At 45.0% G+C, this 144,179-nt stretch overlaps 1 protein-coding gene across 1 annotated transcript; it reads left to right on the forward strand.

The window, feature by feature from the left end:
- The first annotated feature begins 8,801 nt into the window (after positions 1–8,801).
- On the forward strand, positions 8,802–78,573 carry ofcc1 (orofacial cleft 1 candidate 1). The gene is made up of 21 exons (XM_076161062.1): positions 8,802–8,819; positions 12,978–13,048; positions 13,460–13,635; positions 16,819–16,923; positions 17,559–17,642; positions 19,760–19,987; positions 20,192–20,390; positions 23,165–23,291; positions 27,585–27,824; positions 30,594–30,742; positions 30,959–31,073; positions 32,076–32,412; positions 38,610–38,701; positions 40,546–40,691; positions 50,497–50,748; positions 52,454–52,706; positions 53,040–53,203; positions 57,532–57,691; positions 73,038–73,223; positions 78,074–78,209; positions 78,500–78,573. The coding sequence occupies exons 1-21, from the start codon at positions 8,802–8,804 to the stop codon at positions 78,571–78,573; spliced, it is 3,312 nt and encodes a 1,103-aa protein (XP_076017177.1).
- Positions 78,574–144,179: the final 65,606 nt, after the last annotated feature.

The raw sequence follows: 144,179 nt of genomic DNA on the forward strand, positions 1-144,179 counted from the left end.
CAGACTCTGTGACACTGATTTTTAATTCTGTTGGGATGTTCTGTCTTAATTACTGTGTGAGACCAACAATGTTCGAATTACTTTGACCCATCGGTTTTTATACCTTAATTCAAGATTGTTTGGCAGGCCTCTGAAATCCTTCGTTGCGTTTTAGATGAGTCTGTGTTTTTGTGTTTATTCCAATTGTTCCTTTATGCATTTGTCAGCTAATATTACCAGAGGGCACGTTGTTTCAACTTCATTCCAAGTACACTCACTCGCTAGCTAGATTGACAAATGTATAATTCCTGTTCCAATACCCATAATCCGTAGAAAACATCCGTTCATTAGTCCGCCTCAGTGGTTCACTTGTTTGATGTTCATCTCAGTGTTCACACCTGTTGAAACATATGGAATGGAAGAAAAAGTGCACCAAGCAAGGTATTTATCCAACTGCACTGAAAGTTTAGCTCAGGATTCGAAGGCCTCAGGGTCTAACGCCGTGCTCTGTTCAGGTAATAGGGTGGTATTGTCAATGGTGTGTTTAATTATAGGGTGATTCCCTATTTATGGTATATGCTGCTTTAATATGGCGTACTGATAGGTGTGTCATCCATTGCTGTACAATGTGGCCTTTTGCCAGCTGCTAATAACTGTTTATTCTAAAGTTTTGTTGTTCATGTGCATGTTTGCCAAAACAGTAACTGGTCCGTTTTTAAAAATTAAAAAAGCATAATGTAATAGTGCAGTAACGCTCTGAGCAGCTAACTAGCCTCTTTACCAATTTCAGCTTGTTTGAACCAATTGGGAAATGCTGAAAACCTTGATTGGTTGATGACAGTAAATGACTGCAAAATCAGCAACGTCTAAGTGCTCTAAAGTTGCTGAACAATAATCATCTGTTCACAGCTCAAAGGAAAAGGGAAGATGGACGCTAATATGACAAGAGAACCAGTAGGTTTGTTTCTCTGTATTTACTTCCAAATGCTGCTGTCACTGATCTGATTAACGAAACCACTGCCGCTATCTGCCTTTGTCACACAAACAATTTTCTAATGTCATTATGTCATCTCTAGGGAATTCAAACTGTTAAGTAATTAGGGGCGCCTATAATCGCCCCCCTTTTCAGCAAATTACAGACCAGAAACATAGAGTTTATTGTCAAGTCAAAGTAGATGACTGAAACAGAGCTTCAAGCTGATTCAATCTGTTGGCTTATGAACATGCCAAAAATAATGACTTCTTCAGTAAATGTGTTCCCTGATAGCAGATATAGAGGAAAGGCATTTGTTGAATAGAACCTTTTCTGGAGAATGCCTTCCATTGACACTTTAAACCAGTTTAAGCAAAGTCTACTTGTAAGATGGGATTCAGAAAAATACATTCTTGTGCACAATGCATATGGCATGCTTGATTAAATCCTCTCTCTTAGTGTCTCATACTGTTTCATATCATGTTCTGTGCCTACAGATCCTTTGAGCCACTGACACACCACCACTGATCTTTGGGTTCTTGAAAGAGATCACAGGACCATCACAGTGCAATGACATCACCAAATCTCAGAATGAATGACAAAGAAAGAAAGAGAGAAACTGTATTTATAGTACAAAGTTTCATTCAAGCAATTGTCTGATTTCCTCAAGCGTTTTTGTACGGAAGTCGCAGTTAGTGTCATCAAAGGAGCAGATTCTCTGCCTGTCACAAGGCGCATAATAAATCCTTTTCAGTCGACTGAATTGCATGCGAGATGCCCCATGTTGGTCAGTAAGCTGTTTCTAAAATGCTCCCCCCCTCGGTCCCAATTTCTCTGAGATGAAGCCCTAATTATGACCCAAGGCCCACTTTTAATCATTAGTTGCATTGCCATTCAAACAATCATTCTACTCCTCTGAACAATATTTGCCCAGCAATCCTGGACTGATGCAATAGTTAACTGCCTTATAGACACAGTCTGTTTGATGCAAAGCCAATTGATTTGTTAATTTCTGAAATGATGGAAAGCCTGGGAGAAGTACCTTTCTCTAACTTTTCCTGTATATATTAGTAATGCTGTATGATAATGGAGGAAGCTCACCGAGTTTATCCGAAGCAAAGTTGAGTCTTTGCTTGAGCCGGACTCTTTTCACATGTCATGCTCGCCCCCACTCTGTCTCTGCTCAGACTGTGGTCAGAGAGAAAGCATTGCAAAAAAAAGTTGAAATTGAGAACTTAAAAAAGTCAAAGTGTAACTAAATGTTATCATAACTCCTGTTGGGAAACCCGAATCCAGAAAAATCAATGCTGGGCAAGTACAGTAGAAGAACTTGCCTTCTGACAGAAGTAAGGCTCTTTTTCAGCATGTTTGCATAAAGAAGAGCACATACGAGTTGCTTATCATGGAAACATTTTCAACAAAACCCAGTATGTGGGTAGGAAGCTCAGTGGTGTTGAGAAGTCATGAGGATTTGTGTGAAACTGGCTACTCCTGCAACTTCAGCAGTTTGTCGACAATGTATATAATTGTTTCTAAATGTTCTGAGACGTTGCTGTCTTATGCTCAGTGCGCAACTTTACTGTCATAGTCTTTTGTTCTGGGATAAATGCTTAAAAAATGCAATCTCTTCACCCCCTTTTTAAAAACAATGAGCGCCCATAATGAGATTGAGTTCAAAGTGATTGACTTGCAAAACTGACCCGAGAAGTGTTTCACCTCTGGTATTGAAACGGATCAGCGCTGCCCTTTGGAGACTGAACTTTGAAATTAAACTCACATTGTCTACTCTGAGACACGAGCTGTGGGATTTTCAGGCCCTGGCTGGAGAAAGAGGTTTCTGGTGCTGCAGCGCTACATTTGTGTTTGAGTAATCTACATGTGAATAATAGAGTAGCCTTCAAGGTTTATGTATTTTCCCTTCACGGGCGGTGTTATTAATAGCCTCATCCTTCTTGCAGACTTAAATACAGGGAGAAATATTTTGACATGTTCATAGCAGAAGGAGGTAGGTCTGGGCTAAATAAACATTTGTTTTAATCAATCACTTAATTGTGAATTAAGAGTAGTTTCAAAGCCTACTTGCTTTTTATTTTTGCTCTGACATCACCTTCAGTGAAGCAGCCTGCTCTGGCCCCTGTGTGTCACATCTGTGTCTATTTAGGGAAAAAGGCTTTACAGAGATAAATTAGTTTTGAGCAATGAAGGATGAATCTCTTGTGCCTGTTTTGACCTTGTGAGTAAACTACAAAAAGTAGAGCAATCGATCGCTACTCTCTGAAGATACTGCAATATTGTATTTCGGAATGAACGGGGGAGAAAAGGAGAAAAAAAAAAAGAAAAGTCAAGCCAGATGAACAGCTGTATTGAGATAAACCGTCACCCCATATGCTGAGGGAAAACAATCTCTGTGCACATTATGGAGACTGAAGATGAAAAAAATACACTTAATCAACTAACATTGATATTACTTCTGGCAATTAGGAACATGCTGGTAATGATATGAGTTTTCAGCTGTAAATAATTATGCTGCCTGCGGGCCATACTTTAATTTCTCGGCTGTATCTATAAACAATAATCAAACCAACAGCAGCAGGCTAAAAGTTGGAGATTTGCTGTTTGCGGAGCAGCGGTTAAGGAGCGGCTTATTGGAGCCCTGTGGTAATGCCAGCAGTCAGGGTCACCTTCAGGTGCTCCCTCGTCTGTGCAGCAGCACTCTAATGCACAGCTCTATTGATCACACTGCATCTGTCAACAAACACACACTGCAGTTACACACATAGATATGACCTCGTATCTAAAAGGATGCATACGCAGACACAGGGTTACACGCATAGTACACACTGAATAGGGCTCTTGCACATTCCAGTACAAGCGTGCATAGTTACACACATCAATGCACAGACACCCACAAAGGCATAAAGACGCATACACACAAATTAGAACACTGAAACACCACATGTGTATGACGCCACAGATGACCTCTCCTTCACACTGGCAAAGATTGGACATAGATTATAGATTGGATTTATTGCTGGGCTGTTGCGTTGGTTTGTGCTCGTGTTCCTATTAAACTGGTAACTCGGTGTAGTTTTACCCACATTGAGAGGAAAACAACTTAAGAGTGAGACACGACAGGTAACTTTTCTTGCTGTCAAACAGGAAGCGGCAGCCTGCTGATGTGGAAGGACTAAGATGAAGAGCATAATTAAGGAAACATATGAAAGCTGGCACTGGGCCTGAGATTAATTAGGTGTGTGTCAATACCCTCATCAATATCCGATTAACTAATGACACATGGCCCAATGAGAGCTATTGATCTGCTCCAAGTCTGCTGTGTTAATAGGTTGAAGCCAACATTCAATAGGAAAGCTGACAGAAAACTGAGAGGAGAGTTTGCTGGAGCGCAGGACCTGAAAAATCCCACAAAGTCAGAGACGTCCTCAGTGGTGAGTAGTCAAATCATATATGTGTAATTCAGTCTCGTGTGATTCCAGTGATTACCATGACCGCAACAGAACTTATTCCGCTTTAGTGGAATTCCCATGCTTTAGCGATAATTAAAAATGACCCCAAAGGATCTCACTCCCCAAATAGGAAAAAAAAAAAGGACTCAATCTAGATTAATGGCGGTGGAATCGCCAACATCATAAGTTAGCCTCTTTATGATAATGATTGTAATGATAATAATGAACACTTGGATGAAGGATGAACAATCCCCTGTCCTGCAGTTGAATCCCTACACAGGTTAATTAGGTAAGATAACATCATTAGCCACTCTCATGCTTGCACGGAGAATTAATTGGATAAGATGAAGATTTAGGACTATATTTAATCGAATAAACGATCAATGACAGCTAAGCCCAGGAATGTGAGGTCCAAATCGGTGGACATCTTATTGAGATCCCATCCAACCAGGTTAATGAGCAAAACGGAACAACATTGCAAAGATCCTCTGTGCATGCACGATATCGGTACATTCATGATACATCACCATGCTTTGTTAATCTCTGATCATGAGGATTGTATGTAAACCAACACCCAGTGTGCTGATTTAACATCAACAATCCAAAAGTTTAGATAAAACAAAACATTGAGCCTGTATTTGCAAAACAAATGAGGGTTATTCATTGCTACTACATATGAAAAATCTCTCTTCCACATTTGAAAAGGCCACCAGTGGCCTGATGGCTTTGCAGTCATAAATAAACCAGTGCGACTGTTTGTTCTAGAGGAAACATTAGCTATAATCCATGATCTGTTCTAAGGGGGGCATCAGCTTAATATGCCTTATGCCAAACGTGTGCGGGCCAATCCGCCGGGTGTTCTCTACCTATTCTTCACGGCAGCTGGAAAGCTCGCTGGTTGTCTTTGGCTGAGGAATTTGTTTGTGTGAAGTCCCTGTAAATAATGCATGGGCCGGACTTTTGTGTGAATTGTCATACACTACATAATGGATGTTTACAAAGCAACATGAGTGTTATACCTTGGGTCTGGGGGACTTCATTAGTGTAATTGTCACTGAAAGGTGGTGAAGCCGCCTGCTCTGCCTGTAATATCTCACTCTGTTGAAACAATAAGTGAACATGTCTTTGAGGGAGCGGCGTGCCACACTCCACATTAATAATGAAACATCATTTAAAACACAAACAGCGATGCCATCTGGTAGATGGGACTGTCACACAGTAGAAACTTTATCTTGGCACATCTCAACGGTTGCAGTTGGTGATGGCATGTGGTAGACTGTCAGATATTTGTACTTCTCCTAAATGTGAAATTGAATAACACTGAGTTCCTCATTTTATTATTCATCTGCTATTTTTCTGTGACTTATTTTCCTTTTCTAACTTCCATCAAGAAGATGGTCCCATTAAAAACGTCTCGGGAGAAGCCTGACATGGAAATGATGCATTTTCAGATGGATCTAGTTTGTAAACTGTATAATTCACTACAGACTTTCTCTTTTCAGAGTGAACATGAGGAGGTCACCTGATACTGTGTGTGCACGTGGATGCATGTGTGTCACTGAGTCGTCCCCCTGGCAACTGCGGTGTGGCCCGACCATGAAGAGAGTGAATATGGGACCTCATACCTCATAAGGTAACAAACCTCCTCATTCTACATAGTGATAATAACAATGTATGTATCTGATTCCTTATATAATGTGCTAGTTTGTTGCAATTGAGGTTGTTATAATTCAGCAGGCTCGTGTGCAGCAGTGAGGCCTTACCTCCTTAAAGTTAACCCTAGCAAAAGCTGTTACATTCAATTACAAAAATTTCCATAAATAAAACAGAACAGTGTTGCATGAATCTGAAATATCCTTCTGCGAGTGCACTTTACACTTACCAGTGCAAAAAATACGAAAAGAGCAAATGTGCATGCAAAACCTCTCCATTGCCTCTCAAAGAATAAGGAGCCTGGCCCTTTCTGACCCTTTTGTCAGCTGCGTGAATTCTGTGTCTTGAGGGAGACTGGCTGTTGTCAAACAAAAAGAAAAGACCTCTGTCCACCAGCAAATAAAACAGTCTTTGGAGCGCGGTGCTCCGTCCCTCGGTGACTATTAAATTACAGCCCTTATCCCAGTTTGTGGAGCTAAAACAAATGTCAAGAGAAGATTTCAGGTCGCACTATGCCATAGAAACACAGACCCCAGTGTCATTCTGGATTAAGGGTTGATTGAGCTTAGCCGACTAGTTGACAGAGGAGATGGTCATTCTCAGGGCATGTGTGGGAAATATGGAGAAAAGTCTTGCGTGTCAGATATCGTATTGTGTCATTCTATTGGAGCAACACACACATTTTGGTAACTGTAATGGTAACTGGTGTAATTATTAAGCAATTTCAGAAATATAGCAGGTCAGTTATTTTGTTCATATATCTGCATGAATACTTTATCATTAATTGATACACATAATGCAGAACATGGATAACATGGATTCTGGAAGTGTGACAGAGGGTCAACAGGCCATTGATTCAAGGGTGTATGTTTCTGTAATTTTACCCTTATTTTGATAGTCATTTCGTGAGGAATGTTGTTGAACATTGTGTGAATTCTAAATCTTAGGCAAGCAAATTAACATTCATAATATGTTACCAGCTGAGGCCTGGTGCAGCTGACCAATCAGAGCAGGCCTGAAGAGTGTGTAAAAACCCAGTGAACAAAACAGTGTATTTTCACTCAGTGTGCACAGCAGTGATAATGCAATGATAAGAACATGTCGATAAATCTGCTTTAAAGGAGGTATTAGCATTACCATGAACTATTTTGTATAGACAGATGTTTAAAAAAAAGTGATGCACACACAGATAAACTCTCTTGGTAACTTCCACATATGTTGCTGGGATTAGGTTGACTGCTAGGTTACAGTGAAGATGTGTACAGTTAGAAACTAAAACATTTAAGCCAGTATAGATTTGAACTTTAACTGCATGCTGGCTGGCGTTGGGTGTTGTAAATGAGCACATGGGATAATTTAGCACTGAATCACACATTGGACAATTTAGCACTGAATCACACATTGGACTCTCTTTGGAATGAGAACGGCTGTGATTAACTCAAGTCCAAAAACTGCGTTGTCCTCTGCAGGACTGCGGGGTTGGGTGCACGTACGGCCATCTACTCGCATATGGCTTTTGACCGAAAGACTGAACCTCAAGCGGAAAAGTGAGTCAGTCATTTATATGTTAACGATGGTGTTGGCAATCTCATTGGTCAGGGAGCCAGTATTTGGCAGGAGGCATGAAGTTTTGCCAACATTCTTAACAAATGTTATTTTTCTCACAGCATCACAGTTTTACAGCCTTTGTAAAACATGCACACACACACACACACACACTCCTACACACCCATTCATTTTTAGTAACTTAGTAGAAGAATTCAGCAAATTAAAAGCAGGGATGTTTAAGTGTTTTGAATGCAATGGGATACACATGTACAGGAAATGCTGCAAAGTACCTCTTTATCTAAAAGTATTATCCCTCTTCTGTGCAGCCTGTGATAAGCACCGTTGGATACAAATAGACACAGCTGGAAAGATCGCTACGAGTTTCTCTCTCCACAGTTGTTTACACAATCAAGTTTTTTGTGGGCCGTGATAAGGTGCATGGATATCCTGTGGTCTTTCCCTAGTTAATGTGTATGGACCGCACACTGGCTCCGCTTTCACTGAGTTATTACGCCAAGTGTAATTTGAAACAATTACAAAAACACTGGCCCACTTGTTACAACACTCATTTTCCCCTCACATATACAAACCACAGATTCAATAGCTTTACATGTTTTTCAATCACACCCAGTGGAGCAGTGTTCAGTGTGAAAAAGTATAGCATTTCATCCTCGCTCGCATGGTATGGGATAATCTTTCACATTTTGCCTGGGGTTTGTTTTGCTATTTCAGCAGAAACTTGTGCAAGCCATGTGAATTACCATAGGAAAAGATGATAAAAATACCAAATGATATTGTATCAGATGTAAATGAATAAACTATTTGAATAATAAGAGCAATAATTTGTTATCGGTTATAATAAGTTGCGTTTATTGTCCTTTTATTCTCTGAGATGCAATGCAGAGATAGCGGGTTGAGACACACACACGCAGCAGAGAGACAGTGCGACATTTCCCAGTGAGCTAATAAAACGGCTCCAAATTCCAGCTCTAATAACATCAACCAACTTTGTATTATCTGCCATGTAGACACATTAGCAAAAGCAGAACATTTTAGAATACTGCTTCCAATTTTCATCAGTTTTTGCCACATTTTTCCCTTTTTTTTCCCTTTCCTCATTTCATTTCGCAGGCATTGTTCAGAGATCCGGGTGAGCGCGTGATGATCTCTGGCACTTTGCAGCGATGGACACCTTTGGCAGTGTGAGTACAGTTTCACTTCTGGCCCCCTCGTAGCTCTGCATATCTGAACGCGCCAAGGTCAGGCCCTGTACCTCCATCCCTCTCTCCCTCTCTCTGAAGGTGCTGCTGCAGTCTGACCATTGACATTTAACATTCCTCTGTGCTGCCTCTGGGTTCTCAATGGGGGATTGAGGGGTGCAGAGGCCAGAGCCTGGTTCTCAAGGGTAGAAACAAAAAGGCTCTTGAAAATCCCAAAGAGTTCCCATGATCCTAGGGAAGACCTTGATCCGACTTGTGTTAGATTTCCATTCCATGGATTAGGGCACACAAAAAGTACATATTTGGCTGATTTATTTAGCACTCTGCCCTGGATTTCGGACAGTGTTTTGTGATGTTTTCGTTGCTTGGGACTGGAATATCTGGCATAGCGTTGGGGGTGGGTATGATAATTTGTATGGCTGTACATTTGTTTCCTTTTCCATTCAGCATTCATGGCTCTCACTGGCATTTCTAAGCCACAGCAGAAGCTTGTAGTGACATTTTCTGGTGGAAAGTTCTCAAAGTCATTTTTCAAGGTTTTTTTTCTTTCCCCAGTAACATACATAATCTGTTAGCATCAAAGGAGCACACATGCATAAATAATTGACTAATTCACTTAAAGGGGGCCAGCGTAGATTAATTAAGCTTGAATACTAATTATGTTTTCTGTCTACACCAACTGACGTGGTTGTTGTTTAATAAGAAAGTGTTTGGCGGGTCACAATTACCATCTATGTGTGCCTTTGAGAGGAAATGGCGGTCTTATCTTTTGGGATTTGAACAAAAATGCTTTGGATGTGTTTTGATTATTCTTGTGACATTTTTACTGATGTGGCTATTAATTGTTCTGGACTCGTCCTGAGGAGAACCATGCAGATACAGGATAAAGACATTTTATTGAAAATATAAGAAATGGGGTGTTCTTTGATTTACAGAAAATCAAATCACTAAATGAATCCGACATTTTTCCCAGGTTAGATTTTTCCACGGATAGATTATCAATGTGTGCAAATTTTATCCAGGTTTAGAGATCTGGTGGACAGAGTTGCTGTGCAGTAACACTAAATAGTGCCAGTAAGGTGATGTTTTGGCCACACAGTTTGTAGATGTACACTTGTTTGACACCAGGAAGAGACGTAACCACATGGTCTCTAACGGAAAGCAGGGGGCGTCTCCCCAGCTTGTGTGAAAAATGGTCGGTTTTAAGCGGCTGTTGCGAGGGAGACGTCTCTCCGCCGCGTCCCCACCCCCCTACCCCCCCACGGCACGCGGCAGGCTCGGCGACAGAGGACGGCTCAAAGCTGGGGCCTTGTTTACAGCTGCGCGGGGAAGAAAACAGGCAGACGTAAATGAGGGTTGACGGTTTCATGAAGCACAATTGGTTGACGGCAGATTCAATGTGACTGGGCTGAACTGGGCGATGATCCGTACAGTATGCAAAATTCACTTTCTAGCTGGTCTGTGCCCACCAGCCCCTAGCAGCGAGCGGTCTTCCCCAAGCCCTTCTAGCTACGCCTTTGAACGCAACAAGAACTGAACAAGGCATTGTTGTGCTCAATTCCTTTTGACAACAATCACATTTAAAAGGGGGGGAAAAAAGAAGGGAGGGAAAAATCATCACGGATTTGTCTTGTCACCGGTTATAAATGATTTCTCTCTTAGGTTGACTGCTAAGTAAGCAATTTATGTGCTGGCACAAAAGAGGAGAAACACAGGGGGGAGGTGAGGGAAGAGAGTCAGGGGCTATTTAACATGCGACTGTATGTGTATTCTGTAATGCACCCAAATGTCTTGGCACATGAATCCGCCGCGGCAGCTTCAACTTTATATATTTAATCTCAATATGAAAAGCGCATCATAAGATATTTAGGCCATCAGCATTGAAACACATCCAGTTTATTTCTCAGGCCCCCTTTGATGTCTTTTTTTTCTTTTCTGTCAGCGACGAATTGTTATCGTTGTAGAAATGCAACATCTGCACGTTCCATCCGGTTATGGCACATTAAACAACGGTCCTTGTATTACAAGGAGCACGCTGTCACTGTCAGTCGGGTCGAGGGAGGGAGACGAGAACCAGGCATTCCTCTTTGCTCTCTAGATGGAGCCTACGTGGTGCCGCACGGATTAGATTTTTAGTGACAACGACCCAAAGCGTTGAGCCCGGGGTGCATATGTACAGTACTCCCTCTGTGTACTTTTGCGCGTGTGTATGCTAAGTATTTCTTACAGTAATTGAACTCGCAGAAAGGCTAGAATACAGTCATGCACATCCGATGGCTTATTGACATTTGCGGGAAATAGAGATAATTAACTTTCTGAATTTGCTTCTATATCAGATGTAGGACTAGAAATATGACCAGAGCCCGTATGAATAGATATGAAAAACATTGCATTAAGCTTAGTGCATTCTGTGCATTAGGGTTATGACATAAATGGAGTTTTATCTTAAAAAAATTGTAAGGAAAAAAACAAATGACTCACGCTGCTAAAGTATAAACGCTAACAATGTCTTTAACGGATCACAGTATCAGTTGTTAAATGTTTGACAAAATTCTTACAGTATGGTGTGAAATTTAGTGTAGAGGCTCATTTGACGATTTTTAGAATAAGCACAGGCTTATATAATTGACAAGCTATGTGCTGTACAGCTCATTTTCTTAATGATTGTCTTGTTCATAACAACACTATTAATTCTCATGTAGCGCAAAGCAAGTTGTGAATGTATGAATTTTAAATTACCTCAATAACCTGATTAATTTTCATATTATTGTGACAGGGACGTCCTTGTTTTGCAAATGCAGGCAAACAACATTTGACATGGAGAAAAAGGTGTAAATTATGAAATTAATAAAGAAAAAAATAGGAAAACGGAAGGAGACAAATCCAGCTCAGGCTGAATTTGGCCGCGCTCTCTTCTCACAGTACGTGCAACTCGGAGAAACTGATTGGAACCCAGTCGAAAAGAAAATGGTTTTTAAATAAGTTACAATTAGATAAGCATTAATCTCAGCGGTATAAATGAATGTCTTGCTGTAGGGCTTGTTGAATGTAAAAACAGATTTACAAAAACTCCTCTTACCAGATTGGTCTGGAAGTCGTCCTCCTCTATTTTAATTGCTCTGTCATTTAGAGTCGAAATAAGCCCCCTACCCATTCAACCCCCTTGATTTTGACTTTGAAATTAAATATTGTATACAAATGCATGCTGTTCATGGGCATGAGCACAGTTCATCATTGGAATCTGCATAAAATGATGCTTAAAAAGCTCCATACGCTTTGAGCTACGGAGCTCTTTTATATGGTGCATCCTTACATAAACATATCCATAACGAAAACAACTACTTATGCCATTTACCTCGGCATCCTTATTGTTCTGCTCGTCCGCAGAAATGAGAGAAATGTGGGACTGGGGAGTTTGTTCCACACACTCTTGATTTCAAAGGAACCCATACATTCCTCCTTCTTTCCATCCCAGGACTGTCTGGACCACCTACAGCAGCATTTACAATCACGTGGATCCAAGCATGTATGGCTATAAAGCAAATATTTTGAATTGAAACAATCTAATTTGCTTTAGATAAATAAATGGTCTTTCTCCAAATTCTCTCTATGCTGTGATTAAATCAACACTTTTCCCTGATGATTGAGTTTTCTAGCAGATTGGCACATTTTGCAATATGCTGTGTAATCTGGGTGCATCACTGGGTCCTGTCATGGCGTTATTTAAATAGTAACTTCCCCCTTCTTTTTCAAGATATTTAATTTGCGTGAATGGAAATAACGAGGAGCGAGCTCAGATTTCCATACTCATTTGCACGCCGTGTCCGCGCACTCTCGCGACGCTTGTGCAGAAACGCATAATGTTCCGGGAGGAGCGTTGTTTCCCATCCGTTTCCAGACACAAGGAGGAAGTATTTTAATGTGACCTTCATTACGCATTCATGTCAACTTTTCTTATCTATTTATGATTAAATTCTTTTCCACTCCTGTTGTTCAATTAGTGCTTGACCCCTTTAGCGGCGATGTAAATTAAATGACATTTCAGTGTCGTCCCATATTTAAAATACTGCGTTAGTTGCGGATCATAAATGATGATCTTCATTCTGCAGCTAATTTATTCATTTAACAATTTCCCTCCAGAAGTTACAGCAGAAGGCTCTGCAGCAACCTAAGCAGAAGAAATCCAAGTCGGCTGAATTTCTGATGGGTGAGTCCTGCTTGATGAGTTATTGCTCATAATTTGTGTAAGGATTAATTAACTAATTACAGACAAATGGCTTTGGGCTAAATTTTGCTCTTGCTTGTCAGGGCGCAATTTGTAATTATTTTAATCATTTCTTCTTCTTCTCTTTTTTTTTCTCCTCCTCCTGCAAGATTCTGATTTAATTTTAACCTAATTGTGTTTTAGTGTCATTCAAGCAGGATGCACTTGTGTATTTTGGGGCCAGGCAAATCAAACCAACAGAAGTGTTTTTGTCATTAAATATGCTTGTTTTTTTGTTTTTTTTTCCAAATCTATCACTCTGACTCAACTACTGAATTTGTGTTTAGCGTCATCATTTGAACATTTTTTTTGGGTCGTTTTATTTACATTTCTGCTCATTTTTCTCAGGCGACGAGAGGGAGAGTGCTGCGGCGGTGGTGGGCATAGCAAACCCAGCCTTCGACGGAGGAGGAAGCGACGATCTCTCCGCTCCTCCGGATTGGCTGGGGAGGGAAATACGAGGTGACAGGCCAGATAGCACCCTCGCAGCTCACCCCAAAAAAACGGAGCTGCGAGCCCCTGCCAAAGAAAGAGGTGAAGCTTCATTCTTCATTAGTCTCAAATTTGTTGACAGTAGATGCGTTTCCTGATCTAACCTTTTCACTCACTGTCTCTTTCTTCTCTCTCTGTCTATATTCAGGGAGGGGGGGGTGGGGTGGGGGGCGCCTATTCCTATGGTCCCTGCATTCCAAAGCGAGCATGTCCTAACAAGCAACCCTCGTATAACTTCTCCCTCCGCTGAACGCTGCAGTAGTGGGTGTTCTATCTCTATCTAAGTACCCTCGACACAATCAGCCTTGACTCCCACTCTCGGCTACATGCCTTGTGGTGGACTGGAGTCATAGGAGAGCGCATTTACATACGCTACTACGCTACCCGAGCCGATCCGCTGTCTGTGCGGTGTACTCGCAACGCCCCCGAAACACGGCTTAAGGCCAGCCAGGCATACGAATATGCCCCCTTATAATTCAGTATGTCAGGGAGAACTCTTGAGGAATGGGATGGTAAATTAGGATGCATTCAAGGTTGCGAGCGTGCCAGTTTTCTCAGGGATGAGTCACATGTTGGGATTTTTGATTTAATGCTGGTTATTTTGCTTTTTGCTGCGCATAGGTAGTAATTATTATCAATTATTGTCATGATGTTTTATGGGCAAGAGGTAAGAATGCACTTGTGTGTGTGTGCGCAGAGTGGGCCGGAATATGAACGGAAATTATTGTTGAGATGTGTTGAGGAAAAAGTCAAAACCACAAACACCTCTGAGACAGCAGGATAAAGCCTCATCTGAGGTTGTAATTAATGAAACGCTCCTTCACTCCTGTGGAAGATGACGCTAAATTTAAACTCAAAGTAATGAAACATTGCTTTGTAGGCGTGTTCATCCTTGCATCATGTTCTTCTCCTTATAAAATGAAGGAGAACAAAGCGCAACTGTGTAAAATGATTTATGAGCTGATGACTTTATAACTTTTTTACACGCAAAACATAGCTCGGCAGCTTTCATCATGTCGTCCCAGGACAGCAGAGGAGTTTCTCGTATATCTTATCTCGAGTGATGGGGTAACTAGTAGTCTGTGCCCCCTCCTGCCTCGGTTTGGGGATAGATGATGTGACTGGAAATGCTAATTATGGAAGAGGGCTGGACAGAGAGGCCCTATCTCAAATTAATCCTTCATGGGAAACTGTTGTGATGGGGTATTGTGTTCTTACTCTCAGGCCAGGTTTGTTCTTAACATTAAAGGCCTGCGTTTGCATACACGTCTGTAAGACGGAGTGCCCACAAAAATTGCAGGGGGCAGTAATGTCTACTCCTGGCACGTCAGCAGCGTGGATCGAGGCAGATGGAGGTCTTGCACACCCACCATCTTGTCTTCATCACTCAGAATATGTCTCTCTTAGAGTGTTTCCATTTTGTCACAATTGTTATATAGGTGGATATGTTTCAGTCCCCACATTTCCCCGCTGTGTGGATGACATACAGTACACAAATCAGCATGTGAGCAACAAAACTATAGACCCGGCCTGCTATTGGTTCTGCACCAGTAGCTCATGTGGGCAAAGTTACTCCAAACCAAAGAGGTCGCCTGGGATATTCTGCGATCCCGCCTCTCTCTTCACTTGAATTGCAAAAACAAAATGTGGCACATGATATACGTGTAAAGCTCACCATGAGTGCAAATTAAAGAGTTTATAAATATGCAGAACATGAACAGTGGTATCAAAGCCATATCACATGAATATCTCAAAGGACTTTATATATCACATGACATGTGTTTTATCAGTTTATGAATTTATAATTCACTTTTGTTTGTTGTAATTACATTGAATATAGGATGCACATAAACAAATTCTAAATCATAGCTAACAAAATTACCTTTAGAATGGAGAGAGTAAATTTAATGAACACATTTGTGCCTTTATTAGGACGACGCCAAGGCCGAGCGCTTAATGTTTGACACTTCTTGTTTGGCTTTTCAAAAAGTCTTCCATTATTTCTTCTTCTTCTTCTCCAGAAGTCACTCTGCAGTAACTACTGATTCATATTGCACATGCAAGAGCGGGGAATTGGAATTTTCATTAGAGAGATGAACTGGAGGACAGCCAGACTATTTAGGTAAATCAAAGATATGATTCAAAAAGGCGATTCCACGAAGCTACCACCATTATGCAAATTTGTGTTTGAAAAAAGGGTTTCATAACCTCAGAGCTATTTGCAGAGGAATTGTTCAAACTCTCTGGTAACGACGTGGAAGGATTCAACGTGTGAGATTTCACAGGCAATTTACGGTTGGTATGGCTTCTTCTTCTTTGCTGCCTTTGATAAGGACTTAGTTGCGGTAACCTCCGATCTTCCTCGTGATGTTTTTTGGTAGTGGGCTGATGGAGCGGTGGGACTCATATGCAAACATGCACATTTATATGCGTCCGAGCGCCGGTGCCCTCACAGGTCCTTGTGTGGAATATATAACACGATTTAATGCGCCGTGCATTTTTTTTGGGCGGCACAAACTGAGTAATACAAGTAAAGCAATTTAGATTTGAGTGAAATATTCAAGGGCTGTAATGAGAATGATTTGGGGTTAAGAAAGCAGCTTGGTGGGGTGCACTCTTAATAGAAAGAGCCCCGGAGCCATTGGATTCCCATAAACTCTGTGGAGCAGACTTGATACCCATAGGTCAGTGATTGCTAATAAGAAGTCAATGGGACATGGGCTCAGGTTATTTTCCTTTGGATCTGCTCCTCCAAACTTGCCCGGTCCTCTGGGCCGCTGACCTCAGAGTATTTAGAAGGTATTGTCTTTGAAATTCCAGGTACTTTTGAGCTTGTAGACTTTCTCATTAGTTCCTTTTGAACACGGCAAACATATGGCAGTCGTATTTAAGAGATTGCCTGCCGTGACCTTTTGCAGCATGCTAATTAGGCCCCAGAGCACTGCAGGCCGTGGAGAGGTGCACTGAGAAACCCAGTGCTTTTTTTCCATCTCGCTCTCTCTTCCTCTCTCTCTCTCTCCGTCTCTGTACTCCCATCTCATCTCGGCTCTGCCTTATCTCTTAGCAGCCGCTGCCCCGGCCCTTCCAGTACGGGTTTGAAAATTAACATTTCGCTTCATGTGCTTCTAATAACCACTAACCTGAACCTGTACTACTCTCTCTCCTTCCCTTCCCTCCACTCCCAACCCCTCTTTCTCTCATTCTCGCCTCCCGCACTTTCCACAGGAAATGAACGTGCCCAAAATTACTTTGACCCGTCGGCGGCAGAGCAGACAGACCCAAGGCATCGCAGCGCGGCTGGGGTCAATGCTGAAGATGAGCAGGAATTAAGTATGCCATTCACTGTCATAATAGTTCTCCTCGGTTCATTAAAGTGAGGTGAGAGAGATCACTCGTAGCGGCCCACCATTTGTGCAGGCGGGACGGTCTATGTAAATACACCAACTGATGGCATCACTAGATTGGCTCGCCATCTCGCTGTCATTGATGAAGGTCACGTATCATTGGTCAGTTTCCATTTCGCCAAGGCTTTTTCCATCCGTTGTCAAATGACACACGCAGAGTCACATCAATAGTTTGCAGCCCCCTCCTAAAGTAGGCCTATTAAAAGTGAGCTCTTGGGAGCCAAGTAATATGCATGTTATAATGAAACATGGCTATTAATGGAGAAGCCATTTCACCTGTATCTTTTGGATATCACTGCCGTGTAATATCAAAGGATTCGCCAAACCAAATCTCATCATATGATGACAGGCCGGCTAACAGGCATGGTAATGCTCCTATTTCATTACCCCTCTGCATACACTTGATTCCTACCCCTCTGCAGCTGCGGCTAATGTCTACGGTTTACATGTTAAGATGTGGTTTAGATTGACTCTTCCGATAACAAGAAAGTAATTTTGAATGCATGTAATTTCCCAGCAGCTTTGAAGGTGTGTTCATTTGATATGTGTTTGGACTTGTAGCCATGCTGAATGCAGATGAAAACAGGCTGTATCAGACAATGGCAACGTTGCTGGATGAGGATGACACCTTTGTAGACATTCCCGGTATGTACCTCCTTATTACTGCACGCATCTTTGCACTTGGGTATCAGTCGGTTATCTCTTATCAACTCATCAAAGCTACAACATTTTTTTTTTGACAAATTTAATTTAGACCCGGCTTTAAAACGCCTTTGAAGATGAAAGGCAGGTGAGAGTTTATGGACATGCAATTATTCCTTAGATCCCTATTTAACTGTCTTTGTCCTACTTTTGTTTCCCTGAATGATCTGTGAGAAAAAAGAAATATTCCACATTTTGTCACAGGAGTTTAACGGCAAGTTAATGTTCTAAAATTGTTATTTAACTTTGCTGTAAAACTTTAAGATGACTTTTTGTCTTTTAATTGCCATGACGATTCTTTTTTTTTTAGGTACGTTTAAGAACAACTCAGAACTCGGCTCATAAACTACCCAGACAAAAACTCAGAAGCTAGCATCATAGAACAAAGAACGCCACGAGAGATGGACCCTGGCTGACTGTCGCTGCTTTCCAAGCACACACCATTGTCTGGCAGTAGGCGGGCTCTTTCTCATTAGCTCCGTTTCGCTTAAACACGTAGCCAAACAGGCAACATTGAGGTGGTTTAAGCTCAGTATTGTTCCGGGCGAAGACAGTCGCACCAGATCCTGTTGACATGACGCGCATCTTTCCTTGTAATTCCGGCACACAAGTGATGGGTTTAGACCCGCTTCAACACGGTCGAATTTAGCCTGCTTGTATTATTTGGCATTGTGTAGGATTTAGCTGTACCGCCGAGATTAGCAGCCCCATCCATTGTTTTGGAATGTTCATGAAATCCTGCAGAAGAAGTAAAGAGGATCTGGGATTAGCAGTCCCCCTTCATGCAATAGGCAGAGAGACAGAGGGAAAGACAGAGAGAGAGAGAGAAAGAGCGCAAGAGACAGACAGGGAGCTTGCACCTCTGTACTGTCCATCTGTGGCGAGTGCCAGTTGGCGACGAACGACAAAAGACTCGAACACAATCACCTTACGCCGTTGTATGGATGCCTCCCACTGGTGTAGGCCGCACGTCTTCTTTGCAGCGGCGCGGCAGCACTTGCTCCTGAACATTTCGTCGCCTCGCTGCTCGTTCTTTTGTCTTCACCTCCTCAAGCTTCTACCACAAAGCACCGTGCACACATCTCACAAGACAAGAGCACAAATGAGACAAAGTATTAATGAAATGGACAGTAGCCAGTGCTTATCAGAGGGATTCCTGGAGAAATCCCTTCTGTCTGTCTGTCTTAAGATCTCACATCTTCCCTCTTTAATCTTGATAAATTCTGTTGCTCCGGCTTTGCTGGATGAGAGACCACAGCACGGGCATTCTGTTCATTCTGCTGCCTTGTGAGGCGTCAGGCATTGATATCCTCCGCGTGAAAAGCATTAGGCAGCGATAGCGGCTTTGGCTGTTGTGCATGTTGGACTGCACACGTTGAATACACAGATGCTCAAAGAATTCCTCATGCTAGCAACGAGGCAGCGCAGCAGAACTGGAAATGCACTCCAGCAGCAGCTTAGCAGCCATAGATGATGCTGTTCTGCTTTCAGTGAGGAGTTTGTGCTCTGATTTAGGCTGTTTAGCAATTTTACAGTCCTAATCCTTTTTTAACCGTAAATATATTTGAGCAAAATTCACATACTGTATATAACCAAAATGTCTTGTGTATGTTCACAGCTACTTATAAGTGAAACTGTCCCTACAAACACTGTTCCCATGCTGTCCTCAGTAGCGTCACTAAGTACTAGTTGTTGTCTATTACTCACTTCATCCTGTTGTCCACTCTACATTCTACTTTGCTGTAGAGTTTTATTTAACGCCCATTCATGTGTTTATTTCATCTGCAGGGACATAATGATCCCTGAGTTAAAATTCCATTCAAGTCAACATCATCAGATATTGTTATTTAAAGCACATAGACATGAAAACAGCAACATCTTGAGGTCAAAATGTCATGTAAAAATGTGCTTTTCAAGGTGCTGAATGAATATGATGTGTTCAGAATGTGTGTGTGTCTTCTTCTGCATGTCCATTCATCAGCATATGTGTGTTTATGTGTGTACGTTTGTCTGTGTGTGTGTGTGTGCGCACGTGTGCCCACTGATGCGCATCTCTCCAGGTACGCTGCTAGCCTCCGGGGATGAGGAGGTGTTGGAGGTGAAGGCGGGTGATCCGGTGCTTCAGCGGCGACTGCTGCTCCGCGGCGGCTGCGGTGACGCCTCAGGCTTCAGGCCGTCGCAGGCCGACGCCACTGCCAAAACCCAGGCTGGGCCGAGCGCTGGGTTTGGGGAGGAGGCCGGGCTGGAAATGGGCAGGATGGTAATGGGCAGAGAGAGCACTGCAAAAAGTAAGGCTGGCTGTCTCTTTTTTAAACGTTGTCTTCTAAATTTGGATGAATGGTTTCTCTCTTGGACAGGCATTGTGTTTCTTCTGTTACGTGTTTGTATTTTCTTGAGAGATTTCCATGAGGTAACAGCATAGGACAGAATGTAAGACTAGAAATGAATAAACAAAGACTTAATTTTTCCCACTTTTGTGTCATTTCTTTCAGTGAGCTCAGCCGAGGAGGTGATCCCCCGCTACGCCCAGCAGCTGAGGGAGCGCGTGCGGCCTGACATGATCACGCTTGGCAGCCTTTCACTGCAGCAGGTCAGCGCTTACAAAGAGGGAATATCTGTGTCATCATCCCACATTCACCCGCGCGTCGTCCATGTCCATTACGCTGCGAATCAGCAGCTAATGGACACACTGTACCGTGTGTTTGTTAATGTGCGTGTTTGTGCATTCGTGTCCCCATATCCCCTTTACTTTGATGGTGTGGCATCCGAATTTCCTTTCATTTCTCCTTGTTTCCTGGAAAAGTTCTGTTTTTCTTTCATGTAGATTGTTTTTCATTTTATACCCACACACAATTAACATATGTCTTTGTTGTGTATTGTCTCTGGAATTTCCTTGATTCTCTCCCCATCTTCTGGTCTTTTCACCTAAAATAGAGCGTGACAACTCTGTTTCCAAGCATCGAGGGGATTTTGCGAACTTCGGTTAAGATCCGCGGGTTCTCACAGAGCGAGCGTTTGCATTTCATCGGTTACGGGAAAGAAAACGGGAGTGAAAACAAGACCACGGGGTTTCCATTGTCTCACGTCTGGATTCCAAAGAAACCCTAACATTAACGCATAATGTAAACAGAATGCAGGACTTCTCTCCGATGTATTTCGAGCTCTAATCTCACTTGAAAGGAAAGAAAGAGTATCATATTATATGAATAGGAAGTCAAACGTGATTGGGGAAAAATGGCTCAACAATGCAACAGTTGACTCATCCTCCCTTATTGGATAATCAGCGGCGGTGATTGTGTACTGTATCAGTATCTGGATCTTATTCTGTCAGGAGTGTGTGTGCGCTCTCCTGCTGTGCTCCACACCCACCTTCCATTGAACACACACACACCACCAGAGATTTCACTTCTATTTAAAAAAAAAATAATGGCGCATTTCTTTCTCCTGTATGCGACGGCACAAAGCCTCAACGGGGCGAGACGGCGTCACTTAGCGGTGTCAATGCGCCTGAATGGGGCGAGTGTGAATGTGCTGACTGAATGTGAAAACTGGCAGAAGTACTCATCAAACGCTACATGTCTTTAGGGTCTGGCTCCGTATCGATTGCCTGCAGATTGCATTACAGTTGCTCCTTTTGCGCTTAATTCCGCCATTATAGCGCGTCACACGTTTCATAATGCTGCGTGTGTGTGTGTCTGTGCTTGTGTGTGTGTGTTTTTGTGTATTTGCATGGATCCAGCAAGCAGCTCAGAGGGACCCGTTGAAGAGTGAGTGGGCCGGGAGAAAGGGGAGACTAATGGCCTTCTTCAGTGGGAGAGTTAAGGTACAGATCCATGTACTTCATATGCAGCACCTTGTGTTTGAGTAATATGATACAGTGGAGTATAGTTGGGAGTATGTGTTGTATATGTACACACACACCAATTATGAGGCCACAGAGTGTTTGGCCAGTATCTGCGACTGGTCTGTTTTCACTCAGTGTACACAGTGGTACTGCAGCAAGCATTGTAAGTATTCCAAACAGATGAATATAAGAATGTGAGTCCCTTTTTAAAACCAGCATTGACGCACAGCAACAACAATGTTAGCTTCCCTATCTTTAATTCTAAGGTAGATGGATATGATTTAAATTAATGTCAGTTAAACCTCTAACAGTGAACTTGACACTAATTATGTTGACTTTAATATTCAGAAGGATCCGTGCTTGCAGAGAGGCTGCGACGAGGCGCCGCGAGAAGCACCAGCGCCCAGGCTGAACGCTCTGCTGCAGTGAGTTCGGCCCCATTCACTTTTCCTTGCCATATGTACAATTGATGTCACATGACTGTAATCATTAATTGCGTGGAAAGCGTTCTGCATTCCCAGTGACATTTGAGAGTGCACGTGATTCATATGTCCCGTCCACGGCTTTGCGAGCATTGCATTGTGGGTAGCATGGCTGCGGGGCACGAGAATCTGTCCGTGTCGCTGGGTTTGGAGAAGCATCAATTCTCGGTCCATCCGCCTCAGTCTGGGATCACACATCACAGCTTGTAGCGAGAGCCCCACGGGCGATCGTCTTAGCATGTTTAAGTTTTTCGTAATTATGGACTACCGCGCCGGCTGACATGATAAAATCAAGAAACTATACATCAGCATCTCCTCTCGCGTTTGGTTGTTTTATGGGTGGGTGGTAGTCGGACACCAGCGCTGTCAGATGAATGTGGTTCGGAGTTGAGCGAGATGACCTCCTCTTGGCAGCCTTGAACCCTGTAAATTCCTTCTGATATCAATGGTGGGTGGCTATTAGACATGGGAGACATTCTGCGCATCACCTAGGGCTACATCTGCCTGAAATTGAATGAGAAATGATTTTCACTTCTCTCCCTTCGCCCATGAAAGAGAAAAGACACGGAGCTGACTTGTGGGTTTTGTAGCAAATGTGTAATTCATTTGTTTCCACTGTTTCTGATTTAATGGAGGTCGAGTAATTGCATTAGGAAGCACAATGTGCCTTGTTGTGAACTGATGAAAGCACATGTAATACTTTTGATAGGTGAACAGAGAGGCGGGAGAGAAAGATGGGTAGAAAGGAAAGAAAGACCCAATGTTTGCCTTTGATGCAGAGCATTTATTTGCTGAATTAGCCTTCCTTTTACAAGCATGTTATCCCCAGTCACAGGCGGGCCAGGGCCCCTGTGATATTGCTTTATTTTGAGGAATTAAGAGAGGTGGCGAGGAGACAGAGCGAAGCAACCGCTTATTACGTTACCACTGATAAGATTGAAAGGCTGAGAGAGGGGGAGAGAGGAGAGACGGGGAGAGAGGAGAGAGAAAGCGCGGGAGACAGACCCAGTGGAAAGTGTTTTGTTGTGGTGTTATTAGATTGAGCTGCTGTTGGCTACAGAGTGAAACAACAGAGTCCAATATGCAGGTGGCTGTTAACAGGGTTATGTTCTTGTGGCTGTGTGTGTGCGTGCATGTAGCAGCACAACCATCGAAAGCCCGTCACTCAGAGCGCTGGGGGAAGGCCAAGAGGAAGCGTTGGCCAAATACGGCCAGATGACAGAGCTCCCAGCATCCTCCTCTCCAGCAGCACGAACTCCGTGGCAGGTGAGATCTGTTAAACACCACCGCCACCAGACTGCGACACACACACACATAGGGAACTGAACAAGTGCACAAGCAAACAAACTGGAAGTAAGATGTGCCTCAATCTCAAGTGTTTACATCCAAAAACAGGGTTGCTTGTTTGAAAATGCTCAAGTGATGTAATTCTGTGAAATCCAGAGATGAATGGGATTTGATGGAGAGTAACAAAATTATGTTTGCCATTTTCTACTTCTCTTCCCTTAATAGCATTTCTTTGTTTCTTTTCACCACTTAGTACATTGTGCATTTCTATACACACCTTTCATGCACTATACCTCATTTTAATGCACAGGCACATTTTACAGAAGTAGATGAGCGCCTGCGATGTTTAAGATTCTCAGTAGGAGTAAGAAGCCTTAAGAGACGAAGAAAGAAGAGGGAGAAACGAGGGAGTGGATAGAGAGGAGGACTGAAAGGAGAGAGGGAGAGTGAGTGAAAAGATGCCGCTTTAGCCGTAGCATCCCCGGCTGTGGGAGGAGCGCGCCGTTGTGTTGCATCTTGGGATGAGGCTGCCGTGCCACCCTGCTGGCTTAAAGACGTAATGAATCTTCAGTCGGGGGGCTTTCCTTCCAGGGTGACAACTGGCTTTGAGGAAGGTTGTAAATGCAGGGGAGATTGTGGTATAATTCCTCAGACTGGCGTTTGTGCCCCCCAGTCACCATTCGATTATCTCCCAAATTGCTGTGTTTCACTGAGATAAAGATTTTTTATGGCTTGCTGACTTGAAACAACCGGCGCAGGCAGAATAGGGGGCAACAGAGGGAGAGAGAGAGAGAGGGAGAGAGAGAGAGAGAGAGAGAGAGAGAAAGGAATGGCCAAACCTGCCACGCATAGTAATTTCCTTTGGTAAATGACAAAATCTTTGTTTATATGACATTTCCCTAAAATTACTGCGGCGAGATGAATCTGAAATATAAAATGTCACATTTGGCATGCAAAACTATGAAAATATATTTCTGTGCAAAATTCATGGAGGCATTTAATTTAGAACGTGTTTAATAACTAAGGCAGCCTGCATCAGTAATCCTGCCCGGAGGTCCCAAAAAGATTGTCATATTTATTCTCTCCTTTCTTCAACCCCCCCTCCACGCAGACACACACACACACACACACACACATACACACACACCCCTCCTTCATTCCAAAGCCAAAAAATTTTAAGGGTAAATGTTCATTGTTAATTAAGATTTACTAATTAAAATGAAAATAATTAACAAGAAAGCTTAATCTCTGAATATTAGCCCATACTTAGAGAGAAAGGAAGTTTTTGTATGTGGCATTTCCCGCCTCTATTAAGAGTGCGTTCTGTGTTTGATCAGTCAATGTGCGGAAAGCCTGTGAAAAGGCGCCGGAGCAGGAAAAAGGGGAGGCCGACTCGCTTGCCAACAAAACCGGCGGTGGATCCCCCTCGCCGGCTCCTTTGATCTCATCTGTAGGAGTGCTGTGACGTTACGCCACTTTAGGCACAAACTCCAGCTCGGGGCAAACAAACCCACCTCTGATATGGAAAATTGGCTCACTTCACCTTTCGCCTTCACCTCCTCTGTCGTCCCGTGATGCCCCGCGCGAGCATGCGGGCCCCGGATGATAATAAGGACTGCTTTCAAGACACACACGGCACAATTTGTACACCGGCGTGATGTTATCATTTCTTCTCCCTGTTCCTTTGCTTTGTCCTCTCTTTTTCACCGCCTCGCCTGGGTTGGGGGGTTCAGAGGCTGACGTCGCCTCCTCCCAAAACGTGAGATGTGTGGGCTAAACCGCTTTACCAGCAATTATACTGATTTCACTTCCTCCCCAAATTGTTTTTGGTTCTCAAAATGCTCACGGCGAGGAGATTGAGGGGCTTTACTGCAGGGCTCAGCACACACCTTCCCTCCTGGCACAGCAATGGACACCAGCAGCCATTGATGGCCTCTTTCTCTCTCTCTCCTCTACTGTTCTCTTCTATGTAGCGCAAAATGCCCATACTCTGAGAAAAAACAAATATATGAAGGATAGCATATGAAAGGAGTTTATTTTGCTTCATTTTGTTCCAAACACATTTGCACATTATTAAGCACCCAAATCAAAAGTGACCACCAGACTTCTAATCTTTCTGGAAAAATTAAATTTGACTTGCGAAACACATTTGGCTCGGCACCTCCTTCATGAGAACATTGGTTTTCCTCTCAGGAGATCCTTTAGCAGCCTGTCCCCCCACAGCCAAACTTCAGAAAGTCATTGGCCATCATCACGTTTTCCCAATTCAGCAGCTTTGATTACTTCACCACACTCACTCTCCTGCTTGTTACCATCATCGCCTTGGCGCGTATCTGTAAAACTTTGGCTCGTGTATTTATTTACGGCGGACAAACTGTTTTTGGCAGGGTTGATGACTAAATCAAGATGCTTGGTTCACATAAGGAAGTGGCGTGGATGTGCGCTCTCCAGCTGATTGCAGAATACACACCAAGTATCCATATACAATCCCATGTTTAGGTGTTTTTTTTTTGGCCCGAATTAAACTTTTGGACGCTCTGACCGACTACTCCATCAATGGACCACTAACTTCACCGCTGAAGTTTAAAGAGAGACGATGACAACGACCAAAGGCTCAGTTTCAATCAGATTGACTTTTCATTTATTGTCGAAGAGGGGAGGTTTGCCATAGGGGACAAACGCTGAATACGTATTTATATTGTTCTCTCATTATGTCACATAAAACACTCAGCTGTCAAGCAGGCTTACCCTATTACTCATCTTAAGCCCCCCAAAAAAGACACATGTCACTAAAACAAATAAGCAAATAAACAAGTGGGCTGATGTAGCCTGGAGGTTGGTGGGATGAGCTTGCCATCAGTCGGCTGGTGTTTCGAAAGCCTTCATCTGAATGGCCGCAGGAACTAAATAAATACCACTTGAAGTGTCTAACAGGCAGGTGACCCCACGTCGTAGAATCATCAGATACACAGTTTTGGGTTGAAGGTGCCCTTTTGGAGCTTGTGTGTCGTCCTCAAACCGCTCCCTGCTGGCTTGTTTCCAGAGGCCTTTCATCACTCTTACATTCTGCTTTTACTTCAATAATTGCAATTACATCTGTTTTGGTGACACGTTTGTTTTCATTGTCGCTGATCTTTGCGATAGGCAGAATGATTTACAACCACTTGAACACATCCTTGAAATACTATATCTACTAAATCCATTCTTTCTTTCTCCTGTAGGACATTAATCGTCATTCATATGTGGACACAGTATAAGAGTGTAACATTTTACAATAATATACAGTGTGTGTATATATATAAATAATTGGGACACTCTAAAATCAACTCTACAACACATTTCTAAAGTATTTTGTCTAACAAGTGCCAGTAGTTCATCTCTCACATCCAGTGGAAATGAAGCCGCAGCAGCCGTAGCGATGAAGCAATATCTTGGCATTGGAGCTGCACTGTTGTTACAGTTAATGGAGTTACTCGCATGTCAGGATGTCACCGTTAGATAACTTGGTGTAGCTGGAGACTGTTGACAGCAATTACGACTTGTTAACTTTGCTCTGTCAACATCTCTTTTGTGTTCTCAAGGAGGCAGCTTAAGATGTGCATATTTACTTTTGCAGGTGGTGGTTGACATAGTTTGCCACATTGTAACCAACAGACTTTTGTAGAAATAGCTCAGTTTGATTTTGATAAACAACGACTCGCTACATTAACAGCACAATGCGTTAAAGGCTGGATACAACTTATAATTGTGACAATTCGACCAAAACATTTATTCTGCTCAGATTCTTTTTGTGCAACAGCCTGGTGTCAGCCAATCTTGCATATCAAGGACAAAAGAAAGCTAAAGTGAGGATTTGTGTTTTCTGCATGTGAAGTATTAAGCATAACCTCCTTTGAGGGAGGGTCGGAAGTGGCGTGTTCACATATTGCAATAGGAGGCCACTGCCACGCTGCGGAAAGGCCAAATACATTGCAGCTTCTCAAGGAACAAACAAATCCGCTGTAATTGTAAACATGTAGTGGAGGAATGCATCAAGGGGCACAGGATGCACACATGGACGCACAGACACACACAGACAAAAAGAAGATGTTTAAGATAATGACTGTTGCGTGAGTGAGAGAGGAGAGGGCTTTGCTGTCTGGGCTGAAGGTTGGTGCCCTCTGTCCAGCTGTGCCCAATATCCTCACTCATTCAAATTCAAATGTATAATGTCAGTTCTTGCGTCAAAATTTCAGCTAATCCTCTGTGAATTCGTGTCCTTGTCCACTCAAGGTCAACACAGCCCCCCAGTCCATCGAGGTGTGCGTGCGTTGCATGAGGGCCGTCAGAGACAAACTCCCCAGGGGCCTTTACGCTGTCGCTGTGACCCTCCACAACCGTCTGGGGGGTCCGCCGCTGGTTTCGCGCAGCACGGAGGAGCAGAAACGTGCGGGCGCCACGTCCACGGAGCCGGTGGGGCATCAAGGCCGGGTCCACGACACGGAGCTGCACATCAACCAGAGCGTGTGCATGGTGAGGATTGATTTTTCAGTGGGAAGATGCTAGGAACAAGTAGAGGCCATGAGAAATGGATGTTAAGGAAGTTTTTGTTATCTAAGGTTGGTTGAACTTTTTCAAAATTTTAGTCCACAAGTAATCAAAAATTCCAATTCAATAACAGTTGAATTATTTCATCTCTTTTGGATAGATAGTTGTTGTAATTTCTTGGCTCTGACTTTCATAACTGTTGCTGCAGAAGTCAGGCTGTGATTTGTGACTGCGAGAGTTCATTCAATAACACCCTCCTTTATTGAGCGAATTGCTGTGAGAAGCTTCTTTGAAAACTTTTTGTACAAAATGTGTGTGATTCAGGGGAAAAAAATAGGCGTAAATATAAAACATATTTCTCATCTGAAAGCAATTTTGACACTGAGGGGCTCTGTATTAAAACATACTCACTTCCAATGGCAGCGGGGAGCCTTTGATGTCAAATTCAATGGGAAATTTCAGTATAATGTGATCTTAAAAAACAGTCCTGTCAGATAAAAGCAAACAATAAAATATGCACTGTTAATAGAACGGAACCTACCACTCCGTATATTTAAGTTTGTTTTCAGCATTTCCAGATTCCCCTGCCGCCTCCTCAGTCCCAGCAGTTGCAGTTACAGAGCCGGAGTGTTTAGAAAAGTTATGTTGCTGTAAAAACGCAGCCTTTAGATTCTACCGAATGAATAAAATTCCCATTCTATCTTAGCCTACATTTGGTCCTTTTTGGAAAAACTACACAACCAATTACATCAAATCAATGCGCAATGTGCATTCACCGATAATTCCCAAACCTCTTGATATAAAGCAAAACGTGTAATCGAGGCTGTGGTAATTCATAAAAACCACATTGAATGGTCGACGTTGATAGATGGAGTAAATAACAAAGACTGTTTGATGGTAGCAATACATATTCACAAGAGAAACATTCAAAATCCACTGCGAGTGTCCTCCTGATCCCACAGAATTCCCGTTCAGGCTTAGAAAGGGCATCTCCAATAGAAACTAGGCCTCTGTAGGTGCATGTAACCCATGTGGACGCTGTCGATGTGCCAGTGAGCCAGAACATCCTCAAAACATTGTCTACAGCTCCAACCTAACAAAGGAGAGAGCAGACGCTGTCATAGCATAAGCATGAACACAAACCTGAGATCTGATTCAGAGTTTAAACAAATAAAAAGTTTGTGTCACTTTTCTCTCTGTACTTTCAGACAAAACTCTCATTGTTGTCCTCACATATAGTGGTGGAACCGCTGATCACATTTGTCTGAGACTCTCGGGAGTGTTTTCTCTCTCCTGTTGCCCACATTACAGCGTGCGATTCGGGGAGTGCTCACAGTGCCTTCGAAGAGGAAATGAGGAATTAGTGATGGTAGGAGGAAGCCAGGAGCTTATTTTCTTTTTTCTCTGTCCCTCTTTCCCTCTTTTTTTCTGAGTCACCCTTTTCTTTGTCTGTCCACACTTGGATTTAGATGGCAACTGTGCAGTTCCGTCTCAGAATAGACGGACTCAGACTTTAGTCCATATTTAGTCCAAAGGGGAAGATGTCAGATCAAATCAAAAGCACTACTGTCTCTCCTGTCTCCTGTCTTTCTGTCTTTTTAATCCTTTTACCTTTACGTTGAAAGGATAAATACTCATTTAATGAAGCAGAGTAATTTTGTAAAACTCTTTTTTTCTTTTTTAGTAACACACACACACACACACACACACACACACACAGACACACACACACACTTACAGACACACACTTACAGACACACACTTACAGACACACACTTTCCCCCCTCCACCTGAAGCATTTCATCACGTCTCCCTAACCCAACAGTAATACAACATTTCCACACACACACACATGCAGAGAGAGCATCCGCGCACATCTCCACTGGAGCGTTTCACACGTGCACACACAAATGACTATTTATGCAGGTCATATTTCTTACAGTAAATGAATAATATGAAATATTCTCAATATCCATAATGCATGATATTATGCCATAAATTTGTGTCCTGAGTCAGACACTACTACCCATCATTTCACAGGTGCGTACCAAAAGCAGATTAGCGGGCTGTGGGGGGAGGCGGTGGCGTGAGGGATACACATGATTTATGTGTTAAAACAAGTCCTCTGCGTTTTCCATTACAACTAATAAAAGGATAAAATATTTCCACCCGGTGATGGATGAAGTGGCAAACACCTCACTGTCAGTTCATTTTTTAAGCAAACCCACCGTTCTCTGGGTAAATAAGAATTTATGTGTTTGCCATCTACCGCTAACCACGAACACTTTTCGTTTCATGCAAGATACCCTTATTATCATCAGTTTGATTGATGGTGGTGTATCGCTGCATCGGAGATTCAGTAACTGTCAGCGTATACACTACAACGGCAATCTGGAATTCTCCTCCGCCCTGCGTTTGATGCCGACAGTCTTTATCACTCCAACATCTCCTTTTAGGCAATTTGCCGAGTTGGACGGGTAAGAGTGGCAGTTAAGAATGCTTTCAAAGAACACGGAAATAAGTTAAAGGAGGATTCAAGTCTAGGATGTAAGATTAGTAGCTCCCTGAGGGCTCCTCTCCTGTTTGTTACCTGATGTGCGTCTGTTTGTCATCGTTTTCCTTTGGCTGTGTGTGGCTATGAGCAAGTTTCTGCGCGCTAATATAGTTTGTGTGTGTGTGTACGTGCGTGCATACATATGCCTGCAGGCTTACGCGCCTCAGTACATTTGCGTGCTTCTCTCCCCGTGTCTGCAGCTCTTACCGCCAGTCTGCAAAGCCCTTCCCTCCCTTGTCCTGGTGTTCCAACTGATCGCGCTGCCGGGGGACAGCAGCCACGTCAGCTCCGTGCTGGCCTGGGGGGCCTTTCCTGTGTGCGACCACTGCCTCAAGCCTGTCCAGGGCAGGTGGGTCACTGACAGATGAGGGTTAATCCTCACAACTCACTATGTTTACGCCTACAATGAAGCCATCATTTGTAAAACAGAGGGGACTTAAGTTTGGTAAATCACCACGATTCCTGCAGCCAAAATGATATTAAATGTTTTGTCGATAATGATCAATTCCCCCAAAGTGCATCTGAATGCCCACTGATCATTACTGTGTATGTCTCACTCACTCAGGTTCAAAACCCCACTGCTCAGGGGGGCTCCCAGCACCCGCTTAGACCAGTACCGAAAAATTGAGGGTCTCATCTCCTCTGATGTGGACCACTGGCTGTGCAACCTGTACTTCCAGGTGTGTGTGTGTGTGTGTGTATGAGAGCGTGAGTGGGATATGTTTCTAAGGTCAAAGTCTATTAGCCTGTAATGGACACTGTATATCTGTGTGTGTGTTTGTGTCTTGTGTGTGTATTCCCGCATTCAAAGTGACCGTCATCTGATTTGAATTACTGTTTGGGAGGCAGGATGGCGACTCTGGTTAGGTCGGGGCTGTACTTCCTATGGTAATAAGCTTTAGGAGAGAAAAGTGGAAATTGGCCCCAGAGAGCCGAACACAAACCACATCTTTATCATGCAGCTCTGGATTCATCTGAGCTGATGCATTGGTCAGATTAGTAAACATCTTAATTGAATTAAAAGACACAATAAAGCTCTTTCTCTAGGCTTCGTTCCCTCCTTAGTGTTTCTGACTGTGGCACCATGTTTGTATTTCTTTTGTATTGTCATCAGCGATATTGAATAAGTTTCCATCATCATCTTCTTCTTGGCCTCCGCCCTTCTCAGTTTATTGCGTTCGTCGTGCGTCACATTTTCCACGTCTGACAGTTCTTCAGATCTCGGAACACTGGGGTGGAGACCAAGTAATCTTTGATCTGATCGACATGCAAGGCGCTCGGTTGCAGTCGTGCATCTTTGCCTGCATTCTTTCCAGTTAGCGTGAGATGTTCTAATTTCTCTATTTGCAACACATCATGAAAGGATCTTGAGCTCCTTTTTGGCTCTACTTGGGAAAAATTACTTTCACGTTTGTCAAGATTTGCAACGTAACATTTTTAAAGTTTGCCCATCCTATACTCACGACACCGATGACCCAATTACTCTTAATAGAAAAGCCAGCAGTGTAAAATGACATGATCGTCATTCACCATTTTACTTTGACATATTTTCGAATTTTATGATGCAAAGTAGACAGATAATTGACAAATTCATCTTTGTGTAAAGGGGTTATGAGTTTCCATGTTTTGCCTCGACACACCAGAAATCTAACACATCGTCTCACTTTCCCGCTGTGTTTCAGTTGAAGAGTTTCCCCTGTGGAACCGCTAGGGTGCCGGAGCCCTGTGTCACCCTGTCCATACCCCCTTCTCTCCCTGCTGCAATGCCCCTGCCGGAGGTCCGTGGCAACAGTCTGGGGGGCTACCCGATACACCCGCCCTGCCCCCTGCCTCAGCCCGCATCCGACTCCCAGCTTCGTTCCCAACCCCACCTCCTCCTGCAGCCTCATTCCCAATCCCACTTGCAGCCTCACGCGGGCCCCAGCAACGGAGCAGGAGAGCCCGCTGTGGAGCATTCACACCAGGGATCCCCTCTCCACCTGTCAGCCGATTCAGCTTGCTCCTCCTCATCTCTGCCAGGTAGGGGTTCAATGTTAAACCCCCCCCCTCGACTATGTCACAGTGGGGAGCAAATGTCAATGTAATGTCAGCAGCAGTGGGAGGAAAAGAATGGCAGGCCTCACTTTCGCTAATTTTCCATTGAGGTTAAAGCGCTGGAGGATAGGGTTGGGTGGAAACTGTGGGCCACGTGTGATGGACAAGTTTCATCAAACAATGGATGTTTTCTCAGTAAGTTGTTTTGCAAGAATCTTAACAGCTACGCAAGATCATTTCTGTTGTTTGGGGCAAATATTTGAGCAGCAAGCACAACACTGATAAACCTACCTGATAGACTTGTAACACACACACTCAGATAATAGCTTTTGATAATAGGCACACCACTTGCATAAGCAAACACATCATCCTAAAACAGGTGTCAGCCAAAGCGCTGAGTAAATAAGTGCAACTGTCTAAACCAACAAACTGATACCTGCATGGATGAAATTTGATCATATTAAGGAAACGTATCCTTTTACTTTCATGCAGGAAAAGATTTCTGCCCTTACATAACACTGCTGATCATTTTGAGCCATTATTAAAAATAAAATTATTTATTTAAAACATGACTCATAAGGAACAATTTTCTGGGGTTAGGGTTAGTAATTTGGATCCTAAATGTAAAATTGTAAAATTGAACTTCCAGTCTTTCAAACCTTCTACACTCTATAACACTGGAATGTGCAAAAAGTTATTCCTCAGTTCCTCTATCTGCTTTTCGCAGCATAGCAGACTACTGTAGAAAACTGTGATCCACAGTACATGACTGAAGACCTTCTTGAAGTTATTATCTGTCACATTATCCAGCGCGTTACTTGGATTTATGAAGTAAATTTGCTTCTTTTTCATGTTACTCCTCTTCCAGAAGCAGTAGGACACATACGTGCAACAGATGGGGGAGCTAAAGTGAAGTTGCACGTGTGGGTCTAAAACAATTTAAACACAAGTTTCCTATTCTGGCAATTTTTCCGACAATAGTTACACCATATGGCAGTGGATTTGCAACATCTAATCTTAATTGTGTCTGATCAGAATTATATGATAATAAATATAGAATAGAATAAATTACTGAGTGGATGAAAATGAAGGGCACGTCTGCGTCCAAAATCAACCTTAGGCCGTTACAACAGCCTTCAACATAAGGCAGCAAAAGCACTGAAATCTCACCGTAAAATCGAGTGGTTTACTTAGACAACTGGTAGAAGAGAGACAAGAGAAACTTCCTTGGAAAGGACAGGAAGAAACACATTTGCCCACCGAATCTAGTTGTGGCAGCAAATAATAAGGTTCCACTTTTTCATCTGTGAAAAAAGTACTTCTTTTTTACCCGCCTACATTCAGGTCATCCAACATCCTGGCCATGTCCAGAAATCAAACCCATGTTCATTCGGTATTGATCTACTACAAAGACGACTGGCGAGCTCCTTTGTTATTAATACATCCCTTTTCCTTTTTTCCTTCTTTTGCACACATAGCTCATCTTTATTTAACAGTCCTCAAAAGTTTCTGGGGTGCTCTGCTTTAAACATCACACAGGCTTTTTAATTACAAATGAGTTGTGACAGGTCTGCTGGGTAGCACCCTGGCCCATTTTAAACGTGATGCCGGCTGACAGCTTGGCAGTGTTCTCCCAGCACTGAAACATGTGGAAGAAATTGGTCTTTTACATTTCACAGCTTGTCGCTTCCTCCGCCGGCTGACCTGTGACCCCCCACAGAGATCCTAACGCCCACAAGGGAAGTGTCCCCAACGAACTGACTGCCTTTCCAGAGAGAACGCGAGGGAGGGAGGGAGGGAGGCAGGCAGGCAGGCAGGCAGGCAGGCAGGCAGGCAGGCAGGCACTCCTCACTATGGGAGATTTATGTTCTGCCACACAAGGCAAGAGGTACCAGGTCTCTCCAACACATGGCGGCTCACACACAGACTTAGACCCTTGGCACGCGCACGCACACACACACACACACGCACACGCACACACAATCAGCCAGGTGAGAAGGTTGCCAAGGAAGTGAACCTGATCCGTAACCGAAATAATGGATCAAAAGGTGTCCTGGGCGGCACCTCATGCACGCCGTTCCTTAAATGGACCTGACGTTTGGGCCTGATTTGCATGCAGATCTGTTCATGTTGTATTACCCCTGGAGTGAGTTACGGCTTTCCGATGGGGAGATTACGTCAAGGTTTGAAGGGAGTGATTGGATGGACAACTTTAACCTAGGCCAAATATGGAAATCCAATTCAGCGAAGAAAAGAAGAACAAATGATCCCAGTTCCTCCGTCTTCTGTGGCGTCTGGGGCAGGGGGGTTCAGATGTTTCCACCCCTTTTCATGCCTCTCTGTTTCTGATGCGTGCGGTGTGGGGAGCCATTTTCTCCCTGCGTGCGATCCCAGGCTTTTCCTCATTACCGTTTGTCTCAGAATCAGGACAAGTATACGGAGAGCCCTTGTCATTGTGATAACGTGCGCACAGTCGAGCTTGACAGTAAAGATGGAGGAACTTTGTATTCCTGAGGCCTTAAGTTAATTAATCCCCTTAGAAAAAATCACAGTGTTGGATGAGGTGTCTATTACAGAGCCAAACCTGACAGCCCAGTCCGAGATGATAACTGACAAGTTTTGATCTCAGAACGAGAGAATTAAGTGCTGTTGTGTTTCAGCCACTGGATCATAATACAGAAGCTCACTCGTCCAAGCATAATGAACTGTATTTGGCTTTTCTAACACAGAGTAGCTAGAGGCACACTGGGTTAACTGACCTTTCACATTAGCTGAATGATACAGTTGCAATGGGTTTGTTTGAACCCAAACGGCTAATTAGATAAGTGTCTTAGCGGAGCAGTTCAAGCATGAAGATGATTCCACCCTAACAGTTGATGAGTTACATCCCTGCCTTTTCTGATTTCTATTTCTCCGAATTCATCTTAACATCTACAACCGTTTCAGTATAGATGTTGATTTGAAAGCTGTCTCCTTGTTTTGGAGTTCTGCCTTGCACTTTGAGGATGTGCTCCCCTGCAGGCTGGACACAATTCATCAGAGTCTCAAACCACAAGCTTGCGTCATACCCTCTCAATCAGTCAATCCGCCAATTAATTCCACAATTCTTAGCGGATGGATTCAACCTGTGCGACGTCAAAGCCTGTCTGCAGAGATGCACATGTAAACTTATACAGTGGGTGTGGTAAACAAGCCTCAAGGACTGAAAGTGGAGGACAAACAAGGAGCGCCTGGGACAAACACACCCAAAGAGGAGCGTTTCTTGCCTCCAAAATCCACTCTGAATTTTGCACGTGCTAAGACGAGTGCAGCATATGTCCTCTATGTGGTTCAATGAGCGCGATTAAGACAGCTTCGACTTTCAAGGACGACTTCAACAACGACAGTGAACGCGTTTTGAAAGCGGCACACATACACGCCTGTGTCTGTTTGTTTGTTCCTCATTAAAATGCAACGAGCCGTGTTTTAAAAAAGCATCTAGCTCTGAATGTGTGTGTGTGTGTGTGTGTGTGTGAGAGTGAGAAGCGTCGCCATCGTAGCAGGCTTTGCGTTAGATCTCGACCATAGACTCCGGGCTGCTCCGTGAGTCACCGACCTTCAATCTGCGAGTAGGTTTGGACCAGTCATCAAGCAGTTAGGGGTCTAGGTAAGCAAGAACCAGGGACCTCGGCTCGGTTGCATCTCATTGGTATCGGAGTGATGAGGTCTTGGCAGTGTTATGGCCCCCAGGCTTTTCTCTGTCTTTGGCCTTTTCTCAGTGTAAGACAGAGAGAAAAAGTATGTGTGTGTGTGTAGCGTTATAAGCGTGCTGGAGATATGCGTGCTGTGTGAATCTGTTTGTGCATATATGCAGGTGTCTACATATTTATGTCTTGTGTTTATATGCATTTCTGTGTGTGGGTGCACGTTCTGTATCCGCTGGATAAACATGTGTGCGAGTGTGTGTGTGTGTTAGAGCTCAGAGCGCAGGGGATAACAAGGAGTTTGTTGTTGGCCTTGAGTGCTCGGAAAGGCTGGAGTTGTGGCAGCTCCAGCGCTCCGAGTTCACGGACGTAGCCCTCAGCTGTGGAGGCCGCTGATGCTGCCTCCGCGTTCATCGCCATTTCCACGGGATCTGAGAATTAGTGGGCCCCGGTAGATGTAATGAGTGTGTGTGTTTGTGATTGGCTGTGCGGACTAAGAAAGCATCCTAAAACACAGCTGAAGTCTGAAGCTGAGCTGGTGTGTGTGTGTGTGTGTGTGTGTGTATGTGTGGCCATAGGCTGCTTTCCTTGCTGCTTCACACTTCACAGACAAGCTCCGACAACACACACGTACGCCGAATTTCATGAAACGTTTTTGCGAAAACACACTTCTATGCTTGAATTCATGGACGGACTTAGCAATTTGGGGGCCCAGGGCGAGCACAGGAATGGGACCCTTCACTGACCCTCTCTCCTCACTAGGAGAAATAGAATAGAAATCTGTGGGGGACGTGTAAACAAAATGCAACATTTACATTGATAAGAGTCCAACATTAAATCTAGCCCGTGTTATAATTGTTTACTGGTGCTGTCAAAGGTTTGTTTACTTCACTAATGTAGTAATTTAAGCTTTATTATCACAAAGTGTGACGGACATCAATTCCTCTTCTGCGTTTTCATCTCTGCGTGGTGCAAACGTGGAATTCGGTATTTTTCAAATGATTTAACGTTGCTGTTACTTTTTATTTTCTTAAGTAATACATCAACCTCAATGGAAAAAAAATGGATGAGCTGCAAATCGCAAATCCTGCCTAAGCTTGTTTGGCCTTGGCGGATGTATGCATTCTAATGAGTCCCCTGCTAATTCATAAGAACGCTTACGTCTACAAATGTATTAATATTTCACTCATCAGCCTACGTCAACATATTTAAGTTGAAGAGGAATCTCAAAACTGTTACACAATATTAAAAAACGCGTAGAGAAATAATCCTCAGAAGAGAACGGATTGAACCTTATTACCTTGTAACTCTAGGCACTGCAAATGTTTACCAGCAAAAGTTTTTGGTAATTAAATCTCCATTTGTTTCAGGATTAAATCAGATTTTTGCTTTTAAAATAGCAGCAAGCCGCCATCAAAGTAGGTTTTTGATGTGGGAAGGATTTCTGACGTGTGGCTTATATTTAAGTTATTATTACTGATATATTTAATCCTGCAGCGAGAGAGAAATTATATCATCGCAGAGGTTTCCATATGTATTATATAGATGTGACTCGTTCCACGGGGGGAGAAAAAGTTTCACATAGTGAGATTTTTACATGTATCAAGCTAAGGTTTACTTAATTACAACCTCCAGGCAACGAAGGAACCCTTTTTTAAATTCTGTGAATGTTAATATGCTAAATAATGCAGATCTCCGACTCTTCAAGCATGAGACACACATCTGGCGGCTTACCATTTAAATTACAGCAAAAAAAAAGGGACGAGAGAGACAGATAGAGAGAGGAACGGGAAGAAAGAGGGGCGAGGGTGAAGAAACACTTCAAAAGTAATTTTCCAAAGGAGAAGAGAAGAATGGGGAAAAATGTATTACAACCAAATTTAATTTCTCCGTCGATTTTTCATCATTTCTAATTGCGCACATTAGAGGATACAAGATGTGAGATTGTGGAAGACGGAGAGAGGAGTGTACAGTGGGAGCTCCGTGCGTTTCACACTCCCACTTCCCTTTCCGTGTGCAGCAAAGCCTCAGCCTCTGTTGCTTTTGTGAGTCTCCTGATAGTACAAGGAAACATCTCCTCTACCTGCCTCAGAGTTCAGACTGAAATCATGATCACAGGATGTCTTGTCACGCTGCAACAACATCATTCTTCAACGCCTGCTAGTTTAATTTTGGTCTCTGTTATTTGTCATTAAGCGTCATTAAAGAAAATCTGGATTAGCTCATCAAATTGAGCTCATTTATGTTGACGGTTTATCACAATAAATGAACTTTGAATCATTACTTTAACATTTTTCCCTTTTCATAATCGCTTTCTGAGATATTTTGTCAGTCAATCATTTAGTGATCTAACATAAACTAGAATTAAGCAGCATTTACACTCATTTTGTCACTCAGGTGTGAATTGCAAATGAGAGCAAATACACATCTCTTTATTTCTATTTTCTATATTTTACAAATCTAATTTCTCCCTTTTTTTTCCCTCTTATTTTGACGCAGGGAAGAATTCCTCCTCGGGAGCCATTTATGGAAACACAGGAGAGAAGAGCGATCCTTGCAGGGAGAAAGCAAAGGGTGGGATTCACTACAAGGTAACACAGTGATTTAAGGGGAAGTGTTCCCACCCTTGAAATGAGCACCCTCTCCACTCTCCCTTCCCTCCCCTGTCTGCACCCTGACACACACACTCGCACACACACACACACACACCTCCCCGGCTTATTATCTGAGATTTGTCAAAATACATTTCACACTAACAGGTATTTTTCATCCTTCAAAGCCAGTTTTGATCTGCCTGACAAGCCAAAGCAGCTCAAATTCTGTGAAATCTGCAACGCCAGCCGGGGCCTCGCATTTTTTTTCTTCTTTGAGTCGCTCTAAACACGCCTCTTCCTGTGCTACAGAGGACTTAAGCTAAATTAATCAAAGCCTGCGTGCTACCTGCCATACTTTGAAGTGGTAATTGCAAAATTACTCTATGTGCTGATCTGGCATTGCCGCCGCCCGGTCCGCCCCTGCCATTGTGCCTTCGCTGTGGCCTTTTGTTGATGCGATGTTATTGTTGAGGTAGTTAACAGAACATCAAGCCCCCTTCTCACACACACACACACACACACACATCCGCCCCTCCTGCCTCCCTCCTCTGTCCCTCCAAGTCTTTATTCTTAGTAACTTAGTGATGTACAAGAGCCTCTCCAGACCGCCATTAATCAGTGATGACCTGTTAAATAAATGAGTTTGTTGATATGAGGTTTTATTTCTCTGCAGCCTCTGTAGACTTTGTTTTTTTCTCTTCTCCTATTGGCTCTATCTTTAAAACCTCGCTAACTCTGTCAAATGTCGTGGTGTGGAACCCAGTTGTCTAATGATTAAGTGGAGTGATCTCCAACCTGCCCCAGCCTGGGAGCGCAAGGGATCAGATTTCAACCCTTCAACCTGCAGTGCAGGCCTAATTAAAATGAATTTTCTCAAGGCGACCACTTTGCCCACAGGGCAGGAATCCAGCTATATACGGAATCCGCTCTTAAGGTATTGCATTAAATTTATTGTGGGGAGACACCGGAGAACATTGCGGTTTATATATCTCCTGCATTTTTTTTCTCTCACCCTTCTTTCCCTCTCCTTTCCACCTTTTTATTGTGATCATCACTCTGGAATCCAAGCTTGCTTTGGCAAAGATTGCCCTATGAAAACGGATGGAGCTTTTATGGGGCCCTGCCCATTTACTACTTCCTGGGCCTAGTTTATCTCAGAGAGAGAGAGAGTGGGTGAGGGTGAGGGAGAGAGAGAAAGGGAGGGAGAGAGATGTAGGAGAGGAAGAGATTAGAAAGACCAAACAAAATGGATAGAGGTAGAGGGAGACAAGATTGAAAGAAGGAGAGAGGTTGCTTATTCCAACTGTGGGTCTCATTAACATACATCAGTGAGTATTTCACAACTTCAAGCAGAAAAGCACTAAGCTCACCCAAGGGCAACAGGCAGGGCTGACAGGGCCAGGGAAAGCAAGCCGTTAACATGTTGGCGGCTTAACAAATAATATCTACTCCCAAGTACCTCGGTGAAATATTTAAAACCCTACTTCCTACCTCCATTCGCCTGTGTTTATGACGATGACAGTAAACGACTTGTGTGGAAAAAAAGCGGCAGCAGCTGCTCCAATATCACATATTTAACACCGCCGTCACTGTGCAGGCTCCCTAAATGAACTCAACTGGAATGATGGCGTGCAGTATGCGATTTTGCCGTCATTCTTGTCTCCTGTCAGTTGAAGCGCCGTTGAGATATAGGAGATGCTCCAAAGTGCCACACACACACACACACACACACACTGTCACTGTCACCGTGTGCATCCCCCAAGATAAATTCCGAGGCCTGTTTCCTGCTTTGATTACAAATGACATCCGCATGTGTTCTCCCCAATTTCTCTTCCTCGCAGAAGAAGCCAATCAAGAAGACAAATAGCTGCGGCCCCAGCATGAGCGGCAGCAGCGCACCGCCTCGGCAGGCAGGCAAACAGGAGATGCAGCCTTCAATGGAGAACCTCTCCACAGAAGACATGGAGGAGTATACATTCTCCCTACAGTAAGTCGCACCACTCATTATCCTCCCTCAGCCTCTCAGAATTCAAACCTCGGAAAAAAAACAAGTGGGTGACGCACATGGCAACCAGACAGACACTGATGACAAAATGTGGCAGGAACTCCTCCTGTGCAGAAGCAGACGTTCACTAATCTGCAGAGGAAGATCCAAACTCAAAGTACAAACATATTGATTTGTTTACTTAATAGTCAGTAGTCATGAATCCAGCATATTCAGTAAGTGTCCCTCTGATGTACAGCACATGTCTGTTAAATGTTACTGTGTGTGGAAAAAACAAGGAAAAACTACATAAATTAAGTTTTTGGCCTTGGTGGAGGTATGCAGCTAGAGTAATATGATACTGCCTGAGCTGAGGAAATATTCATTATACTCCCCTTAACAGTTCTGAGACTAAACGGTGAGCTTTCTGCCTGTGCTGTACTTCTGCCGGCTCTGATCGGCTGCACTCCTGTTTAATTTGGTTTGTGGGCACTTTTGCACAAGAAACCAAACCAAACATTGTTTAACCTATACGCCATATCACCATATGGTGTAGTTATTTCCTGCCCCTTCACGCAGTCTGCCAAACAGGAGGTTTGAGGGGAAACATTGTTTTCCTCCGCATTGTGGCTCACAGCATTTGATTTTAATGAGAAAACTGGAATGTATGAAATATAAACAAAGCAGAAAAAGCACGCAATTTCAAACAGCTTGGGCGTATGTTGGAAAAAAAAAAAGCAACAAGGTGCAGTATTGCATGCCCACGGAGCATCGGGTATAGGCTAAGAGCAAAATTGCTTATTTCAACAAAAAATGAAAAAAAAGTCCATGTATTTGTTTTTATTTGAACGTCAATGAAATTAAGGGGAGGGGATTGCCACACACACACACACACAACAGTACACTGCAGGGAGAGAGAGGGAGTGTGTGAGTGTGGAAGAGAGCAATAGAGACAGAAAGAGACTCTCCCTGGAGATTTAAAAGTACCCATGTTTCCTCATTTCTGGGAGTTGGTAATTTATAGCTGCTGGTCACATATTAAACAAGATCAGAGACGACTCCCTGACATCTTCTGAACATACTGAGGGAATTCAAATGATTACCAGCGTATCCTGCCAACAAATGACGACACAGGGACTATCTTGAGGGAGAGCGAGCACCAAACGAACACAGAACTCAGGCAGGGCTGAACACAAAGGGACACAATTAAATGGTTTTTGCGATTATTCATAGTGCCGCTTTTTATTTCAGCCTCTGAGCGTTTTTTTTTTTTTTTTTTTGCCGGGTTCTGCTGGATGAGACGTTTCTTTCAGTTGTAGGTGTTGAGTTTGGGGCCTGGCTATTCCCAGGCGCCCTGTGAGGATTGGGCTGCAATTGATTCCGTCTTTTACAAGCACACATGAAGGCATCTCTGAGCTAAAGGCTGCTGCTTTGCCCCTCACCTAATCAGAGCATTAGAGAGACTCAGTGCCAACGTTGGCTTGTTAAAGACGCCTCTGTCTCAGCTCGTCTCCCGCTGTGCTGTTTGACTTGTTTCGGGTTTGTCTGCATTACCTGAGGATGAAAAGAGACACATGAGAGCGATTGTTTACAGATTTAAAAAATTTATTTACTATAATGATGACATTTCCACTTCTTCTGGCATTGTGAGGGCTCTGTTTGTTTCTGTGTGTGAATGTACAGAGACGTGTGTTTGATGTAGAGTGGAGGATTCACACTGCAGTGATTGAGGGATATTACTGCCATCTATTGAGCCACCAGAGACTGAGCTCTTTGAAGGCATCCTCACACAAATGGGCAAATCAAGTGTTATTAATTAAGACATACAAATACAAAAGCTGTGACAATGCATTTAATTCAACCTAATTTTTAATAACACATATTAGTCTTTATTTACCTGTAATATGTCAGATTGCTGCAGCTGTGCCTCTAAACTCTCACAACAACATGCTGACATAAACAACAACCTGCTAATCACTATTATTGTGTAATGCAAGTTTACATGAATGCATCTCATGACATTAATCTTATTTTATTAATCCTACAAGATTTAGATAATTTAGATAAAGACATCTGATACCGAGCAAACTCCACTGTTTATCTTAAATAATGTTTCTATATTATTATAAATCCTGGATCCAGCAGTAGAGTCAGTATTATCTCTTGACATTAACTTTATTATTTTTCGTCAATTTCTATACCTCTATAGGAAAAAATGCCTTTACGTGATTAGAACAATACAGATGTGTGGATTTGCCTGTGGCCTTTGCTCTTATGTAGTTCACCTCTACCTAAAGTTGTGTTTGTGTGGATGCAGGATCCGCTGTGATTAGTTTCCCTCACTTTTATAAATGAAAAGGAAAAGTACACAATGTTATTTGGCAACCTCAAACGCACACACACCAATTAAAGACCTAAATAGAAAGCTATGCATGGAATATGAAATCACGGTTATAAGCCGTAAATTACAATTTCAAAGACAAACGCGATGCCGCCTCGACTGCAAGTATTGACAACTGCGAGTCAATCCTGGGCAAACGAGTGTGAAAACAAGCCAGGGACGATTTCTCTCACTCTCTCACACTCTCTCTCTCTCTGTGTCAGGACTTTCTACACTGACGATATTTGTTTGAACACGCATGAAAGACTTTCGCCGACCTTCCAGCCCATTTGATGTCTAAGTGTAATCTTAACCACCTTTTTTCCCCCCCTCAAAGAATAGCACTGAGCAAAATCAAAGCATCTGATTCAGTGCGTCTGTTGTAATTCGATAGGGCCAATTTAATGCTTTCGGATGGTGCGGCAGCGACTTCTAGCAAAGGTAAACACACTCAGACTGAATTAATTTTACACTTCTTAGGGTACTCCAAGCAGTACTCTACACAAAGTGTACTCTGCAGAGCCAGAAGTTACTCTGCTCAACTTGTATTTAAGCTTTTCACATGCCGTCTTCTGCATTTTGGTGTTTTTGATTGTCATGAAACCGTGGTTATTATTAGTTGTGTGCCACCGATGTGTCTGGTTTTGAAAAGAGAAACCTGCTTTAATCAAAGTCATTCTCACATAGCAATTAGATCTAATTAGTGCAATTATCATGATTCTAATTACATTGAAATCTACCCCCTAAATCTCATATCAATTATGGTATGTGCGACTTGTCCTGATCAGGATACAGACGGTGAGAGAGGAAGACAAAGGATAAGTGGGAGGACTGAGAGACGTCTTTATCCTCAGGAGGCTCAAGCGATGAAGGACTTTTTCCAAAGATTGACTCTAAAACACGCTCACGACCGTTTGGGGATAAATGTCACGTGACCCTTTTTTGTTGATTTCAAATCCGGATCTATTCTCTCACAGATGTTCAGATTAATTACATCCTGCTTGTTTCCGATTCAGACCCGTTTGTTAGATGAGTTGCAACATAAATAAAGGAAAGAAGAAGATATAAGAATATATATAGAATTCATTGTTTTGCTATTGTCTAAAATATAATCAGGCAAGGGGTAGTAATTATTCTAAACATACCTGTAGGTCTCTCCTATAATAAGATACCACCACCAAACACTCCCCCCTACACACACACACACACACACACACACACACACACACACAATAACAGACCTGCACAGTATGGTGCAGCATGGCACTGTAGGTACACCAACAACACACACACACACACACACACACACACACACACACACACACACACACACACACACACACACACACACAGCCTGTTCTTGTTGTGGAGTCAGAGGGAACACACTGACCTAATTTCCCCCAGTTAGCTCGCCTCGTTGGGGACCAGCGTTCCTCTCCACCCGTTCCCCCAACAGAGCCTATCAGAGCACTCACTCTAGGTTTGTGTGTGTGTGTGTCTGTCTCTCTATCTCTTTGTGTCTCCTCCATCTGTTAGTGACTGTATGTAGGCACATGTTGGGAGTAGCAGTGCGATTGTAGAGTAATGTTTAGAATGAATGCATGTAAGGATCATTCGCACGTTGATGTTATGCATCCGGCCTTCATCATTTACAAGCATTCATTCACTGAAGAATGAGTATCAACTGCAGAGAAAGAGAGAGAGAGACAGAGGGAGGGAGAGAGAAAGAGGAAGAGCGAGGGAGAGAGAGAGAGAGAGAGACTGAAACAGCTATTTTCAGGCTGTCAATCGCATACAAACTGCAGCTCCAAATCACAATGCAGTGCAAGGGTCAATCAATTCTGATGTAATGCTGGTAGGAGAGGTGGGTGGAGATGGCAGATACTGGTCACCCCTGGGTCCTCGGTGTGAACCAGGGCTCCTTCCTGTGCTGAGGGGGCAGAAATGTGTCTGCGTTCGTGCATGTGTGAAACAGAGGCCCCTGGCTACAGCAGCCCGAGTGCACATGTTAGGGGTTTTGTCTGGCCAGACGTGCCCTGGGTCACCCTGGATCTCTCTCTCTCTCTCACACACACACACACACACACACACACACACACACACACACACACACACACACACACACACACACACACACACACACACACACACACACACACACACACACACACACACACGATCTACGTCCGCTCCCTCACTTTATGGAAATCAGGACTGTCAGCTCCCCGACAGGCTATAGTTGCGATATGATTGGTTAATCTGCCATGATGTGAGTGTCAGTCAGAGCCCACTGCGGTCCCATTGGTGGTCTGGGTCAAATGAATGCATTTCCCACGGAAAGGTGTGAGAGAGAAAGAGAGAGGGGGAGAGAGAGAGAGAGAACAACTGTCAGGACTAACTGAGAGCATATGAGTGATTTGCTCGTATGAGAGATTGCATGTTTGTGTGGGTGTGTGTGAGAGAGAGAGAAAGAGGGAGAGAGAGAGCAGAGCTCGGCCAGAGGTGATGCTTCCATCATGCTCTCTGTCTTGCCTGTCTCTCTGCTTGTTTATCCACTGGATTACTCTGATTTTGATGAAACTAGCTGGACGGGTTGGCTGTGACCCAGAGAGGAATGCATGAATAGACCTGATGGTGGCGCTATAACATGAAACCAGAACATCGTAGAATCAAAGGTTCAGTGGTCAAACATTGCCAATCTAAAAATGAAGCCAAACACTAACAAACAATGAATCAAGACATTTAAATGGGATGATGGTGGCAGATCCATACGGGCTGAGGCAGCACACACACACACACGAGTGCACTGTGACCTGTACAAATAAATATGAACTTCTCATTCGCTGTTCAAAGGCGCATCGCTGACGGGCGGCTCCAACAATAAACCGAGGAGGCATAGACGTCGATGTTATCAAAGTGTGATGCACAGTGTAATATTTGTGTGTATATATGGACGTAATTATCCACACCCACTTTAGCGTCTTACTGGTAATTGTGTTGACATTACAGATTAGAATATGCCTCTTTGTTATGTTTGTTTAGAGGCTGTTATAGATATGAGTGACACTTAACGTAAATACACAGCCGGCTCACAACATTTTTGTATTTTTCCCACCCTTGCCTGCACCCCGCCACCATTTTTCCTCTTATATTAAAGTCAAAATGCTCAGCAAGTAGAGCACCACAATGGAAAGTCTGCATGAGCGTGATACCAGAGCCCCAGAATGCCAGATCAGCTCTTACTTTCCTTTTCCTTCGTTGTCCATCCCCGAGTTAATAGCTCTTTCTCACTCCTAATTATTTCCTCTCTCCCACTAATTCCGTCTTCATCTCCCTTCCTCTGCCTCTAATTTTTTCCCTCTTCCTCTCTCTCTCTCTCTGTCGCTTTCCCTCGCTCTCTCTCCGTGTGTCTCTATCTCTCTGGTGACGATGTCCTGCAGTTATGAGGCAAGGTCAGAGGAGTGAAATCCATTTAAATACTGATGCAACTCTCTGGAGGGCCGTACCCAGCCTCCATGGCGCCCCTCCCTGCACCGCTCGCCCAAATTGATGAGTGGATAGATCCCTTGTAGGACATTGTAGTGTTTGCTCTCTCCCCCATCTGCATTCATCAGACATTTGTATTACAAATCTACTGGCATTGTAGGGCAAAATTTGTTGGAGCGAAGCGCGGAACAACAACCTGTTCCTCATTGTGAAGTCGTGGCGTTAGCCCAGTGCCTGGGAAGTCTCCCTGTGTTTGTTGATCCCAGGTGCTTCTGCATTTGAAATGTTTCCACCCAGGTTTATAGCTCACCATGGGACCTGCCATTTCCATGTTTTAATCCCCTCTCGTGCTAAGTCAGGCACTCCATAAAAACGCCACATGTTGCACAGCAATGAAACAGCTACCTCATGTATGCATGATGAGGCCTAAACACGTCTTTGCGGGAGGGGCATGTTTGGCAATCGCACACGTCAAATCTGTGTTCCTGGATCCCACAGAAGCACATGTTAAGTAATATTCCCGCTGAGACTCAACTTTAATGCTTTGCAGTGAACCGTTTCCAGATCAATATTCCAAATTTGAGTGACTTTTTCCTCTTTTCCTTTCTCCCTGTCATATGGAAAGAAGCAGATGGATGTGATTGGCGGCTTCAAAGGTGTCGTATTTCACAGATTTCCATTTTCTGATTTCCATTTTCGGGGTCTGTTCTGAAACTTGCTTTAATGTCCTTAAAACACAATGTTTCACTTCTACCCTCCCGTGCCGCATCACCAGCGTGCACACTGGGTGAACATTTGCCATTTCAGGCCTAATTCTGAGGAAGTAAGTGAAAAAAAGAGGTCTTAATATGTATTCTTACTTTGCCAGAGCTCATAAAGCCCAGGCTGCTGAGGTAATTGTCCTTGGAGAAAATAAAATGTAGGGGAGTGAGTGAAATCGAAAAAAGTGAGCAGTAAGGTTGGGCATTTTGTCATTTATTTTGTTTGTTTTTAAATATAAATAAAGCTTTCTCAAGATGATATCAAAATGATTCAATTCAGAGAAAGCCCTACAGGCACATACTGCTGCTTGTTTTATGCACGCCAGTGAAGGTGGTTTGGAAAACGATACCCGTGATTATCATTTAATACATCTTGTGGGTTTCTTTGGATTTCCACTTTGCAGGGTTTCATCGCTTCCTGCTTTATATTTCTCCCACCTGCGTGAAAGCCTCCTAATGTACCAATAATTACATAAGCTTGTGAGCTTGGGCTTAAATGCTGAGTAGGCAGTTAAAGCTCAGTGTTTATGCAGTGAGAATGACCACAGCATCTGCACATGATGTAAACTTTGATTGGCATCCATATGTACAGCTTGCTCGTACAACGCCCAGATGTTCACGCACAACAAATATACACATTGTTCTGATTAAAATAGCTGCATGTTGCACATTTGTGAATGCAAATGGATACACACTTTGCACACACACAGTAACGCTACAGCCCGTGCAGTGAAGTGGAAGAATGCAAATACACAGATAGACAAAATCACTATGATATTTATATTTATGGGATTATGACGGCAGCTTTTATATCAATCTAAGCAACAACAGCAACCAAAAAATAAGGGAATGCATGGGGACTCCTCAGGTTTCTTTACTTTGTTTAAATATGTCATACAATACGTATCAGTAAAGATGAAATGTAAGCACAGATGTTTTATCTTGAGTGTAATCTCTTGACTCTTTATAATCACCAAATCACTCAGGGCCGCTAAGACAATCGAAAAAGATAAGGTGATGATTTGCTTTCTTTATTTCCAAACCTTTCGTAAATTGTAAACGTGTGTATTTTGGTGCATTCGTAAACAACGCCAATGGCCTGAATAAGAAAGTGTCCGAAAATAACTTCATCCTGACACTAAAGGGATAAGTCCAATATTTGTAAGTGTCCTCAGACTGGAGGGTTGAAGGCAGCGAGGCTGTGCAGGGAGATTCAGAGTGTTACCCTCACTTTCCACAGCCCTGGAGCTTCCTCGCCATAAATCTGCTATTTGAAATGGAACATCCCAGCATCCACCTTTCCCCCTCCCTCCACTCCGTCTCTTATTTCCCGTTCCATCTTAAAGGTTTAAGACTTGTCTCCACTTGATTCTCACTTTGCAGCTATTTTCAAGAGCACTGCTCCTATATTTGTCGTCACACGTACGACATACGTACGGCGCACAAATATGCCTGTGATTTACAGGCTTCCGTGCTCTCTGGCCAACATTTCAGAAGGATGATGAATCCTTTGGTGGCATGGGAATGAACAATGAATCTATCATAACTCAATTAATGAGGTAGCTCCTGGCCCAGATATCATAGAATCATATAAAATACAATAATATTCCTTCGCTATGTGCCAATGCGTGCCAGTGGACGTGGTTGCTTGCTCCGCCACATCCTATCAGTCCTCCACGCCTCCACCTCCTGCTTTTTCCTCCCTTTTTGTTTTGTACTTTTGTAATTGGAGGTGCCATAATGAAATCAATTCAGTGGTGATAACAGATTTCATATCATGTTACCAGTTTTCTTTGGAAGAGGCTGCCACGGGAAGACGTCTAAAAATATTCCTCTTTCATGCATCATCAATATCTTCATTACATGAAAGATGGGCGTCAGGTTGTGTTTGCTGTTTTCATTTAATGCCACATGACAGGCTAGCATCCTGCCTGTGTGTGTGACACATTGCCTCCACTATGTAGCAGAGCGGAGGAGAGCAGTTTACACCACAAAGCAAGTCATGATAAAGCACAGGGAGAGAGGAGCTGGATTTGTCAGAAACTACATTTCATCCATGTGTTCTCTGTGCAGGCTTATCCTCTGTAGGGTCGGGCGAACTGGAGTGAATCCCAGCATTCAGTGTGTGAGAGGCAGAGTATCATAGAGCACACATTCATAATAATTGGTAATCCTCAGATAACACCTTCTTCTTGATTGGACCAAAAAACCAACAGCTGAATAAATGCTTGATTGCAGATAGTGATCAAATTGAAACTACAGAGCTGTGTTGTCTGTATAGTTTGTGAATGAATCTCTTCTTTATGATGAAGTCACATAATTGACCACTTCAGAGATTGACTGAAAATGAGCCCTGTGGTTTTAAACCCAACAGTGTTACGATTCATATTCCTGGAACAATCTCAGCAGAGGGAGAGAACTCAGCGGTGGGTGGATTTTGATTTAAGTCCAGAGCCTAATTATTTGAAGAGGGGGTTAAAAAAGCAATACAATTGATTGTGATTCTTCCCCTCCTTTTGTCTTTAGGCACTGTATGCAAACCATTTTCCCTAGATACACACTACAAAGTGAATTCTAACTGTGCTCTGGGACACAGTGGCGAGACACAGGGATGTCCACAGGCAACGGCCTTAAGTCACTCTGATGCTCGCCACTGCTTTGCCGTATATAAGCCTGCTTTAGCCTCAGACTAATTACCATCAGCCTGATGTCGGGGTCATCTCTGTCTGCTTCTGTTGATGTGCGGTCTGTGATGAAGAATCCATGCACATTGCTTCTCTTCTCCTCTCCTCTCTCCTTTCCTCTCCTCTCCTCTCTTACTCCATCTGTGCCCTCTGTATGAAAGAGAATATTTGAGCAGGCCTGACAAAGGGCGGCACAGAGGTGCTGAGGGAAGCTGAGTAGTGCTGGAAGGGGTTTCTGTCTGTTTGTGTGTGAGGAGGAGAGAGTGAATACATCTCTGAACATGTGCAAATTTGTGAATACCGTATCTTCCTGCCTATAGTGTTTACTACATGAATGATTCTACCATTCTGAGGTGATGATGATAAGGATGCACCTAGTGTTGTCACTCTGTCATTGCCACTCATGTGTAGCAAAGCATTGTTGATCTTTGGTTCTGGGACATTTGAGGCTGTAACTTCCACACCTTTTCTGTTTCTCCTCTGTTATCTAAAAACAGATCAGCGCTGAGCGGACCCAGTCGCCGCCCCTCACGCCTGTCCGACCGAGCTCGCTTGGCCCTCCGCATGCTGCCGTCCGAGCTGGGCCTGCCGTTGCCACGGCAACAACAACAGCGTAGTAGCTGGCACAGCTCTGTTCAGCAGCTCGGCCTCATTATGCTGCTGCTGGCTTTGATGTGGTTTGTGAGGCTCTACCTGCATTACTGCAGCCAGTGGCTTTACCTCCAGGCCATGGCAGTTCCTGTCAACAAGTGAGTTTGCTTCCTTTGATATCGCGCTGCACACACACATACACACACACACACGCACACACACACAGGGGTACACATAAGAGCGGAACAGCATAGACACAGCACGTTGCACAAAACACATTCCATAAAAATTGCTGACATAAATGCCTTTACATGGGGATCAGATACAAATATGGATACATACTGCACACATGCAAATTGCAGTTGTGCACATGCATGTACACACACACACACACATACAAGCACACACATGCACACACAAACGCACACCCTGCAAACTACAGCTGTAGCTAAATGGCATGTGGGGTAGATACAGAGCAGGGGTTTGCAGTCTGTTTGTGTGTGTGTGTAGGTTGTGATTCAAAAACACACGCATCCACACACACTGCGTAATATGCACACCCAACTCCTCTGTTTGGAATCCCCCTATTAACATTTTAACAAGGCCCTCTCAATATTAACAAACCATTGCTGGGGGAGTTTGTTGATTTCATCACACACACACACACACACACACTCACCGCCCCAAAAGGCTACATTATTTGGAAGGAATTTATTGTTATTATTTGGTACGGAGCATTGATAATAAACAGCAATAAGACAGCACAGAACTGTTAAATCACATCTCAGTGGCATATGGTGCTGATTTAGCTCATCACAATAAACCGGCCTGGCCTCCAACATGCGTACGTTCAGATTTTTTACTGCAACGTCACGGGGGGCGCAAAATGCCGCTAAATGGTGGGACGGGATAGAATAAGAGAGAGGGGAAAATATGTGGCCGAGTGAAAAACGATGGACTGAGGGGGGGAGGGGGAAAAAATTGAAACTGTGAGAACAGAGGGGGTCAACGTCTGATGACAACTTCCACATGTCCAAATCTGCTGTTCTCTCCCTCCGAGCGTTTCTCACTCCGGAGCTCATGGTGTCGAGAGAGAGAGGGAGAGAGAGGGAAAGAGAGAGAGAGAGACTTGTGTGGTGACAGGCCTCCACATTTGACCACTTACATGTTATTCTTTCTTTCCAGTGTTGGCCGAGAATGCAAAATGTAGCAAATTGCATGAAACTCCTTTTATCTCTTTTCGGTCATCCTTTGAGATATTTGTGGACGTTGGGCAGCGTGAGCTTGCGCGTTAGGGGGATTTGCTCCAGACACGACACCAATGGACCTCCACCGTCAGAGTAATGGACGGAATCCGAGGGAGGCTCGATTCTTGGAGCAAATCGGAAAGGAATTAATGAGCAAAGACTGGACCTCTCCTCTCCTGCCACTCCTACCCTCCTCCTGACTGAGGGGAAGATTAAGAAACTCATGAGGCTTGCTGTAAAGTTCCAACGGGAGAGTTTCAGCAGGTTTGTGGTGTTAAAAAAAAAAAAATAATAATAAAAAGGACAGGTGGTAAAGTAAGAGGACCAATGTTGATGGTGATCATCATTAAAGGAACTAAATGTCATTGAATAAGCAACAAAATGTTTGTTTGAATTACCGGAGCTGGTTGCCCTTGAGCTACGATGCACGTCTCGCGTTCTTCCCTTCCACAACTCTCACACACACTCACATACTCACACACACGTAGCCTACAGACACACAAATAAATTACACACATAACCATGTCTGCACGCAATTCAGTCCACACACACACACACACGCACGTGCACACTCTCACCGTGCACGCCGCCCGCCTCTGCTTTCCTCTCCCACCAGATTCCAGTTCCACGCACACACCGTGGATCTGGTGTACCAGAGTTCGCTGCTCCACACCCGGGAGGAGCTGGCGATGGTGGTGGTGGGTCCCCTGACCTTGAACGGCGTAACGCTCCTGCTGGTTCTGATCAGATGGGGCTGTCAACAGATATTTGGCTCACTCCCTTCCTTCACGTCAAAGTTTATCATGGCTCAGGGAGTGTGGACAGTCCTCGACCCCCTGGCGGTCTTTGTGGTGGACGCCGTCCTCGGGGTAAGTCACTTAAAAATAACTTGGACACTTGTGCACTTTAAATAGGAGTTCACTTTATCTTGGCAAAGTGACTTTAGATTGCAATAAAAAAAAAATGAGGGAGGGGAGAGGGTGAGACACACAAGGTTAGCTGGGTGTCATCTTTGGCAGTGGGATGGATTTTGGCAGTTAGAGCAGATAAAAGGATTTGGAATGTTCGGATCACTTGTGAATGTAGCTTTATGTAATGTAACGTTGAAATAACTTCGAATTCTGACCACATAACTCCTCTTTTAGGGTTTTTCCTATACACTTTATCTGATACAACCAGTGCCTTTACCTCCATCTCCTCAGCGTCTCACCTACAGCCCCGATTCGCCCGTGGGTGACGCCGCCAAGCTTTACTGGCACTTCTACCGGGCTGACCAGTCGGGAGCAGCAGGGGTGCTCATCACGCTCTTCCTGTATGCGGTCCTCTTCCTCCTCTCCGTCACCATCCTCTTCATTTACCTGCTCAGGTGAGAAACACAAGACGCTCATCCCAAACTGTTATCACATAAAATTGATAAAACATAAAACATAAAAAGCATTGATCTACTACTTATCTCCCTTGCTGCAACACCAGTCTGCACACTGAGCGAAAAACTGATTATTTCAAAGCGATAGTTTGGAATCCTTACCCGCATACTCGCCTTTGTTTGCGTCCCACCGGTGTAATCGATTCTCCAGGTTTGACCTCAGTTTGAACTCCTCTGTGTCATGCCAACGTGTGTAGTTGCCGCTCCGAAATGAACGCAGGTAGATTCATTTCCACAAACACGACTCCAAACTTGAGTCAAAAATGTTGTGAGGGATGTAACACCACCGTGTGTTTGCAATGTCGGCGGATCTTCACAGCCCCCTTGGTTCCCTAAATGGCCTTTCTTTTGGCTGAACTGCGCTCCGGTGCCACATTCATCTGCCTCAGGTGAAAGCAGCGCCTTCGGTTTGTTTACTTCATGCACCAGGTAGGCGAAGGAAGAGGGCACCGGAGCGCAGTTCAGCCAAAACACAAGCAGACTCCTGTTTGAAATCCCACAATTTGTATTGAAGGTTTAATTAAAGTGTAAAGTAGTGTTTCTGTGATATTAGAAAATTAGTAAATATGTAAGAAATTGCACAGATTACATAGAATACATGTGTGTACATTTCCAAATAGTTTGATATATTTTGTGCACAGTTGCATTTGGGTTTAGATCCAACGATGTTCTGTCTAATACTTGGGAACAAACTCTCAGTTCTGGTTTCTAGAAGTGGGCCCATTTCCTTTTTATGTATGTGTGTGTGTGTGTGTGTATGTCATTGCTCTCTTGCTCCTGACTTTGAACGCTCTTTCTCTGACCTTCCTGGTGGCTGAAAAGCGTCACAACACAGTTGACGTGCAGAAACCGAGCTCACACTGCAAACGCTGGGAATCGTTTGGGTATTTTTGGGTTGAGACGGCCTGTAGGGACAATCTGCCAATGAGGAGGAAGACCACTGAAACACTCACCGGCCGGCCCTCACTGGCCTCGCCGTCTCATGCACAGAATACTAAACCTTCCACTCTCACAGTCTTCCCATCCCAGCTAATGGTTCTTTTCCCTCTCTGTCCACATGGAAGTGCAAAGAAAATCTGCGAAAGGAAACAAATGTTGACATAATCCATTTTGATTTTATAGTCACATAGCATTACTCATGCACTTGCGCATCTGCCTCACACATAAAGATTCCACACAGAGTTATCGTACACATAGCAGCTTTGAACATGTCATATTCTGCAATTGGCTGAAATATATGAAGTCTTTCAAATTCCAACTTAAGATGCATTTTGATGCCGTGAACATGCAGCCGCTTTACATTATCCGATTAGGCTGAATGTTTTGCATGGTTGGTATCACTGCAGGTTTCATACATACTGAAATGGCCTGCCTATACATGGTGCTGAACACACACGCTTCATTCATCTTAATGCAGTGTGTGTTCCATACATGTCTCGCAGATTGAGGTCAGCCATGCTGAAGCGCTCGCTTGCGACGTCTAAATTGTGTTTTCGCCCCTTAGATGGTTTTAGCAAATTCCTACCGTGGGCATTGATGTCCTGCAAAGACCTGCGAGTAGCCTTCAGGAATCAGACAGGATCATTAAATGGGAACTCTTTGTGGACACGTATTGACGTTAAGTGTAAAACTGTCCACGTTTCCACCTTAAGAAATCATTGCTGCGCCTTTGCATAACAGAAGGAGACGTTTCTGCAGCGGGGAGGTAAAGAAGTAGCAGCGGAGTGGCTAATAAATTACCCAACGCTGTAACTCAGTATTCATCCAAGGTGTGTGCCCCACCCTCACATAAGACCAAATTCCATTAACGGCTCAAAATGTAAGAAACCCTTATTGAATTAATCAGTTTGAGATTGGCGGCCAAGGAGAGGGTGCCATCTAATTTCAGTAAGCGGGACGCTTATCGGGCTCTGGTTAAATGGACAATATTAAAACAGCAGCCGGGAATAATGACTTCTGCCACTCACCCGCCACACGGGTTTGTATTGAATGTAGGCCACGAGGCTGAAGCAAGGCTGATAATTTTATGGGTTACAGTTTCCTATTGGCTGCAACCAAGGGGCTCTGACACAATGCATGACCCATTTCTTAAAAAAAAAAAAAAGAAATGCCTCCGGCTATATGTATAGATAGAATGGACTGTTATCCTTTTTTAATTACATGTTAGGAAGCCTTTATTCACTTGATGTAAAAAAAAAATACATATCGGTGGTGTGTGTTTCACCTCAACCCTGGATTTTAGTGTCGTTACATTCAGGGAGGCAGTAGTCGAGTGGGTAGAGCTTCCGCTTAAGAACCGGAGGGTTGTCGGTTCGAGTCCCTGCCGAGGTGCCCCTGAGTAAGGCTCCGAACCCTCAAGTGCTCCCCCCTCTGCGAAGGGTGGTAATAAATGTAATGTAAGTCGCTTTGGATAAAAGCGTCTGCCAAATGATCGTAATGTAATGTAATGTAATTCAACTGATTACGAGGTCAAAACCAAGCATGAGTGTGACTGTATGGTCTGTTTGAAGAGGCATTCAGGGACTTCATCCATTAGCACTCTTATCTTTAAGTTAATAAAAGACAGGACAGCAGGATATGAATTTATATTTCTATTGATTTAATTCAAATGAATGGAAAGTAATGTTTTCCTTGAAGTGGTATTTGTCTTTGATAATAGATGACGATATGAAATCCTTGAAATGACTCAGCATCTTTATTACATTGGCATTATGATGAATGTAATGAAGATGCTATATGATCCATTTACAATACAGATCTTCATCACCAATGCAGTTTTTCTCCCCATATTCATATTTTTTTAAAGTGGTGTATTAGTTATCTGATACTTAAACCAAATGAGGGTTTATTTCCTGAGGCGGAGGTAAACAAAAGGCTGCACATGGACTCACATGAGACTCACATGATCTTATATAAGGTGTGGAAAATGGATCGCAGTACTTGGGCGTGTGCTACTAACTATGCTGTACATATCTGATACACTTCCACCTAAGAATGTGGCTCAGATCCCATTAGTTTGCCAAAAACCCAACACAAAGCCAAAAAAACTGTGCCCATGTTTTCATAGGTACTCTGTTTAAATGCTTTCAAGTGTTTATGTTGATCCCTATGCTGAGGAACAGCTGAAGGAAACCACTCAGGTCAAACCCTACATACACACTCCCATCTGAGACACATACCATGCAAAATGAAGGAGGTTGTTTTGAAAGCACAGAAATGCAAAGATGGCAAACTCCTGGGAGAGCGAGTGTATAAATGAATGAAAAGAACAATTCAAGTATATGATGAAAATAAATGCATGCGATTTCCATGTCTGAGGTCAGAATTCTACAAAGATCTCTCTCCCAGGAGCCATGGGGAATGATGCCGGGTTCAAAGCTCTGTATAAATGTATAAGCTGTAAAGCTTTGTATAAAATCACAGCCTCCTTGATGTTGCTTTTACTTGAGAGTTGATTAGCCTTTGAGAGACTACAATCTGTTTAGAAGGGCACAAGGTCTGCTGGTTTTGAGAGCCAGCCAAGGCATCTCTTCACAGACATGCTGTGTTTGTGGGGGTTGTTTGCATGCACCCTTGAGCTTTGGTGATGCACGCTCATGTAGAGGTACGGATCAATACTCCCGCTACTGCGCCGTGGTGACTCAAACCGGTCCCTCCAGACTCCTCCTCAACCGGAGGGTCCGATTGGAGCTGCCATCTTTGAAGCTCGGCATTAACGCCGAAGAATATCCCAGGATCTGACACCCACACAGCAACAAATGCACAAGCGTTCAGTCACACAGCCTTGTGTTAACAAAGTGCATCCCACTCACAGCCCCAATTTGTTTGAATTTCTCAAGCTCTTTGATGAAACCATCGCACCAAGACAGAGAAATATGCTTCTTGGAGTGGAGTCGTTTCATTTGTTCTGCCAGTGCATGTGGATGGTAGTGATTTGACCTCAGATTGTGAATACCAGACGCTCTCCAGTTCCACAACCCCCCCCAATGGTCAAAGAACCTGTTCCATGAAAGCCAACATGACAGTCATAACCAGGACATGATGTTCTTTGGCACAGAGGCGGACACGGAGCTGCAGTTTATTCTCCTGCTATACAGTTATAAACTCTGACACGAGGCAAAGATGCATGTTTTTCCCTCGCTTTGACAAATGACCCGGCGTGACCTTCCAGGGGTAGAGATGGTGATTCAGTATGGCGTCACTCCTGCTTCCACTTCCTCCCCCTGCCTCACATCTTCTTACCCTGTACCCCTCCCGACCCCCTCTAGATTCCACAACGGCGGCCGCATGCTGGATGTCTTTCAGCGACTCGCGGCCAAGGAGGGGACCTTCTTCCTGCCTCAAGACTTGGAGCTGTCCAACCAAGAGCTGAACTACATCGTCAAGAAGGCCGAGCAGTGGAGAGGCTTCAACGGGGAGAGACGCAAGGTAAGCCCGACATCACCCGGGATTCTCTCTTCCTGTCTCTCCCGACAGCGCTCTTCTCAAAGCCGTGGTGATTAATTGTACTAATGGCTGTTTTCTTAACGAGAGAATGAGTCAAAAGGCCGTTGATACTAATCAGTGAGATTGCTCCGTCTGAAGGGAGAAATTAAAGTTAGTTGTCAGCAACCCTGGAGATTTGTGCCTGAATACAAAGCTGAAGGAAAGCCTGGCTAGGTGGGATGTGTGTGTGATACAGAGAGGAAGTCCAATGGCAGCCATATTGATATCACACTGCCCGTTGTACCAAGTTCCTTTTGGTCACTTGAATGAATATATTAGGTCAGAGAAAATATATAAAATAGGCTCATTTTATATCATTAAATTTTCTTTACTTACATTTCAGAAAACTGAGAATTCATCTCAGAGGTCTTTAGCTTCATTCTAATTAGTACAAGATAATTACCAAAACAGAAACTCGGCTAGCGGGCTGCCTGATTAGTCTGTGGGAGCCAATTTCCAAAGATATTTCATTAAAGAAGGACCGCTCAATCAACACACACGCTCACACACACGTGCTCATTCCGGCCATTCCCGTAATGCGAACTAAGCGCGGACAACTTTGCAGCGAGGGAGCGCCGGATTCCACTTTGCATAAATGAACGTCTCCGTGAAATTGCTATCATTGGGGGGGGGGGAGAGAGAGAGGCTGTCGCGTGTTTGACAGCCCACTCTAGGTCGATGGTGATGACACAGAGGAGCGGCGTGTATTAGCACAGAGCCTACACCCAACGTAAAAATCTTCGCTACCGTGATTGAAAATGTGACTTGTTGAGATAAGGGGAAATGGAACACGGCAATCAAACTGCAGCCCCCTTTAATTTATTCTGTAGGATTTGTTAGTGGCACACATCTCTCTTTGTTTTCCATGTTAATTAACTCCCCTGCTCTTTGCTTGTAGAATGGCTATATGGGGAAATAACCAAACCCTGAATCAACAGGAACCTCCTCTATTTATAGTGGAATAGTTACACGGGCTGTCATGGAAATGTGCACTCTGTCCTCTAACAGGGCAATAAAAATGTTTCATACTGATTAAGATAATTAATAATAATGATATTACAATCCTTTGATCATAATCCGTAGAATATGAATTTAATGAGTAAAACCCTAATTTCACAGATTCATAGTTGGATTCCTGCTCTCCACACTGCGGACAGAGGCCGCTCAAACTATTCCAACACTAGAATAGCACTCAGTAGACTGCATACCACCACCAAAGCCAAATAAACCCAGAAAAGAAATGTTTTAATATTAATCTTATAAAAAATAATACTGGCCTAAAGAGAATGATTACGATGAATAAGACATAAGAAACAACTGTATTAAGCTTTAATCTGGATTCAGACCAAATCGCCCCTCTTCTGCTGTTATAATGGGATAAATATGCTTGATTTCTCCTTGAACTTTCTGTATTACTTTTGAAGAAATAGACAAAATCACGACACCTGGGGTGAGAATGAATGAAAGAAAATATGTTGCCTCCATCTGAATGTTCAGGAAGTAATTGATTTATAATGTTTTGATCCTGCAGGGCCAGTAAATCAACAGAGGTGAGAGAAAACAGGGAGGAGAATATACAGCATTACACTCTTTACTGTAGCTGTAGTGTTCTATCTTCTCAGAGTGTATCCCACTGTCCAATGAGACAAGGTTCACCCAGGACAGGTCGCCAGTTCATCACAGTTTACATAAGAGACTCCGTTTTTATAAAATGATACAAATCACTAAAAGCAACAACGTTTGTATGCATCTACATTTGTCTCACTCTCACGCTTCAGAACATTTGTGGAGGTTAAAGTATGGTCCTAACTGCTTCCGACCTGCTATGTTAACCTTAATGAAGTGTCTGAGGGAGGGGATTGCAGTGCTGCTAATGGGAGGGTGATGGACCTGTTTAGAGGGAGAAAATTGGCTGGAAATGTTTAGGGACTTTGAAAGAAATTACACCCCCAAAGTTTGTGATTAAGAAAATGCTCCATTTAGCTGCTGATGGCCTCTTGCTGCGGTGGCACAGCTAAATCATCCTTCCATTACTGCATATCTCCCTCCACAGCAACAATTACGCCATACTTCATATTGTCCCTAATTTGGCATTATTAAAGCGACATAATGCAAACACGTTAAAGACATTCTCCAGCCTGATGAAAATTTAGGGTTATTGCATTTTTTTGATTTTGACATTACTCAGGCACGCCACTCTTCATCAAAATAAGACGGGCTGCCATTATTTCATAATTATTTTAACGATTTCTCCTGTGAAAGGGGTCACTTTCCTAACTCAAGCAAAGACAGATCCCTATTAGACTAATTTGCCTACATGCAAATTCTGGTCATTTTTCCTTCATTAAGTATTTATCATAGATGGGGAAAAAATATATTCATGAAGGCGAAGGAGCAGCCGACAGAGCTGAAACTAATATTTTGCAACTCTAATGATTTTCTGCATCCTTAATTAGATAGAATAAGGTTGATATGATTAGGTCAGGATGTAGTGTTTTTCATTAAAAATACATTTCAGAAACTGTATTCCAAATGTGCCCTTGCAATTAAATAATGAATCCGACGCATTCCTTATTACGGACCCAATTAATATCCGAGGCGAGGGCGTGATTTTAATATAACGACGGGCCACGAGGCCTTCATTAGCTGCATGTGAGGAAGAGGGGATGGGAAGGAAAACAAAGCAATCACAGGTACGGCTGCAGACTGATACAGAGCCAGTTTGAGAAAGTTACTCATCGTAATATTCTTAAAAAGGAACAAGTTTGACATTTTCAACTCTTATTTGCTTTTATCCAAATAGGACACAGCATCTCCAAAGCTTCAAATTGACGCCCTAGTGAAAATAAGACCATGTTTCTTCTGCAGGCCTGTTCAAAAATCAAAACACGTGACACAGACTGAGAAAAACAAAGTTGGGGTGAGGTTTCCTTTCTTCATCTTTATGCTGAGGAAGAACTCAAAAATCCCAGTAAAGGAAGTGAGGCAGAAATGAGGGGTGATTATGATCCATTAGCTTAAAACCAGTCTTCTACATGCGCTGAGCTGTAGCAGGGAAGCAAGCAAGCAAGCAAAGCATCAACGCTGCCGTGTCTCCCTGCAGCACTGAAACAATAAAAAAAGAATCCGCATTCAATAACCAACCTGCAAATGGCCTATTATTATCAAACTTGTAATTTTCACAAGGCGGTCATAAAACATCATCTAATTTTTACTTTCTCACCAATTAACTTTATATTATACATTCCTCTCTGCCATACCATCCCCTCGCGTTGCTCGGAGGTTTGAATATTACTCAGGCTAAGATGTCAGCGGTTGCACTTACACGGGCCAAGCAAAGTGGGTGAGTGAGTCAAGGCCTCGTCTACCTATGTGCCCTTTAATTTGATCTCAGGAAGGAAGGAAAAGAAGTTTCCATTAAAGACCATTTGCCTCAAGTATAGTGGATAAGAGTTGCGAGGCAGGTCAGGCAGCACGCCCACTAATTCATGACATTTTTCATAACTGGAATGCTTTCAAACCTACCACTCACTTCCTGTTCTCCACTCCTTTTTTGCTTTTTGTACAAATGGAAGAGAGCTAGAAGGTTTGACATTAAAATGTAACAGAAACAGACCCAAGTGCTGCAAACAGGTTCAGCTGGATACAAACTTAAATGCCCTTTGACTCTTTAGACATTGTTTCACTTTTCATACATGTTGACTCCAGGACACGTCGCCTCACTCGCTGTTCTTTGTCTCTACTTCTCCCTCTGTTAGTGTGCATTAAATCATCTACAGTGTCACATCGCTTACTTCTACTTATAGCAGCCAGTTAATAATCATTGATCACATTTACGGCTGAAATTAATCAATAATGTATTTAGATTGACACAATGTTATTATTTTACATGTAATCGATGCTGATGTGTCCCTCTGAAATGATAATTTAGACTATCTCAAATATTTAATCTAGTTCTATTTATAAGCTTATTTTTATTAAGCATTACAGTTTATTTTATAATTGTTAATATGACCTATAATGACCCTGAACTGTTACTGTCAAGGTCATTGCTCGCATGTTTATCCTGCCTCTTACAGCACTAATGACCCATTTAACCCATCATGTTTTCAGTTTTCGCATCAGGATTTGCAATATCTCTTTATAAAACACACATTTACTTGTTACGATGAGGTGACATAAAAAGCAGAAACCTGTGCTGTAGTTGAAGGGCGATGACATGTGATAAGTGAGAGATGTGAGCATTGTAAAAGTAACAAAACCCTCATAGTTCTAGTCTTAAAGGTGCATTGGCGAACATTTGCATCAGCTCTGGAGTGTGCTCACATGCCCCACATCATACTAGTGGCTCTGTAATGAGCGTCATTAATTATGTAAAGGCAGTGATGCAGATGGACCTAATTAATTGTCTGGTGTCACCCCCTTGATTACTGTACCTGGAAGGGAGGTGTTAATTTCTGTAATACTTAAGCAGGTACGCAAACTGTTTTGTCAGAGCCGACGCCATGACAGTGACAGAGTAGAGCGCCGGCTAACTCGCAAAAAAAGCTGTTTTGCAGTTAATTCACCAAAAGGAAAGTTTCCCAGTGGTGGTGGTGACATTGTGATAATTGAAGGAGAGAGGGGAGAAATGAAGAGAAGCAGCGGAGGAGGAGGAGGAGGGGGGGGAGGGGGGGAGAGGGAGCTCGCGTCGTGGCCCTGGAGATGTTTTCCCAACCTGATTGCATCAACATTTGCGTACCTTCATGCCGTTTGTCTCCGTATGTCTAGGTAATGGGTTACCAGCGGGCAAGTTGGGAACACCCAAGGTGTTACAACAGCATGGTTGGTGGGGAGTAAACCTGTTGAGAACCAAATAGCACAGATTGGAGTGGTAATGATAACTTGAGTCTGGGAGGCGAGTTGTTAATCATACAAACGCAGAGATCTGCTCTGTGTGTGAGTCCATAGCAGCAGCGTGACAGTTCCATCTGATCAGATTTAAAAGATAGATTCCCGTGAGATACCATCCATTATTCTGCTCCATCCCTCATAAATACAAAGAAAGTGTTTCTGTAATTTCATCACAATAATCCAGTGCAGAAATGATTCATTAATAAGACGAGACACGGGCTGATAGAAGAAACTAAAGTAGAGGAACTCATCACACTTAAAAACTGAACATGTCTGATTTTAATGTAAGAATGGAGATTTGTACTGGCAAAATAGTAAAATCTGAGGTCTGCTGGGTCTTGTGAGTGCCCTGTTTCATATGTAGCCACATAAATGAGGAGTTTTACACCGATATCTTTTGATATACAAGTCCTGAGAGTGCTTTACACTGTCCAATAAAGACACAGCAGTGGCCACATTATACACATATAATACAGCACTTAACCTGCTTTATTAATCTCCTTCTTGCTGTGCAAATGGTACAGTAAAGTGAGCGTGAGGCCACCTGAGACGTTAACTGAAGTGCCGAGTAAAGGAAGAAGCAGCTTGGTAAAGGAAGGTGGACAGAGGGAGCTGCAGAGCGTGACAGCATACACAGGAAGCTGTCACCCAACAATGGAACCCACAGCTCCTGAACAGGAAGCCATAACAGCAACACGGAGCGGGGCGAGGAGGGCCTGAGTGCTTCAGTCACACAGGAAGGGTCAGCTGGAGTCAGAGGGCACCTTGTGGTCTGTGGTGTGTGTGTGTGTGACCGCTTGTGTGTAGTATCTCCCAACACCCCCTGCTTACCTCTCCACCAAAGCACAGCATGGTCAGTGCTCATGCTCCTGACTGATTGTAGACAAATGCAAGCAATGAATGTTCATCTGACACACACACATTTAGAGGATGTTCGTGTGTGAATGTAGTTGTTACGCGTTTCAGATGTGCCGCAACATGCAAACCCTCCTCCGTGCGCCTGTGCCTTCGTGTCACATCACAGTGGCTTCTTCAATTACATCAGATGGCTTTTTTTGTCTTCTTTTTCTTTTTAGTGGACAGCGCTGAGGGCCCCAATTGCCTGAGGCGATGGCGAGCAGGCAGGCAGGCAGGCAGGCAGGGACAGGAGCGGCGTAGCGGCAAAACGCGGCAGCCGCAGCCCGAGCATTAGAGAGCTCAATATGAGATATGACTGCGGAAGGCTGCACGCCCGCGTTCCTGAAAAGGTCACGGACTTCGCTGGGCAGCAATGTGTGAAAAGCTGTGCAGAGCGGTTAGAAAAGAAGAGAAACAGAGACAGGAACACATACATACACACACACATACACACACACGCTCTCCTCTGACCTAATTCACATATTTAACATTTCACGGCCCCGAATGCATTCAAAACAGATCCACGCACGCCGACTCCCTCCCGACAAAGCAGCCCTACATCCTTGTCGCCATCCAGCAGAAAGAGCCGAGCGCGTTCCAGTATGAACTCGTCGGTGTGAACAGTTTAATTACAGGGAGTGTCAGCCCCATTGCTTAATGTGTCCCTCACAATTAATCCAGGGAGAGGATGTCATTATCTGCTAAAGCCTGGGCCCGGGCAGGCTTCTCACTCACAGGGAGAGGAGGCAGAGCGAGGGAGAGCGAGGGAGAGCCAGTCAAAACAAGGAAGCGCCTTCGGTTAGCGGCCCTCGGTCCACCTCCGTGCCTCACAGAAAGGGTTGAGCTAGGATCGTTTTCAAAACACAGCGCTCGCTCGCCCCCATTTTGGGTTCTGGCGTCTTGTGACCCGGGCCTTCAGAGAGGAAGGGCTCCTTCCTTTTTCATTTCTCCATAATATGCTGCGTCGCCCGTCAGCTGTCAAAACACGTCCAGCTGGATGAGGTTAAACCGACGCCACATGTTTTCAACGCTCGGGCCCACCCTTCCCTCCTCCTCCACCTCCACCTCCTCCTCCTCCGCCCTCCATGCCTTCGCTCGCAGCCTCCCGTGTCGGGCGGCGTCCACGGCCCGTAATGCGAAACAGAACGCCAACAAATTGGGACTGTCGAGGAGCGAGGAGAGACGTGTTCAGAAGCTCGGCGAGCGCTTGAACACAAATAGAAAAAGACTCATCGCGTCTTTTCCTGTTTCCTGTGGTTACGCAACCGCACCACCTGGCTCACATTTGTGCCACGGGTGCAGAATGTGGTTTAACAAATATTTAAAATCATTAATGTTAACATTTGTAGACCGGTGAGATGTAATTATTGTGTGAAACAGAAGTGACACACACACACACACACAGACATCCTCACACACCCGAGACTCCGCAGAGGTTTGAACAGCTTGAACTTGACAGATCTGATTCCGTGTGACTGTCCGTCGTTAGTCACTTCTTTTCCCTCCTCTCCCGTCTTTTCCTTTAAAGAGTTTGACCTTGGCCGCTTCCCCGCGGCCCAGAGGGGATGAGGACGAGGAGGGCCTGGTGACTGTGACAGGTGTCGCGTCTTAACAGCCCCACATGACATCCCGAGGAGAGATAGACATTTGGGTTTCACTCATAACCTTAAAGAGACAGTGTGTGTGTGAGTGTGTGTGAGAGTGTGTGTGTGCGGGGGCGTTCGTGCGTCCCTTATTTAGGTTATTGGCTGGGATACTTATCACTTCCAGCCTCCCAGGCCTGATTAGGGTCGAAGCTACTCCAAAGTTAAATTTCAGCGATCAGAGGCTCTCAACTTTTGTAAATCTGTCTGCAGCATCTTAATATGAAGCCTGATCTCCTGAGAGTGTGAGGACAGAGCTCCACGTCTTAAAGTGTAGGTTTCCTGAGAGAGAAATAGGTTTTTGCACAAACTACAAACAGGAGTGTAGATTTATGTCGTCCTCTGTTTCAAGTAGATCTAGATTTTTAGTTTTAACATGCAGCTTTTTGTCATTTTCATTCATTTATACCTGAATATAATATAAACATTACAAACTAATAGGAGCGACACCTTCAAAATACATAGATTACATTCTTATCCATTCTTTAAAGACTGTGTAGTATGCATAATGTGTGTGATAAGGTCTCTGATGGTGAGAGCAGTATCTTCTGTTATACTGTATGTAGGTCAGAGGTTCTGTTTGTGTTTGCATTCATTACGTCTTCGGTCGGTTTGTTTGTATTTTCCCTCCATGTGATATTATTAATGTTTATTGCAGAGAGTTTGGAGTTAACAGAAAGTGAAAAATTGGAGTAATCAATTAAAAAGAATGTTGTTACAGATGTAAATGAGTGCAAACTGCAGCAGTGATTAAGAAGCAGTTGGCAGTCGTTTTGTCGGAGGCATTAAAATATGCAGCAGAAACCATTTTAGGTAAACTTGGGTATTCCGACCCGAACCTGTAAACGTGATCTCCTCGGGGCCCGGGGTGAGTCAGACGTGGAAGTGTGGAAGTGAAGGATGTGTTTACTGTAGGCCGGGAGTGCGTCTTATTTTCCGCAAAGGAGATTAGCAACAGTGAATTATGCATACTTTATTTTCTGGATTATCTCGGGCACCCGCAGATCCTATCTCGCCGGATAATCTCCTTTAAAGTCGTAACTGTAAATATAGTCGTCAGCCTCGCTTGTTTATCGTCTCTCCCAAGTCCAATTCTGTGTGTGCCGCGTTAGGACGGAGTGTGTTCTGTGCACTTTTGACAGCGGTAGCTCAGGTTGAAGTATTTGCTTGGTAGGCGCAGTAATGAGAGGTCGGTGGATAAAATCTGCTGTAGCGTACATGCATTTCATCACTGTGCGTGTGTGTGTGTGTGTGTGTGTGTGTGTGTACGCTTCCCTGCATGCAAATATGAATGGGTGGCCTGTCTTGTCCAGTGGTGCGTTTAAGCAGACACAGACCGTTGCTTCAGCCAAATGGAGCCCAGCGCAGGCGGTGTGTGTAACCATGTCGTTTTCAAGCTGCTCCAATTATATCTGCTGACCGTCCGCATATTGGCCAATTTTACCATAATAGCGTATCTATTTACATTCTAATGGCTGACGTTGCTTGGCTTATCCATGCGTGTGCCTCCGTGGTCGCTTCTCTTATGCTTTGTGCCTTCGCCTCTCCCCGGCATGTAAACTGTACGTGTGTGTGTATGCATATCTGCGCTGTGTGTGCTGCGTACACACAGTCTGCCTGTTTGACCCTCAGCACATCAACTTTGTGCGTACGATCTGCATGCGCCTGCTATTTCCAATTGTGTCTTTATGCTGCGTGAACCGTGCACACGTGTGTCAGTGTGTGTCTGCGTGGGCACGTGCGCTCGTGTGCCCATGCAGTGTGTGTCTGTTGTGTGACCCCTGTGCTCCGTAAGCAGGCCTTGAACCTGCGCCAGCTCTGACAGACAGGGAGGTGGTGGTGGTGGCAGAGTGGAGGGGTTGACCCACTGCAGCTTAGAGATCCTCTGCACAGTACACACTCTTCCACCCACCACCACCACCACCACCCCCCCCACCCCTCGCTCCCCTCCCCACCACAAACCTCCTTCCCTCCTCCAACTCCCTGCTGCCGAGCCCCAAGTGCCCGCAGGCACCGGAGATGCACGCATGCGTTGCCTCACTGTGTGAGGCTTTGTCTGTTTGTGTGCACAGATGTATGTGTGTGTGTGTGTGTGTGATGGTTGATGTGTGTGTGTGTGTGTCTGTGTGTGTGTGTGTGCGTGCGTGTGCATTTGAGGATTTGTGGACAAAAGAAGCAGCCATATCTACCTCCTCTCTCTCGCTTGGCAATAATCATTGATGCTCCGTTCGACTGCTTCCCTGCTCCGTCTCTGCTCGTACACTGAGTTGTGCTGCTGTGACGGCTCTTTGTTTGGAGCGGCACAGCCAAACCTGTGCCGACTGGGAAAACCCTGCAGTAATACAGACGTATATTTGGTGATTTGGCTTAAAATGGCGCCCGTAGGTGATGGTAGGTATTGGTGAGAAGTTCTAAAGAAAAAACAACCGATGTGGAGTGATTTAACTGCTGACATTTGCATTTATTAGACTCAACCAATCAGTTGAGCTGTTAAAAGTGTTTTTCATACCTCCCTCAAGAGTCACAGGGGAGAGTTTGGAACGAAAACTTGGAGCTGCAATTGCATTTTCTTTCTATATTTCCTTATTTTACAGATGACATCTGGTGCTGTCTCTGTCTCGTCACCATAGAAGTCTTGGCATTCATGTTTGGCATCAGGTTGCTGGTCTATGTTCACCTTATCGACAGCACATCAAATTGCCTCCCATTCATTCCATCCTGTGTAAGGAAGTATTGCACAGAAAGCTGGATTCAGGAGTCTTCAAGTTACAAACCGACCACCAACTCAAACCCCAACATAATTTTCCACCCCTGATCTCAGCCTAATCTCACCTCACCCTTCTCTGCATTGGAGCATTTCTTCCCCTCTCACCCGGTCCAGCGTCGGCCCCCTGGTTTTCCTTCCCCATGTCCGGCCCCCTTCGCCCACTTCCCAGTCTCTTCCCCAGTCTCGGTCCCAAACGTAGTCCCAGCCACAGCCGGGGCTTCCATGTGCGACTGACACATAAATAACCAAGCCTGTCCGCCACCCAGGCAAATTCAAATGCACCTGTCAAAGTGATGAAGCACCCGCCCGCAGGGAAGCATTGTTTACATTTTCACTCCACTCTTCGCAAAAGTGAGATTCTAATTATTTCCCCACTGTAAATTAAAGCCAAGTGGGACAGAACTACAAACCAAAAGGATCATGGCGGTGGCAGGAGAGAACCCACCAAGCTCTCCCATGTTTAAAGCCAGTGTTCGGGTGGTGTCGATAAAGAGAGAGGATGCAAGATGGAGGGACGGCGATAGAACGCAGGGCGAGGGATATACTGTACGTTAAGAAGGCTGTGGAGCAGTTCTGTGCTTGTTTACAGGCGGCGTCCTGGAGAACTTTAACTGACTGGAATTCATTATGTCCCCACATTTCATACATAATAATGTGGCAACAACAGGCTGCATTATTTTTCATACCGATGGACAGAGAGAGAGAGAGGGATGGAGAGAGAGGAAGAAGGAGGAAGGGAAATATTGAATTAATCCTTGGGAAACATACAAATGGAAAGTACAATTAGGACCGGACCAAATTAATGGTAACGGCCTTGTTTGGGTCAATCATTGAGTGATCAGGGTGACTGTATAGACAGTATAGGCGCACACACACCTTTGCGAGAAAAGGCTTCATATGTAATAAGTAGACCCAATAAGACACTCTGGGCTCTTGCTAGTTTGTGTGTATTAATCAGCGATGCATCCGGTTCTATGTCCCTGTTTTCAAAATGGTGGATTTAGGGACGCATTAGTGGACCGTGAGTGATTTCTTATTCTCTCTCCCGGCCTGTGATTGGTTCCCCCGCCTTGACAGTGTTATTATTCCCATAAAGAAATAGTCAAGGTTTCTTTTCCCAAGGTCATGCAGCTACTTAAAGTTTGGGAACAAAACTGTTTTGGTTGTCAAGCGCGCAAGATGGGGTCACCGCGGAGACGTCCCTTTTCTTAAATAACGGTCAGCGCCAGACACTCTGTTTACATCCGACATGTCACAAAATGGAGGGAAATGTCACATGGTGATATTTGTGGCAGCCAAGGACAAGTGAGACAAATGTACAAAATGCATTACGCCTCACCCAGACAGAGCAATTATTAGACCAGTCTGTCGCTCAACGGGAAATTACACTTTAATTCCCAGAAACTGTCTGGCCTCTTTCTTTTTGCTGCTATTAGTTGCAAGTTTGCATCCTAATTTAGGTATGAATATGGGTCACTTCTTAAATATAACACCAAAGATCTGCTTAGACTGTAATGCCTTTACGCTTTAGCCTATTTTCTGGCTTCAACCTGACAAAACAGAACAATATTGTAGCTGCTGAAAAATCCCAAATCCAGACACATTTTGTATTTGCGCCGGGATAAAGCGATCAACAGGTCAGGCTGCTTTTCCTTTTGAAAAAAAGAGTTCAGAATGTTTTTTTTTTTAAAGAAACCCAAGACAGATTGCTTTTATTTGGTATTCTCGTGTGGCCTGGTATGATTTGCTAAGTGTGAAATCACATCTTCTCCCTGACAGACAGACTCTATTTGTGATCCGTGGAGCCATGTCTGCAGCTGTGCCGTCCTCACTTCCTGTCCCTCCCTCCCCATCCGGCGTGTGCATTTGCGGTAACGTCTACAAATCCGCAAATTTATGTCCCTGCTGGAAAACATGGTTTGCCGTTTATAGTCCCCCCGCCAAAGGAAACAAGGCCCGTCTCTCCTGATGCAAGGCGAGGGGACTGATGTAGACTCTATCAGATTTCTAAATACAGACCCCAACAATAAATCCCAGCTTGATTGGGTTTGAATTGGGTTAGCTCACTTGAATGCTATCTGCTTAACCCACAGCTGGCCCGTCTGCTCCATGCAGGCATTGAACCTAAATCAGTCACTTAGTGCTCTCAAATGGAACAATGGCGGAGTAGAGAGAGCACTCAAGCTAAGGGCTCCAAGCCAGGCTAGCACCATAACGCAACACAACAGACCAGAACAGAGTGGAGCCGGGGCGCAGAACAGGCCCCGCTAATGCTCTTTGCTTTTAGCGTCTCGGCTGGTGATGCGTCGTGAGAGCCGTGGTGCGTTGCATGAAATGGCATCACCCAAGACGAGCGCACAAACACCTTTTCAGGCTTTTGTGCGACGTTGTCAACCGGATTTCACATGCTAATTGGCGTAGGATGGTGTCGCAGCGGACCATCAAAATAACATTTTCACGTGAGCCAAGATACACACACATACACGGGGGGTTTGAGCAGGTGTGTTGAACCGAACTGACTGAGAAAAATGGAGGCTGAATCTGTGTGTTTATGTTGCGCCACTGTGCTGCTTTGTCTGCCAAACTCTGGATTGGGACCATAAATGGATCACAAACTCACTTTTTGCGGGTCCCGATCCTGCCAGTAGAGCAGCAGGGAGCACTTTCACCCACATTTTGGTTTGACTCTTCAAACACACACACACACACACACACACACACACACACACACACACTCCACTGGATGTAGCGTGACTGATAGTTCCCTCATTCACACAGGTCTCTTTTATCGTTTGCATTGAAAGGTCTTACGAATGGAGTTCCTCATTTTCACATCAGATAAGTTATTTATAAAGAGCATCACACACAAACCATCACCTGTTTGAGTCTGACAGTAGATTCCACCAATATGGAGTAGAACTATCCTGGAGTAAATTATATTTGAGCTATGAATGACTGATTCAGAAATGTGACAGATATGCTCATTCAGTTGATCAGGCAATTTATTTAAATCCCAAATTTTATGTATTTTTCTGTTTGTAGTGGTAGTATAAAGGAAAATGAGGGGTAACTTATTTGAGGTAGGCCATGGATTTCGCCTCTCCAAAACCTTAAGTCGTCAACCTGGGGTCTGAAATATGTTGCAGCTCATTAACATTGCCGTTTTTCTTACCTGGGACACGCCTTGCAATAACACATCTGTAATGCGATACCCGTGCGCTAATTAATGCAGCGGAAGCTTTATGAATGAGCTTCAGTGACGAGGTCGCTGGATTAGCATGAAGCTGTGCAGTAAGTGTGTGTTTTTATCAGCCGCCCCCCCAAAATAAAGTCTTACTGTACATTAAACCTAAGCTGAGACTCACAATGTAGTGAGAGATTTAACACTCTCTAAACACGCCGCAGTTTTGCCTTCTCAAATCGACACACACACATACATACACACACATATACATACACACACTATCCAAACAGACTGATTGCAGCCTTGCAGAGGTGCTGATTACTTAAGGAATTCAGGTAATCAGTTCCCCCCAGTGTGGGCCAAGGCCAAGCTACAGGCGAGACGCAGCCGAGGCGATTCCACTAATGAGCGTCTGAGTTAGCGTCGAAGAGATGCATTCCCTCGCCCGTACACACACACACACACACACACACACACATGGACGCACCAGAACGTTTCAAAGTATTCTTAGTTTTTTTTCTTCCTCTCAGTGCCTGCGACGGGTTGACGTCGGGCCCGGCTTGCCCGTTCACACAGTGTCCCTAATTACGAGCGCGGTAATGGCTCGCGCTGTTTTCTTGGTGAAGTGCCTAGAGTTGTGTTTGGATAAGCGTTTATGAGCGCGGGGTGACATCGATACGCCGCCAAATTAAGGTTCTCCTTCAGCGTGACCCTGCCACTCACGGCCTCACTGAATGAGTTTGCCTTTTTCCTTTTTCTGTATTTTTAGACGACTCATAATTACGGAGCCAATTAGGGGGTCACCTTGAGTTTGACTAACTCTACTTGAAAAACTTCCTCCTCCTGCTGACACTCAGTGTGTGAATGTGTGTGAGTATGGATGCATGATTTGTTTATGTATGTGATTATGTGCCTGGATGTGTGTATAGTTTGGTGTGTAACTTAGTAACCATTGGGCTTGTGTTGAGAATTAGAAATAACTGGCTTACACACACATACACCTAAAATCTTAATAGTGTTGTCTAATTTGAAATTAAATTTAAACACTGAAAAAGAGAGTAAGAGAGTGAGAGGGAGAGAGAGAGAGAGAGAGGGGAGGGGGCGTGCAAGGGCGAGAGCTTCCATGATCTTCACACATGGATGACTTCAAGTTACATGACCTATATAACATGTTACACGCTCTGCTTGCTCTCCGTGTCTCACCCTAATAGAGGAGGGCAGTGCATTACAGGTGTGTAAACCCCCAACACACACATACACGCACACACAAAGAGTCGTATACAAGCCTGCCACCAGGATCATATCATCATACTTATGCATGATCAGCTAACATAACCTGTTTGGTTACCTGCCACATATCCAGCCTCACTGTCCTCCTGCTCTGCACTGAATGGTTCCTGTGCAGCACTGCTGCTTCTCTCACAGCTACGCGCGTGTGCATGTCGGCCAGAGTTCAGCAGAATGAACACAAACGGTTCTTGGTCTAATCAGATCGTTAAAAGAAATACTTTTTATTTTATCATGACGATCGTATTATAATGCTACAGTTGTCTTCATTTGTCCACATGTTCTTCATTCCATCACAGTGTTAAGTAGACCGCCCTCATACCTCTGCCAAGGCCCAACACTTCTCTAAATTTGCATTTCGGCCGTTATAAATTTGGACTTCTGCTTTTAGTAAGTAATAAGTTGAATCTTGATCTGCATTAAATACACTAACACAGAGACAACACAATCTGTTGACAGAAAACATAAATGTAGTTGTGGTTCACACCTCTTTTCTTCCTCTTGACTGTGTTTATTCATTCATCCTTTACTCCTTTCCTTCCTTATCTCTCATTCTTCTCCTCCCACCCGATCTCTCACTCATATGTCACTCCCATCCTCCCTCTCCCTCCCTCCCAGGTTGCAGTCTACGACTACATCTGGACGGCGGAAGACCGCTTAGTGGGCTCTACACACCCCAACGCTGACCCCCCCAGACCAGGGGGTGAGACCTGCACCCATGTGGCCGTCTACACGCTGTACCTGAGCGGGGTTAAACAAAGACACAGGCACTTCCTCCGTCAGCCGGGCGGAACTATCGTGGAGGTGGGATATTCACGTCCATGTCATCTGAACACATAGCTGATATATGCAGATCCATGTTGTCGTCTCACCTCTCTTCTCCTCCTCCTCCTCCTGAAGCCTTCATGGCGGAGATGAGGAGGGAAGGAGGGACCGGAGGAGGGTGGAGAGACAGGGGGCTGGATGTTTGCGTAACACTCCTACCCCTTTGTGACTCATAGAGGGAGGAGGGAAGAGGGCGGAGGGAATAATGGGATGCAGTAACCACTTCCTCCTTCATCATTCATCACAAACAACAGACAACAGTACAGCTTGGTGGTCTGAAAGTGTGAATGACCAAAGTCTGATGTCATTTTTTAATTATGGCTTTAAAAGGAAAAAAAGATAATACTAGCTTTGAGAGACGGACAAGGAATCTGATCATTATCCCTCTCTTCCCTTATATGGACTTCATATGTGGCTATAGATCTCATTAATGCCTTTAATCCTCTTCACATCTCAGCAGAACATGTGATTGTATAGCAAGTAACTAAATCTTCAGTCTTCTCCTCTTCGTTTCTTGATCTTCCTGTTTTGCGACCACGTACGTTTACAGCGTTGTAAAACTGCTGGTGATTAACGCCACAAAGCCGGACCATCGGCTTCACTTGGCCGCGCCCGTGTAATAAGTTCTCCGTTCTAACTTTGATGCCCTCCAACCCCCTGCCAGACAGCCAGGTCAGACACAGACTGATGCACAGATTGTTGCCTAATTGAAACCCGACCAAAACATGAAATATAGCTTCTGCGACGGTGCCGCATTAGGAGAGGATTCACTCCCTTCCATCACTCCGTCTGTCCCCCAAAGAGCGACCTGGATCGTCCCAACTGAATTAATCTGTCCAACTTTCAATGTCAGAGGAATGAGGCAGGCGTCTACGCGCTGACAATTAGCTCTGAGGCTCTGTTGCGTTCTAATGGCTCTCCGTCATAATTTGAGTGATGGCGAGCGTATGTGAGTAAATACACTGCGTGGCATATTTATAACTTGCTGGGTGTGTGTCCGTATGTGTGTGTGTGTGTGTGTGTGTGTGCCTGCGTTGCCTCTAGACCTGTGCACGGCAGATGAGACATCTGGGGTTGTGTTTTTTTCATAGTTCAGAGTTGCTTGTAGCTGAAAAGAGCACCGACACACTCACACACACACACACCCACACACATGGATACAGACTCAGTTGTAGAAGGAAAAATATTATTCACTCAAGACAAACAGGAGAACCTACAGCACTCGTCCACTCCATAAACAGGATCATGCATAGATGAATATAGGCTCTAATACATATTTAAGGATTTCACAGAGGCCACAACAGAGTGGAATATCAGCAGCCACACACACACACACACACACACACACACACACACACACACACACACACCCTCGCTCTCTTACTCTCACACACTGTCCCTTGGGTGTTGAGTTTGTCAGGCAGGGAGCTGTGCTTTGCGAGAGATGCCCGTGGCGTCCTCTCTCACCTGCTGGTCGCGAGGAGCCACAACACGCTGACAGAGCCGCGCTCCAGCAGACGTCTCCACACAGGACGGATCCCTGGCTTTACATATTCAAATCTAATCCTCCCCTGAACTGCTTTTATGTATAGAACAACATCCAGGAATCACCAAAGGGCATCCCCGGCACTCGGAAGAACACTTGAGCTGATTTTATTAGTGTTTTATATAATTCTCGCAGCGATACACACACACACACGGGCGCACAGCGACAGGGTGTTGCGTACAAACTGGCCTGCAGATGTAAGGTGACAGCTCCTCGGAGAGGAATAACAGCCGTGCGGGCAATCCCACGAAAAATAAGCAAATAAAAATGAAATAGAAAAAGACGCTGCTGTTGAATTCTAGGAGACACAGTGACCACAGCAGAGCGCTCAGAGCCGTACTCCCCTTAGATTTATGGCATTTTAAAGGTATTTTATTGGTTTTCCTGTACAGGCTCATTACTTTATTCATTTATCAGAGCAGTGGCATGTTTTATGGTGATGTGGTGACACTGCTGTGGTATCGGGGTTAGAATGATGCAGCATGGACACAATAAGGATTAAACCATAACACATAATGCTGTTTATTAATATTATTGACTTTTTAAACTAATTATCGATCATTATCGTTGACTGAAATGAGAGGATAGGGTGGAGAGTAACATGTTATCTTCGTTTGTCTGTGTAACAACTTGGTGACGCTCTTTGTCATAGTTCGTTAAAAGCCTCATCCCGCCTTCTTAAAAAGTCTCGTCTGCGTTTACTTGGGAAATATTGACGAATGGCTCATTTCCTTCACCGGCTCTGTTTTTGCAGGCAGCGTCCTGGACGAGATTCCCTGAGGGGACCAGCTCCTACCTTAGACTAACATGACCAAAAGCTCCAGGGGCCAAAAGTAGCTTTGCACAACGCCCTCACATTTGCACCCAAAATTTGGCTAAACGAACACAACAAAAAGCAAGCCCTGGAAGTGAGGCCCCGAGCTATAGACACTCTTAGACACTGTTTGGATCTGATAAAACGGCGAGGCGTGTCCTGTTTGATGTGCTGCAGAATGAGAGTGAAGGAGTCATGTGAAACTAAATATATCTGCTGTTTATTCAGCCATTCCCGAAGCAAACACGGTGACGGAAAATTTCTCCTTCGTGTCGCTTTGGGAGAGAGATCTGGCAACTTATGGGTGTGTAGTGAAATTTCCTGATAATGAACTCTTTATTGACTCGCATAATGAATTCTGTTTAAAGAAAGTTAATATTAATGATCCATCATATGCGATCACACAGGAAAACCACCCGGGGGCCAGTTTCTGTAATATTGACCGTGTTGGAAGGAGCGGTTCCGGCTGAGTGAAAACAATGCGAAAAGTTAAAGCAACGCTCACATCAGTGTGCGCCAATAAAAGACATTAAAGGTAAAGTGAGGTGTAGCTTTTCAAACACTTATTACCTCTAAACAGATGTTCCCCAGCTGCCGCCGCACATCGCACACTGCTGACGACAACTGTCGGGGCCGAGATTATGCAGGGAACGGCGTCTCTATAACCTAGGACCTTCAGAGAGGGCCTCATAACCACTCTGTCTGAAGAAACAAGATGGCTGATGAAGAAATTAATGCAGACAAAGCCATTATCTCCCCTCCTAAAATCACAGTGGGTTTATGTCCCCCCGTGTCGCTTTTTCTCCCAGGCTAGCATTTAAGTGTCGACGGACTTATAAAAAGATAGGACACGCCAACTGTGCTCCTCTCGTCTCCTCTCCCTCCATATGGGAGGCGGCAGCATATGCAGGAACTGGCTCGGCTTCTGTAAAACTTCCATTAAAGATGCACAACTAAGGCTCTGCCAGCTTGAATATTACCTCTCTCCGCAAATTATTTATGGCTCGGAAAAAGCGCTGATGAGAGGCATCTCCATCTCCAGCAACTTGTATAAATACAAACACAGCCTGCACTGTTTTGTCTCTCTTCATAGTTTATTCATACACAGCCATGTTTGAGCCGTTAGCTTCCTTTATCTTCACCTCTGCAGCTTTTGTCTTCATGTTTTGCTGTAATTATGCCACATCCTCCTCATACCAGTGCTTAATTCTATGATTACGCTGATAAATATGCCCGTGACAGTGACGACCTCATCAGCGTGATGTGTCATCAAACGTCACATTCATTAGGAGCCTTTTGTCTTTGGCTCTCCGTGACTCAGCCCGCCGCTGCTCCCGCCGACTCCCGACTCCTTCGCCGGACCAATATTGACCTAATTCAGCATGCAGAGAATATGAAGAAGTTAACCTTTTGAGAAACACCTCGCAGCAACATTAATTGACAAACCGCATCAATTCTCCCTCCTACCCCTCTTTTGTAATTACTCTGCCGCGCGTTTTGATTGCCGCCGCGGACCCACGCTTCATTTGCCGTGAGGTCATCGCCAGCCCTCAGAAATATGAATATGATTTATACGGGAAGTGAGTGCGCCAGGGTGTGTGCGCTGTCTATTCTGTATGTGGCAACACACACACACACACACACACACACACACACACACACACACACACACACACACACACACACACACACACACACACACACACACACACACACACACACAGAGAGGGAGGAGGGGAGGTGTCCTTGGCTATGTATGTTGCATGAGGAGATTAATGCCTCCCTGGCAGCCATATCTGCTTAGCAGGAGGACTTCTCCAAAGTACACCGCATGTAATTATCTGGCAAGTTTATACTAGTTTTTGATAAAGAAGCGTTCTGTGGCACATTTTTCAAGTTTGCTCAATTGCTGCTCTCTCTGTAATTTGCCCATTTGCTCCTTTACAAAAGCACAAACCTGATCCGGTGCTGTTATGGTGTGCAGAGACATAAGCCTGGTTCACCCCCTCCTGTGTGTGTGTGTGTGTGTGTCATAGATGTTATTGTCTTTGTCCATTCCTCCGCTGCACCGTCGTGTCAAATATGTTTGGTTGCTCACTTGATTCTAGCTTGAAGCAGTGGGGCCCTACTCCACACTAAGTAGGCCATCCCAGAGTTGTAGAAGCTGTTTCCCCTTTGGGACTTCAGTTAGTGTGTCACGTAAAATCTCCATTCTTTTTTTGCTTCCCCTCCAAGTTTGACTCTAAGCAGTGGAAATGAAGCGGCGGCAACAATACTCTGCAGGCCTCAAGGAAAATAGTAGTTTTTCTGCCAATCTCAGCCTCCGTCAGCCAGTTGAACCTGTACTTAGAGGTGCCTGATACAAAGCCCTGGGGTCTGCTGCACCATTCATCTGAGGTCACGTTCCCATTCATGTCCCCTGGCTTAGCATTGGTAACCATGGGTTACTATTTGGGCTTTTCCTTTAAGGTGATGGGCGATATAGACGGTGTGGACAATGCTGTGTCGCCCGGCCCGGATCAGGGCTCTGACGGCCAGAAGGTGGAAGACGAAGGCACGAGCGTCGCCCACAAGCTACGGAAGAGGAGGAGGAGGCCGTTCGTGCGTGAGTTACATTTATGAGCTATTATCAATGTGTTGTGTGTGCCTGTGGAGCTCAGTGTGTGTGTGTGTGTGTGTGTGTGTGTGTGTGTGTGTGTGTGTGTGTGTGTGTGTGTGTGTGTGTGTGTGTGTTAATTCCACTTAAATTGTTTTTGCACGTGAGAGTGCAAACATCTCGTCACCTTGTGACTCAGATGTGACCCCCCCCCCCCCTTCTCTCTCTTGTGTAAACGTTCGAGCTGTTGTTTGTCCGACAGCGTTTGCTCAGTTTTGTTGGCTGTTCCATTCCCTCAGGGTCCCATCGGGTTGTACCAGTAGGAGGAAGTGGGTGTGGCTCCAGCTTTGCACTGCAAGATTTCAGCCAATGATAGGAGAGAGACAGGTGGACCCTAAAGCGATGTAAGTCCTCTGAGCAACCGTCTTCTCCAAGGCTCTACAAATATACCGCACTTCTTTAAAAGTTTTAAGATTGAAGATATCTTCTGCTGTGTATATAAATGTGGAATTCTTAATATTAAAAGTATGAAAATGAGAGTGCTAACAATCAGGAAATTACTCCAACCTAAAATTCAGGGATGGCACAATTTAATGACAGAAATATTAACTGCTTATCAGAAAGTGAAAGATCTTCTGTAGATTCTTGAATAAAAACAGGAATGTTGCCAAATGGTGGCCGTGCATTCTATTGTTCCCGCTCTCACTAAATACTCCAGCAACACCAGTAAACATAAACAGTGTTTACGTGAAATGATAAAGCCATTTGTAACCTCGTAAACAATGTGGGGTAACAGTTGTAATGAATGCGGGGTCGTTAGGAGCCGAGCGTCGCCCCAACACGGTGAGAAATGAAGATTCTAAAAGTCACTAATCAGAACAGGAGTGATAAAATATCAATATTGGGGCTCACATTAAGCGGGATAATATTCAGGCCAGCTTGATTTGTATTGAATATGTGTCTGCTAGCCAGTGCTCGGCGTAATGAAGTGGCTCACAAATCAGGCCGTAATGGCCGCCTACTTACACATATTGCTTAATTAAAGGTTGTGAGCTTATTAGCATGTGTCTGCGGCGCCAGGCGCGGGGGAGATGGGGATCGGGCGCTGATGTCGTTGAGGGCCAAGGCTGTAAAGGTTTTATAGATAGCTAACCTATCACACTAAAACCCATAGCCCCCTAAAATCGGATCTTAATAACCTGTCATTTTCATTGATGATGATTCGGCTTTATGGGCGGCCATTACGGATCAAGTCCTTGGTCTTCTTGTGAGGAGACGAGGGCCATTCCAGCTCGCCGCCATCGCCTTACTTTTTGGCCTTGAAGTTGCTCCTCGCCGCCCCATGTTTAAACCAGAGAGATGGTGGCCCCGGGGGCGCGGCTCACGATGTGTACACACACGCACACACACACAGAGCTGCTCTCTCGTGCTCTCTCTCTTACAAACACACACACACACACACAGGCACAGCCCAGCACTCCTCTGTTTGTTATCCACAGAGCTCAAATAGAACCGAAGGCCAATCCAAGACTTGAAGTTCTTATGAATTACAAGTAAAAATGATATTGAATGATATAAATATGAAGATATTGAATTATTTCTGGATTTATCTGCATTTTCACGTGTTTGTTAGCAGTTTTTAGTCATTTTTAGCTTCAGTTCCATGATGTTTAGGCCAGTATATTATTTAAAGACACATTTTACGTGTGTGTGTGTGTGTTGTGATGAGCGCCCTTCTGGTTGAGTTCACTGACGCTCTATCTCCTCTATATCATGATGACATTTAGTGCTGCAGGTTTATTAAGGTTTATTTTCAGCGCCGGGCAGGACCCCTGTTTTTCTTTTTCCTTTTCCTTTCCTGTCTGACTTTGACACGATCCAGAACCTATGGAGCTAATGCGCTCCAATTAGAGATCACTCCATTAACAGTGACAGTGCTACACCCCCCAATTCAATCATCCCCATAATGAACGCTAAGCAGAGACGCTCGCCTCTCACAGATGACAGGAAAATCTCCGCTTTGCCCTCCGCTCCTCCTCGCTCCCCCTCTCCGCCTGTATATTTTCCCATCTCTTCTGTTTGTTTGCGACATCTCTCTCTTTCTCTCTTTGTTCACTCCCGCGCTTCATATTCCACTCTGTATTTGATATGTTAATATTTTTCAATCAGTCAATAAATGTTCTCCTCCCACTTCCTCTGTCAGGTAGGATGCGTGGCGTTCTCTCGCAAACGCGTCGACATCAAAACAATGTTTTCCAACCGGGGCCAAAGGGCGAAGATGCAGAGGGGGACGAAGGTATTTCAACGCTTCACATATTTGATTGTTAATGACAAAAACAGCATTTCATCACAATGTAAATTCCAGTTTGATCCCTGGGAGCAATTCTTCCTCCTGCACACATTTTGCTGATTTAAGTTAAAAGAAACGGCAACTTTTTGAAGTTAAGAGCCCCGCATCTGCTTAGAGCCGACCCGACCCGGGGATGTTGCTGGAAGAGCGAGGGAGTTAAAACATAAAAAGGAAAAAAAAAGAAACAACACTTTGTCTAATTCTATATTGATGTAGCCCTCAGCTGGAGGTGTTCACATGAAACGGATTGTGCTCAGAAGTGCTGCTGCGTTACCATGGCGCAGGCCGGCGACTCTGTAGGCGCAGTTGGCGGGATGAAGCCGGATTTATTTTTGAATTAAAGTTGCTCGACTGAATAAAAAGGGATTGAAATTCACACATTTTCAGCTTTTCTGATTTAAAAAGAAAATAGAATTTCCTTTTGATGAGGAACTTTCACACGTTTACAGTCTTTTGCTGTGTTGTTGCATTTCTCCAGCTTTGTTTGTGTTTGATGGTGAATCATAATTATAGGTGTTGGTGTGGAAGGAGCTCTGTGTTTGACTCAACCGGGTGCATTTGAAGGCAGATTCACTAAAAATACCTGTAAGCCTAAAAAGTCCAGAGATAAAATGGTTCTCAAACTGTGGCACAATGGAAGTTAGTTCAGTTAATCTTCTCTTTTATTAGAAATTAGACATTCTGACTTTCTTAAACATTTAATCTCTGTTTGTATAGATCATGATACAGTTTAGATGGTGCTGAGTGTGTGCACCCCTCTAACAGCAGCTTTGGGTCTAATCCACTTCTGTTATATTGTTGATACATGGCGGCTGTAATCTCGTGATGGTCCCAACTGTGCCTAACCTGCAGCACCAGCGTGGCAGCGGCCTCCATCGCCACCGCGCCACGGCAACAATATGCAAAGCAGATATACATTCCAGACCTCTGTCAGGCTTCTCTACCCGAGCTGTATTCTTCTCCGCTGACCCCGAACGTGATTTCCTGGTGCTTAATCCGTGGAAAACACACACGGTTCGGGGTGTGAGAGGATGTCAACTCCGCACCATATTTCTCTGGCATCTGGATGGATCGTGTGTGTGTGTCTCTCTCTCTCTCTCCTGCGCACATATTTATTTATTTTTGCTCTTCCAGAGCGGTGTCGGGGAGGCAGATGTCCTGCTCACAGGGAAAAAAATAATTTGCGACGAGGAGGAGAAAAGGGGAGGAGGAGAGGGGGGGGAAATATATGAATATGCAAATCTTGTCACAGTGTGGAACCTTGTAATGAGTGGGAAATGTTGTCGCCATCTTTCATTATGCAGAGGTCATTGCTTAATGCCAGGCAGCTGGGCCCAGCTTCTTCCGTCTGTGCCCCCCCCTCCCTCCCTCCCTCACCACACACACACACACACACACACACACACACACACACACACACACACACACACACACACACACACACACACACACACACACACACACACACACACACACACACCCACCCACACCCCAACCTCTCCTGTCATCTCACAGCAACTTGAACCAAACTACAGCCTGGGAAAACAAATCAGAGGTCACGGAGACGCACGCAAACGGAAGCGCAGACAGACGCCATTGTGAATAAATACATGAAAATGCAGCGTTTTGTAGTGAGAACACACACACACACCTTTCCAAATCAAGGATGTTGCACGTTGACTGGCCTCGTGATGCTGATCCGTGTCGCCGTGTTGCATCCAAACCGCCAGACAGAAACGACATGAAAACAAGTCATGACTCACTTTAATCCACAACATAGAACACCAACATAGAGCCGTGTGTGTGTGTTTTGATCTGTGTGTTCCTTGTCGTGCCGCGTGTTCCCTCCCCTTTTTGATAAACTCTTCCTCAAATCTCAGAGCGCAGAGACAGCTCGCCGCCCCTGCGTCTCCTCGTCGCAACAGCTTTCCCCCGAAACTCTCTCCGCTGGCGTGGGCCCGACGTTGAGCTATGGGCCTCATCATTAGGTAGACCGTCCCCCTCTCTCTCCCTCTCTCTCTCTCTCTCTCTCACGCTCGCTCTTCAAATAATCCCGGGTTTGAATGCTAAAAATGTAATGAACTTCACGGTTCATTGTGTCTGACATTGCTTAATTAATGGGTGCATTTAAAGTACATAGGGCCCTGGTAATTGATTTATATGCATGATTTGCACATACAGCTGTTGGTTCCTGTAGGAGACTCATCACTCAAAAAGTGGCTGTGCTGATGATGGGCTGGCTAGGTAGCAGCAGTGTGTTCTGTCGGCCAATCTCAGCCCCGGGAAAATAAAAATACACACTCAAAAGCTGTTTAAAATTCACACTTTGGCATTTTAATATCATAATATCGGGCTCGCAAAAGTTCACCCTGGCTGTAGTATAAATGAATCCTCCAAATCTCTTTCACATCATTGGGCGATGCGACGAAACGCAGTCGTGCCTCGCGTCGAAGCTCGGGACGCATGCGGCTTCTCCGACGCCACATGGAGCGACGGAGCCGCCCCACGCCAGCGCTGCCGTCCTGGCTTTGAGCGTCTCCCGTCTCTCTGTCTGCCTGGGCGTCGTCCACGCAGACAGCTTGCGCGGCCGCTCCCTGCCAGGACGGAAAGGAGGCCGGGCGAAGGCATCGCCCGGCACGCAAAAACGCTAAGGCAGCCCGTCTATGAAGCGTGAGAGTTTGATCATCGCCTCCCCAAGCTTTCATATTCTGTAGCTCGTTCAGTCGTGAAGACCCGAGCCTTCATCCTCCATTTTGTGCTTTTTCCCTCGCTGCTTACATCTCATAGTCTTCACCTTTTCCGTATGAATTTGGCCCATACATCATTTTTCCTCGCCGTCCTTTTGCTATGCGAGCGTTTAGCCTGCACTGACCGCAGCCTTTATGCTTAGTGTGAGCATAAACACACCGTGGTTATAATTACTGCTTTCTGTGGAAATGTGGAGGTCGCTGGCCTCTAACCATTATTTGGTTTTGGACAGACCCCCTGTGGAGCTCAGATCAATCTCTCACCTAGAGAACGCTCCAGCATATTTCTATCACCGCTGTATTGATTTTTCCATGTGTGCCCCCCCTGCCCCCCCTCTTGTATGTGTGAGGTGTTATCATGCGCGGTACATAGGGGGGGATGCAGCCTGCACAAACACACACACACACACACACACACATCCTTGCATGCATACACACCGCTCAAAGACAAACTCAAAAATACTCTCACACACATTCATTTATGCATTTGTGCAGACACCCATAGGCATGTTTGTGTGTAAAATGCACACATCGGCATATTTAGTGGTTTTAGACACACACACACACACACACACGCATTCACACACAAGCGCTGTGGTTCCTTGTTAAAGCAGACACCTAGTGAACCATGTCCTCTCTGGGGCCAAGTGTCTCACTTTCTTTATTACACACACTAATCAATACAGACTGTTGTTGAAACCAAGCACCGCTCCTTCCTCTCCCTCACCTCAGCACACTGCCCTCCATCATTCCTCCATCCATCCTTCATCTCCACACAGGAATCATTCAAACATCACACCTTCTCTGAGTTCCACTAAAGTATCAACCACACACTCATCCCTCCATCCATCCATCTATCCATTCTCTCTCCTCTGTTCTCTCCATCTCCTTCATCTCCTCCACTGAACCATCATGTATCATCACAGGACCACATTAAAACTGCAGACATGATTGTTTTGGTCCTCTGCGCCACTTCGATTTGGGGGGAAATGAGAGATTGAGAGAAAGAGAGAGAGACAGGCTCGGAGAAGTAGTGAAGGAGAGGTGTGTGTGTGTGAGGGAGAGAGAGAGAGAGAGAGAAAGAGGGAGAGGGAGGGAGGGAAGCATTATTGTCATCTATAACATGACCGGACAGGGGAGGGTGATTTGGATTTAAATAATGTATTAGTTTTCCAGAGAAACCATCCACAATGCCTCACAACACTATGAAGCATAATAACTTAAAGGTACACGTGTGTGTGTGTGTGTAGGTGGAGGTGTAACAGAGGGAAACGTATGAAATGTCTTTTAGATGCAAATTGAGTCGTGTGTGTAAAATGGTTTGATGCAGACAGATCTGGGCGCTAAAGCACAAGGAGGCGTTTAGGGTCCCGGTGTCTGCGTACAAAAGGGCGGACCGCCGAGTGTGGAACGGGAGCGGCGGTCGGTCGGGCGGGCGGGCGGGCAGAAAAAAAGGGAGGGAGGATAAAAGATTGTAGTGGAATTTGTCAAAAGCCAATAATCATTGTGGCGCGGGAGAGGAGTACTACATCAGAGCCACGAATCAATATCACATTACTTTGAGTATGGGAGTATACACAAGACTCATCCAATTGATTATTTCTGATGCTACAGTGGCAGTTTCATTTGCCCCCGACAACAACTACTGTTCAATTACCAGGGCTGTGTGTGTGTGCATGTGTGTGTGTTGAAAATAAGGAATGCAACAAGACAAATGGGTGTTGATTTGACTAAAATAAAGCCTTTGCATGGAATGGAAATGAGGAATGAGTTTGTCAGCGTGGAGCTCTGCTTAAAAGATGACTGGTTTCATCGGACATTGAAATTTCATGAATATATTTTCCGAGGGGCCCGGGAAAAACAGAATTAATCATGAAGTTTGGTGCACAGGCCGTAATGTCACGCCGAAGACTAGTCAATTTCCTAATGTATCGTGTTCCTAACAGTGGGGTGTGTTTGCATATCCCTGCTCTCACATGGAGGCAAACACACTGGGATGGCTGCTTATGGACAACAAAATGTACACTTTTGTATTTTCAGTTGCAAAAATCCCAAGTTTTGCACATTTGTGTACGTTCAAGCGTCTGAGCTGAAATAGTTAATAATCCAAAAGGCTCCAAAAGAACCAGGTTACATTTTTGTGAATATATGTGTAAATTGATTCTGTTTAATTTCTTCATCAATTAAACAAATAATAAAAAAATACTAATTTGAGAAAATAAACTAAATATGCACAAAATACTCCCAGTAGTTAACCTTTAAATAAATCCTCAGATTTTCCACTTTTCTTACCTGCAGGTGTTTTGTAATTCCTTTGTGAAATTCTTTTCAAATCTCTATAATGTTTACTTTTGGGTGAAATACTCAAATCCAGGCCACAGCAAATGGAAATGAAATGATGTATATTTGGAATGTTTGGGACACTTAATCAATCAATCAATTAAAAAAAATAATAGTTTGTCCCCAGAACATGATTATAAAGGCTGGTTGGTGGATCTGGGTTCATTGAGCCTTTAACCTTCTTTAAAAGGTCAGAATCTGGCGTTGTGGAGCTTTAGTCCTCTTATCTTAACATGTTTGTGGCAAGAAATCATCCATAAAAATTATTTAAAAAACGTTTAATGCCTAAAAAACAAAATCAGAGCAGTGTAGCTGTTATTATATTTCTGTGGATATTTTGCCTTTTGAATTAGACGGAGGATCCTACAGAGGTTCAAGGCCAAAATCAAACCAGTGACAGAGACATCTCACCTCCACCTCACACACACACACACACACACACACACACACACACACACACACACACACACACTCTCTCAGCTCGGTTTGAATGAGGAAAGTTGTCTCCTTAAGTAACAACAGTCCAACTGTTGCTAAGAACGCCTCCACCAGTGAACTCCGTCTCCTAATGGCTCTAAGTCTTCAATATGGAGCCATCAGGAGAGACAAGGCACAGCGGCTCCTTGGATGATTAAAAAGTCATTTCCTTAACTGTCCTCCCAGGATTTGCGAGCTTTTTTTGTAAGAAAAACATTAAATTGCTCCAATCAAGCATAAACGTCTCCTGCTTGTGGTGTAATTTGTACTGCTGTTCGCGTGGTGGGCGCTTATTTGTCATCCTTTTCCTTTGGCGCTTTTCCCAACTGCCTTGATCAACAATTAATGGTTGAAATTGCTTCCCTGTTACTTATGGCTGTGGAGACAGATGCGGATGTGCAGGGAAAAAAAAAAGGGAAAATGTGCGAAAAGGACTCGAGAGTTTAATTGAACGACAGAAATGAGTTTACGTCTTCCCGTCCTCTCACTTGTTTGTCGTTTGGCTGTGACACAAAAAAGGAAACTGAGGATCAGAAAGGCCTCGTCCACTTTGTCTCTCCTGCTTGTCCACTCATTCTCTACCCTCTCTGCTCTCCTCCTTCTCTCTCTCCCTCCCTCCCTCCCCCTCCCTCCCCCCCTCTGTTCTCTAACACAATGACCTTTAGTGCTCTTTCCTTCATTGCGGGGACAGGCCCGGGCCTGGCATCTGATAGAATCAATATTCTATTATGATAGTGCGTGGAGCGTGTGGGGCTTTACAACTCTGCCGTAATAGTCTCTCTATTTCATCCCGTGGCAGCCATGGCCTGAGGGATCATCCAGGCTTCTCCGGGGCTCTACGCTCCCAGCGTCGCCCCATTTCCATTAACGGGCCTCTTGCCTACCGGGGGACAATTCTGTGTGACCGATGGATGGGGTCGAGAGGGAGTCCAACCCGGGCGCAGTGTGTGTGTCAATAGAGTGTGTAATAGCCAGAGCTGGGTTAGATGTTACTTAAATGGTTTTCCACTGTAGTGTTTCTCCATATTGCCAGGATGGAATTCCCTGGAATTAAAAACATCGGAAGACTACTAGTAGGAAAAAAAGAATCCCATCTTCCCTGTAATAGAAGCTCTGTGTCCTTATTCCTGCTTTAGCTGCATTGACACAAACGACATTAGGCTTTCAAAACAGAAGCTGCCCTGGATTTGGTTGTTGGTTCCACGCCGCCCCCCTGCGTCATACTCCAGCTTGTAAAACAGTTGTTGATTAGTCCGACCTGGATTGCGCTGTACTAGCAGGCAGGGAGTGCTAAAGTGAAATGTTAAGCTATTAGAGATCATGGCACCAGGCAGACCCCCATAAAAAATTCATGCCACCGCCGCCGCCTCACTCGAATAATTAACTAATGTGAGTATTTTACGCAGCCAAACGTAGTTAAAAAAATCCTTGCATTTAAATGTCATTTGGGGTTGCGGTTTTGATGTGAATTTTTAATCCGGGGGAGATAAACATTATGAGGTGAACAGGGCCAGGATGGAGAATGCGAGGCGAGGCGTCTTCCTATCAAACCGCCTTTAGAATCCATCTCCTTCTCAAATGTCAGGATTGGCTGTAAAACACATTACCGCCACGTCGCTTTCACTCAATTGTGAAGTTGATGGAATGCATAATATATGTAAAGGCGAGAGCAGGGGACCCTCATCGCCGGTGATCGGGTTCTGTTTTTTTCGGGAAAATACCTGCCGTTTCCTCCCTCATCTCTTATTCCCGATGCGTTTCCCCCCCCCCCCCCCCCCCCCCCTCTCCTGAAGAACAGTTGTCCCTGTCATCCCCCCTCGCCCTCCTCCCCTCCAAACTCCGCCCCCTACCTCTCTGTTTGATTGAGCGGAGGTGCGCGACGAGGGCCCCCGCTCCTCTCATATTCATCATGATGTAACCGTGAGCAACCCGGATCTAAATTACCTTCGTCTGGCATCATTCCAGCACATGCTATAAATGAGGTAATCGTCCTTGACTATAAAATTTGCATTTTCAAGACTTAATTGCTATCATTACATTTTTTGCGTAATTCTATTAATTTAACAGAATGGGGGATCAGAGGCTTTTTTATGGTTATAATTTGCAGTAAAACAATGCATTTCCAAAGTAGAGGAAAGAGTGTGTGAGGGGTGAGGGAGAACATCAGGACCGCTCGGCCTTCTCATTATACATTTCCATTATCCAGTCGCATTTAAAAAAGGGGAACTTCGACACAAAACTTCCTCTCACACACAGGGTTTTTGTGTGTGTATTGGCCAGGGAGGAAAGCTCTCTGGGGTGAAGTTAGTAGGGAGACATGAACACGCATCAATTACCTCCCATCATGCCTTTGTGCGGGCTAACTGAAGCCTGCGTGTTGATAATGCCGCGGCCCGAGCTCTTATTTTCTCGCCGTCCTTTTGTGCGCACACGTCCGCCACGTCAGCTGCACTCAGCGCCGCCGTCCCCAAAATAGTGCGGCGGGATGACACGGAACAACGGAGCCATCAACTCCGATTTGCGCTCGCTGCCGTGACCTCGCCGCCCACGTCTCAGCGCCGAGCTTTAAGTGCCGGCGACGCTCTGCGCTTCCTCGCACGGCGCTTGACCTTAAATGTTCGCCCTCGATTTGGGAGGAGGCTGAACACACACAGACACACACACACACACACACACACACACAAGGACGTTCCCTTTCTTCTGCGGCTCAATTCTCTACTAAAATGTTACACGTCGGCCATATTGGAGCTTTATTCTCCATATTGATTGTACCTTGACTCGTTGCGACAGAGTGATACCTCCTCATCCTAACCGAGGCCTGGAACTCCATTATTATTACGATTATTCCTCAACCCAAATGCATGCGGCCCATCTTTAACTGATCAATAAGCAGTGGGCTGACACAATGAATAAATTTCCGGTTTGCAACTTCTTCAAATGCACGAGTAGTACTGAAATAAAAATAAAAAAATAACTCAGAATTCCCCCGGAAGGCATTCCATGGCTCCCTCGCCTCAATGTGCAACAATTTGACAACATCGCAGCCAGAAAAATAAGTAAGCAAGCAAGCAGCGGGCTCAGCGGTGAGATGGATCTTTTCCCTTTTTAGCCCACATGATATAAGGCGGTAAGGAAGAAACGGGTCACATTTACAATCTGGAATAATTTACAGTAAATGCAAGGCGGAATTCCAGAATTGACTTCATAAAGAGCAAAGGTCAGCGTTGAATATCGGACAATCTATGGCCCAGTAAAGACGCTGCACTCTGCTCCTCCCTCCGCTACACAATAATCCATGTTTGTGAACGTCGCTCAACAGTTTCCCTCAGCGATACACCTCTCTCTCTCTCTCTCTCCCTCCCTCCCTCCCTCCCTCCCTCTCTCTTTCTCTTGCTCACCCTGACTACTGCTGACACCCACCAGGTTGAAGGCGTCACCTTGGGTTTCCGTGGAGCGTTCCAACAGGAAGCAGGTAAGGACCCGACGCGGCGCCTGGCCTCCGTGTGTTTAACGTAGCGGCGAAGGAAGCGCTGAGCTTTTGTTTTGACCGCGTCAAGTATCGTCTGCTCAAGACCGCTTCCTCCTCTACAATCCCCAGCAGCTGTGTATGTGTGTGTGAGTGTGTGTGTGTTGCAGTAGACGTGAGGATGTCAGGTGTAATCTTTCCTTTTCTAGATACATCCTTGTAGAATCTATGTAATCCAAAGGAAGTAACTGAATTAATGCTTTGTTTGAACCCCAAATTATAGAATAGCAGATTTAACACAAACTCACTCAACTAATCTAATCTACAATAATCTCAATCTACAAACGTACAATGGTTGTCCATTATTGTCAACAAAGCTATCGGTCCTGAGCTGTAATACACCCAGAAAGTAATGGAGTGTGTGTGTGTGTGTTGCCCAGGTTAGGCCTGATGCAGCCAGGGAGCCAATCAGAACAGTGCGTGTGTGTGTGTTGTGTGTGTTTTCTTCAGCACTGAGAGGTGATGACCAGTCGTCGTGGTTACTTCAATATTAATTCATCAAAATTAAAACATTTATTTTGGGGTAAATCTCTCTTTTTACCCTTGAGCAAGGCACTCAGCCATCCTTTGTCCCAGGCTGCAGTGAGTTTGGTTGTGCCGTTTGTGCGTGCGAGCGTTTGGCATTTTGGTGATGAAGCGCAGTGCTTGACATTCATCTGTTGTGCAAATTAACATTTAATAGCCATACACATTTGAATATGCTCTTTCTTGACACAGCGAGAAACCCTCCAACGCGAGCTGAGGAGGACGAGCGATGGGTTTTGGCCGCGAGCACTTTTTGCCCACCGAAAGCAACATTAATTGTTTTGTGTGTTTCAGTGCCCATTTTTCAACATTCTTGCTTTTTTTCCCCCCTGTAAACAAGTCTCGCCTCACATTTGATCATCACAACTCGATATTGGACGGTAAAAAGAGACATTTTTTCGTGCCCCGCAGTAAACAAACAGGCTGGGAAGAAGATGAAGGCAGGAAATGGTTTGTGCCTTTGTCACATTTCTGAATTTAAGAGATTCATGTTGCCTTTTTTTTTTGTTGTTGCTCTTGCACAGCTGACCGGCAGAGACCTCCAACACATGTCTCCAGAGAGGACAGACACACACACACACACACACACACACACACACACACACACACACACACCCACACACCAGGGAAGGTGTCATAGCATAACTGGCAACCTCCGATGTTTTGGCTACACCTCAGCTCAGCGGCGTGACACCATCTGGGCGGTGTGTGTGTGTTTGTCTGTGTGTGTGTTTCTTGGTTTGGTGTTGCTGGAGAGGGAATCCACTCCACCCGGTCCTCAGGTGGTGCGCACCGCGTTTTAGAGGAGTTGTCGTGGAGCGTGAAGAAAGGTGGCGACGGGCCGAGGTGATGTCATAGCGGAGAGGAGAGACCCTGGGTGGCCCTCTGCCTCTCTCTCTCTCTCTATCTCTCTCCCCTACAGGTGTGACAGGCATGTCAGCCATGTCAGATCACTATTTAGCACCTGGAGCTCAGGTAGCTTTAGGCCTGGCAGCAAACCGATCTCCTGCTCAGGATCAGGTGCCCTCAGAGGGGAGGGGGGGCGAACCCCACGTGGAAACCTTGATACATATTACAGCCCTCACGTGTGTGTGTGTGTGTGCGAATAGACAGGAAGCATCTCCTGATTGAGGCTGATGCGTGCCGATCGGCTGCCAGGCCGTGCTCGGTGGCGGCTCGCCACTGTCAGGTGAAATTAGCAACCGTCAATGAAAGAAAGATCCTCAGACCTGGGGGATTCATTAGGACACACATACACACACCCCCCTCCCCTAGACTGACAGCCCCTCACACGCACACCCTTGGCACACAGACATATGTATAGTGACACACACACACACACACCGCAGACACATGATTCCTTCCACAACTCTGATGACAGCTAAGATTCTCACCAAATCCAGAAGAGAGTGTGTGTGTGTTTCTTTTGACCTCCTTCACTTACCCCCTTGTCTCCTACCTTCCTCTCTTGTCTTTCGCCCTGGTGATATGTTGTGGACGATGTGGTTAATGCGTCAGGGCGAGCACACAGTGTGAGGATGAGTCAGTGTTGTGCTGTAGGAACCCAGTGAACCCTGACGACGGCCTTGTTGCCAAAGAGTCAAAGTCGTACATTCAGATGTGTGAAACAATGCTGTAGCAAATATCATCATCATCATCGTTGTGACAGGATGAGTGTGTGTCTGTCTCTGTTCATCTTAACACCTCATGACAGCCAGACACTTTGATCCCGGGTCCCTTTGCCCTCGTGGGAGCGCCGCCAATCCAGAGATTCCAAGTTTAGGAAGGCGAAGCTGGCACACACACACACACACACACACACACACACAGAGAGAGACGCTCCGCTCGTTACAATCACAGACATCAGTCACGAGCAGAGGAAGTCTATTTCACGCACGTCTCTCCTCCAGACTAAATGAAGCTTTGCAAATCCTCCACGCAGCTTTTAATAGCCGCCGCTAATATCTCAGGTCACAAATGATCGCTCCCTCGCACAGATTTGGCCGATCAAACGCCGGCTCAGATTATCAGCGTTATTTACGCTTGTGTATCGCCCTGGCATAACCGCGCACTTATGGAAATGCTTCCCTGTCTGCGGTGATGCACTTTGTAATGATTTATGCCAGAGCGATTCGTGGAAAAACGGCATCCGGTGTTGTTTTCTTCCCCCTCTTGTGTTTGCAGCGGCGGCTGGAACATTTCACTTGTAAATGCGAGGCAGTTTGGCGCATTCGTATGCACGGGCAGAAGACGAGCGGCGTGTTCGCTACAGCGCCGTGGCTCCACCTTTACAAATCAATTATAAGGTCTGCAGTAAATAAGAGCACGCATGTCTAATTACCCCACAAACCAGAAGCTTTGGGGAACAAATACACACACGTATGAAGAAAACACACGACTCAAATAAATATGGAGTCGCAGGTACTGAATGTATTGAACAATTAAAATAAGGGATTGCTATGCTGTCTGTGTGTGAGCCTGTGTGTGTATCTGTGTGTGTGGGCACACAGCTAGGCAGGCCCTCACATTGCCCACAGCTACTCGGTAAGGATTCCCGATAAGGAGAATTAGTCAAAACTTGGGAGCTGCCAGTCAGCGCCAATTAAACTTTAATCTCGGGCTGAAACAGGCACAAATAAATTAAACCCTTGTGAGCGGCAATGTGCGCTCTCCTGATAATGGAGGATTGAAGTCGTCTCGGAGCGAAGGCGCCGCGGTTCCCCGGCTCGAACCGTGGCAGGGGGAGAGACGAGGGGTAGAGCCTGGTGACGGCGTGAACTGAGGGGAACTCGCACAGAGGTGTGTGTGTGTCACTCATGTTCCTCATCCAGGTGCTGCGTTTAGGTGCGTGATCAAACTTAGTTCAGGGCTACAAGTCGATCGAGTCAACTCATGGAAACGCTTTAATCAGATTGGAATCGGCGTAGAATTGACTTTGGTGTGTTCAGGGTAAGGGAAACAGCTTCTGGGAGTGTGAGTCCATGTCACCAAGCTAAACCTCCCGCACATACATGACCTCAGCCTGCTCACTAAACATATATGATATAGCAGCCATCTTGAAATTGTGTAAATGAGTGCACTCACATATCAGTTTGTCCAGGTGTGACTCATTCAGACTTCCCCTTTCTGCACATATACAACCATTCTCTCCACACTAGCTGTATATATGCATACATATCAATGAAGCAGATACCTGTGGCCGTGCGTGTGCATATTGTCATGTGCCTCCTCCTCCATGGTCCGGGCCTAAATGCATTAACGTTATTAAAAAATGGCAGCCAGCCGTGCAATCGACCTCTGCAGCTACAGAAGGAGTCGGTCTGCATACACCCGGTTTACATATGGTAAATGTATTTGGACAATCTCAGGTTGGAATCATATTGGACCTGGTGTGTGTGTGTGTGTGTGTGTGTGTATGTGTGTGTGTTGGGGAATTTGCTAACCGAACCGATGCGTGACGCTCGCAGTGCCAAACGTAAATGATATTTGGGTCGGCGCTCAGGACCGGGAGTCTGGGCCGATGTCAGAGTAATAAAAGGAGGAAGATCTCCCCTTCATATCAGCCAGAGGAAACACTTTTAATGTTGCGATATTCCAAAAGTCTGCTTGTCTCGCAGCTCGCCGCGTGGAGGAGGATATTTCATTAATATTTTTTAATGAATTAGCAGCCTTATCTCTGCTTCCTGTGCCCGACCTGTGCCAGCCTGGTGTTTAATTTCAAAGTAATTTTCTTGCTATACGAGCGCGGCGTTTATGTATTAATGTCACGGGCCTCATCAGCCCCACGCCGAAGATTTATTCCAGAGCGGCGGTCACATACATCCTAATACGTTAAAGGAAATAAGCCCCAGAGAAATGATGTAATGAGAAAACAATAACATTAAGAATATTAGCCACAATAATGAAAATAATTGCCGGGCGAAAGCAACAATGGTAATCACACATAGGGAAATACCTCTGTGTTTGACCGAATCGTACACAATTATCATGCATGTGTATATAATATAATTAATTCTATGTCTGCGCCTCTCAGCCCCGGGCGATCGGCATAGAATCAGTTTTGTATGTATAATAGATCAGAGCGCAGTTCATGAATAAAACAAAACGCGGGGAGAGTGCGGCGGCGACTGTGAGTGTTTGTCTTTGGACAGCGGAATCAAAGTGAACATGTAATATTGTGATAATCCATACTTGATGAATTCAAGGGGGCTGACTCTGCCTTAGCTAAGTTCAGCTAATTTCCAGACATGGCTTGCCTCCATAATTGAGTTTCCAATAACATTATGATTATTCCAGCCCACATGATAATTGAATTCAAGGTGTTTTTTTTTCTTAACACTGCAATATTGTAGATGTGTGATTATTATGCATTTGCATGTAGATTTCAGTGCCTTCCTGAAACTCATCACTTTCCTCCCTAAGTGGATTTCCTATATTGTAGCGTACATTTGGCTCATAACAAATGACGGGGTCCCCGCTCGTTATGAGCACCGAGTCAATTATTCCAAAAGTTCTTTTTTATATCAATTTTACTCTGGGATAATGATATTGCCAGGAAAATTCCTCCCCCCCCAAAAAACTCTCAGAAAGGAAAGATGGACCTGTTTGTCATTCTCGTTAGGCGCCAAAAAGTGAATATTTTTTACTGCCGAGCTCATCAAATTCACATCACTGCCAAGGCTCCTCGTGCTCCCAGTTTGATCCTGCTTCTTTAAAAAAAAAACGAGACCTTATCAAACTTAGACATCCTGGCCCCAATCCTCATCTGTTGCATAATGTAGGCTGTATAGGCAGAAGTGGCGCGGGTGCGAATGTAATTTTCATTAGGCTGATGGAGCCCCCCACAGATTTGTCCGGGTGCGGCAAGGGGCACAGACAACAGAGCGTTCCCTATTTTTCCGAGGCACAATCCACCAAATCCCCTTTTCTCACAGCTCTAGGTGAACTAGTTGGCATCTTCTGTACCCCGGCATGAAAATGAATTTTTGACAATGCAGCAATGCGAGCGTCGACACGCTACAATCCCCCCCTTTCCCCCCAAAACTGGGAATTATTTAGCACGTCGTCCCGCATCCCAGCTTCAGAATCAGCCTGGAAAAACACAAAAGGAACCCTTTGAATGTGGCGCCCATCATCACCATCATCGTCAGGCGGTCCTCGGCGAGACGTGGGCGGTGTTTTCAGCGCCAGCCCCGTCGCTCTGGGCCGCGCTAGCTGTCACATCAGGGAAGGACCGGGCCCACCAGTCGAGGCTGGAAGCTAGCGGGCACACATGGATGGCTGTGAATGGAAAGCTCTATCCATTCTCATCACTGGAAGTTGCCACGGGGCCCGTACAGTGTGGATGGCACCAGCCAAGACATTATGCCAGAGTTTAGCTGTTGTTTTGCATAAATGTTGAATCACGCCAGCTTCCTTTTTAGCGTGTAACAACAGCCTGCATTGATATTGATTTAATGCTGGCTAATATTTAAACTGTCCTGGGGGATCGATGCCGTTCACCATGATTTAACATACGAGCGCCCATATAAATACAGCCACATGGAACAGAAATCTGATTATTCCATGTTTGATTTAACTTCTTCCAATCAGTTTCGCTGAGGAAATGGAAACCGTGACGACAAAGCGACGCGCGCCGCTACAAAATAAGAGTTTTAGAGTGATCCGGATGTAAACAAAGGCCAAATGCAGCATTGGAACCTGAGCTGCTGAACTGAACCCAACCAAATGTTAAATTAAATGTTCATCTATAGTTTCTTTATTATTCATGTTGGTTCAGTTCGTTGTGTTGCGTTTGAGGCGTGTGCTAAGATGATTGGCTTGTATTTTTAGTGAAGTTGAAGCGTGCAGCAGCAAACGTGTTTTCTTCTCCCCTTGTTCTCCAAATGAGCTATATCAGATGAAATAAGCAGGATTCCGAGTGACGAGGAAGAATGCGGGCGAGGGAAAGCCAGAAACAAGTAGGAAAGAAAGGTTGCAACAACTTTTAACAAAACATGACACGCGAACGAGGGCTGAGTCCTCATTTACATACGCTGACATTTTACGGAGAATATTTCAACGTTGGGCTGAGCTGTAATGAACTCCTGCCAGGGAGCAGTCAAGGAATAATGTTTCCATAAAGGTAACCTGTCCAGATCTCCTCCAGGAGAAGAATGTGGAGGAGGAATAGAGACATTTTTTCTCCCTCGCTCTTTCTCCCTCTCGCCTTCTCTCTCTCTCTCTCTCTCTCTCTCTCTCTCTCTCTCTCTCTCTCTCTCTCTCTCTCTCTCTCTCTCTCTCTCCTCCATGTTGGCTGTTTGGTAGGGGAAGGATATTTTTCTCCCGGCTGGCTTCATCCATCTCGGCCCGATACTGATTTAGTGTATTTTCCCTCCCTTTTTACAGGCTAATTGCACGCAGCCTTGGTGAATTTGTTAGTGGTGACACCTTGGCTACCCATTGGGAATGCATCTCATTACCGGACACCACGTCCAGGAACATCAGATATTATTAGCTGTCATTAATCTGCCATATAGTAAAGGGGAGGTGGGGGGGGGGGGGGGGGCAGAGGACACAAAGAGACAAGTATGACGGCTGGCAAGGGCTGGTGCGGTGAGGTCAAAGGTTAGCGACAGCTCATACGGGAGGTGATGATTGTTAAAGATGTTTGGATGGAGCGTTATGACCCCCCACCCCCACCCTCCCCATTACAGGAAGTCATGCAGGAAACAGCGGTTATTGCAAAAGAATGTGTTTCTGATTTTAAAATATGTTATCTGCTTTTGTCTCTTTTTACTGTCAAATATTCAAATGATTAATATTTGCCTTAAACTCTCTGAGCGTTCGTCTCTTTCTTCTGTTTCCTGTCTGGTGTAAGCAGCTCTGGCTCTTTGCTTTGATGAAACACGCACGCTGCATAATGTTTGTGTAAACCGATAAACTATTGGGTTTTGTTTTGTCCTGTTTCAAACTCTTTTTGTTCTTAAATCCCATTTGACTCAAATGAATATGACAACCTTAAACTCCATTTTCTAAAGAGCTTCATTCTCTTTCAGCACAGGCCTGATTGTTGTGTGTGTGTTTTTTTCTCTCCTGACACATATGTTTAATTTGATACAGCATCTTTGGCTGTTTTTCCTGCACAGCCCCGCCTGAAGACTGCTACATGCATACTAGATAGGATTACACCTTCTAAGCAGATTTCGTAGTGGAAGGGTTAACACAGATCCCTGCGCTCTGCTGAACAAACAGGACACCATTTGAAGACACAGGAACCAAGCGAGCTCTCATTAGGAGCGTTTTTCCTCTGGAATGAGGCTTCTGTCCTGCTTTTTTCTTGTAGATGAAGCACGTTGTGGCCTCCTGCCGTGTTGCCGGGCTCTTTGAGAGAGATGGTGTATATGGCCTAATGACTAAAAGTTCCTCTATAAAAAGTATACAGCGCAGCTCCCTGCAAATTGAGTTTCCTCTTTGTGCCAATTGAGGGTGGTTTATGTAGGCTGCGGGGAGTTCCTTTGAACTCTCGTTCCAAAAAAAACCCCTCCAGATTCTGGGGTCGACTCCCCCCCTCTCACCCCTTTCCTTCTTCTCTCCCAACAGTGACTGAAACAGAGGAAGAGGAGGCTGCTGTCTCAGACACCCAAATCCAGGCCACATTGCACGGACCAGACCAGACCAGACCAGACCAGACCGGGCTCTCCACGCAGACCGGGGGAGGAAAAACAGCTCAAAATGAGTTTAAGGTGGCATGACGCAGGTGTTTCTATTCCCTTTATTGGTAATAAATGAGTTTGTAAATTGGACTTTATTGGATTAAACTTTGGAGCAGTGTTTACATAAGGCCGGGCCGTAAAGTCATTAGACTTGGCAGCACTTTGCTTATTTAAAGTGGCATCTTCATCAAGGGCCAATCAGGACGGCCTATAGCTTCTTTACAAGAGGATTTGATAAGGACTTAAATGTTAGCAGCTCACACAGATGAAAGCAGGTCTGGACTGTGTGGATGTGACCAGCAGCACAGAGGAACGGGGAGAAGCTGCAGAAATTTGAATATTGCTCTTATGTCTCCAAAATAGTACAAATTAAAATACCTACATTTATTATTTTCAGGTACATATGAATCAGATTTTGCGCAGTGTTTCCTTGGTTATATTCTACATAATATTCTTCCTTCCTTGAGCAATAACCTAATATCTTTACAAAAATGCCACCGTTTCAACTTGAGCTTTCTTAAGGAAGAACTACAAATCACGAGGGTCTGCCAGAATTTGCCGAGAGGTTCTCGCTGTCTTTCCTTTGTCCTCGGCTATCTTTATTCCCAAAGGCGCATGTTGGCTGCATCCCATGTGGAAGCAATGGGGGCCCTGGATGCCCAGCACTCAGCCAAGTGGCAGTGATTGTCTTCCATGTCGGGGGGCATGAAAGCCGGTGCTCGCTCGGCTCTAATCAAAAACCCCCCAAAAAGGTCCCGATGTAAATCCCGACACTTCTTCTTGGTCTTCCTCTCCTTCTTCCTCCTCTTTTTCCCCCACCCCACCGTCCTCACAATTATGCACACACATTGCCATAAATCTAATGCGCTTTCATGATCTGTGGGAGCGGAGTACATAAAACGTGTTTGCCGGATTTGCATACAAACATACTTATTCTAAATCCCCCTCAGAAGTTGTAAATGATTGTCTTTTCCTGAAATACATCTCAGCAAATTGTATTTGGGCATGTTTATGAATCCTATTATGGCATGGGTTTTATCATATTTTGTGGACAGTGATGGCTTCTCAGCATAGCTGTTAAGAAGAGGGAGCGAGGGGCCTTGGGCGATAGACTTTGTCATTTGTTTCAGATGGGCTCTGGATTCCCCTTCATTGCTCCGTGACAGGTTCACGGCACCAAGATGGATCTCTGCTAAGTCCCTCCAAGAGGAGTAATTCAGTAACCACTGTCATGAGTGGAAGAGGTTGCAATCAGAATTCATTTTGGCCAAACATGCAGCACTTCTCAATCTATTATTTGGACCCTATGTGATCCACACACACACACACACACACACATCGCCCCTTTGATTGTGGCCTGCAAACACCGTATTTGAATGTTGCATAATAAAGCCACGACTCTTATTTATCAGGAGGTGGAATGCTGCTTGAACACCGTCAGGCCTTAGAAGGTCCTCACCCTCACCTGCACCACCTTCTGCCAAGCTGAGACATGTATTATACGTTATGTTTTCAGCTGATATTTTATGATTCAAAGCTGTTACTCATCACACATATCCACCATTGATATACTAATATATAGTTTTCCATGTAGTTCTCCAGTGCAGGCCCAGCTGGGCACACAGACTCCTGTCAGACTAAGCCGTTAATTGACAGGACAAGCTGCTGAGTGGGAAGGTCATAAACATTTCAAGAGTTATAAAACTTTCATTAAGTTCTCACGATATCGCACCAGTGAATGGGCCTTCTTGCTCTCTCGCTCTCTTTTTTGTCCGGGCGGCGTTGAAGAGGGGAGCGATGGCGAACAAGCGGCCCCTTTGTGGACGGAGGGAGGCTTTTTCAAACTGTCTCGGCCTCTTGACTCGTCCTAAGCCAGAGATCAGAGCTTGGAAAAGTGGCAAAACAAAGGACCGATTTAATGAGATTGTAAAACAGGCCGAGGAGGAGGAGGGGGTAGCAAATAGCCAGACTGCCAGCTCTGGTCCGTTTCAAAAGTTCTTTTCAGGATCTCTTCTAAGCCGTCTCAATATGAGCAAGAGGGAGAAGGAAAAAAAAAATCAAAGGATTCCAAATGCTTCAGCAGATTTTGACACGAGGAAGATGTGGACATTTGTCTGCTGTTTTCCACACAAAGGGTTGCATTCCTGAAAAAAATGTGTTCCACATTACGCATACCCCAAACTTCTGTGTTTACCCTCTGGATTAAGATCCCTGATTGATTTCAAGCTTGAAATGTAAGATCTGGTCTCAAACTATCGTCCCTGTTATAATGTGGAGGTCATTGATAAGCAGCTCGAATAGATATGACTGTAAACCCATAAATTAATGAAGCAAATCCAGTTTTTGTATTTGTCAAAGCCGTAATTGAGAGCGTAAATAAACTTTGTGATGGTTGTAATGTTGTTTACAGCCACACTATAAATACTATTGGCACTCATCACAAAGGAAACGACAAATAACACCGCCGTCACGTTTATCACGGCTCATCTGTCACGTATCTTCTTGACCAAAGATCTCTGTGGAATTAGAGCATTTAACCCCCCGATCGTCATTAGAGGGGAGGAGAGGACAGGGAGGGAGGGGAAGAGAGAGAGAGAGAGAGAGGAATGAAAACAAGCCAGAGTTGAGGAGATAACCATCAGGGTCCTAAACCCATTATCTGAGCCCCCCGTCCGCTGCTGAGTGTCAGGAGTCACACCCAGGTCCAACTTAGCCCGGGGCTGTTGACCTGATGGTCTCTGCTGACATTTCCATTCAGATGAATGGCTCTGCGCTGCATGCTAGGAAGTGTCCAGTTTGACCCTCACCTGCCCCAAGATTCCCTCCCTTATTACCCGAGCGGCAGCCCTCTGTCTAACCTGTGTGCTGCTGCCCATCACCCACACACACCTCTGAGCCTCTGAATGCAGAGCCGTCTTTAGTAATAATGGAGGACAAATGAAGCCAGCCGGCCCTAATGGCGGTGGTGGTTTTTAATGACACTCAGCCTTTGTGCTCCTTCCATTGAGACGATGAGCGAGAGAGAGGAGGAGGAGGAGGAGGAGGCAAAAACACGCTGCAGCTCTGTGACAGTAAAACAGTGGCGAGTGGCGTTCCCTCGTTTTAAGGTTATAGGACACAGTTAAGTTCCTTTCCGTGGCACAGGCGGGCGTGTCAGTAATGGGCACCGCGCCTTACACAGCTGTTTCTTTTATGTTCTTTAATTTGCTCGGAGGAGAAAATAAAGATTGCGAGGGCGTCTTTAAGGAGGCCCGTGGACTTGGAGAGAGCAAATACCAAAAGGACCTTCATAGGTGCACTGTAGTTAACCAGTGTAATTAGCAAGAACACAAGTAATCAGTCCAGGGAAGTGTGTCATTAAATGGCGTCCCCCCCCCCCACTCCATGATTAATTTGCCGCTCGTAACGACAAAATGAACCTTCGCCGTGTCCTTAATGACCCTGGTTAATCTTTTAAAGAAGCAGCGAGGAAGAGGGGAACAAGGAAAGAGAGCAAGAAACTGACAGGAAGAGACGGAGAGAACGAGAGAGAGAGAAAGAGAAACTGGCTATCAGCTGTTTACACCAACAGGGCTGTTTGCAGTTATGTAAGATTCCCACCATAGCCAAGCCGGACCATTGAAATGTGTTTCTTGTGACTTGGTGGGGCGGTTAAGTAGCGTGGTGCCAGCCAATGATCTGCTCCGTGGAACAAATCCCCCCTTTTTACAGCCATTAAAAGAAAAGAAGCAGCACATGGCACCCGGGATCTGACACTGTGCTCTCTAAAGTGGAGCTGGCAAAGAGATTAGAGCTGCTATTATACGCCCTGTTGCATTATTAAACACACCTCCACGTAATTCATTATTCAGTGGAGTACATATTTGTCTTGGTAATTTTTTTTTGTATCTGGACACATGATAAAGCAGAATTAACCATCTGAATTAATCATGGGAATTAAGTCTTTGATACCAGGCCGGGGCCCTCGCTTGCTCGCTCGCTCTCTCGCGTCCAGCCAGCTGCACTGGCCGCCGCCCGGCTGCTTAACACCAGAAGTGCCAAGCATATGCTATTTGGGGAGGAGGAGGGCGGATAGGGAGGCCTGGGTGGGCAAAGGAGGTGGTCCCTGCGGAGCCCTTCACAATGAAACACAATATCCTCCTCTTCAGACGCGTGCAATGACTTAAACACTCCATTGTATTAAATATGAATGAGGTTCCCCATTGTCCGGGCGCGGGCGAGCGGGGAGACAGTGTTGTCGATTAGCCACATGATTAAGCAGACGACACGGTAGGGGCCACAGAGGTAAATAAAGGCCGCCTTCTGTCATTTCCTGGTCCCCAAGGGGCCCCACGCTGATGGCTCGGCACAAAACTTAGCACGGTTAAAGCCAATTGACTGAAAAAGTGATAATGTATGACTGTGAAAACAGCTGAGTGATAGAACAGAGGGAGGGAGGGAAGGAGAGAGAAGGAGGGAGGGAGACTAACAGGGAAGGACGAAGATGGGAAGGAAGGAAGAAAAAGGAGAGGAAAGTAAAGAGAGAGATGGGATGAGAGAAGAGGGAAGGAAGGAGGAAATAGGAGAGAAGGAGGTGAAAGGGAGGAGGAGGAGGCGGTGAAAGGGGGGAGGAGGAGGAGTGGTGGTGCCTTTGATTAAACAGGCGGGATAATTCAGTGGCGCTCCATGTCAGGTGTTTATTATCACATTGTACCATTTGCATTTGAAAAAGACGCTTGGCTTCGTCTCGTCCGCGCCGACGGGGCATCTGCGCCGACACTGTTGCGGCGCCCCCCCGCCGACCCCCCCCTCCCCCTTTTAGCAGCACATAACCCCAGTCACGCCTATTCACACTGCGCCCGATATGTCAAACGGTTATTATTGGCAACGTTAGCCAGGGAAACAAATAGAGGCGGAGAGGCTCATAATGAAAGGGGATAAATAGTTTTAATCAATTCCGCTCATTAATCAATTTAGGCCAATATGTCACAGAGGCAACCTCAGCTGACATCCACGCTACAGCAGACTCAATAAGTATTCATGTAGGTGTTAGTGGACATGTTACTTTTATAACATATTTATAAAGGAATAAAGAGAGTGAAGAATAATTCGTCCTGTTTGGCGCCGCTCGTTCGCCCCTCGAGTACCATCTCTGTTTTTAATGATACCAAGCAGCTAACCTCAACCAGCTCACACACACCCCTACCACAGACCCCCCCCCCCCCCCTCCTCCCCATTCCCCCCATCATGTCACGGGACATTCAGGTAACTAATCTGCCTTTAAATATGTCTCGAAGGAAGCGCGGCTAATTAGTATCGGAATTTACTGCCTTCACTTTTATTGACTTGTCCTACTTCTCCGATAATTAACTAATGAGTAAAGTAATGAGCTATGTCGTTCAGTCGTGCTGTTCAATTAGAGTGCGGAATCAATTATTGAAAATAGTTTCTGATGCCGACGACTCGCGATCGTGTGCAGGCGTGGGGGAGACGGCGGTGGTGTGTGTGTGTGTGTGTGTGTGTGTGTGTGTGTGTCAGGCCCTTTGACCAGACTGGACTAACTTTGCTCCCCTGATAGAAAAAGTTTTGTAAGTAGTAGCCGAGGCGTTAGGGCGGCCATCTTCCTATAGGACGACTGAAGTCTAAATCCGTTCATTCACACTCTCAGAATATTGAAACCCCAGCAGTCCACCCTGGCGGCGGCGGCGTAAACAATGAGTCGTTGACGTATTTCCACGCTTAACAAAAACATTGGGTTCATTATAGAAAATTAATTAGAGTATCACACTCCCAAGTGTTTTGGCTGATAATGAACTCTCTATCTTGTCAGGCCAATTTAGTCTGACACTCTTTGATAATTATGTTTACATCAAAATCAATGCCCCCTGTGATGAAACGCTTTGGAATTCACTATGAAACAAAATGATACAAAGGGAATCCAGTCAGTGAGTACGCTTCATAATAACAACATGCAAAGCTCCAGTTTAGTTTGAGGTCTACAGAATTTATAATATATGGATGTAGTGCAAAAAGGAACAAGAGAGGACAAACTGTAATAAAGTTAATATTTTAAAGCCGAACAAATTACATACATCTCTCGCAATTGGCTTTTGTTGCTCCAGCGTTTGGCATTTGAACACTGTGAGCGTTTTTAAGAGCCTGGGAAAGGAAACCGGCATCAGTTGAGTAATATTATGAGAGGGTTTAAAGCACTTACGGGTCGTGCCAGTACTGGTTGGTGTAAATGCAGTGTCGGAAACATGAATAAAGACAGTTGGACGAGCTCCCAGTTTCTCCGCGCCGGCTGAGTCATTGTTTTTTTCCCCGACTCCTGCTGTTTTGCAATTCTACTCAATTTCGAAAAATGTCCACAAGAAGGTACATGCATCGCGTGGCACATAGAAGTGTGTGTACGTGCGTGTGTGTGTGTGCGTGTGCGTGCGTGCGTGCGTGCGTTTGTGTGTGTGTTTGTGCGCATGTGTGTGTGTGTTTGGTGTAGCCTAGCCTCAAACTCACGGTCGTCTAACCCTTCAAACCCGTGAGCTCCCGCTGACCGTAAAAACCTCAGGTGGTAATTGAAACATTAAACACACCTGTATTCTTTTGCTTAATTAATAATTAATTTAATGAGGAGGAGAGGTAGTAAAAGACAAAACTAATTAATCGGGCTTCGGCGGTGTTGAGCCTGATCAAAATTAAGGGCGCGGGATGAGCAGAGAGAGAGGGGGGGGAGAGAGAGGGAGAGAGATAGAGAGAGAGAGATTTGGTGGTATCAATATTCTATTAATATTCACAATGCCAGAGGTCCCGGCTGGTACGGCAGTCAGTGCTGAGTGGATGTGACAGGCTCCCACAAAGACGCTAAAGCCAAGGACATTAAATTCTCCCTGACAGCAACCTTGGAGGCTGTCCCAGCCATGCGTGGCTCTGACTGCGGTAAATCAGAGAAATAAACTCAAAAGAACATAATGGAGTCGGCTCCCATCATTATTATGACAAGCTGGTTTATTTACTGTACATTTGGCTCTCCTTCTGTTTCCCTCGCTCGCTCTGTGTGTGTGTGTGTGCGCGCCTGTGTGTGTTTGCTTTGCTCCGCTCTAACAAGACAACCAGGAGTGACTGTCAACTGTCAGAGACACTGAGTGAGCCAGAGCTGCTGTTGGACTGCACAAGGAAGTAAACTCAGAAGATTAGAATGAAATCCACTTTAATTCTATGGCAAAACCACACTCATAAGCAGAAAATACACATAACTGTGTTAAAATGCATTAAGTGAGCACTCAGTGTTTAATCATAGATTAAGGAAACGTGCAGGGAAGTCAAACGGACTTTGTTCATCAATCAGGGGAGAGAGTTGAGCCAAATGTGAAAATCCCATTTCTGATTATGACTCTTCTAAATCTGTCATGACTGCAGAAAGAAGTAGGTGTGTGTGCTGTGATTTGTAGATCTGGGATTAATCTTCAGCTTCCTTCTTCATTAGTTGTAAGTTGAGGTGTCATATTTGAGCCCAGGATAGATGTTTAACGTGTGACATCATCGATCATGTGATGTTTGTTATGCAGCACAGTGGGGAGGATCAGAGTAGGATGATCCACCGAGTTACAACCTGTACCTCCATCCAAACCACAGGAAAGGTTCAGAGCTGATGAGTAAGAAGGCTTGTGTGATGAGTGTGTGATGGCACCGACACACACACACACACACACACATAATGCTCTGCTAATAGCTTCTGCAGATCAGATATGAGTGTAGATGTGTGTGAAGTGACTGAAAAGAAGAAACCAAGAGAGAAACCAAACCACTGCATAATTGTTGGCATGTCTGTAGTGTAGTAAGATACTAATATGTCCACTGTTGCCGTAGAAACAGTTTTCCTATGACCTTTGACCTTTCCTGGTTCACATCAGTGTGTAGCTTGTGCGATGCTGCGGCATAAACACAACCATCCCAGCAGCCGGCTCTGCTCTGAATGCTACAATCCATCCGCTTAACCTCTCCAGTCACGTGGATCCGACGCGACACATTTCTGTTTCATCCCGTACGCAGCGTATGACATGCAGGAACCTCGGCTATGACTTCCCGACGTCGACGGCGTCTGAATAGCGTTCCCGACACGCACACCGACCAGGAGAGACAGAGGTGTCACAGAGTGTTTGGCTGATTTCTTTAGCTCGTTGTCGTCATGCGTTAATATCAGCCAACACTGTTAGCGTCCTGTTTTTGAAGCCCTGCTGTTGTGGGATTGTTGACGCCGCCTCTTTGCTCCCCTGATCGTGTTGTTACAGCGTTATCTTCCTGCTGCAGCATGACGGATCCTTCTGTAGTCATAGAGAGAGAGAGGGGCCTTCATGACGTACATGATGAAGAGTCTCTTTAGTCTATATAGAGACTATAGATGACAGTGACCTCCTGGCCCTAACCGCTCACTGGTGGTCAGTATGTGTGTGCATGCATGTGTGTGTGTGTGAGCAGTGATGTCTTTTACGGTGACAGATTCACACCTTCACAAGACGACACCAATGTCCACACACTTAAGCCATTGCCCCCGTGTTCCCCCTCTTTGCCTCTCCCAGCTTCTTCACTTCAACCTGCCCGGCATTGAGCAGGTGCAAGCTCTCAGGAGGTGTGAGTGTGTGTGTGTGTGTGTGCGTGTGTACAGAGTAGTCACACACACTCCATCAGGTGCTGTGTGAGACATGGAGAGAGAGGAGAGGTCTGGAAGTCTATCTTTGTGTTCAATATACTGTATAGACACACATTTATTGTCTCCATCCATTGTCCCTTGAACTTGAACTGTTACCGTTGCATGCATCTTCCCTTTACCCCCCCTCCGTCCCCCCCGGCCCTCCAAAATAATTAAAGTTCAGACACAAACAGGCACCAACAAGGAAGTCAGCAAAAACCAAAATCCTTAGGGGTCAGCATACGTCCAGACGAGACAGGTGTCCCAGCACAGCAGACTGGGTCTTTTCTGCAGCTTTGGCACACAGTGTGTGTGTACGTGTGTGTGATATACGTGATGCTCGCCCGTGTCACCTAGGATACCAGACAAGTGAAGACGGGGCAGAGTAGCAGGACAGCTGCATGGGCAGATTTGGGTGTTGGCCCTCGGGGGGCGTCCGTAAGTCTGAAGTGAGCGGAGACGTGACAGGAACGGGACGGGACGACTGTTTACACTCAGGTCTGGGTTAATGGGGTCAGAGGGCTGAGTTCTCATTTTAAGATGAATCTGTGTGTGTGTAGCTTCTGCCTGGATAATTTAGGCTGAAGGGACGAGGTGAACTTTCTGCAAGATTGCTCGCTTTAACACTCGGACAATGAAGGGACAAACCAATGTGAGCGATGTGGGGGACAAAATCCTTGTTACCAAAAAGTGAGTTTGCAGTGTTGTGTAGCTCTTTTGGTTGCTGTGTGATGCTCTCGGGTTGTTTGGTCTCCTTGGCAGCAAAGTCTACATGCAAATTGCGGACCACTTGAATTGGCGTCCTCAGACTGCCAAAGCGTCGCACTGGCCTCAACTCAACTTTGGAAGCGTAGGATCCAGGATTGTGGATTTTTCTTCCCCCCGTTTCTTCTTCTGCCCTTGTATTTATGAAAACTGTAGTCCAACACTGTGAATATATAGTTGGTGGACGTTTTGATGGCATATTTCCATAGCAACATGACTCCATAGTGCGAGTACTCCAAGCACGTTCAGGAATTGTGAAAATAACTTGGAGAAAATGAAGATCAATTGGACGCTGAAGTTTAAAATGCGTTAAAAATGAATCAAATCTGAGTCCTGGTGTGGTAATAACATAACATAACAACAACAACAACAAGCGCGGCTGCAGCCTAGTGAAGTCATGAGAGTGGCTCCCTGTTTGCTGTTTGTGTTCTGCCTTCCACCACAGCCACTGATCCATCCAAAGTTAATCACTCCAAACAGCATTACAATTAGTGCAGTTTGGAGTCAAACATCCATCTCTTGGTCTATCTATCACAGAATTTTTTTTCTACGTGGTAATATTCCCCAATTAAAGCATTATTGTAGCCTACTTCATCAAGGGCTAAAGTAATCAAGATTAATCTCAGTGAGCTGACACGCGCTGTTTGCTAAGGAACACACAGAACAATTGCTCTGGGCGAGCATCATTAGGAAATGCAATAAAATTAGGCAAACTGATTATATTTCAGAACTGGGGAGCAAAATAAAAACACAATTTGGGGAGGGCTCCAATTATGGCGGCTGTGCTCGCTTGTTTGAACATCAGCCATTAAGCCGCTTTACTGTTGGAACGCTCGGGCATAAGTTTGATGCGTGACTGGATACATATAGAGGCATTTTCTGGAGTTTGTGTGTGTGTGTGTGTACCTTTGCACTCCTTTGTGGGCGCATGTATTTATTCACGTTGGCGTATGTGTGTGAGAGTTTGTAGTGGGAGCCTGTAGACACACACACACACACACACACACACACACACACACACACACACACACATATGAGCTCCCAGCCAGCTATTGACTCTAACTTGGTCTCAGCCACCGGCTGCTGCAGCCATTTTAGGCTGCGTTGTCAGTTGGTATCTAATAGGGGTTAAGTGTTTTGAATTCTGTCTTTTGAGGAAAAAAAAAGCCACCGGAAGGCAAGTTTTCATTTAATTATAGCTCAGACGGGAGATGGAATATATGTGTTGGATAGTGTGTGTTTGGTGTGTGTCTTCCACGTGTGTTTGTGTGTGTGACATTGCCATGCGTCTACCATAGGTACGTGTGCTTTGTTTATGTGCGTGTGCCTTCCTTCAGTATCTAGCAGCCGAGGTAAACCCGGGCAATCTATTTATGTCATTCATGGCCACTCAGTAGTGAACAATACTCTGAAACACACACTGTGATTTGCCGGTTAGCAGTGAAACCGTTTTAAATGCTTATTAATCTTGCCTGAGGCCAAACTCTTCCTCCTCCTTCCCCAAAATGGGAAAATGAATGAAAATACATGGAAATATGAGAAATACCTTATCTTATCTCCGTGTGGAGGTAATATTATGTGATCCTCGCCCAAATAGCTCTGAACATTCCATGAATATATTTTGAATATTCCCTTCGCCTCTGTTTGAATTGATGTACGGCGGGGTGTGTGTGTACATTGGTGTCCTCTGTCCCGTGTCACACATCTCACATCCTCCCAATCAACTCTGACAAGAAGGGCCGACTTCCATTCATTTAGACGGGGATAAAGGAAGTCAAATGAAATGGCCTCATTGTTTGTCTTCTACAGGCGCGTGTGTCGTCGTCGTCTCTCACGCATAGAGGTGAATGTTCCAGGTTGACTGACAGAAGCGATAGCAGGCAGAACAGAGTGTGTGTGTGTGTGCAGTCACACCCCCCCCTCCACCTCCCCTGCTGTGTGGTCCCCATCATAGTGTGTGTGTGAGAGTTGGGGCCAAAGAAAGAAAGTGAGGAAGAATTTCCAACCGCTGATATTTTTCTTATAAGATATTCCTTTTTTTGCGGCTTGATTTTCCTTCAATATCTCTTTTCTGGCTCTTTATTTTCAACGTGACCACCATTTTCTACAAGTTAACATACAGATATCTCAGTAAAGCTGCTGCTAATTCAGTTATTTCTCTCCTCAAAAGTGAAAGGAGTAACATCTTCATCCTTTGTGATCTCAGACTTACATTCTATCAGTAAGTGGCCTCAGTTATTAGCTCACTATGTACTGTTGTTATTAAAATGTGATTGACATTTCACACTGATCTGCTCTCACAGGTCAGACTTTGACCCGGCGAATAAATTATAATTTGTTAAACAGTGTAATGCAGAAGTTAGCGGAGGTCTGTGTTCTATCAGTCAGGCCACAGATGGGTGAGAACTCAGCAAATCAATACAATAAGACACACACATGCCACAGTGTGATATTCATTGTTCTGAAAACATAATCAATATGCTCATAAAACATCAGGATGGCCTTTTGCTGCCCTCTGACCCCGTTGCTTCTGATTAACCTTGTTCACATTGCGCCACTGACCTGTGCCTATAGACCTTATGAATTATAAATGCACTTCATTATCATAGTCCAGTCGTTAAGGGATATCATACCGGGAATGTAATCCTTCTTCTCTTCTCCTAACTGAAATGATTTTCTCCCTCATTGTTTGCCGGGGTTATCTCCTCTCTCTCTCCTTCTCTCTCTCTCTCTTCCCCTCTCTCTCTCTCGCTCTCATTCCTCGCTCGTTTTGCATATTTTGCCAGACCTCCGTGAATAGGGCGATAGAAAACGTGGAGCGAGAAGGAGAGAAATAGTTAACAAACTCTGGAAATGATTGATGGGCTAATTTCCAGCCCCTGAATAAAGCAGTTTCCTAAGTCTGTTGATTCTCCATTTATTAGGTAATAGAAACATTTATCAAAAAAGTCACATTTTTTGCTTAAGCAATAATTGCATTTTTAAGCCCTCATTAGTCCTCCCATGCATACATAATCCAATTGAATAAATACAGTGTGTGAGTGAGGAATTAATACCCTTCCTATGGTAAACTTTCAGTTTACCACCGAAAACTGTTTGACTGCAGTTCTACAAGTTACATTTCTACACTTTGACTGCCGTTATGAAATGTGATGTAGTGTGTGTCTGTGTGTGTGTGTGTGTGTGTGTGGATACTCGGTCACTCGATACTAACTGGCTTTGCTGAGGTCTTAGGAGAGGGAAGCCTATAGCTGGGACGTGGCGTGAAAGGGGGACATGTGTTTAGCTGTTGTTGCCCCTCGTGTTTTGTGTAATATAGTTGGTTGTGTGTGTGTCGGAGTGTGTGTTGGACATGTTCAGAGTTGTAAGCAAGTAAAACAGAATCATACATCCTGAACTGCCCTGAATCCTTTGTTTCCACTTCCCTCCTGTAACACGGTGACATAAACATGGTACAGACTCAGGAAGAACAAAGAGTCTGTACCTGTAAGCACCCGTTTTCACTCAGTGTGTTCCTGAAGTGGTCTCAATGTTTCTGTTTGATCTAAAGGAGCATACTTTCTGACATCACGTGTGCATGGTTCCTAAGTGCATAAATAATAACTCATTCCTTTTCTAAACGTATCTTCTGTGTGTTTTGTTTCGCCGTCTTAATGCTTCTCATTATCCGCCTGGTTAAAATAGCTGCAGTGCGCTTTGGTTTCGCCTGGCCGCAGACACACAGGCATTTCTATTTTATCCCCCGCGAGCCGGGCTGTAGCTTTAGCCTTTCGCGTATGTAGCCACATCAAAACAGCAGTCATGTCTTGTTACCTGGCAACGGTCCCACTAGCCGGCTATGGCTCCTGTTCTAGCAGAGCGAGCCAGTTTTAATCACCTAGCAAATTTCCAGTGCTGAAAACAGACAGGGCCTCAGCTTAATCTTGTTAGCACGATGAGGCTGTTTTCAGATATCATTGCTAATCAAATCATCCCAAAGGCTTTGAGCCCAGTTTTTTTTTTGGTAGGAGAGGCGGCAGTAGTGGTGGTGGATGCGGATGTGTGTGTGTGTGTGGAAGGAGGGGGAGGAGAGGAAGCGGGTGTCCACGTATGTTTGTGTGCATTGGATGGTTTGGTACTTTGTGCTTTTACATAGCATCAAAACTCGCAGCGTTACGTTACACACCAGTATGCACACACACTTGTACGCACCCGCACACTCTCTTATACACTTGTACATGCATACTCATCACCATAACCAACACCCCCCTACCCTCCTTTCCCCTTCAAACTCCGTCTTTGGTCTTGAGCTCTCACTTCAATTTGAAAGGCTCCTCCACTTCTCCCAGTAGATAAACCTGCATTTTTTTCCTAATAGCCAGGAGCCAGGCAGCAGCAGCACCCAGAGAGACTCCCCCAACCCAGGGCCCAGGAGAGCCAGCACAACAGAGAGAAAAGCAGAACAAAGCCAACCTGCAAAGTCTTAAAAAGTTAAAAAGCATACTTTGATAGCCTACCTACTGTATCGCGGCGGCGGCGCTCGCCCGACCCCAGGGAGACTGACAGCACCGCAGAGAAAGAGGGAATGCAGAGCGGAAGAAGAAGAAGTGGGCCACAGCACACCCCAAACTCTTCTATTCCTCTCTTACCTACATACACACAGACACACACACACACACACACACACAGACACACATATGCAGAAGTTGCTGATGGTTTTTGTGTTTGGAATAATCCCACACATCAGCCGAGTCCAGCTGCTCTCTGCATTAGCATACAGGATCTTTGAGGGGCACAGTGAGTGAGAGGCACAGCGCTGAGCTCCCAACAAAACACAACACAACAGACTGACAGTGAACCCAGAGATTAGAACTGGAATTTCTCTTTACAAATCTACTAGATTCCATTGATAATCTGTGTAATGATTTATCAGCGTTTGGTTCAAATCCCTTTACTAACTTGTGAGTCTATAGTCTATAGCTCTACATCCGAGATTGACAGGGTTTACTAGAGATCCTATTAGTTCTCCAGAAGCTGGTATGTATGTGTGTGTGTGTGTCAGCGACCGTCGGAGCTCAAATGCATGCCGATGCTGTTTTCCGTCTAGTTATCTTTTTTTAAATAAATAGAAATAGAAAGCGAGTAACAGATCTGGGTTTTTGGGAAATATTGTTGGATGAAGTTCATCATGAATCACCCAGTTGAAGACTTTGATGACTGAACATCAAATATGCCACTTTATAGCCCATTAGGCTGTAATGAATGCCCTCTGTAAACCTGTTGTTGGCTCTAAAATCATTGACCTTAAGTGTCAGAAGAGCCTGTTTGATGAGTGTCAGTGGTGACAATAAGCTTGGAGCGCTCCTCCTTTACAGTAGCACACACACACACACACACACTCACTCTTCTCCTCCTCCTCCTCCTCCCTGTTATTAAATTTCCCTGTTAATTTTCTCCAAGGGTTCGGTGTAATTAATGGACCAGTTTAGGACGGACAGCACGGCCCGAGACACCGCTGTCCCTCCGTCCCTCCGTCCCTGCGGTCAGTTAGTACAGGGCTCCCCCCAAAGGCCTGCTGGGGTCCCCCTCAGCCTGGGCACCAGACCCCGTCAGTCACATGTCCGCCCCTGGGACCGAGGCCTGTCTGTCAGGGACGAAGACTGATGGAAAGACGGAGGCGGGGAGGAGGAGACGGCGTGGCTGACTGTGACAGTATTCCCCCCCGAGTGGCTGTGATTGTGCTCATTACTGCCCATTTACATTTCATCAGCAGGCTAGCTAGCCCTGCACTGTTAGCACCACTGACTCATTAGCACCAAGGGGGAGGGGGGAGGGAGAAAGAGAGAAAGAGTGAGGTGTGCAAAGGCCCCGGGCATCCAGGATCCAAAATCGGCAGGGGGGGGAGAGGGAGAGAGAAGAAAAAGAGAGGAGAGAGAAAAGAGAAGAGAGAGAGAGAGACTGACAGAGCGTGTGTGTCTGATCAGATTAAACAGAGGGAGGAAAGAAGGAGGGATTTGTATCGATATGTTATAATGTCCGTCGGCATCTCTGGATGAGCGAGAGCATCAGAGTCTGTGTCGCTGTGATGCGTTAACTCTTCGCAGTGAGCGTGGAATCTTCCCGTCCCAAAGTTGCAGTCTGGGGTCATATTCGAAGGTTCAAAACCAGATCTCTCCCTCCCTCTCTCTCTCTCTCTCTCCCTCTCCCTCTCTCTCTCTCTCTCCCCCCTCTGACAGAAAGATTTACAAAAACAGGCTTTCAAAAACTATTTGCCAGAGACATTCAGGAGCGCTCATGAATCAAGCCGGACTTTCTGACTGACTCGTTTCCATTCTGTTATAGATCGAGCGTTTGTTGATACGACGACGTAGAGGTGAATAAGATCACATTTCCCGTACAGCCCGTTGCCACCTGTGACAAATGACTGAATGAATAAGTTTGACCTTATGTATATCTGACATTTATCAATACAAATGTGTGAAAGAAAGCCGCTGAGCTTTCCCACAAAAGCTCAGGATCTGATGTGAAGTGATGTCACAACCCATCACCGGGCCCTTTAGAAGCTTCCGGAGGTTAACGCAAACACTTTATACGTTTAGTTTAACTTGGGGGCATCAGCTTTGGGCCACACACGCCCCATAATACAGAACGTTGCAGGTAAATTCAGTAGTGAGTCCAATTCAACGCTATGAATCAAAGAAACCATAAATCAACCGCAAATATGCATTCATGCAGACAGGCTATGATCAGCTAAGAGCTCCTGGTTTGTGCCGTAAAGCTAAAGAAACCAGACCTGGAGGCACACAATGTAACAAACTGTTTACATCAGCAGTCAGAGTCAAAGTAGAGCACCTTTAATTCCAACTAATAAGGGAGTTTAGGTTCTGATATCGATCAGTGAATGTGCGTTATTGGAAAAGACTCCGGTTTACACGAACTGTGATGAAGCAGAGTGAAGCTCCTCAGTGTCCACACCCAGAGCGCGTAGGTGGGTGGTGAAGGTGATCAGAGTGGGTGGGGGTGGGGGGGTGGAAAGGAGGGAGAGAGAGAGAGAGAGAGAGGATGATGATGTATGAAGTGATATGAGATTAAATACAGTATGCCTGCCCTCTTCTGGTCACCATCGCCATCATCGACTGACAGTTCCAGCTGTGGGGGAGGAGAGAGGGGGGAGGGAGGGATAGACTGACTGGGGTGAAAGGTAGAGATGAATGGCGAGGAAGAGAAGAGGAGGTAGAGGAGGAGGAAGAGCAAACTAATGAGGGAATACATTTGAGCGATTCTCATTACAGTTTATTATTGTCATTATCTCTCTATAATCCGGATCAATTAAAATTGTTTGTTTGTGCGTGTTGGCGTGTTGTGCTGTTCCCTCCTCGCTCCCCTCACGAGGAAACACATCGTCTCACATTGTGTCGCTCATTTACCGTTAATATTAATCCAATATCATGTGAAATGACATTTTCAAGCGGCTAAAAAACTCCACAATATTCCAAATGTAATTAAACGGTGCTGCCACATCCTGCTATTTTCATGATTACTAAACCAAACGGCTTGATAACGTGGAGAGAAAGGGAAAAAAAGGAAATAAAATTGAAATGGTTTGCCACTGTTTCCTTGACTGACAGCATTGTTTCTAATCTCATTAGCGTCCGGAAATTGACTGCAAATGATGAGCGCGCATTCCCTAATATTACTAATTTACTTTAGCGCGCTGGGTGTTTCTTCAGCACCCTCTGTGTGTGTGTGTGTGTGTGTGTATGTGTGTGTGTGTGAGCAGTAATTGCCACAGCTCTGACAAAAAAAGGACAGTCGGTGAATGACATAAACTGGTTGTGTGGCGTGTGTGTGTTTATCCATGCAAGGTCGAGTGTGTGTGTGGCTTTGTGTGTGTGTGGGTGTGTGGCTTCGTGTGTATGTGCAAGTGTTTATGAGCTGTAAATGTGCATACAAATGCTCTTGTTTATGTGTGTGTGTGTGTGTGCGTGTGCGTGTGCGCGCCCTCCTGGGGACTACCTCTGCCTCTAGGTGCTGCATGGGGCAGGTGTGTAGCCAACAGGCAGGCGTGATGGCTAGTTATCCATCTCTGAGGTGTGTGTGTGTGTGTGTGTGTGTGTGTGTGAGCCTTAGAAGAGCTAGTTAGCGTTTGTGGGATTAAGCTCTTTATGTCAATAGCAGATGACTCTTTATTCTTCTCTGGCTGCTTCAGGTTTTGCTGTGGAAATTTCAAAAATTGGTCCCACAGAGGTTCATGCATCTGTGTTGTTATTGTTGTTTCAAAGCCCTGGGCAGGAATTTGAGGCAGAACACTGAAAATGATTAATTTTGTCCACAATTAGAATTCTTTCAACTCCAAGCAGCTCTCACTCCTGACCCACTACATTGTTCGCGATTTAATTTTCCATTCCTGTGAGGAGCAGAGAGAAGTTTCAGACGGGCCACATCATCGTCACGTTCCAGCTTTATTCAGCAAATAACCTCTATGATGTCATGGTTGTCTCTGTTTAATGGTGCAGAAGAAGAAATAACATTAAATAAATACTTCACTAGTTTTCCCGTACTGATCGGTCCGCTGCAAGACCGATAAACTTAATTAAATGTGTAAAATTCTTCAGTCAAGTCCCATCCTAATAGACTCGCGTGCATTTGTAAATACTCATCCTAGCACCGGAACAAAACTAAAACTAAACTGCAGCATTTAGATTTCCTTCGTGACTCTATAAAGATTTTCCTATGATTATTCCACTTTTGCTCACTTTGTTTATGGGTTTTTATTTGTCTCTCCTTTGCCAGAGAGAGAGAGATGTCAGTCTCAGTGTGACATGTGGGTAAATAAAGAATAAATACAGAGCAGAAAGTGAAAATATTGATTTGTTCCAGGGTTTTTATTTCTGAGTAGAGTGAGATTTTTTAGATGTGATGGTTGATGTGAGCTGCTTTGCCAGGGAGTGAGTGTGTGTGTGTGTGTGTGTGTGTGTGTGTGTGTGTGTGTGTGTGTGTGTGTGTGTGTGTGTGTGTGTGTGTGTGTGTGTGTGTGTGTGTGTGTAGCCATTTGTTGGTCCATGGGTTACTGTGTGTTTGATACTGTGCCAGTGTGTGTGTGTGTGTGAATGGCTGCATGCACCTGCTTTGTGTTCATCTGCCTATGTGTGTGTGTGCATATGTGAACTGTAAAGACTTGACTGTGTGTGTGTGTGTGTGTGTGTGTGTGTGTGTGTGTGTGTGTGTGTGTGTGTGTGTTCCCCTGGGCTTTGGGGGTAAGCCTTCGTGGCCTTGTGCTCCTCATCAGACTGTGTGTCTGGGGGCATGGCTGTAGGGTGGGCCTCCACCACGGGGACCCTGGGACTGATGGGGGACAATCACCTTCCTTATAGCTGCAAGGAAGGAGGCAGAGACAGACAGGCAAGCAGGCAGACAGACGGACGGATGCAAAGAGATAAAAAAGGGAGCGTTGATTTTATTTTCTCTTCTGTTTTTGTTCTTTTCCCCCCTTTTTTTTCCTCCTCAAATCCCTCCCTCCTTCTTTCTTTCACAAGATCTCACCTTTCAAACCTGCATGGTGTGTGAGTGTGTGTGTGTATATGATGATACTGTATGTGTACATTAACCAGCTCTTCTGTCAACACTTCCTCATCTGCCAGGTCACATGATCTGGAGCTGTCACACATCAAGGCCAACTCTTCTCTCTTAACAGGTAAATCACCATGACGCCCACGTCCTCGAGTTATGATGTCATTCATACAATTTAGGGTGACATACATTCCTGGTAGTCAATTCCATTTCTGTACAGTAACTTTTAGAAAAATGACATGTTCATTATCATCATTTCTTCTCTTTCTCTTTTGTGTCGGCTTCTTCAGCCTTGACGGAGGTATGAGCTCTCGCGAGTGAATTCCGCCACCATTTTGTTACATTTTTATCTGTAATTTCTTGCAGCTATAGCTCAATTAAACGACTCCTGGGGATTGTTTACTGCTACTTTAGATGTCTCAGGAACTAAATGACTTCCAGGTCCAACGCTGTACAAACGATCACAGTTTAACTTTGCATTAATCATTCCAAAAGGCCCTAAATGCCACATCGCCACAAACAATCTGACCTCCTCTTCACCAATAGTTTCTTCCCCCCGTTGTTTATAACACAAATAATCTACAGGCAGTTGCTCTTAGTCTCTGGCATGAGAAATGACTGTTGTTGCTAATGATGTTCTATGCAAACAACGTAATAAGGCAGGTTAATCAGGCCAGCATGATTTTCTATTAGCTTTGTTTACACAGTCTGCAGAGACTTCGGGGGCGAGTTTCATCTTAATAACAAAGGATCAGACTCAATGCTCTGACATTTGTTGTTGAAATCCACAATGGGAGCCAGTGACAAACCACGCTAATCCACAGGGGATGTTCTTACTCTGCTGAGGGGAGCCGTGCCAGCCACAGAGCCCCGGGTTGGAGGAAGAAGTTGATCTCAGGGAACGTCGCCTTGCCAGAAGAGTGTTTTGTAACACGAGAGGTAATAATGCAAAAACAGCTGCAGTTGAAACTGAATCTGTGAAGCGATTGCACTGCATTATAGGAGTTGTCATGTGTTGAAAGATGGCTTTACTCTATCATCTGACTATGGAGCTTTTCAATATTCATTCCCATGCCATGACCTCATTTAATGATGTCGTCTCAGTGTCGGCGGAGCCTTTGTCTCGCGTTGGACGCCGCATTTGTTGTTGCTCTTTTGCCTTTTTGAAAGTGTCTCAGAAGTAACACAATTACAAAGTGCTCCTCTCTGACACATGACAGATTCGCCAACACACTCAGTCAATTCTTCTGAACGCCGCACCCTGCTGCACACCACAATGGCCTCCAAATCTCTACCGGTGACTTCACCTAGATCGGATTACCTGCGCCCCTCCTCCGCTGGGAATAAAGGCAGATTTCCCCTTTGACCTTTAGGCTCACTTGACAGGTGTCACACACACACCAGGTAAACTTCCTGCAGAGTTCAGCTTGGCTTTGAATGGCAGTGACAGATACTTAACATAAACAGGTTTAGAGGCATGAGGACTGCACTCATCTGTTGTGTAATAGTGCGACAGTGAGGCAGAGCAGCGTCAGGCCGGGACAGGGGCATAGTATTATAAAGTTAGTTAGTTACTTTGCATGACATCATATTTATCTGGTTAGTTTCAATGTAAGCATATTATTCAGGGTGCTCTTATCTTCCTATCTGACATAATGTATATTTGAATGTATCTGTGAGGTTGCATAGGCTGTTACATGTTTGCTGAGTGTGTGTGGCTTGTGGTTTACATGCAGTATATACAGTGTGTGTATATGATTGAGATCAACATCAGCACCATGGGTTGAAACAGCAGTCTGGTGAGAGAGTGAAGGGAGTGGGGGGCAGCGAGACGGAGAAACTGGAAAGACGAAGCGTGTGTGTGTGTGTGTGTGTGTGTGTGTGAGAGAGAGAGAGATGATCCGAAGCATTGTAGCCGTAACGATGAGGCCTCAGCTGTAAATCACCCGACCTCTAAAATGTCTATATATGTGTATTTGACCTCTGACGTGTGATTTTTGAACGTTCCCTGCTGCTGAACGTTGCACATTCTGCATCTTCCTCTCTTAGAATAGACCTGAACAGACCAGAATAGCACAGAAGAGAACTTTGCTCTGATTGCCCCTGTGTGCGGGATAAATGCTGACATCAGCGACATCATCATTAACCAAAATGGAAAGTTTAGTGAAAACAATTCAACTAATTATCTTCAACTAATTGCTGATTATCTCCATGCACGACTTGCTCATTGTATTGTTTGCGTGTGTTTTGCTTAATTGTATAGTTTCATCCACAAGAGAACAGAATCAGTAAGATGAAGCGACGGAAGAAGAAGAATGATGATTTTAAAGTTTTTAAATACGTCTCACTCGTCGTCACGCTGAACTCCACAGCACCTATGATGATGATGGTGACATCTCTTTCAGAGCGGGTGGCAGTAATCAGATCACGGCTGTTGCGATGACACAACACTGGGTGTCACGTTTCCCTCTTTCACCCAATCCCCAGATCCATGTCAGCCGAGACGTGTTCTGGAAATCCCCGTCACAGATCCCAGCGTACTGTCACAGATACCTGTGTCAATACACAGGTACACACACACACACACACACACACACACACACACACACACTACCATGCGGTGCAGCGGTAAAGAGAAACTACTGCTTGAATTGCGTGTTTTGCAGTACATGTATGTAACCAAACCCTATATGTTGTCCTTAGAGGAATGTAGGTGCAGGACATGTGGAGTGAGGAGTGCAGAGTAAATAGGACAAAAATAAATGGACGCCGTCAGGATTCTTAGGAAGTATTATTAAAGTAATCAGGAGAATATTTAACAGTAGAAATAAATTCTAAACCAATACAATATAATCATGGACATATTAAAAATAGGTGTGTTTTTTTTCTTTTATTTTCACTTCAAATGTATTTAAGTTTAGATTTATTTGGACATTTTTGTGACTGAAAAAAGTTTTGAAAAAAAAAAGTTTTTTGAAAAATGCTAAATGATTTTGACTCAACAGCAGCAGAAGTTAACACAACTTGAACCACGTGTCATTGATAATACAAATGCCACTACAAATTGATTAATCAGTCAATCAATCAATCAAACTTCATGAACTGGCTGCAGATTGGACCCACCGTCTCTGGTCCCCCTCTTGGGTTGAGGCTGTTGAACCTGTGCTGCGTTTGTTTCCAGAGCAGCTTCTTCCTGTTGACACAGAGGCGCCGCCAATGAAGCGCGCTTCCGTAATGAAGTGCTGCTTAAGCATCAGGCATTCATGGCTTCAAGTGGGAAGCGTAATATCCCACGGGTCGCTTTCACTCTTCAACCACCACGATGGCACTTTCATTTAACCCCTTAATATATGTTAATCCAGAGATGTCAATGGGTTCTCTTAACACACCAGCGCGCCGTCCGACGGGGGTGGGATGGGGTGTGTGTGTGTTGGGGGGGCGCAGAGAGGCCAGCGAGGAGCGAGCTTAACGCGCAGACAAAGGCCCGACTTGAAAGATGGCCGCGATGTTTGATTTAATAATGGAGGCCTCTTAAAACAAAGACACATTGTTGGCTCTCAGCTCTCGGTGCTATGTTTGGAATACGTGATGGTGTGTGTGCATGTGTGTGTGTGTGCAGTACATGCATGACTCCCTCCGTGTGTGTGTGTGTGCGTGTGTGTGTGTTGGTTGGTTTTATCCACCCACTCTCCGCTCTGCCCGTGCCCTCTGTTTCTCTCTGAACTGTTGTGGCTGGGGTTGCCAGTTTGGTCGACTCCAAGCCTCAAACAACCAGCAGACGGGTTTAAAGTGGGGAGGAGAGGGAGCGTTATGAATATTTAGGGCCCATTGAAATGAAAATCCCAACGGCCCCCAGAGACCACGGCTTAGAAGTCAAAGCTGTAGGGATCTCCATCTGCTTTTACATCTATCTATCTATCTATCTATCTATCTATCTATCTATCTATCTATTTGTCTGCCTGCCTGCCTGCCTGTCTCTCTCTCATATTGCTGCAGTCTTGTCTTGCAACATTATTGAAACATTCATATGTGTGCGTGTGTGTGTAGGCCCGAGTAGTGCCTGGCTTTGACAGAGCCAACCCACAAATCAGGAGTGTATCAGGACCCGGGGGCACGCCTGCTTCACTGAGGGGGAAGTGAGACAGGTTCACCCAGACCAGATCAGCCTCAGTCTGGCCTCAGAGTCCTGGAGACCCACTGACCAACTTCCACCCACAAACACAGGTTGTTCTGTGTCGTCTGTGTGTGTGTTTGGTGTCACGCTGGACCCTCACAGATTATATTAACAGACTGTGAGGTGTAGAAAGAACTCTTATGGGTCTGCAGGTGTGTGTAAGAGCAGAATGGACTGATGTTAAGCAGTTGAGGATACATTTTTCTCTCAAACACAAATGCTGGATGATGGTTGTGTACTGGCTGATTGTGGATGTGCCGGGCGAGCTCAGTGCTGCTCTGACTGCCAACTGAACAGGTTCTGGAGCTTCTATCCAGCTGCTTTCTGAGTTTTCTTTGGCATGGACGAATCGGTGCATCACATCAGAACAATAATAGCCCACATCCTTAGAAGTCATTTGCTTCTCTTTGACAGCAAGATCCAACTATTTTCCTTCTCCGCTGGATTTCTTTCCCGATCCTTCATCACTGGGTTTACTTAAATGCACACACACACACACTCCCGATGTGACGGTGGCAGTTTGTGGTTCCGGCTGGGTCTGGGTGGTTGTGTCAGTGTGCCAGGGGCCTGGTGGTGGCCTGAGATGGCCTCTGTGTGTGGCTGAGAGACAGCAGACACACACAGAGGCCATCTCAGGTCACCGCCACCCCTCAACCGCTCTGTTATCACTGCCAAACCCTCTGACACCCCCGGTCCATTTTCCCTCTCTCTTTGCTTCCTCTCTGCTTTTTCCTTCCCATCTTCCCCCCTCACCCTGTTCACTCCTCTCGCCTCCTATTCACCATTTTCTCTCTCTTCAGCAGCTCCTTTTTCTTTCTTTCATCCCATCTCGCTCCCTTTCCTCATCCTCTTGCCAGCCTCCCTCCCTCCCTTCCATTCTCCTCACATCAGAAAGTGTTGGATTTTGACATCTGCCTGCAGGAGCAGTGACCCATGAAGTAATTAGAGGAGGAATCTCGCCTCCCCCCGCTTCTTCTCCCCTCTCTGTCTGCTGTGAGCCAGGGATCATATAAAAAGCTGGTTATGTTTACTCCCTGATCCATCTAATTTCTGTAACGAGGGCCGAGCCGGCCTCATCTCCTTACCGCGCCACGCTTAAGCCAAGGCGTTGGGCTGGAGAGGCCCCAGGGCCCCGCGGGGCACGCTGGAGCTTCATCCACACCACTCAGCCGCCGAGACGAGGCTGGGACCTAACCGGATTAACTCGCAACCAGCACAGGTGGAGGGACCCGCTTCAAAAACACACACACACAGACACCGAGAAAGACCCCCACACTCACACTCACACACACACACATGCATGTGGACATAGGGCCAGATGCAACTTTACACCATTTAATGTATCATCAAAAAAAAGTGCTGGGATGAGACATCTATGTGATTATGGGAGTGTGAGTGTGTGTGTGTATGTGTGTGTTTGTTGTGAATGTGTGTGTGTGTGTGTGTGTGTGTGTGTGTGTGAAGCGGAGAAAATACATTTTCAAAAGTCCAAACTTCAGCTGCTTGCGATATGAGATGAGAGAGCACAATTATGAATTGCTGTGGAGCTTACGGCCTCTCCGGTGATAACTCTCATGTGCCACGCTATCCAATTGCTACAGCATAGAAATGACCCCCCGACCCCCCCCTTCATTTGAGAATATTTGCCTCTGGATTGCAAATGTAATATGTGCTGCTGAGGCCTGATGTATAATGCAACAAAGTGAAGTCTGAGGGCCGCTCCTCTCCATGACGAGCTGGGATGGCAAATCATTACAACGTTTTTCCAGGTCCTAATTGTGGAAATGGTTCGTTTTGAGAATGCTTTCACACGGTCAGTCAGTGTCCTTAAGCTGTTTATGAGATCATCTGCTGTGGTCTGATACAAGTTCAGTAGTAGTTGAATTGCGTTGACAATAAGAATGGACACTGTGTTTGTCTGCTGCTAGGAGATTTGTAACTTCAATAAGGTTTACTACTTAGAACTGGACTTTGACTAAACCAGGTCACGGTCAGATGAGGACACAAAGTAGTGGCATGAAGAAAACAGACTATTAGAACTAAATTCAAATTTCCTTTGCCATAATTCAATCTATATGTATTTATATGTAAGAAATCTATTACAATTCCAAAAGAAATAGTAGCAAAACATTGATTTCATAACTTCTGTCACTACTTCAACAACTTCCACCTGCTCCTTTTACTAGAATCCATGGAACAAAGTTGTTTATGGAGCATTAACACCAGCGGTCGTGGTTTGGCTCCGACCTGCTCTCTTTCATTATGCACCGATCCAAAAACAACACCGCACGAAGCCAGCGTGAGTGTGTGGCTCAGTCTGTCCGCTCTCCTCTCTGTCCTCCTGACAGCTTTAGGCCACAGACACTGGCCAGAGCAAGGCCGCTCTAACCCAATTGGACCATCAATTACTACTGATTAGCCTCAAAGTAGCATCTGTCCCAGGAAGCGTTTAACCAATATATTCTCCATAGTGACATACGGCAGCAGAATTAACTGTCAGATGTCAATATGGTTTAATGGGCTTATTGGATTTTTGACATGTTGAGAAGCTTTGCGATTTGGCGAAGGGAGCGGCGTGCGGAATCCAACAGGACACATGGCTGCTGCACTTCTGCACGTTTGCTTAACGCTCATCCAGAGAACCCACGGAGAAACAATTTGGAGTCGTACCCGCTAAAAGCATGCATTTAAATGGACAACTAATGGGCGTGCGGCGGTGCGTTTGGGTAACGGATGACGAGAGAAAGACAAAAAACACTTTCTTTAACTTACTGTGCTAAATTGTTTGATTGTATTTACCCCATAAAGCAGAGAGAGAGAGCTGGGAGGAGACCCAGGAGAATAGGTGTCAGTCAAGGCTACGGAGTCGGTAAAACAATCTGTCAATGTGATGGTGTGTGTGTGTGTGTACGTTCGTGTGTATCTCTGGATGTGTGTGTGTGTGTTGGTAAAACAATCCGTCAGTGTTTTGACAGCCATGTCACACGCTGGGGCTCAGTCTCGGGGGATCCTGCGATGAGAACTCCTGATTACCCCCCTGTGCATGATTCCTATATTTAACCCCGGCAACCGCGATTTAGCACGGATGACTTGCTTTGGCGGGGGGAAATTGTTTTGCAGCAGGTGCGCGGGGTCGAGCGGGGCATGAAAAAAAAAGTTTTCAAGGTGACACGAGGCACAGTGGTGCAGCGACGAATTCCTTTTTGCCATCTGTCGATCATTAAGATGAGATGTTTGGAAGCAGTGAGTCGCTTAATCAAACAAGGTTGAGCTCTGATACTGGAGTCAGGTGGTGGCGGTGTTGTTTTGTTGTTTTAATTTCACACAGAGAGGCTTTGATTAGACGTGTAAAGCCGCCAGAGCTCATGTCTTAATGTGTAATCTGTGTGTCAGTCACACAGGGGCAGAGGGAAGTAAGACACAATAGAGACGTTTCTGCAAGTAGTCTTCATCAGGGTGAACGACTCAATCAACCTCCAGAGCCAACAGAGCCTTCAATTGTCTTGGAAATTTCTAGAAAAAAAATCCCAACTCCTGCTTGGAGAAGTATAAAGGAACGTCCATGTGAAGTGGGACAAGCAAAGAATGTTTTGGGCCTCAGTTTGCAAAATCTCCTTTTTCTCCTTAATCAAACATTTATCTGTATTTAGGAATGAGAAGACGGGATTCAATATATTTCAGTTTTCAGTTATTAAGTCTTTACCTGTCATGCAAAATTTGGCTTCAGCTCGATGCCAAGTAAACAAAGCTTTGCACATTTATTCAGACTTTTCTCCTATAATGACCTCATCAGATGCATTTTGAAAGCTTGTAACTTAATCTCCACTCAGTATCGGCTCGTTTTCACACTCACACCCCCCGACACTTTGCAGCAGAGCCAAAAACACGCAGTTAGAAAAAGTTCCCACCTGGGATCTGACCTGCCCTCCACAACTACAGCTGACCACCACTACACCAATAAATGGTTTCAGCGTCGGTATAGAGGGGGGGGGGGGGGTCAAGTGCCTTGCTCAAGGGTACCGCGTCGGTAATTGCTGAAGATGGAGGGAGGAGTCTCTCTTTACCTACGGGTGGGGAGCCGGTGTGGTTCAGGGGGTCCGGTAAGTTTTCTTGAGTCGTGCACCCAGGATGAGGATAAATTTCTCAAATTTCAGTTTGGGGCCTGAGAAAGAGGGAGGATGTGGAGTATTAATGCTTCAGCAGGGGATGCACACAGTAATACAAGCCCTATGTGCTGCTAAAGGAAAAAATGCTGCTTTTCTCTTGTGTGTTTGTGCGTGTGAGCGTGTGTGTGTGTGCGTTAATGGCAGCGGCAGGGTGACATAACATAACTCTTGATTTATAAGGCTATTTGAAATGCCATCGCTCGCGGGTCTGTACCCATAGAGCAGGCAGGGAGGATCGCTGACAGCTCACTGGATACAGGAGGGTGAGACAGAAACGCCTGGTGTGTCTCTCCGCGTCTCGCTTCCCCTCAACTGCCATCTTTCTTTCCCCCCCCCCATTCTCTCATTTGTTTCTTCCCGTCTCCTCCTCCCCCTCCTCTGATGCTCCGCCGTGCTCACAGAGCTCCGACAGTAACTCTCCTCTCTGCCCCGTTCAAAGTTCAAAATGAGCAAATGTGCATGGAACCTTTACACCGGGTGGTAACTAACACCTTTTTGTCACCAAAGAAGTTAAATCTCTTCAGAAAGAAAGTGAGCAGTCTAAACCATCATCTGCTCCAGACAGCTACCAGACGCTTCTCTGGAAATATGAAAATCTATAAACCTGACATTGGGATGATTGAATGTAACATGTTCCTATATGCTAAGTACACCTGGTGATTGCTGCAAAGAGGGGGAGGAGGGGGAGGGGGAGGAGGGGTTGCAGGTGTAGGTTGAGGTCAAGAGCCAGAGGTGTGTGTGTGTGTGTGTCGGTATGAGAGTAATGTATTTAGACACACACACACCTGTCTGGCCCCCAGGCCTGCTTGCTGGCAACAATAAGAATGAAATCATCTCAAATGCTCTCAAATCACGCTGTGTGTAGGTTTTGTTTGTCTCTAAACTGCGTCCGTGCGTGCGTGCATATGCGCAGAAACGGACGGACGGGGGAATTTTTAAAGGCCGACACATGAGAAGACGCTCGGTGAGACGCCAAATCTCTGTAGCGTCCAAAGACAATAGAACAGGTGGGGTCACCTATTGTGTGTGTGCATAAGTGGACATATATGATACCTGTTTGTCAGCATGTTCACATTACCAAAGACATTTTGGAAGCCATCTATTGTAACATGATGATTGAAAAATAGTAGCGGACACAATATACGGCACAAGCAGGTTTGACCGGGTGGGAACTGGAGGAGCGGCGGCGGCGTTCGGCGGGGAATTCCTGCGTGAAAGTGAATCTCAGGACTGTCACAGTGTGTATGTGTGAAGAATGTTGCCACTGTACGTTGTGATTGTTGACAGGGAAATTGAACGCCGTGTTAAACCGGCGAGGGGGAATATTGGCGAGGAGGTATCGATGTGTTAGGAATGCTGCTCCGGACAGAAACCCACCGGGGCAAAATGGAAGGTGATCCTGTTGCATTTCCGCCGCAAACATCACGAAGGAAGCTTGGGAAGTTGTCAGGGTTTGGCCGCGTGCTTGCCCCCAGGCTGTCCAATATAAGGTTTAAGGATATTGGCTGTGATTTTGGACGGATTTGGAGTTAATTTGGGGCAGGAACAAGCACAGAGAGGAGAACTTGAGAAGGTGGACCGACCCCACATGAACTCTGGAGTCGCCTGTTTGCATCATCTGAATTTAGGTTAACGTTGTAAAGTTCAATCAGAGTGTATCGATCAGCAATGTCATCAACCTCTCGCGATATTCTATTACAGGAATTATGGAGAATTAAACCCGATGTTGGTTTAGAGGGTTAGAAGTGTTTGTTCCCGTAGCGACCTGTGGGAACAGAGTGTGTTGCCTATGTGTGTGTGAGTCATGCAGTCTCCCATTTCTGCGGTTAAGCTAAACGCTCTGACCCCAGCATCAGTCACCATCGGCCCACAGACTCTCATTCCCATTGTCTCGGGAGTCGATCCCAGTATTCCGAGCTACAGCTGCTGGAAAAGAGTCCGCAGGATCCGGGAAACGCTTTGTTTTGATATGCTTCATAATTATTCCCAATTATTATTTAATGATAATGATTTAACGTGCAATCGGTTGAGAGGAAACCATGCGTTGTTTGTGTTTTAGTTCAATCTGTGACCTGTGTTTGTGTGAGTGTTTAATCGTTGTTTGAACTGGAGGCTGCAGCCCAATCCCAAAGACTGAATCAAATCCCTGTACCAGCAAAAACATTGTAAGGAGTTAAGAACTAAAAAAAAGAAAGAAGAAGAAGTGCAAACAAAACACATCCTGGGTAAATCTGGTAGATCCGTAGCGGTTGTGTGTCAGAATGTGAGTCTCTGCTCTGTGGGAGGTCACGTCTCAGTCAAATTAGCAGTCACCTCATGAATGTCTGTTTGCTCAGTGATTAAGCACTTCAGCTCCAGACTTTATAGGCTGAATGAAACCTACACACACTCGCCCCTGATTAACTCGCCCCTGATTATCTCCCTCCGACGGCGCTTGTCTGCGACGAGACACCGACGTCCCACCCGCCCCGAACCGGACTCAATCCGGGCGACATCGTTGGAGTCTCACCCTCCCCAGTTATCACCCTTGCTTCCTCTTCCCTCCTTCCCACTCCCTCCTTCTTCTTCTTCTTCCTCTTTTTTTTTTCTCAAAGCATGAGAACGGGGCCAGGGCGATTAAGGGATCCTAGCCCCGGCTAATCACCCCGGACTGGAGCACTTCCGCTGCACTGATTACCGAGGAAACCATTAAGGAGAAGAAAGTGGTTGGATCTTTCATCCTGGTCGGCCGGGCTCAGGGGAGGTCAGAGAGGGGTGTGTTTGATAGGCCATTTACCCTTCCTGTTCTTATTATTCCAGCATTTCCTCTATCTGGACTCAACAGGGCTGCAGAAAGCGGACCCTGGGCTCGTCTTGCCCTCCCTCCCAAAGGGTTGTAATCATTGCCATACTGGTGTCCTGGACTGGCTGCTGTTTATGCACGACACTGCAAGAGTTGGAAGTTCCGCTCACAAAATACGCGCCCTGTCATTCTTACACACACACACACACACACCGGGTTCACGTCAGGCCTTTACCTCCGTCGGTTCTGGATCCAGTTGAGCACAATCGAACCCTAACAACGAAATGTGGTAATTTTGTTCTTTCTTCCCGTCGTCCTGTCGTCCCCCCTTCCTCAAAAAAAAGCAAACCCAGTGCGTTGTGTGTGTGTGTGTGTGTGCGAGGGCCTCATGGGTACTGTCACAGATGGTGCTAATGACGTGTGGCCCCGGCAGCGGCAGAGGCCTCGTTCGCGCTAGACTGGTGACATATGCCCGGTCGCGGGGCCGTCAGCCGAGCGCGGCGGGCCCCAGTGTCCGAGAGAACGCCTCTCTCCTCCCCCCCCCCCCCCCTTACTCTCCCACTCCATCTCTAACCCCCGCGACCATCAATGACAGAGACGGAACCTAAACAAACAGGGAGACGGGCTCTGCCTCTTTCTGTCTCTTCATTGTACTTCAATCTGTCTGTTTCCCACTCCCCCCCTCCTCCCCCTCCTCCTGCGTCTTTCTGTCTCTCCCTGTCTCTCCCTCCCCTCTGTTGTTCGTCCCTCCTCTGCCTTTTTCCCCCTAATGTCCCCACCGAGCCCCAACTTGATGGATGACCCTTTGCTTTAGCGATTAGGGTCCCCGTGGGGGCCCCCTTCCCTCCTCTGTAGGAATCTGGGCTCAGCGGCGGAGTGACAGAGCAACTTCCCTCCGCCTGCCTATCAGGGGGATTCGAACAGAAGGGTGACGGGACGCATCAGCCGAGTGGACGCTCGCTGCTCGTAATGGGCTGAACCAGAGCTCGTCCCCGTGTCCTCCGGTCCTCCCCCTCCCCTACTGAGGCACAGGGACTAAGATGAGACCAGATGTGTTGCGGTGTTGTGTTTTTATTTGTCTCCCTCAGGGTTTAAAGATCTTGAAGAAGCTCAACTTTGCAAATCAGCCTGGTTCATATTGATCTGTTTCTGTTTCAGTGCGGCGCTGACTTACATAATCTTCTGTGTGGTTTCCATGCATTGGGAGATACCTGTATTGTTACAGTGTGCAAAGGTGACACCACAGAAGAAGACAGCCATCTAACGCACTGACACTTCAACAAAAAGACCCAGAGAGGGGGAATTCCTTGAACACGAGGGCGACCAAAGAGACCATCGGCGGTCATTATCCAGGTAACCTGACCTCCTCTGTATTATCACCACAATGATGCACCGTGGGTATGAGACAACCTCCTGAGACTTCTCCCTACTGTATAGCCGTGCCACATCAACCTTTTGTTTGGGCCGCATTCCTTGGAAAAAGTTGTAAAAATACCAAAAGGTAGCTGCGGACAAATTACCATTACACCCTCGGCCCCCGGGGAACCCAATCTGGAATGAGTGGAAAGTGTTGGAGTAAAAACACTGTGTCATGTTTCTGTAACCAAGTAGATGTAACCGTAGACGCCTTTTGTTCCAGATAAAGCAGAAAGCCAGTTGTCTCACCGTTTGTTTAGCAGGGATGTTTAGTTGATGAGCTCATGCCGAGATTCACTTTTCTGTGTAAATGGATTAGGCGGCGAGCGGGTGCAGTAATTCTAACTCAGCATAATAGAAAAACATGAATACGGGAATATGCACGCACAGCAAGAAGTGTGTGTGTTCAAAGTTTGGAGGCAAATTATCAACATTAATAATTGTTCAATTTAGTTTCAGCTCCATAAATTATTTATTGTCAGATCTGCAATTTCCAACTGCGGCGCTCCGGCTTTTGTCTGCTGGCAGCGAAGTCACACTGACGAGAAAACAAAATGTTGCTTAAGCACCGAAAATCCAAATCAGCACACAAGAAGCCAGTTGACATTTGAAAATCTATTAATTTGTTCAGCAAGTTTGCAAATTTGAGGAATTTATGGACGTAACCTTTGAAAGGTCGGCGTGCAGGAACACTTCCTCTCTAATCGCTGAAATCACTCTGCAAACAAAAGGCGCTGAGCTTTTTACTGCCGCACGTATGCTCTTATACAAACTTAATAAATATATAATCCAAAGCACATGGCGGAGCAGAAGTTGTGTACTTTCGGCTTCCAGAGGGTTATTTTCCTCTTTGTTTGCTGTTTTTTATCAGAGCCATGTTTGTTTCATTGAGAGCGATCCAACAAGATGAGGAATCAGGCTTCATAAACACATTTAATGCATCTGAAATCATATATTCTAGCGTATTTATAACAGGAAAAATCCATATTGTATCTCATGATGTTACAGAGGCCGAGTGACCCCGGCTCCTTATGTGATCTAGAGTATAACCACGAGTTCAATTCAGTGGTAATGTGAGAGATCAGCATTACCTAATCAGCTCCAGTGTGAGAGGCTCCTCACTATAAATCACACTGTGAATGGCCGCTGACCTGAATAAGAGTCAAATAGAAAAGGATCTTTTACATATCGATCACTGTCATGGCTGCTGTCCTTCACCCAGGATATGTTTTGTCTCTAATTATTGCATATAGCCCCAGCTGAAGGTCTACAGAGAGAGATACAGATGACAGAAGCATGTAGGCCAAATACTTTCACAGTAACACAGTCACTCTCTGTCACGCACACATCAAAGACACATCACATCCACTGCGTGCTCGTATTTACAGGAACAAAAAATTAAAATTCCAGATCTGCAGAAAATCAACAAAATTCCCAAATTCAGCTGGCAGTGTAAAAAAAAAAAAAAAGAAAGCCCGGCCCTGGTGGTCTTAACCGATCATCATTTTCTTACTTAACGATAATAGACACCATGTGAGGAACCGCTGGTCCCACAGACACAAGCAGCAGGCGGAGTGAAGAAGGAGGGAAGAAGCGGTTGAATATTTACGTTTTCCCAAAGAGCTCACATCCGGAGATAATCTGCTGTATCCTCAGATAATCTTTAGACGCTCACACACACCGAGCGGAGCTGTAATTAATGGCCAGGAAGCGACGACACGGTGACCCTTAGATGTTTGTCCTGTTTCTGTATCACACTGATTTAAACTCGGGACTGTTAAACAGCAACAGATAGAAGCAGAAACCAGCACCAAACCACTTTTTATCTTTATTTATTTATCCTATTGCTTTGAGTAGCTTCTGTCAACCTGAGATGTTTCCATGGAGTCGTTAATGTGGCTGTGGATGGCGTCAGATCTGAACATCTTGAAAAGCGTCTTGAAATATGAGAAAATAGGGATTTAATGTGCAAATTGGATGAAAACACATGCATGACTAAAATGAATTATTGTGATGGAATTCATTCTAATTTATTCATTTTATACCAAGTCATTTTACCAAGTCAAATAAGTCATTTTTTGTGGGAGAAAGCAACTTTATCTGCAGACTGGTTTCTGCTCATCACACATATGAGGAATTTATTATGATTCTGATTGCACATTACAAAAAAAACTTGGATCAAAATCCTGCAGTATTTCCCTTTTATTGATTCCCCAAATTCTTATTTTCATAAAGAATACAATGCAGTGGGATTGAGAATTTCCATCTCTCTTGATTTCTGTGCACTTTAACTTAATCCCGTCTAGTTTGAGTCACAGACATTTCCAGATTACTCACATCACTCAGGATTATCTATTGAGGTCACAGGTTAAAATAAGGACTTTAATGACTCAACTATAGACAGAAATGATGCAGTGGCTAAGGTATTTCCCCTCATGCTTCTCCCAGTCAAGGTGTTCCATATCAGCTCTCCTGGACTTCTCTGACTCTGAGTGAATCATCTCCTGACTCATGTGATCATCTTTCCTTCTTTGGGAGGCTGCACGCTTATGAGTACACGCAGGTTTTTGATGGTGGATACTTAGGTACTTTCAGGCTGTCCTCTGCGTTGAGGAGACGCTCATCCTGTCGCTGTGAGATGTGTGGGAACTCTTCACCGGCCCGCTGCAGCTCCCTGTCATGCCGGCTCCAGTGTCGGGCTCTTGTCATTTTTCACCGCCGACGCCGGCTGTGGAAGAGGAGAGGCTGTGCGTATGTGTAAAGCACACCTGGCTGAGGAGGAGACCTATAACCCCACCCCTCCACCAGCCAACCTCAACATCCACCTACCCCCTCTCTCTCGCTCTCTTTCCTACCCTCCATCACACCTTCTTCCCAAGCCCAGAGGGGAGAGATGAATCTGTGTCTGGGGGAGATGATGTCACTTTTGGCATCCTTGAGGTTTTAGAGTTCAGAAGCATGAACTGAAGGAACCATCTCACCTTGTTTACAAGCTCATATACCTATAACAGCCATGCATTCAGGCATACACTCACCTAAATGTGGTGAAAAGTCCTTTGATAATCTGTTTCATCTTCAAATTTCACTGGAATTCGACAATTCTTGTTGTTGTAGAGAAGGTTTCCAGTCCACCCTGTAGTGTTTCTTTTCATCATCTATTTGAACAGTGGGGATGATGAGGGGGGAATAGTGGAACAAAATATAGACAAACAAAAGTTAATAGAGACCAGCACGGGCATGTGTGTTTCCAGAGGTGGGGATTAAACATTTGAGAGGCAAACCAGCCAGCTTAGTCCAAATGTTCAGTACGAGAGCCGGGATACAAGAAACACTGTCAAGCTTACAGAGGCGAGTGTCACCAGGCTGCAACATAAAAGAGCATAAATCTTTCACTTCTTTGAGTTTTTTTAATAGACTTGAAAAGCGAGCGGTGGCCGCCACTTTGATAGTTAATCAGTTCAAGATCTGTGGAGGTGCACACCCTCGCTGAGAGGAACCCTAAAGAGATACCTCATGTGGTTTACATGTATGCTCCCTGTATGTAAACACAGACATGGAGACAAACGGCCACAGAACGCCCAAACTGCCTTCCGTGGCTGGATTCATTTTGGAGGATTTAGGCCTCGTCGTGTTCCGTCAGCCCAACACACGCGAGAGGAGACAGCACAGCACATGTCACTGCAGTCAAGCCCAGATGAAAAGACTCCTGTCTCTCCTCTCAGTCTAACCCTGATACTGTGCAGTCATGCTGCAGACTCCAATGGATTTTTCACAATCTTGACATTGTCCCATCAATTACAGGACATCGATGTCAAGGGGCCCTCTGCCTCTCCGTGAATACAGACTGTCAAAGTCAGAGCAGTCAAAACAGATTCCAAATGCATCTTTGATGTCCTCACTTTTTCCATGGAAAGTGTCAGGAACTCTGCGAGACATGTATCAGCATTCTTGTGTGCATGTGTCTACGTGTGCACGTGCAGTGGCCAACTCTCCCCCCTCGCCGTGTCAGATAAAAGCATGAAAAATGGCATAGAGTAAAAAAAGGGTGTCTCCCTCGCCAGTTGTAGCATTAGTTATCTGATCGATACCATGCAATTACTGAGATTTATGTCGGCCAGCATTCCTGGGCGAGTTCGTCTCACAGCCACCTGTGGAAATATGATCTGTTTTTAAAGTCATCTAACGAGAGGAGAGGAGAGTAGGGGAGAGGAGAGGAGTGTGTGTGAGAGTGGTGCACTACCCCACTTCTCCCCAAAAAACAGCACAGCCAGGACAAACCGATCCTCCAGGAAGTTCTGTCGACATCTTACAAAACAGAAGCACTTCACGCACGCCAAGCTGCATGCTCATCATAGTTTGATTGATGGTGTGTAACTGTGCCTTCTGTTTGGGTCAGGTTTGATTGGTATCTCAAAGCCCATTATTTCAAGTGTGCCTGAAGTGTTGGGCTTTTTGAGTTGTTAGAGAGTTTTTTGTCTCTGTGGTCATCTTGCCAAAGTTGAAACTTTTCCAAATGCTGACAGTAAACAGAGGAAGCTTCGCCATCGCATCTCGGTCTATTTTGGTGCCGCTATTCAGTTTTTGTTGTTGTAAGAGTCCACACCAAGACCTTGGTTTGGCATGAGTGAGTACAAAAGTGCTGCAGTCTAATCAAAAGAAGATGCATAATTTATTTGTAATCTTTATGTGTAAGAATGTGCTCATTGCCTTTAATTCATATAGGGGTCTCTTTTGAAACGTCTGGAATGCTTTAATGTGCAAAACAAATACCTGGCTGTACACACTGAGTGACAAATGGTACTATTTGTCATGTACTGTCTCTTTAAGGCCCCATCACACCAAAGATGCTCCTCTGTTCTGATTGGCTCACTCTACCAGGTCGGCGCTAGAAACACGCACAGAATATAACACACGGGTGCAAACACTCTCACACCAGCAATGTACATGAGTGTGTGTGTGTGTGTGTGTGTGTGTCAAACCACGTGTGTCCAAAATGTGTCACAGTAGGCAACTAAGGACAAACTGTATTACAGTATAAAGATTCAACCTCTAACCCTGAAAGGTCAAAATGGCTTCTGAATAGGATCAATAGTTTGCTGCAGTGACAACCAGCAAATTTTCTATGTATGTATGCAAGACTATACGATGTAGAGTGTTTGCACTATAACCTGCTCATAGTTGGAAGACAGATGTTGCGTCTGGTCCCCCGAGGCATCAGGTCATGCACTATGAACGATGAGCTCCTGTTTTAAGGCTTATCCATGAGAGAATCTTCGCTCCATTTGTGGCAACGGTGATTCTGGTTCCACTGCCTGGGCTCTGTAGGAAACCACGGGGTCGTAAAGCTCCGCCTCAGAGATCCGACTGTGATGGCCTCCAACACACTCGCAGCTCCAATGGAGAACAGACTGATGTCCATTCCACCCTTTAATCTTTTTTTTGTTCCTCATTCTGCTTTCTCTCTGGTCCGACTCTCTCTCTCTCTCTCTCTCTCTCTCTCTCTCTCTCTCTCTCTCTCTCTCTCTCTCTCTCTCTTTCTGTCGCCGTAATGACTCATAAAGAAGGAACGAGGGAAGCTCTTCAGCTCCCACCGGCAGACATGTTTTATGGCTGTGCAAACTCACTACCTTGAAATCATATTGCATTCTCCTGTGGCACGGCACCGGAGCATCCTGCCACTCAGGCGCCCAGTCTGAGCCGCATCGTTTTGGGCCCTGATATATGGTCGGTAATGCAGTCCAGATCAGGTCCTGTCAAAGCCGCTTTGCTGGGTAATTATCTGATGTGCTTGCTCAGGTTTGATCAGATTCATTTGCAAAAGGTCAAAGTATCAGACTTTGCCGCAGCTCCAAAGGGAATAGTGGTCAGAGTAGTTTTACCTCCAGTGAACACAGTGATCTGTCAAACCTTTAAAGAGTCCGTAAAGAGCCACAATCTGGGAAAGATTGTAAGCAAGCGCCCTTTACTAAATTTGATCATTTTTCTTATTTAGGTGAGTCTTGGTGTCATTGAGTGTAACCCATGCTGTTTCAAAGGGCTCTCTGACCTGCACAGAGACAAATGTCTGCAGGAAAACACCGACCCCGAGCCTGTTACAGACCCTGTAAGTGGAAAATTTCACCGTAATAAATTACTAAAGTTGACACACTAAAAGGCTTTGTGGACCTGTCACATTCAAACATTTCATCAAACAATGGCATGGGTACATGATGACACAGCTTAGGTCAAATCATTCCAGACCTGGTAACTGTATCTCTTATTTTCTCTCCCCACAGAGCCTCTTAACTGGATTTACTGCAATGTGATACAGGAGCAAGTATTGAGTGTGGAGGTGGTGGTTTGTGGTGTGTGAGTGTGTGCGCGAGTGTATGTGTGTGTTTGTTTGAATGTGTGCAAGTGAGTGTACGTGTGTGCATATGCATAAGTGTGCAGGCCTTTGTGCATATGTGGACATGCTGGTGTGTTTGGGTAAGAGATCAGATGTTTGCCTGGTCCATCTTAGCGATGGCGGAGGAGCAGAGGATGCTGGGATATGCCTGGCCCGAGGGGATCCTCTTGTGTGCTGAATGGAAGTGAGGAATGCCACCATAGACAAACACGCTGCAAGCTATGAAACAACCGCCATACAACTGAAATCAACACTGTGCGTCCCTGCTACCCAACACAAAAGGGAAGTCAATCCAAGAAACTGAAGCAGAGGGAAAGAGAGATAGGAGTGAGAGAAGGAATAAGGGAGAGAAAAGAAAAACAAACATCACAAGGGTGCCTCAGTGTAGCCCAGAGGAGTTTCAATGTAATGTCACAGCAATGCTTAATGTGGAGCGCAGCATGTAATGAGTTGATGTAATAACACATGCATGTCTTTGCTCTTTATTATTTAACAATGGCCGTCCAGTCTTACAAAGCAGGTCTGGACAGGACCGTAACACAGAACCCTCTGACTGAAAACACGTTAAAGATGTGAGCCATAGTAACGAGTATGAGATCTCTGCACATCCATGGAGTAACATTATGTGGCTATACGACCTGAACTGAAACATAATCCTTCAGTTTTGCTTGTTGGGTAGTAGGCGATAGAATTTGTCGTAGGTGTAGGTGAAGGAACGTGTCAATTATTAAGGACAGAATCGAGTCAATGTGTGCAGAAAAAGACCAAAATCAAGTATTGAGGGTTAGAACTATTCAGCTACAATAGTTGGATTATCACATTACATTTAAACCCGAATAAATTTAAGACATTTCTATTATGCGTATTTTAACAAATCGCTCCAGTCGACCTTGAGTGAAGCTGCAGTAAGCTGGAGGTGTTGTGGACTTGTTGCACACATTAGAAAACAAACTGGCAGCTTTGGGATGAGAGTACTGCAGAAGATGTGTGTGTTCTGCTTCGAGGTGTTCCTCCATGTTGCTTTGTGTAGAATCGCCCGCATTCAGAAAGCCGCCTGCTCAGGAAAGGGCTTTATGAGGTGAGAGAGCTGTGCCTTTGACGCATTCACACAGATAACATTACCAGACGCATGTGTGTGCATCCGCAACATTGGGTGACAATAGTCACACATGTACTTTCTAATAATTCGGGCATGCTTGGCGGGATATTAAGCAGGCTTATGGGCATGTGAGACGAAACGATTTGAACTCGTGTTGTGATGCAAGGCGTGCATGCATGCCTGAATGTAATTGATTTATTTATTTTATGACAGGGATGCAAAGCAACTGTGAGATTTGCCACTGTAAAGCAGCTCCGACGAGAGAGAGAGAGGGAGAGAGAGAGAGAGAGAGAGAGAGAGAGAGAGAGGTGGGATGGAGGTGGGGGAAGGTAGCGTCTCGTCTGTGCCGGGCCTTTTGCAATCCTTCCAACCTTCCAAGAATGTTGATAAGCAGATCCCTGGAATGAAATCTTCCCCAGCACCCGGCTGGATCTGCCCCTAATCGTTTTATTTACAGTCACTATAAAAGACGCCTCCCTTTAATGGTGCTGTGAAATAATAGGCAGCTGAGGAACAATCGGTACAGTCCTAAGCGCATTCCCCCCTTCCATTTTCACATTAGGCTAATCGAGGAGAGGGGAAGGATATAAAGACATCAGTTGGATGAAATGAGTGTAATTGGAGAATAATGTAGTTAGTTTGCTCTAATCTTCTGCATAATATTAAAATGTTCTCAATGCGCCCCAGCTGCAAGCAATCACTCCGCTCTGAGGGGGAATCCTGGGCAACAGTGTCGGAGGAAAGAGAGACATTGAGGAAGAGATATATGAGAGCAGAGAAGAGAAAAATGACAGAGAGGGAGCTTCAATCAGAAGAAGAAGCCGTCTAATGAAGGCCCTCTTCTTCCTACACTGAGCCTTCGTCTAGTTTTTCCCCGTCGCCGCGGAGCTCTCTGTGCACCCCGCTGACGGCTCGGGTAATTTGTACTGGGGGCTTGTTGGTTGCCAAGACTGGTTATGGTGTTGGTGAAATCAGGAACAGTAGGGACCAAAACTGTCAGCATGGGTTTGAGAGGTTCATTTTCACCATGCTGAGTACAGCCTGACAGATTTCTGTTGCCAAAACGCATCCTACACTGGCATGATATGGAGCCAAAATGTTCAAAGCGCTGCATTTTGGGAAGGAGAAAAAAAAAGAGTTTTGTTAGTGACTGGGGTTTAATAGTTTGTTTTGTGTACACAGAGAAGCCCTGTGTGAAATGATTAAAGATCTACTCTAGGTGTGAAATATCTCCAGCTACATCTATTAAATTTGGTTCAACTTTAATGGCCTTGAGATTGGAAATTGAGAGGTAATCAGTCACCCGGTTCAATATGGTCTCTTATACCTCTGTAGCTCTAAAAAATGACCGTTGCCACGCCGCCTCAGACATTGAGCCATAGAGGCTAAATGAAGTTTTGATCATCCCTCTGTACGCAATTAGGACTGTAGGGGTGTTGCAGCGTGAGCGTGTCCCCGCAGTAGCCTCGCAGTGGAATTAAGGACGAGGTTTATTAGTCCCCCTTTGGCTTAGCCGTGTCTGTGATTCCAAGGAGAGAAAAAAAACTCGCTCTGAGGCGTCTCTTTAACTGCTGTTATTGTGCAAGAAAATTGTCATTAGACAGTGGAACAAATAACCTCGAAACGTCATGGGTGTCTTCGCTAAGGATCTAAAACAACAACAAAGAATTAATCAAATTAAAAGGAAGCCTTGTTATGCGATTTCAATTTAATTTCCACAACCAAGCCTCCTATTTAGTGTTTGACAAAAACTAAAAAAAGGGCAAGTCACAGTGTCGGGGCTCAGTAACAGTTTTATATTAGTGAAGAATTATCAATCCTTTAAGCTAATTTGGATAAGTTGGGGAGCCATAAAGTGGGCCATGAAAATAGAGTAGCCTATTTGTTAAGCTCCCACCCCCTGCCACACTCTTTTTACGCTACCGGGGCACTAATGCACTTTTGTTTTTCCCTTGTTGATCATCTGCCATTTAAGGCACATTAAATCCTGCAAATTAATATAAATCTATGAAAGCTATTAGTGATTTCTGCTCCGTATCAGGCACCCACACAGGCCTACCACTGAGGCCTAAATACAGTAACGGCTGCAAAAAGAGAAAAGCATGTCAACACACTGTACATTTTCACAACAATTCACTACATTTAGCTTTTTGCAATAGTGTGTCAGAAGTGCTACAACTTTTAAAACTCTCCCACTCTTCTTCCACTGACTTCTCTTCTCTCCTCACTGACACTTTCCTCTTTTTCATCTCCTCAGACCTCTCCTCTCTCCTCTCCTCTGCTCTCCTCATAGCCAAGCAGTTTAGGCAAGTGCCATATGCCCTGATTAAAGCTAGCGGCAGGCCAAGGAGCACAGGGAGGCTGTTTTGTCATTAGCCCCTCGCGCGGCTGAGGTGGAAACTCATTTAGCCCCATGCTGGACCTTCATTATGATAGACTTGTATCAGATGGCATCTCTGGCTGGGATCTCTGGCTCCTGGCTAACGGATGGGAAGATGCTGTGGCTTCGGCCCCTCTCCAGCCCCAGCAGGGAAAGAGAAAGGGCTTTGAATGGGGATCGAGGCTGGAGTGGAGTGGAGTGGTTGCGGACGGGTAATGGGAAGGGAATGGGGATGAAGGCAGGGAAGAGTGGCTGAAAGTGGCACAGGCTGTAGGGGCTGAGGTAAGGCCTGGGGCCAAAGGTGAAGGATCGTTTTGAGAAGAAAAGGTTGAGGTGGAAGAAAAGACAAATGATATACGATGTACAGTATGATGGTTCTATCTTTATTAATAGTCTATGAACACTGTCGAGTACCTGACCGCCATATTCATAGTTTAGTATTTTACTACTAATCATAGGCATCATAGGCCTAGAAAGAACTCTTAAGATTGCTGGTGTTGATGTAACAACGTTTGGTTGTGGTTGAGGACACGTCCTTTGACCAGTAGATGTGATGTTGTGGTGCTTAAATCACCCACTGTGCATACATGAACTCCATAAAAGTCTGCAGTGAAGTGGATTGGCATGTGGATGTGGAAGAGGCTGCAGGGGAGGGAAGGGCTGAGGGAGGTCTTAAGACATGGCCGAGGTTGGGACTCAAAGGGGGGCAGGGGAGGGGGTGGGGGTGAGGCTGCATGGAAGGAAGGAATGGGGAAGGGCCTGAGGGTCCCGATACAGGGGTTCGCTAATACGGCTGGGGCTGAAGACGCAGAGGTATGGGGTGGGGAAGAGCACCAGAAGACAGTTGGGCCTGGAGGAGAAGGCTACCGATAGGGCTCCGGTCTTGAGATGGGGCCGTGGATGGATCAGGGTCTCGCTCAGCCTGGTGCCTCTCCGGCAGATGCTGGAGCAGACTGGATGAGGGGACCACCACTGATAGACTGCTGCCGGCTAGAGTTGTGTGTTCCTGGTAGACCGAAACCACCTCTCTGTCTGGCTGCCTCTCTCTCTCTTTTAGTCTACCCCTCCCTCCTTCTATCGCTCTCTCTGTCTTCAATTCCTCCACTTCCTCCTCCTTTCCGCTGTACCCTCCACCATCGCTGCTTACATCTGCACCACAAATCTGCACACGCACTCACACACACACATACACACCGAAACATGCTCGCTGCTGACACACACAAAACCCGTGCACACGCTGCGAACATGGAGTACAAAAATTATCAGCTTCAAATGTTCCAAAGCAAATGGCTGAAACAAATTTCTCCCTATTTGCTGACAGTTGTGCTACCTCCTGTAATAAAAAGTCAATGAACCAAGGGCAGTCAATATATTCCAATAACAAAGACCGGGAGATTTGTCATTTTCACTTTCTGTGGCTTTTTATTTTTTTTATAAAATCACGTTGCTCTGCTTGAAGGGGGTGGGGGGTTATAGGAGAGCGCACGCACACAAATACAATCACGCTTTGTCTTTAAAAAGTGAAATCTGGGGGAAACGCTGGCACCCCCCACCAAAAACAACCCGAAGAGAAGGCGTCTGAGTGTGACAAACCAAATACGCCCCGTAATAGAATTTTCCATCTCTGCAAAACTGATAAGGAAGAGAAAACACAACACCAGCGAGTGGCACATATCTGAGGGAGGTGATTTCAAAGAACAACACCGCGGCGCCCCGGATGCCTTCCCTCGCTGAGTTCTTACATAAATATGCCGTTAAGCAATATGATGTATTATTATTACCTGAAAACATGCTATGAGCCGGGGTTGGCAGCATATGAGCCAAGCGCCTTAGCTCCCCAAAGGAGATTGTCTCGACACCACATATCAGCCTGTGCTATTGGATTCCCTGACTTTTAACTGGGTTAACCCACTTCCTGGTGAATACAAATTCAATTTTAACTGCCACAGTTTTTTATTTGCCATGTGTGCCCCCCTCCCTCTTCCCTTTTCACTCGCCTTGCTCTCAATAGACTGGCATAACCACGTAGAAACAATTTACTCTATTGAGTATACACAAACTATAAAATTAAAATGAAGTACCATTACATGGGCGTGAGAGGAGGGGGTGAAGTCTCAGTAATACCCAACGATCCCTGTAGTTTCTCCTATCCCATCCATCCATTCTGTCCCTATAGCGCTGCTTCTCCTGCTTCTCCTGCGTCTCCTGCCGTCACTGTAGGTTAACAACAATCCCACATCTGTTTACTGCTTCAGTATAAGCATCTTTAAATTAAAATAGAAGGCCACACAAATCACATACCTCCGCCAAGGCCGAGCAAGTCTAGAGGGAAATTTTATTCTTATAATAATCTGACCTAGGGAGACAGAAACAGCTATTGTCAAGGTAACGTTTTTCTAGATCTATATTATGTTAGTGGTTGCTGTATGTTTGTAGCCCAATTTGTAATGCACACAAACCCAATAATGTGATTCCTGTATACAGCTTCAGTACTATTGTTGTACTATCAAAATACCAAAGCAAACATTTTCTGCCAGCTCACCGTGCTAATTAGCATGATTAATTATCAATAATTATTATCATTCTAAAATCAATGATTTACTTTATAGAGAACTGAACTTGATAATGTAACGCTCATCTGGGCTGCTACAGTGTTTGTTGCTGTTGTAATTAGCTTAGCTACTTAGCCCAGCATTCTGCAAACTAGCATTGATCCCAGAAGGAGACGTGTCTGGTTGTTAAGACCGAAAAGCGTCAGTACAAACGTCCCAAAAGACGTCTCATTCTCTTTGTCGCATAACACAATTAATGTTAATGTGCAATTTATTTAAAACTGTAAAAAGACGGCTGCTACGTAGCTAGCTCATAGTGCGTCTCTTTAGCAGGCACGTAGCGCCTGTGTGACTGTCTTCTCAATGGGCTAATGGCTTTCCTCAAGCAGAGGGAGGCAGAGTGGGGCCTAAACAAAGCCAGATGAGGGAGTCAGGAAGCCTTTCAGGACTTCATTAGGTCTTCTCTCTGAGAGGGGAGGTTAAGAGCCCAGCAAGCTGGTACTGTTTAGCAGCTTAATGTCAACAAGAATGCTCACACAGCTGCCCCACACAGGACACACAACACCCAGCAGACACACACATGCTAATGTCTGATTCTGTGTACACGTGCAGGCAGAGCAGATAACCATATAAACACCCCTACACACACACACACACATTCACACAAACTGTCCCCATGTATCCCCTGGTTCAGACACACACACACACACACACCACTAAACACTGGGCTGGTTAGCGCGAGATAAAGGCCACACAGTTACTTAAGCAGTCGCTCCCCTCAGTACAATCATAATGTTGCTGCAGGCACCAAACATACACAAACACACACTCACACACACACACACACACACACATGCCTACTCATTATACCGCTCTTCAATGAATTGAAAGTCAATGAATTGATGTTCTGTCCATATTTGATTGTTACACCTCACCCCACAGTATATAATAAGTACCATGTCTAAGCTTCACAGTGTATCCAATGAAACATTATTATAGGAAATAAACAAAATCAAGAAAAAAAACATTGGTTCTTCAGTAAAATCCCTTGATTAGCATGTTTTAAATTTGTTTAAGGCATCGTGTCATATAACATATACTGCACCTTATAGCTTACTGTAACTTAATTCACCAAATAAGTGTTGTTGTTCTACAATACTACAGCATAAACTACCCAATATGACTTAAAGAGGTGCTACTGATACTGAAATACAATAAAAACAGTATAAGTATGACTTGATCCTCCAAATCTCAGAGCTGCTGATAGCATTTACTTAAGACTACACACACACACACACACACACACACACACAGACACACACACACAAACACAGAGCCACAAAGCATGACCAGGAGGGCTGAATTCAAGCACTGTGCTTATGCATGCGTGCATCCATTTTTATGTGAGCAAACTGTGTGTGTGTGTGTGTCAATGTGTGAGTGTGTCCTTTCACAGGTATTGTGTTGCAGCTGGTCGCCTGCCCCTGAAACACTGAGCTTGATACCAACTCTATACTAGTAGAGCTGAAAGGAAGGAGAGGAGAAAAGGCCAGATGATTAGACAGATATCATATCTTTAGACACGTGTAGCTGAGACTTGATGTTTTAGGAAGGGGGAAGTTTATCTGTGTGTGTGTGTGTGTGTGTGAGGCAGCAGTAGAGGGAGGGCTGTATGCGGTCTCAAAAGCTGATGAATATCAAATTAACAGAGAAGAGGTCTGTAATTTAAACCTTGCATCTCTTCTCTACCTGCTTTGTGTGCACTTACAGTAATGCCTGTGTATGTGTGTACATATGTGTGCTGTGTGTGTGAGTGAGAGAGAGAGGCACAGAGAGTGTGTGTGTGTGCGTGTGTATAAGGGCAGAGGTGGGGGTGTTGTTATTCTCTTAGAGTGAATAGAATGGGAGTTGATGTTAGTGTGCGTGTGTGAACGGGAGTGTGTATGCGCTGTGTGTTTGTGTCTAAGTGTGTGAGGGTTGTGTTCAAGCACCACCTAGTGCTGGAGTGTGGCACCTCACCTGTGAGCACATCATAACACCTCCACTGTGTACAGCTTAAATCACACTTATTCCATTACATATTAACACACATTTATCTGTCTACAGATGTAATAAGAGTGAGATTAAGGGACAAAGTATTTAGATAGATTTATATTTGGTATTGTGCTTTTATATTATACCTCAGAAATATCATATAAATACATAATTACAATATCTTATTAATATTGTTTTGATTTTCCAAACAATCTAATATTTTGATCATTCTGTTCACATTGTAATGACCTCACACACACACACACACGTGGCGTCTGGAGTAAGAGCATAAAAACACTTCCTGAGTATTTGGGTCGTATTCTGAGGGTTATATGTCACAGTTGATTTTT

Source organism: Genypterus blacodes, unplaced genomic scaffold (assembly GCF_046128005.1).
Source record: "Genypterus blacodes isolate CSIRO-AG114 ecotype Tasmania unplaced genomic scaffold, CSIRO-AGI_Gbla_v1 ptg000110l_1, whole genome shotgun sequence".
NCBI classification, from domain to species: Eukaryota; Metazoa; Chordata; class Actinopteri; order Ophidiiformes; family Ophidiidae; genus Genypterus; species Genypterus blacodes.

What these genes read in the sequence shown, in the direction of transcription:
- ofcc1 (XM_076161062.1), top strand. An exon ending in CAGCACGAACTCCGTGGCAG is followed by an intron (nt 23,292 to 27,584) that starts GTGAGATCTGTT and finishes TGTCCACTCAAG; the next exon opens with GTCAACACAGCCCCCCAGTC. An exon ending in ATGGCAGTTCCTGTCAACAA is followed by an intron (nt 50,749 to 52,453) that starts GTGAGTTTGCTT and finishes CTCTCCCACCAG; the next exon opens with ATTCCAGTTCCACGCACACA.